Source organism: Cucumis melo, chromosome 1, assembly GCF_025177605.1.
Source record: "Cucumis melo cultivar AY chromosome 1, USDA_Cmelo_AY_1.0, whole genome shotgun sequence".
Lineage (NCBI taxonomy): Eukaryota > Viridiplantae > Streptophyta > Magnoliopsida > Cucurbitales > Cucurbitaceae > Cucumis > Cucumis melo.
In genome coordinates this window covers 189,075-310,970 of record NC_066857.1, presented here as the reverse complement: position 1 = coordinate 310,970, position 121,896 = coordinate 189,075, and the positions used below count along the sequence as shown (strand labels likewise).

Here is a 121,896-nt window from a genome sequence, read left to right as displayed (position 1 = left end):
TGATAAAGTGTAATAATTTTTTACACCAAACTTTAATTTTTGTTTCATCATGACATGTGTCATATTTTAATTCCATTTAGAAATTAAATATCAATTTAATTCTTGCACTCCAATAAATATCAATTTAATCTTTATACTTCACGGTTGGTTATGATTTAGAATGTATAAACAACTGAATTGGTGCAACGGAAAGTACCATCTCACAAAGAAAAAAAAGAGAGAAGAAAATACAAATCATTAGAAACCTACTTGTCATCCATTGAAATAGTAGTATGGTATGACAGTCTTCAAATGAAAGTGTTATACAACTCCCAAATAATCTACAAAGTTGGTTGTATGATATGACCTTTAAATGATATGACGGTTTATCTTTCTACCGCATATTCATACTATTAGAAAGCTAGAGTGATCTCCTTTTAACTTAATAGGTACATGTAACACCTATTAGATCATAACATAAATGTACACAATCTTGGTTCATTATTTCAGTTAATGTGGTACAGCAGCGATTAACTCTCCGTGTGTCTCATCGCTCTACAAAAGTAGCAATTAGTTGTCAATCTAATGGTATGAAAGCAATGTGGGATGAGCTAAGGACAAGAGACCAATGGTTCAAATTTCTCCATCTGCTTTGTACTAAAAAAACCTAGGCAAGATATAGTGTAGAATCATTAATAATTAATAAAATTATAAGTCAACAAATGTTTATATTTTAATTGATGGACAAAAATGTCAATAAATACACCTTCCTGGACACAAAAGCAAGAAAGTTTTCATCAATATCTTGAACTCCCGATTTTTGATTACTTGACGGACATTAAACGTCAACAAGAATATTTCCAACGACAGCCAAAACCTATCCCTCAAAATAACTCATCAACGAAGGATTTTGAAGTCCTGCACGTGCACCTTTTTTTGTTGTCGAGCAATCGTCAACAAATTTAGTGCGTTATGATGCCATTTCGATTTTATTTCGTTTCCCTTCTTCGATTTGCTATCCCTTTAGATTTCCTAAACTACTATCAAATGCGGCAAAAGAAAAACAGACATTTACTAAGAAAAAAGAATAGATACAATCTCAAGAAAAAAGGGCCAGCTAACAAGCAGAAGCTCGGATTCAAAAATAAGAGAGATCTTAATCTCTAGAGTTTTTAGCTTAAACCTAATTCACGTCCCAGCAAATTACCTCCAAAGACGAACTTCCACATCATTCTCTCTGATATGTTCGAGAAGATTTAAAACGACTAAAATCACCTTTGTCATTTTTAAAATCACACGTAAAATTCTTAACCATCAAAATCAATTTCATTGATATGCAAAATGCATTTAAAAACGTAAAATTAAACATTGAATTGATTTTAGAGTAATTTTAAATATTTCAAAATTATTCCTAAATATGTCTTTCACAAGACTCTAAAGAAAGCAACAAACTCATAAGGCTTGGTCCTGTGAAAAACCTGTACAGCTCACAACCCTCAAAAGGACTAGGGAATAAGTGCTCGATTAGAGCTCTTTAATAACAATTAAACAAGAGTATTTTTTTAGACTATTAGACATAAATATACAACAATTTAATTTGGTTGTCTCTTTTAAAATGCAACAAATATATAGAGTGGTTTAGTTTCTTGAAGAAACGCAACGCACTCAAAATTGCCAAATCAGAAGAGTCAGGTCTGCAGTTTTACAACAAAATCTTTAATTGATTCAAGAAAATATTTAATTGGTGGTTCAAATTTTAATCTGAATGAAACTTGAAATTTTTTGTTTAAGCATCACTCCTTAATCAAATCCTACTTGTATGCTCGATAAAGAAAAAGAATTTTGAAACAGAAAATGAGTGTACCTTCAGAGCAGGATACATGCAATGCCATTGGTGAATGAAATCGTCCCAGCCCACAATTCGTAAATGTCATCTTCATCCTCCAAGAACCTCATATTAAACAGCTCAATTTTGCAAGGGCGATGCAATAGTAGGATCTGTTTAAAATGTTTAAAATGACTTCTCAAATGCTTAGAAAATTATTTTATGTACAAAATAAAAGTTTTCAAACACTTCAAAGTCATACCATTATATATGATTCCAAACTCAGCACTTGAAATAACCAACCCTTGTTTTTGGTTGAATTACATTACACGACACAACAATTCCTTGAAGACAATGTGCAAATACCAACCAATTTGTTGCTGCTCATTTCAAGCCTTCAAGCATGTGACGAACACGAGAAAAGAGTAGCACAGCTGATTTTACAAGGGGCCTGCTTTATATCAAACAAGATTGAGAAAAGGCAATATAAATCAACGAGTAAGTAAAGGAAGGCCGTAAGTAATTCAAAAAACTGATAAAAAACTTCCCGACTATGGTAAATGTCCCAACTGATAGAAAACATTAAGATGGAACAATTTAGCTGAGCTGATTTATAAACGACAAATATTCTCAAAATTCTCTAATTCTGAAAAAATGGCTTTGACTGAGTTCTTTCGCATTCAAGGACATAGTTGTAAAACCTATAGAACCAGTAAGGTCGTAGCTTTGACCATAATTTTCATGGGAGAAAAGGAAAAGAGACTAAAATTAAAAAATACAAACTCCAATGAGAAAATGACATTATCCTCACCTATTTTCATTTCTCACACGTGATACAGTACAACTGAAAAAAAAACCCTACATGATGTAATAGGACTGCATAATTTGGTAAATTCAAATTAATCATCGTTAATCCTTGTTAATTACATTTTAGTTTCCTAAATAGTTTTTAGTTCCCATTTAGTTATTCTTTTAAGGTCCTATTTCACATTTAATTCTCTATAAAAAACGGATTCTTCTCTTGTAAACAACTTCTAATTGATAATAAACACTTTGATTTGCTTCTTGGAGAAAGCTCTTCTTCTATCCTTTAGGCTACATCACTACACTTTTGATATTTCTAAGTAGAGAGTTCTAAAAAATGAACAAAATGTACTACAACATACCTTAAAAGAAACTCAAGTTCATTCCATAAGTATCTTTATGTCATATAGAAAATTGTAGCTTTTAATAATTTATTTCATAATGTAAATTTCCTAGATATGCAACGTCAAGCTTCGAGGAGATCACAAAAATACTCTTCAAATAACACTATAACAGTGATCAAACAAGAAGAATATCTGTAGATTCCTTGTACAGCAAAAGCACAAAGTTAAAATAAAGACAGAAGATACACTCACCAAAAAGAAAACCAGTTAGATCGTGACTGCTGACACACAACATTAACTTCTTGTGAGCTAGAACAAACAAGCCTTTGAAACCTGGATGATAATTCTCGGTAAGGTTCAGTTTCAGATGGCTTCACGTGTCTAGCTGCAGTCTCTAAATGTTGCATACTTATTATTGACGCCTCAAGGTTCTCCTGAAAATAAAAGTAAGATCTATATCATATATAAACGAAACACTAAATTGAAGTTTTTATGACAGGAACTCAATAAACCTCAAGGGCAAGTAAAGCTGATTCTCTGCAAATTAATGATATGTCAGCCCCGGTACACCCTTGAGTAAGAGAAGCCAACTTCCTCGTGCTGACATCTGGGCTGCAAGGAACTTTGCACAAATGGATACGAAATATCTCTTCTCGCTCAGATTCATTTGGGGGCCCAACATAAAGTAGCCGATCAAAACGTCCTGTTTGAATGACAGTCAGCTAGTTTAATATAATCATTTGCTGCTTAAAAAAAATAAAAATAAATAAATGAAACTGGCCACAATGCATTTGTTCAGCCGCGGATAATGTTGCATTTGTAAATGGGTGGTGTATGAGGGTACAGAAGTTTCTGTTTGGGTAATACCTGGCCTTAGAAGGGCTGGATCAATCTTATCTGGCCGATTGGTAGCTGCAATGACAGTGACACCAACTCTCTGATGTAAGCCTAAATTTTAGAAACAAAAAACACATAATTAGTTGATATCAATATGTCCCTGCACGCAATAAATTCACAATCTCTATTGCAAATGTGATTAAAACCCATCAGTAATATCTTGTATAGCGAGTAAGAACCAGGAAACAATATTGAACTTTTTAAAAAAATGTTCAACTGACCATCCAATTCAACAAGAAGTTGACTCATAACTCTATCAGAGACAGAAACCCCATCACTTTCCTTCCCACGAATGACAGCAAGACCATCAATTTCATCAAAAAACACGATTGATGGGGCATTAGCTCTTGCCTTAGCAAACAGAGATCTAACTGCCTTCTCAGATTCACCAACCCATTTACTGAAAAGTTCTGGGCCCTTCACTGCAAGGAAATTTAGTCCTGCTTCAGAAGCTACAGCACGTGCCATGAGGGTTTTGCTACATCCAGGAGGACCAAACAATAACACTCCTGCTGGAGGTCGTGTCCCTATTCGTTTGAATGCATCCTGATGTTTTTGAGGCCATTCCACTGTTTCCATTAATTGAGCCTTAACCTCCATTTGTCCACCAATATCTTCCCATTTTACCTTTGGAACCTCAAGTATGACCTAATATAAGGTGGGCTTTAATCAGATATTTAACCATCATGTATGATTTTGGAAGAAAGTAAGCATAAAAAAGTTTAAAGAACAAAAAAATTACAGGACGCCCCATATCTAATGGAGTGCTAATGCAAAGTTAAAAAATAAGTCATGATTACAGAACGATCTAAATAAGTATACAAAAAAGATGCTAAAAGTTTAACAGTGTCCAAAGTTCAGGCTGTCGCTAGATCTACTTCCATGAGTCTACAGATCGATTTCCACCTGAAGTTTTCAAATGTATAGATTGCACAAAACCAAAGACTAAGCATTTCCCATTATACCACGCCCAAACTACAGAAGATATCATCAAATGCATAGAAGTAATGCAGTTTTCTAAGGACCCTATTTCCATGATATACAGTCAGTTTTCAATAATATGATTATCTCAAAATGAAAAAGTAGACATACCTCTCGCATGGCACTAGGCCTCACTTTCATTCTAGCTATCTCAAAGTCTTCAAAAACAACCTTCAATTTACACTTGATTTCAGAAGAGTTAAAACTATCCTCGCTATCAGCAATCACTTCATTCAAGGACACACATGTTACTGGGTCAGATGTAAAAGTATGTTCAGAGATAGATGAAGATGCAAGCTTTTGGCAAACCCCGGATATACTTCCTTCATCTTGTAAGATATCAGGTTCCAATATCATATGATCGTCATTGGCTTTGTGAGCCACCTCATTAAACTTGTGCTGTTCCTCTGCTATAACAGATCTACCAAAACTATGGCAATTAGAAGAAGAAACTTTAAACTTTTGATAACGCCTTATACAAACTAAGGCAGCCTCATTGCAAAGGGCAGCCAAATCAGCACCCACAAAACCATGTGTGACCATAGCTAGATGTTGAACTTGCACGACTGAAAGAGAGTGCTCCATTTCACTAAGTATTGTATGTAGAATATCCAACCGTTGGTTGGGAGATGGCACGCCTGTATAAACCCAACCAAAACTAAAGTTTTTACATGTTTCAGCCAGATTAGCTAGAAAAGGTATATCGGTCTTTCTAAAAACAAATCATCAAGTGTTGTTTGAACATTTAGAGCATCATCCTAAATGCATCTTCAAGGCACAGAAGCCAGACATTCCAAATTTCTCAAATACTTTATATGTTAGAAAAACCACACACACACATATGAGACCAAGTTTTTGTTTTGAAAATATAAAGAATATACAATAGCATACGGAAGTATCAGTCCTGATTACAAATTCACAAAAGCGGAGTGACCAAAACCCACGGGCCATTAAAGCTCATAAACAATTCGATGAATTCGGTATTTGAAAAGTAACAATATCTATCTAAAAAATGTACAGTGTACACATATTTGTGGTTTTTTCTCTCATCCCGCTACAGAATTGAAAGCTCACCTTTTCTAAAAAAAAAGATAAGAAAAAACAAAAAGTGAACCATCTCATATTGAAATCAACCTATACAAGCCAGCAGCTATACAATCACATTGTCAACCAGTAATACTTAAATTAAACATGTGATTCAAGACTAGAGACAATATGATCACAAATTCACAATCTGACACAACACGATTTTAAAACTAGTCATAATATTAGAAAGGGGAAAAAGAGCACTCTTGCCCGCACTAATACAGACATAGACTTCTCTCACAGAAAATTTTTGTATTATCAATTGGCACTTCCTGTGATAAGGAAGTAGTGATAAGGAAGTAGGAACCACAGATGCAATCATGGCAATTCAAATGTGGTGTAATATTAGAACTGGAAAGCATTTACAGAAACTACATAATCACCTATTTCAATTTCCCGGTCAAGTCTCCCAGGCCGCCTTAGTGCAGGCTCAATGCTTTCAGGTCTGTTGGTAGAAGCAATTACAAGTGGCCCACCACTTCGCTTGATCCCATCCATTAGATTAAGCAGTGTAGCTACAATTCTTTGAGACAGCTCTTCACCTCCATCTTTTCTTGCAGGTGCAATAGCATCCAACTCATCAATTAATATCTGATAATAAATTTATAGAGGAAAATTAACCAGCTTTCAATATCTCCATGAAAACTCTCAATCATGCAGGTTTGTTTAGTCTAACTTCTTGTCCACACTTTCCAAATCACTCAATTTAAGGGTGTGTTTAGGAGTAATAATTGAAGTAGTAATTTTAGAAAAAAAGATTTAGGTACAATTGATTTTGTAAAATTAATTTCTAAACAATCAAATTTAACTTCGGTAGCAAACTCTTAAAATTTATTTTCATATATTTAAAATTTATTTTCAATCATTACGTTTGATACGAAAAGTGATTTTAAAACCATCATATTACTATAAAACTTCGTTCAATTATCCTTATCTTAACAATCTTATAAGATTTGATAGTGAAACTATAAAATTAAACATAGAAACCATTTCTCATGAAATAACTGGGAGGAGAATCGAAACGTTTAAGGCAAAAAACCAAGAATTCCAGAAATCTAACCACAGCAGGTGCAGCTTGGCTTGCCTCCTCAAAAACATCATGCAGCGCCTGTTCACTTTCCCCATGATATTGACTTATAATTTCAGGTCCATTCAAATAGAACAGGTTGACACCAGCATCATGAGCAGATAATTGAGCCAAGGAAGTTTTTCCGGTACCAGGAGGACCATGAAGAAGTACTCCCTTTGTGGTTCGAAAACCAAGGCTTACATGGACAATTTTAATTTTAGATTATGTTTATGAAAGAGTAACAAGAGGTGCACACAGTTCAGCAATGAAGTAAGTATTTACAACGGATACTACTTGAGAAGAAAAAAAATGGTAAGCTTTAAGCATTTAGGAAACACAAAGCAAAAAACCTACATATAGATTTTATTTTATTTTATGGAAGACCATGCATGAGAAAAATAACAAATATAAAGGACCGACAAAAAGAAAAGACCACCAAGGAAGGATCCAACCAAAAACCTAAACTGAAAACATAAGTGGATCTAATCAACCACAAAAAGTCTATCGAGTCATTACAAAAAAGTATAATATATATATGTAAAATGAAAGTAACAAACACCCACTGAGAAATACTGAGGCTAGTTAGATCCCAAACCTTCCACCAATTCCAGAGGCTATATAGAGATATAATCTCACATTCTCAAACATATAAAACTATTAACTTTTAGTCTTACGAAGCCAATGACAAACCACCCAGATCTCACATCAAAAGGCAATTTCAGATAAATAAATGCATGGCAAATAAATTCAGATTTGCTCTAACTTCTAAGAACAATCGACATACATTCAGAAATGCATTCAATATAGCAGTTATTTAAAGTAATTTAATGGTTAAGTGGCAGTTAAATAATACGAACTGAAAATAAAAGTAACTAACAGAAGAATACTTTGGAAACAGTAAAACTGATGCATCTTAGCCATTCAATGCCAACTACATTGAAATTCCTGACACTGACATCCTATATAGAGCACATCAAATATGGAGTTTTTCACAAGCAAGGATACGATTTAACAACACATTTATAAATGTCAGTTGCACATCCAATCAGAATAGGGTGCCAACAAAACAAGGTTAGTCCAAATAATAGATTCAAGTTGTATATAATATACCTTGACACGGTGCTATTTAATGATGAAGCAATTATAATATCCTTCAAAACTGAATATTCTTTTGAAAGACCACCCAATTTCCAAACTTTAGGCTTTACTTTAGCTCTGATACTTAGACTTTGAGGTTCCACATTTGATGGAAAAGTTTCTTGAATTGTCTCTGAGACCATGGTTGATTGGACATTTATAAATACTTTTGTCAACTGGTTTATACTAAAAGCACAATTCGCATATTCATCTGATGAAAAATGTTGAAAATGATTGTTGCTTCCACTGTGCACAGAATCATAAGAGTCATCATATCCTGACAGTCCTTTCGCACCCTTTACATGAAATGTACAAAGATCTGAAAGCACTGGGATAGTTACAAGGTTACCACGTAGCACACAACGTTTATACAACTCATTGGAGGCAATTGTCTGTAGAGTTTTTCTGACGGTATCATCTCCTAAGGACTCCTTAATAAGTGAATGAGCAAATGGACTTGGTAAGTTTGATACCACCTCATCAAATTTAGGAGAAGCAGACAGCATGGTGCTTGGGGATGTTAAATTACCATTTTCACTACGACCTTGAACCTTTCTTGAATAAATAGTTGAGGATGAGAATAAGTTGTCTTTTGTTGATACATTGGTTGATGACGCTAGATCCAGAAACAGTTCCTTACAATTGTATATTCTCAAAAAGTCAACTTCTGTGCTCTTCAATTTACCATTATCATTTACTGGATCATTGCAAAGATGGGTTTTCAAAGGAGAGATAAACACAACACGGCCAATTGTAGGGCAACCCAAGGTAAATGAAAGGTTCGTTGATAATTGCACTCCATCATTTAACTCCTATGAAGCAAAAAGAAATTAAGCGTAGAACAGATTTCAAACTAAAGTTTCTAACATGTACGTGTTTTCAAAATGAGGATCAGAAAACAGATACAACAACAGTTCTATTCATTTTTTCCATTGTTCTTTTTATTAACTTTCCACCTTGAGGACAAGGTGAGCAACAGTTCTACATTCAAAATAAACATTAGAAAAAAATTGCAGCGTAAGAAATGTGAACAAAATATGTCCTGTAATGTCTATAATTTGGCATGTATAGTCACAAAGATCAAATTCGTGAACAGCCACTTCATCATTTAGTAAGATGTAGGAGACAGATACGTGTCTCATTTATTTCTTTAAATCTAAGACATAGACATGGCAAAGATATATTTATTATTAATATATATATATATATATATATATATATATATATATATATCATTTTTATACAAGAAGGAACTTGAAAATCAAGGAGTTCATGCATTTATATGCTAAAAAAATGCATTTGATACATTTCACTCTCAAAAATTATATTTTTGTCATATATGTGTTTATTTCATACACTCAATATATCTAACTGTTGGAGCGCAGAAGCACGTGATTGGGACCTTGGCCTTGAGAAGGGCCTTTCTTTCCTCTGGGAATGTAACATTATTACCCCGACTTGGCTGGCAACAAGGGCCTTGTACATGAGAAGATCATTATGTAATGAGAGCATTTTATGTTTAAGAGAAAGTTGATGTTATTATGAGAGATTCTGAGATCTCAAATTGGTCATAAGAACATAGGTTGCAATTTTCCTTTTGAAGAACTCTTAATAAAATAAAAATACCCATCAGTGTCAAAATATCCATTCATCAACCCCTAGATAAAGCTTTAGGAGCTTCACTGCAATAAGATGACAAGAATGAAATGTGATTCTTCTTTCAAACATTAAGTGCACTAATAAACACAAGGCCTAGAGTTGTTAATCTTCCTCCCTCAAGGAAGAGTGTTTGTTACTAGATGCTTATGCATAAGTTCAAATAATAAAATGTTTACCTCCGTACCTTACCACAGGAGAAAATTCTCGCAAGAGCAAAGTAATTTCCCGCTTCATGGATTATTGAATCTCCATAATCAACCCCAAAGTGCATACCACATTCATCTGCTAGTGAGGACAGAGGAAAGTTACCTCCCTCGGAACTAAGTGCTACCTACCAAAGGAAAAAAAAAAGATCAGAAGATAATATTGCTTTTCCAAGTGTTTATACAGCTAACTCATGTGCACTTCGACTAACCACATGATACAAACACACTAGAATGTTTGGGTGTAAAAAAAGATTAATTTTTAAGCTGGTGACCACGATCAACCATGATAGTGTTTATACAACCAATCATTTACAATGACTATCGTAGTAAGAATTTTAATTCTCTTGCCACGGAAAGAAGAAATATTATAAATTACCGAGACAATAGCCCCTTGGGTGAAGCTAGAAGCAAGCATAGAAGGTTCAGAAAGCCAAACTTTACAGCCAGTAGATTGAACTGGATCCTTAACAAGTCTTCCAACAAAAGCAGATTTGCTAATAAAAAAAGGATATTTACTTGAAGCTTCTTCAATGGAGGAAAGAAACTCATCTTCAGAAACTTGAGAGACAGGAGGTATTGTGAACCGTGACACAGGAGATTGAGAGTGGTTTGAGTTAGACAATCTAGAGAGTGTCTTTGCGTTCTTCTTTCCCTTCGACGGCATATTTGTGTAGGATGAAAGCTCCTAGAAGTCTAAGCTGCAAATATGATCTCTCCAATAAACCCTCCAAAAATCTAACCCAACGTATCAAGAATTGGCGGCGGCGGCACAACGGAGGATTTAACGGAAATTCTTTACTAGACGGTAAGGTGTAGGACTCAAATTAGTTTTTTTTTTTTTTTAATTTCTTTTCTTTTCTCTAATTTATAGTAGAAACTAAAATTAAATTGAGAGAGAGAGAGAGAGAGAGAGAGAGAGTTTTTTCTTTTAAATAATAGTTAAAAAAATTAAATTAATCAATAGATAATAACATTTTGTATATTTGTAAATATGTGAAGTTAATTTTGCTATATTAAGAATTAATTATTTAATTTGGATTTTTATATATAAAAAATTGATAAAATAAGTAGAAACTTGGTTTCCCGGTTCAACAGCCACTGGCTTCCTCCTTCGGCCAGTCGGCACTAAATTTCTCTCTCTCCCGCTACGAACCTCACCGTTCTTCACAGCAGAGTTACCTTAACGTCCTCCGATCCGACGGAACACCGTGGAGATGGGCCCACCCAAAACCCTCCGCACCATCTCTCAAGAAGCATTTGACGAGGTGGTAAGAGAGAATGTGGAGGACCTGGGGATGGATCCCACTGAAGCTCTCCAGGATGCAATCGAAACGTTAACTCTCCAAGGCGTTGATCTCTCAGGTGATTTGTGGAGCTTCATCTCTAATCATTATTTTCACTTTCTGATTGTTGGTTCTTTCTGTATGCAGGCATTGTGAGATGTGTTCCTGGAGAGGGTAGCGCGAGAGATAACCCTTTGATACAGAGCTTGGAGAGGCTGAAACAATTGGACGATGATTCGAAGGATAAAATCAGTGACCAGTTTGTTGACGAGATCGTGGTTTTATTTGATAGAATTTCGGAGCTGTGTGGCTCGAATCAAGAATCCGGAAATGCGTCGATTGCATTAAGAAATGGGGGATTAGAATTGCTCTGTTCTCTTTGTTATAAGATTCCAAGTGATTGCGAGCCTGCTGTTGCTTCTGGTCTTAAGACAATGGTGTTATTGCTTCAAGGTACTGTGTACGATTGATAAGAGAATTATGGAAATTGGAAAGTAAACATACGAAAAACAAGCAACTGTTTGCAAATCTAAAATGATTTTCTCGATAATTAACTTAGTGTAGTTTTACATTATCAGGTCTCTCATCATAAAATCCTATGAATTTGTTTGGAATGTTCACATTTAATGCCTGAAATCATGGTATGATTGCAGATTTACATAGTGTTGAAATATTTCGTAACAGCAATGGACCCAAAATCGTTATGGACATTCTAAATAGTGGAAAGCAAAATGTGAACATCTTATATGGTGGCTTTGCTGTTGTTGCTGCGGCTGCGACTGCTAATGAGGTTGTTAAAGAAGTATTCATGGAGATGAATATTGATGAGCTTATTTTGCAAACTCTGAGTACGTATAGAGGAGACTGCATCAATAGCTTATATGATGCTATTCGGGTTCTGCTGACACCCGATGATCATCGTGTAGTTGCCTCTCAAGTAAGTGGTCTTATTCTTTTCGATTACCACCCCACCTTATGGAAGATGATTTACCAAGGTTAATAGTCTGTATGTCGATAGAAATGTTGGGTTTTTTGAGTTTTTTTGTATTTAATAAATATGATGTAATTGAAATGTTGATTCACCCCTCATTTTCAATTTTGAACTAATGGAATTGTAAAATTATGGAATGTCAACATCAATGAAAATATAATACAACCTGACACAATTTTCCCCCACCTCCAAAAGTAAGAAGTCTTTAAAACAACTAATTGATCCTTCTTGGTCTTGGGTGTCATTTGAAACTTCAGGTTTATGGTTATGCCCGAAGATTTGCAAAAATTGGGATTGCTAATGCTCTTGTCGACTCACTACATGGAGGACTTAACTCAGCGGGTCTGGTTTCTGCGAGCATTGCTTTAAGGGCTGTTTCTGTTAATGTAAGTTTTCGATTTTGGGTGGAAAGTAAAAAGATATATCTTTTTATTGAAAGAAAAAATTCACATAAGAACAAGTAGTTGATATAATTATTATTAGACCTCTTCTGTTGATTTCTCATCAGTTTAACTTGATTAGAAAATATCTGTCTTCACAGAAAATATAAGAACGAGGATTAATTTCTTCTATAATTATTATTCTCATCGGTAAATTTAAGACAAAATTGTGCAGCTGGAATCGTTTGATAATACCTATTGTCTTTAAAGTCTTATTGATGATGTATATGATAAAATCTGTCATCATTTTAGCAGACATTTTGATAGTGAGCCTTCTTGAATTATCAGTTTATTACTATATTGTGATACTCAGATAGAATATGTTGCTTTTTCTTTCTTTGACTAAACTCATAACTATCAGAAGCTTATTATGTGAAACATCAAGCGGGGTTGGTCTGTGCTATATCATGGGGGCTTTGGGGGAGAGAGTTTTAGAACGCTTGATTGGAGTCTAGTCCCTTTTTAGATCCAATGTTTCTCAATGGACTTCCCTGGTGAAATCTTTTTATAATTTCATTGGGTTTTATTTTGCTTGCTTGGAGGTCCTTGTAGGTTGTTTTCTTTTTTAGTGGGCTTTTTTCCGTACACCATTGTATATTTTATTTTTTTTAATGAAAGTTTGATTTTTAAATAAAACAGACTAAGATATCAAATGTACATGACAAAATGTCTTGATCTGTGTTGCATAATGTTGTTGGTGGACTATCTTCTTCATTATTTCAACTTTTTTCCACTGTCTGTAGTTCTTTTATGTCAAATTGGGTGTTAGCACAAGACTCACTTGTTACGTTCTCACCCACTAACAGATAGTATAGATTCTGCCTCCTCTGCTCATCTCTAGTCTCCCAGATATATTATCACTGACCAGAAAAGTGATATATTAGTTTTTTCTGATAGCGTTCTGTTTTTTCCCCATTCAATTGCTATTCACAAAATGCAGGATGAAATTTGTAAATCCATAGCTGAAAATGGTGGTATTGATGCAGTTCTGAGATGCATTGACGACAGTGGTGATCAAGGCAATAAAACGGTAGCTAAAGTTTGCTGTTCTCTTTTATCAAAGGTAGGAAGTCAAAATCGTGTTTTATGGAGTTGTTAGTTTCCAATTCATTGAATTTAGCAGTAATGCTGAATTATTCAGGGGTGTTTGAGGTGTTAAATTGGTTGCTATAGCTGGTGGTCACTGAAGTTGGTGGATTATGATAATTTGTGTTTGGGGTGCAGTCTATTTAGTTTAGATATAATAATTTGTGTTTGGGATATAGAAAAAAAGTATAATTTGAAATAATAATACTGGAGTTAATTGTCGATTATAATAGTTGGAAAGCCCAACTACTAAAATTGGAGTTCGGAGCATATAGCCCACTCCACCAACTTCTTAGATTCACCATTGCATTTATATCTCTTCTGTTTATTATCATCAATAGAGTCAACACTTTTGTGCTCTGTTACTGAAGGACTACTTTCTAAAAAGAACTAAACTGGAGTAGATTTAAGAGCAGGCGTTGTCTTAAGTCATTTTCTCAAACAAAGAAAAGGACTAAATTTGTAAACTGAAGGACTACTTTCTAAAAAGAACTCTCTCTCTCTTCCCCTCTCTCATTTTCTTTCTGCTGAAGAGAAAAGTACTTGGTTTTAGAATCTAGTAGGAAAATTAATCTGTAGTCCTCAAGATACCAAACCTGATAAACCAATAAATAATTAGGTGTAATTGGAGCTAGGAAAGATAGTTTTGTTTATTTTAATAAGGGAACTGTAAATATGCTTGTTTCCTTAGCTGGTATTTGTCAAAAACATGCAGGCTTATCATTTGCATATTTTACCTCCTATTTTCCAAATTACTTTCTATGTTGGATTTTGTCTCATTGCTTTTATTGAATTAGTTGGCAGGAAGTGACGCTAACAAGAGTGCTATCATTGAAAAGAAAGGATTGAATAAACTAATAAAGCTTTCATCCAGATTTAGTGATGATCCATCTGTTCTGCAGGAGGTAAAGAAGGAAATGTTATTGGCATTAGTGAAACTTTCAGTTTTCTTAATTTTGCTGGTTTAGATTGAGTGATACTTGAGTACAGCCAGACCATATTGCACTCATCTCCATACATCTACTTCAAGCACAAAGGAAAACATCTTATAAAAATATATTTTCTTTTGCTTGGCATAACATCCGGCATCCCCTTTAGATTTTACTTTATTTTACTCTTCTTTTGGATCAGCATATTAGCTTTGATACTGGAAACAACCAAAGATATACATCGCAATCAGCACGTATTGTTGAGATTATGATTTAGGGACATTTTCTGTAGTAAATTTTGAAAAACTCAAAATAAATTTTTTACTCTAAACACTCCTCTGTTTCTTCTCAATGGAGCGTCTAATGTATTATTATAAAAGTATAGTTGAAAGCTAACCTGATTTTGGTATCGGTATACTTGAAATTTGAATCCCCACGGCCACCCCCAACACATTAGATACTCGTTTAATTTTGATAATACGGTATCCACAATAAGATACCGTTCCAGTCTCAAATACTTTAATTTTTGGTACAGGTAATGGCCGTTATATCAGTGCTTACATTGAGATCTCCAGAAAATGCAACACAGGCAATTGAAGCTGGAGCTGGAGATCTTGCTATTCAAGCTATGCAGAAGTTCCCTTCAGCTCAACAAATGCAAAGGAATTCCTGTAACATGATACGAAACCTTGTAGTCAGGAACCCAGAGAACAGGTGTGTTTTTGAAGCTATTTCTCTTTGAAGTTAGCTAGCACTGTATGTCCCGAATTACTCTCCATTGATGTCAATAGTTACTTATCAAATGCATCCGGTATTATTCAGATCTCTTTTGCTCAAAAGCGGAATCGAGAAATACATTCGAAAAGCAAAGCAAAACCATGAAAGCTGCAAAGATGCTGCAAGTGATGCATTAAGGGACTTGGGGCTTGACAATTATCTGTAGCCCTTGAGAGCTTGGTTGATTTGCTTTCACATGTTTTTAAGCGCACAATCTTTTTGTGCAACTTTGCATTCTTCTTTTTTGGGTTATCTTTGCTTCACTTTTGGTGTGAGTTTGGATGGGGAGTTGGAGAACTAAGCCCCACGTGACCGATATTCGGTCATCAAATTTAGGTAGGCTGAGTGTAGAAATCCCGTAGTTACAAGAACCCTAAACCCTATATTTCGTGACCATGAAGAAATACGTGTCAATTTTTCTTGCTCATTTCTATAGATTTTAACAATTATTATTTATTTGGCGAGACAACCCTATTACCCACCTTGTCTTTTTACCTTTGAATATTTTGAATTTATATATATGGTAATTATTAAGGATCATACAAATTTTTGAACCCACATCTGACATTCTATGAAATGAAACAATTTTGTTTTGAAAGAAATGGAGAAAAAGGCCCCTCCACCTATGCCTTGGTCTTGTTAGGATCCAAAGTTGAATTTAGAAATTTACAAACATGTTGCGCTCTTTTGCCATTTTGCACGTAAGTTTACAATAATTTATCATTCAGATACGTTTAGAAGATTAATTAATTATTGAAAAATATCACATTCCATCTATATAAACACAAATATACATAGATAGGACTATCAATATATATATATATATATATATATATATATGATAAACCATGATATTGTACAACATCTGTAAACATATTAGTCAAAGAAATTGTTATAAATAGTAAAAAAAGAAGGAAAAAAAACTTAAAGAGAGTTTAATATATTTTACTATATATTGTAAATAGTTTTAATATTTTACTATTATTAAAAATATCCCTTTCAATTAATCTATATTTAAAAATATCCTTATAGAATTCCATCCATATAGGGAACATTAGAAGAATCCAAGTTAGAAATTTAGTATCTAAGAGACAATATCCTGGATTAGAAAAATATATGTAAAACAGACCATAATATTTTGTTTGGAAAAAAGAGAATGTCAACCATGAAAAACCCAATAAAAACAAATAGACCTCAAAACTACTTTTAGAAACAAAAAAGCAAAACCTATAAAATCCTGAAACATCAAGACCATAAAACTGTCCAGAATTCCATAGAAATTTTAAGAGAGGAAAAAACGAGAAATAATGTATATTTTTCTAAAACCTCGTAGGTTTTTCTTCTTGGCAAAATTGTTTGAATGGAGAGTTTCATCCAGCCTTAGTACATTACTTTTAACATCTTCCAGTTTAAAGCACATAGTACCAACCCCGGTCGTCAGATGTCGATCGATTTCGTGCAGATGAAACTCATCATGTATGGAATCTAGCTCTCTACTCCATAAGCCTTGATTACAAAAGAGAAAAAAGAAAGAAAAAAGTAGACTATCAGCCATGGAACACGACAGAATGAACAAACATAGATTATTTCCCCACAATAAGGTGAAGAACCCCACAACTTACCAATCAAGGGCTACTGGAACATTTTGCTATATGCCTTTCTTTCTTGATTACGTCTGTCAGCAATCTGCATCCATACCACACAAACCAATCCGTTAACAACACGTGTCATCTCGACATAAAGAATTTACTTCAATTACCTTTTTCCTCGCGGCAGCAAGCTCTTTCTTTATGGCAGCTGAAACGCGAAAGAGTAGAAAGTGATTGGCAAGTTTCAGAAACAAAAGGATATACAGTAAACAAGTTGAGTATGGATAGCTATGGAGTGAGGTAAATACACGGCTAGCGCAAAGAAAAGTCTTGCACTATTCCCATGGTAAGTATATAGACATCAGTACGAGAAAAAGGAAAACTCGTGTCTAGAAACAAACTTTTTCGTTTTTCTCTAAGTAAGTTGATGAATTAATTTCAAGATACAATGCTTTGCTATAATAAAAGATCAAATTATATAGAATGACTCTGAACTTCCGTTTAGTTTTAAAAAAAATACATATACCCTTTCACAAATGCAATATTATTCATAACCTTTCATTTAAGGTTTCAAAAGTTACAATAAAATGGGATGGCGGCGACTTAGAACGAAATTTTAGATTGCCACACTGTCCTAGATCACTCTACCTCATTGTTCCAGGTCTCGATTTTCATTCCTCTCTCGAAATTCTAAATGAAGATCTTTCTTCTCAAGACCAAGAAAATGGATCTGTAGTGATCTAGACAACATTACATAGCAATACTCCAACAATAATGAGAGGAACTAGCCAACCCCCTCTTGATTTTAAGTTGGGATCTCTCCCAGAATTTGACAACATTGTCACTACGTTTTCTCCATCAAAATCCATCAATAAGAAAATGGCATCTCTAATTTCAGACATCGGAGAAGCAAATGAATACCAATGAACTCCAGTGAGATTTGAGGTGATTAGTTTTCAAATTCTAAACACCTAGCTTCTACATCCAATCATTTCATCCACAAGAATCTAGATATATAATACAAAGTATTTTGAAATATCTACTACAGTCTAATAAAAAGAAATTATTACCATCATTTGGCTCCAAATCCGATGCCTTCTTGAAGCTTTCAACAGCAGAATCAATGTCATTAAGAGCCATGTGTGCCTGGATGTGAAACGATTACCATAATCAGTTAGTTACAGAAACAAGGGGGTGCATCTGCAAGTAAGCATGTAAAGGAGGCTAATACACAGAATCATGAATACAAAAAATGGGAAACCAATGAAGCAAAAGAGAAGAACAAGAGTATGACTTGCAAATATATTGACCTGTAGTAGCTTATAAGCTCATTTCCTTAGCATTCATTTTTAAATCAATGAATGTGTGAGGATACTTATGAACACTAACTAATCTCACAGTGTCAAATCCATTTAATTGTTAGGAATCTTGTAAACTTTTAATATCCTAGTGCACCATGGGATAAAGATCCATTCTCCCAAATTCCCAGACCATGGTGGTTGTCCCCTGCCCCCTTCTTCTATGCAAAGTCGTAAAGTTATTTTATAGAAGAAACCATGGAGAAGTGTAAGAAAAACTAAAATAGAAGCCTCGTTAATCATCCAAATGACTTATGATAAAATTGAAAAGAAAAATTGGAAATTAACACACAACTTAAAGAAATTAAAAGAGAAAATGACAAAGAATCACATATTATCCAGGAAGGAAGAGGTCCTCCAACCCTTTGAGACATCACCATCCTTTCCACAAGAAATACCAACCTGACCTTGGCGAAACAAAGCCTTAACATTGTCGTCTCCATCACGCATAGCAAAATCAGTATCTAACAATGCTCCTTTTAGATCCCCTAACTTTAATTTGCAAGCCTACATCAACAAAATAACCAGGTGATAATTAGACTGCCAATAGTTAAGTATAATCTGCTGAAAAATTCAAAAGGAATAATAGAATCACTTATTACTTATTAGTTAAGTGGTAATTAATGACAGTGAAAATGAATCAACCACTGGAAGCAAGGACAATCTCCATACAATTAAGAAGGATGGTTGCCACTCCGACTAAATAGTTCTTAAAAAGATAATGTGCATTAGAACATATAATTTTCTTTAGAAAATAAAGATTTAGGGTTTAGAGTTTCCCATGAAATAAACGCCAAAAGGTGATTACATTTCCAATTGAAAACTAAGTAAGAAAGACTAAAGTGTTTAAAAAGGTGCACAGTTCACTGGAACATATAATCATAGAGCTGAAAGAGAGATGCATCATTGCAAGAAATCTGAAATATATGGCCATTGTAGCTAAGGAGCATCCAAAGATTCTTGATTGTTTGATGGCATTATTTAAGACCGTTCTTCACCAAAGCATCCCCCTTCTGTGAACTAGGCTTTCCTCAAGGGTTCCAACACAACCATTTAGCACTTGTCTAAATTAGTAACTTTCCTATTTCAGGGACGTTTATGTACATTTTGTAATTCCCTTATATGTGCTAAAATCTGTTAGATCCAGAATATTCTACAGTAAAACTATTGAAAGATTCCAACCACAGTTTATAGTTCACTATTCAAGGCAAATTTACATGGTTTTAGTATTGTTGTAGGAGACCACATAATGTATTTTATTTTAGCAAACTTTTATTCACGAAAAAAAGTTTGAAGTTGCTCGTTTATCTCACTGTTTCTCGATGAGAGCTCAATTTCTCACTAACAGAAAAATATGTGTTTTAATGTCCTGCAAACCAACAAGGCTTTAATATGGTGTCGTGTTTGCATATGCAAACTGTTGTCTTTTTTCGTTCAGTCACAGGCAACTTTTAGAAACAAGGGATACGTTTGGTGAAGAATTGAAATGACAATGAGTCCAACCAAAAATTGTAAAAATGGGAATAAGGTTTCGAAGTATTACATTCACTTCAATTAGTTTGGGTTGAGAAACATAATTAATATTGTTTACTACATGTTTGGAGAAGCAAATTTGAATTGATGCTAGGGCGTAGAAAAAGGTAAAACAATAAAAGAACAAAAGACAAATGGAAAACTTGGTGGAGATGGGGATAGATGCATGAATCACCACCTCCCAAACGACTATCAAATAAGTTTATCAACATGTTTTAGAAGTACTGAAATTCCACAAATAACTCAACAAAGAAAAAGAAATACATTAACTAGGACACTTACCGAACTGTTTGTGAATATCTGTGATTTAGTTTTTCTAAGATATGAACTCTTCTCTGCAGACTCAAAGGAAAAGACGAGGAGAAATTGAGGGGAGGAGGGAGTCAGTGCAGTCATTCATACTTAAGATATTCATAGTAAAATACCCTCTAGTTTCATGATACTACCAAGTACCATTTATGTCAAAGGAAGGATGTACCTTCATCAATTCCTTCTTTTTCCCAGCAGATATCAAGGTAGCGTAAAGCCTTTCGATACTTTCTGAGAGCCATCTTGTAGTCTTGCTTCTGTAAGGAGACGTTATGGGAGCAAGAGAAAAATCTATCACTAGGTTTTAATAATAAGCTAACAGAAAATCTGAACCTAAGGATATTCTTCTTTCCCATCAGTACAAAGGACAAAATTTTATACAGCAGTTCGTTTTTTTCAAAATCGAAAAGAAAAAGGGAACATTAACGTCAGATGGAATCTAGTGCAGATACCTTGTAATGCTCATTGCCAAAAACCTTCACAGAATCAACTGCCTTCACCCACCATTCAAGATCCTCAGAGCTCTGTTCTAGGTCAGCTGGCCAATCAGGAAACGTATCCCCATCATTGAAAAAGTTTGAAATTCCATCATCTGCTCCCTCAGGAATTTCTCCACAATCCGAAATAACGACATCAGCAATAGGACAGGCATTTTCACCAGTTGTAACATGCTCAATTGAACGAACAACACCCATTCCTTTCAGAACCTTCCCAAACACTACGTGTTTCCCATCTAAATGAGGAGTGCGAGTAGTTGTGATAAAAAATTGGGAGCCATTGGTGTTGGGACCAGAATTAGCCATAGACAACATTCCTTTCCTTTCATGTTTCACCTCAAAATTTTCGTCATCAAATTCCTTGCCATATATAGACTCTCCACCAGTACCATCTCCAGCAGAAATATCTCCACCTTGTACCATGAATCCTTTTATAACACGGTGGAAACATGACCCCTGAACAATTCAAAATTGAAAAGAAACACATAAGCATCCACATACCCATGTCATGGTAATAAATTCTAAACAAACAAGTGACACACTTTGCTTTAATGGTGAAAAGTTGCAGACATTACCTAAGACCCTTTTCATTACTTAACGGAAAAGTTCCAAAAAATAATCAAAGTGAAAGAACATAAAAGAATATTGCAAAGCACACAACCAAAACAAAGTCCTTTTCAAATGTTTATTATTAACATTTTTAATTAACAAAAACACAACTAATTGGAGACCTCAAGTAAAGTCCTCTGCTTTCAAAGAAGAGAAAAACAAAAGAAAGAAGAAACAAAACCCCCAAATTTTGGAGATCCTATTCATATAAAAAAAAAAAAAAAAAAAAAAAAAAAAAAAAAAAAAAAAAACTCAATCCAAATCCTTAAGGAACATATTGCTATCACAATCGAAACAACCAAGCAATAACAGCTAAAATATCATCAAGTAAGTAGAAGAACGCCACTGTTTATTTACTGATCAATAACAAAGACATCATCATTCCACTGACACTCAGAAAGGAAAAGAAATCTAACGTCTTACTAAAACAAACAAGTCGTACCAAAAAGGAAAGAGAAAAAAAAAAAGCTATACACATAAAAACAAAGAAACCCAGTTTGTATTATGCGTATACAAAGTTCAAAACACCATAGATATAGAGAAGTCAATGACCTTAAAATGAAGGGGAACGCCCGTATGTGGACCAATACCCTTCTCGCCAGTGCAAAGAGCCCTGAAATTCTCAGCTGTTTTAGGCACCACATCTTCAAAAAGCTCCACCACAATTCTTCCCTCAAGATCACCTCCAATACTAATATCCAAAAAGCAACGGATCCTACCCATTTCCTTCAAACGTTGAATCTCAAGGCTCAACTAGCTTGACCCAGTATGTAAAACGAGTTTCTAGAGTGTTCCAAGGGGTTCAAAACAGAGTGAAAACAGAGTGGGTGAATCTGGGAGAACGTGAAAATGAAGACAAAAATCGATGAACCCTAAAAAGGCCGGCCACTATTTATTTGGAAATCTGTCACTCTCTTTCTCTTTCTTTGTGGTGGGACTGTCAGTGTTGAATTTTTTTTTTTAAAAAAAAAAAGAGTGGATAGAGCTGGTTTAAGTAAGTGGGGTTTAAAGGCAATGAAATGGAAAAAAAAAATAGAAGGGAAGGTTGAAGGAACAGTTTATTGTTCAGTTTCAGAAGATATGGCGATGGGCCACTCCAATTTTCATTTTCGATCCTCATTGTTCTCTTTCGTCACCATCTCTTCCACCTAACTCATTCATTCTCTGTTCTTTTCCTATCTTCATTCACCCTATCTTTTAGGTTAAACTTTTCTGATGAAAAATGCTTACTTTAACTAATTTTAAACCCCTCAAATACCTTAACCTTCGTTACTATTCTTGTAACTGCCCCTACCATTAAACTTAGTTTGCTCTGGGCCCTTTTATCAAACTTGTGTTCTTTACCTCATTATATTAATTTAAACTCGATATTGATGATAAGTCTATCGATTCCACTTTCCTCTAAGTTTCCTTTTACAACTAAATTCTTTTGTAGTTTCACACGTGAATCGATTTAGACTATTCATCAAGTATATTTGAAAATCACATATGCATTAATTTTCATGTGTGTAAACTTCTTCCATAGTTGGTTTTGCAAAACGAATGATTGGAGTTGATGCATGAAAATTTTAATAGAAAGTCTTAATTAATCAACTCAATGGTTCAATTTTTATATCACAAGTTGTATTAAAAAATGAAGAAAAAAACAACTATAACGATAATGATAATAAATCAAATTATTCTTATAAATTTGAAATTTGTATCAACTTAAATTCTAAACTAATAAGTGTGTCGATTTAAATCCAAAAATTTTAATAGGCATATGAATTTAACTTTAAATTGATGTAATCAGAGTTGATGTTGCCGGTTGAAGTACTAAAGTATCACTTTGATTATAAATCATTTATAAAATTTTTATTCAATGTTTGAAGAAAGCCTTAGAAATTATATGATTCGACGTGATTTGAAGATGGCATGCGTTAGAATATTCATGCTGTAGACAGTTCCAATTTACATTGTATTTAATAACAACAAATACTAAAATGGAGTCGTATTTAAAATAAATCAACTACCAGATTATAGGTTTGAACTTGAATAAAAATAATAACAAAAAGAAATAAATAATAAAGTTTTAACTTGAAAAAATGTGTAATAAATATTTTGAATAAAGGTAAATTTACATTGTTCCAACCTTCTAACATGAGTGAAATTTTGCTACAATATTCCCAACTTTCTGGAAAGGATTCTATTTTCCTACCTTTTACTCGTACAAAAGTGTTTGTTGTTTCCTAGAGGAGTAAAATTAAGTTTAAAGAAGAGTAAGCTGGAGCTTTGGTCTATTTGGTTGGGGCTCCACAACTTCCATGTGAATTCTCACCGCTTGTAGAATGTTGTATGTTATGCTTCCATCTAACTTCTTGATTTTTTGTTCTTGTTCATCCACAAACCATTCTCCACTTTGCTTCTCACTTTTACCTGACAAGTAGACCGGTCCTTCGATACCGAATCTGACAAAGAGGAAAGAATAAAAACAATGTTCATCATCGAATGGTTCACAAAGAAAGCCACAAATGTACAAATATGTTGTTCTATCATTACTGTAACACCATTTTAATTTTATATCTGAGGAAGTCTAGATCAACTTATCAACCACATCACTGGCTCCCTATAATTCTACATCAACGGTCCAACTTTACAACATTTGATGTCAGAAAACTCGTACAATATTTAATATCATCTTATGTGCATAGTCACCCTTATTGAGTTTATTAGGTTCATCCCAAACATTTCAGATCCATTGAAGTAAAAGATAGAGTTAAAGATATGCTAAAATATAAAACCATAGGTTTGGGGAACATACTTGGGAACAAATACTATAAAACCATTTGATCTTATCTTCACTATTCTGGCCTCTGTGTCCGTAGGCCTACACATCAGAAAGAGATGAAATTTACGAACACATATCAGAAAGAGATGAAATGTCTTCTTTGGATTAGACGAGAAAGAAAAAAGTGAACGTCAAAGTATTTTAGTCATGCACAAGAGTGATGAACAAGCTAAAGAACAAATACCGTTTTTTGAAGTAAATTAGAGTATGAAGCTCCACTGAAGCCCGGCCAGCCATTTGGGCATTTCTGTGTCGATAATTTAAATCTAAAACAATACAAGAGTCAGCATATATATATGATATTTCTTTAATAGATTAGGAGTGCTTATCGAGATTGCATTATGCAATGTTCCAAGTCATAACAAATAACTAAGGTGCAGAGAGTATTTCATACTATCTGCAATTGTAGTGAGTTTCGGTCTGTCAAGGAATAGCGTTGGAAGTTTGAATATTCCTAAAGATGCAGCGAGCAATCTGTGCACGATGACATCTGCAATAAAATAATGGCTAAGGACCCAAAATAATAGGACAATGTCACTAAACTGACAACACAGGCAAGCCCAAACCTGCATATCGTCGAATAGGAGAGGTGAAATGAGTATACAGAGGAGCTGCAAGCCCATAATGTTGATATTCTGGAGGACTGAGGTCTCCACTATAGAAGTAAACTGCCTTCACTTGTACAAAACAGGATTTCAGAAATGTCCATCAGCAATTAAATTAGAAAAAAATTCATATTTAAGTGATATTACCTGTGTCATACATCTAGTAGCTAGTATTCTGATCAGCTTATTGAAGTACGGATCATCACCCTGATAATATATGAAGTTCAAGTTAAACAAACAACAGAAGAGAAAATGTTCATCACAATAAGGATTTTGCATTAAATTCAACATTGCCACGAGCCAAGCAACATTTGAAGACAAATCTAAAATTGTCCTACTCAGAAGCAATAATATACCAATGCACGATCAAGAGAATCAGCCAAAGCTTTGGATGATGAAACATCCAAATCAAGACCAACAGCTACAGCTGTGCGAATCAAAGGTTCGAGCATCTCTTTAGTAGGAGTAGGATGGCGCCTGCAAATAAAAAGAAAGGCCAGGAAGCAATAGTTTATTATAACAATCTTATCAATCAATGATCATTAGCCACAAAATTAGATAAAAGAAGAAAAATTGCATCTTTTGAGAGAGAAACAAGAAATAAGTCATATTAAGATATAGATCAGAAATTCCAGCTAAGAAAATGGCAGGAGAGCAGTTAAACTTAACAACCAAGAATATGAAATCCTCAATTCCCAAACTGGTGTTGAGCAAAAGAGCTAGTCAGATTAGGCTTGCTTTTAATTTGAAAACTACAAAAACGAATCTATATCCTAATATGACTAATTGTTGTTTTGCTCTCAAAAAAGATGCAATTTTTCTTCTTTTATCTAATTTTGTGGCCAACGATTGAATGAAAGGCACTCTGCACTCATGCAATAAAAAACAAGAAGAAAAAGCTTATGTGATAGCTTCTTTACCTTAATAACGAACACAGCGGGAAATGTTTAAGAATTTTTTCTGCTACTGAAACATTTGCTGCAAGCATAAACTCCTCAACCATTTGGTTAGCTTCTCGAATTTGATACATACCTGGAACAAAAGGTTTGAGAAGTTTTAAAGAAAGGAAAAGGGGAAATCTTGGCACATTAATACACAACTAATAAGGAAACAAAAGCCAATTTAGATATATAAAAAATGGATGACAAGAACATCTTTTCATATTATTAATTTGACTGTTCAAACCAAAATATCTGTGTCCGAGGATTCAACAAATGATCCTTATACGAAATCTGACATCCAAACATACCAATATCAAGAGGGTCATGCGTCTCAGTGTCAATTTGAAATTTCACTTCAGCAGAAGCAAGAGTCAAAGCTCCTCTCTCAATTCGTCTCAACCTCATTTTCTGCAGGTCCACAAAGTTGTGGGATGTTAAAAACTAAGTTAGACTGAGGCATATCCATGAGATTATTTATAGAACAAAAGTACACAAAGCATAGTTACCTTTGCTAAAGCATTCATATTTCTCAAGTCTCTAGTTATTGGATCCATCAATCGACTGCAAGCAAATACAGCTTGGTCAAAATAAAATGTGTTATGTTTTAATGAACCCCCAAAAAATTCTGAAAATGAGTAAAGCTCAGTGATAAAAGAACTTATTGGAAATTGCATATTTTAAGCTCGACTTGACGAATATGCATACAACAAAGAAAAGGTTGTAGATTATTTACAAAGGTTGCAACTCAGAGATTTATGATTCTCTATAAGCACGACAATGTATGATAGAGAGAGAGAGGGAAACGCCAAAGGAAGAGCTTCAGCAAGGAAAACAATAAAATATAGGCAAACCTGCACTCAATTAAGGACACATAAAATGGGGACAAGCCACTGCTGCTAACCTCTTCTACATTCCGAATACATAAAGTGAAACCCTTCCAAGTTCCAAGTATCAAGAAAGCAACACAAAAATTTCAAATAAGAAGTTAAGGCACTAATTCAAAGCTGTTTTGGCCGTACTGTCTATTTTTAAGGATAAGAAATAAATAACAGATTGATTTGGGATCATGGGATTCTTTTCTATATGGTAAACAACATTTGAACATATTTCAGAAACTACTTTTGAAACAGTTGAAAAATTTGTTCTTTAAAAAGGCATGAGCTCATGACAGTGTTTTAAGTGGGTCGAGGCTCAAAGTGCAGGTTTGGTGTCTTGCGTTGGAAAGATAAGGCGTGCCTCAAGCAGGCACCTTTGGTGAAGCCCCAAGGCTCAAAGTCTTGGGGCTTTCTTATTATGTTTAAAAATAGTAATAATTAGGGTTTTACCTACTTTATTAATTAAACAAATTAAATTTACTAACCCTAAATGCTAGATTACTAGTTCAGGGCTCTTTTTTTCATATTTCCACCTCAAGTATACTTTCTCTTCTTTATGTAGTACTTCTATGCCAACAGCACCTCACAAAAAGAATACACACTTTTTTTTTTTTTGCGCTTTGCACTTGAGCTTTATGTATTAGAAGACTAATATGCTTTATTGAGCCTTGTTCATGAATAATTATTTTCAATTGCAGAATAAACTTTACTTTAATATTCTACCCAAAAGAATTCCAAAATATAATCTAGATGAAAAAAGCAGGAACCAGACACTCCTTTCCAGAACAGCCCCCAAACAACCACTGATAGTCTCCATAGCCTCATGGTACACTCTCTGTGCAACTAAATAAATGAGCATCTCATGTTGGAGAATCCTGACTTCCAAGGACTGCAATATGCTTTACAAAACCGCTCCCAAGCAGCCCCAAAGAGTCCCTCACAACCCTCATGTATACTATTTTCTATCAAAATCAATGAGCATGTCCTGCTGACAAAGTCTCATTTCCAGGAAATGACTTATTTATCAAGTTCCTTGCAATAGCAACTCAACAACTCAGTCATGCAATGCAACTACAAGATACAGTGAAGGGGTACTACAAGATCAGACAAAGCAACCTTAAAGACACCCAGTCATCCTCTGCTCATGACATCGATGATGGCATCAATAATGCATAAAATAATGTTAGGTACCTGGATAGGAGTATTAGTATGTTAGTATTAAGGGATATAATGGTCAATTGATCATTAGATGGAAAGCTAGTTACTGGAATTTGTATAAATAGCAAGAAGATGAGTGAGTGAAGGGAGACTGTTTTGTGGAGTGATCTAAGGCTTGGGTGAGAGCACTCAAGGGGAAGGTTCCAAGTTACTTCATACTTGATTATACTGCAGTTTCTTCTTTGATTCTCAATATAATTTAGATTTTGATTCTTGTTAGGATGTATCCTAATAAACAATAAACAGACAATGAAGGTTTGATAAGAGACATGAACACCGCACTACACTACACCATGTCAAAATGCTGGCAATTACCGTAAATGTTAAAGATGGAATTATTACATACTCCAATAAACTTCAGATAGTTATAACTGACATGAAATTACCTGTCATCCATCCTTGCCTGAGCTTCAACATAAGACAATGCAGCACTTGACTTAATGATGCTTTTGGTGTAGCTAGTAGAAACAATATCGGCTTCAGATGTCATTTCCTAAACATCAGGGGCAAGTGATTGAAACTAAAATTCACGAACTAGGGGGGAGGGGGCATACTGAAGTCTAAACATGTTCACTAATTGATTATTAAACAGATAACTCAAACAAATAATCAAAGCAAAAGATGACAAAAGTCAATGATATCGTATAAAAGAGTGTACAATATGATAAAGGCCTAGGGTAGGATTGGCAGAAATTTAATATCAAGAAAAACAAAAGTACGAAGATGTTACTGCAGAATAAAACTTTTATCCATATTTTCAAAAAACAAAAAACGATAAACTACATACCCAAATTACTGAAAATGCCAGTCTTTCCACATCAGCTCGAAGAGAACATATATCTGCAGGTTTAAGATTTTTCATCACATTGAGCTAAAGTGGATAAGAATAAAACCTGTCAAACAATGCCTCTTGCACAAATGCAACATAAAAGCAAATGCTGACCTTCTGTTAATGGTTTCGGAAGCATATCTATCCTCCGCTCAACAAGGTAGACTGATGTGCCCCTTTGCGCAGCCTCGTCATCCAATGCAGTGCCCGGATGAACAAAATTTGTTACATCAGCAATATCTAATTGAATGTGGTTAAAGATGCAAATAAAAACCGAGCTTTCATTACACAAAATGAATGAATATACAAGAGTGAACAAAAAATTCTAGTCCAACAAATGGAATCCAACTCGATCCACCCTAGTAAAAATGAATCTACGTTTTTCAAACTTATTTAGAATGACTCACCAAATGATTTGAACAGTAATCCCGATATGAATTTTTAAAATGAGATCCCAATCCTGGTACTACTGACTTCTGAGAATATTCTATTTTAAAGAATTTCAATAAAAATATTTAATTATTCTCTATAAAAGGGATGAATAAATGACAAGATCCAAAAGATTAAGTTAATCATTTAAAATCTTTTAGAACAATAGAAGTGTTTTAGAAACCCATCGTTAAGACTCTTCAGTAGCAAAAACCTCTTCGGCATACAGAAAGTTAAAGACTGAGGATACGAACTCCAACTTCAAAATTTCCATTTGGAAGAGCTGTACAGTGAAGTGCATCATCAATATCTTTGCAACCTGAACAAATAAAAAGCCCATGAACTCCAATTAATGTTTGACAGAACTAATTGACAACACCACTAAGGAATAATAACAGGTCAAAAAAGATGCGACTGAGTTAAAGAAACATTCAACTACCTGGAGGGTCCACACTGAAAACATTTAAATGCCGCAAATCCTGTCGAATGGGGTTTGCAATATCAACAGGAGACACTGACCATGGTAATGGAGGCAAGCATGCCATAACTTGTGAAGAAAATGGCCTGGAGTTTATATCGTTTTCAATTAAGACCACCTGAAGTATTCAAAAGGGTCCAAATATTTTAGTGAATGAGAAAAGGCACTGAAATATTTTCCACCTCCTCTCACCCACGTATTTCGGACTAACTAGTACCTAAAAATGTGTACTGCTCATTTAATTCTCACTTGCTTACATATTGCTAGACATCAGTATTGTACGGAGATGACATTCAATCATATTTATCATCTCATCAGTAATTTAAACATTTTGTGAATCAAATTTTTAGGGAAAAATCAACTTTGACATAGACTTTGACAAGTTGTATTGATTGCACATCAAACTTAGATAAGTCATGAAATCTTAACCTTAAACTTCATATTATAAAATAAACATTTTAAAAGAGAAAAAAGTGTGTTTTCAATTTAACCCTTTAAAATTGCTCACTCCAAATATCGTCATACGAAATTCTCTTATGCATTCAATGAATTTTTAAACGCATGTACAATATGAAATCAAAAAAAAAAATTAGACAAAAAATACCCAATAGAGCTAAAGTTTTTTTTGTTCAAGTATATGAATTTTGGCAAAAGTTATTCTATGGTTTATTTGTGCATTGGTCAAACTTATAATTTGTACAGAACTTTTTTCATTGAAATTAAGGAGTTTTCAAGGATTTTTACACTATTATCTATTAAAATTAGTGGGCGACTTAGCAGAAATTGATCGATGGTAAAATTGTAACACTTGTTTTAGGATCCAATTTGATGAAATTCGAAGTTTAGGGCCAAAAAATTGATATGACTCATAAGTTCAATGTCAAAATCGGTCCCAAAAAAAAATTAATATTTTTACCATAACACCCTAATAAATATTATATGTTATTAGTATATGAATATATTTAACAATCTGAAACTTAAATCCCACCCCATAAGTTTTAGAAATCCAACAAGATCTATTAGACCCTGTAGGTATTATGGAAAATCATCTAAAGAACCATGTGTTTTGATAACATAGTAAGAGATGGAATAGAAAAGTGCTTCTTATTGATATAACGATTGTGCATACCTCACTTTCTGTATCTCGATCACCTATTTCTCCTATAGATCGCACATAATGTCCTGAAGGATATCTAGAAAGACGGTCCCAAGAATCAACTGCTACAATAATTCTCTTGTCCAAAAGATTCTCAAGCTGACGAGTCTGGATTCTAATTTTAGGAATCCGACGATCTTTGGAAACAAATAGAGCATAGGCGACGCCACCACTTCCAGCAGGCATAGGCATTGGATCCAAAGAACCACAATAACTGCATTAATTTCAACATCAGACAAACCTCCGTGATACAAAATCTGTGCAACCATCTTGAAAAAGTAAAGAAACAAAACTGTAATACTGAAGACAAAAATTTTATGAAATCCCCAAAACAACTACAAATCTAGGTGGAAAATCAGAGTATTTTTCAACATTAACTACAAATGTTAGTGTCATCTTGATCTTGTAGACTGTATACACATAAAAATATATATGGGTACATATACATCTAGAACATATTTAAGTATTTATTAGTAGAAGAAAAAGCATATAATGTGTGGAGCAAAAGACACCCCATGGAACAGAGGTATCTAACAAACTGCCATGATAACTTACGAATGCCAGTTACGCTTTATGATACCAATGACACGTCCAGCTGGGCGTGGTGAACTAGAAGAAGAATCTCCACTAGAGCCCTGTAGTGCAGATGCAGCTCTTGGAGCATCATCAGAGCTACCAGGAACAAGATGAACATCTTCTTCCTCATCATCTTCTGCAATAATACAACCATGTCTGCATCATAATGGGATTGTGTCTCTGTGTGTGCACAGCCGCCCGTGTGTGTGTGAGAAAGAGTGAGAGAGAATGAAGTTCAGAGCCCAATATAAGCTTGAATTGGAAATACAGCAAAAAATAATAAGCAACTTCCTGACAGGGACGCTGTTAACCTTTTTACCATTTTCATTGAGTGGGCATATAAATCCCCCCTCCTACAGGCCAGGCCACCAACCATACTGAATACAAACTTATATTGGAAACACATAGGAAAGTCTTTAGTCATTTCCACTAAGGGAATTTGCTAAACTTTCTATATTTTCATATTTAAGTTATCATATAATTGGAATTCTTATAATTCTTGAGAATATGACTCCAACCTAATCCTTATCCCCATTCACCCTACACAAACACCGACACACACACATATCTCCATGTTGAATTCCCACTAGCCTTCTCAGTTCACAATTAATAAAATATTCATGTGAATAAAAAAAATTACCTTCATCTGCTATAGTCAGAGACTTCTCTTCATGCCACTGATCTCGAGACAGAAGTTCAACTGCCACAACGTCACCATCAAAAGCCCGGTTCATGTTGGTACGCCCATAAATAATAATTTCATCACCAATACTTTCACTTCCAACATATGCTTCAAATGGGTTGTATCGATTAACACGGAGCTTTCCTTGATGATATATACCACGATGCAAACCAGAAGTAATTTCTGACATGGGTTTATGCTGAAAGAAAGAAGAGCAGGATATGCTAAAAACCAGAAACCTTATAGGACATTAGTATTTTTCTGAAATAAATGAAGTTTAGCATATTCATTGTAATACCTCAGAGTAAAGAACCTTTCTCTTCGATGGCCTTAAATCTTCAACATCCTCCATATTTGCATCTTCATTTGCACTTTGCACTAACAGATCAAGTAAATGAGTTTGCCCCAATGATCTAACATATGATTCAACTGTAAAGACCAAACAAATTAACCAAGTTAGCTAAGCCTATGGCATAAAAAACTTGAGAGAGAGAGAGAGAGAGCATAATCATTACAAGCACACCAAATGGTAGATACCAAGAGGCTTTAAGCGAAGCTAAAAGTAAATAAACATCTAACATACTTGTCTCTGCACAAATTCCCTCTTCAATAGCCTTTCTCCTATTCTCTCTGTCATTGGTTATGAGTAGAACACGAGTAGCACCACCAAGATGATTCTGATACCACAGAGCAGCCACTCGAATAGCTGAATCACAATGTTAGAGATAACCGTCAACACAGTTTAAGCAAGCATTTATGATTTATCCCAGTCATTAGCTTATGAAAGGGTTATGACAACAAACATACAGAATATTTTGGCAGTTACTGTAAATGATGAACTAGAATGTTAGCATGAAAATGTATCAGCTATAAATACTGTTCAAGTGGGAAAGAGAGGGTGGATGAAAGAAACTATATGCAGTCCAGTTTCAGTACATATTACAGCATCAACTTATGTAATATCAAGAGAATACCTCTATCATTTCGATCATTTTTACTTTCTCCACTCATGTCCTTAATATATGTATCCCTGCCAAAACAATATCATCAAAGGAAGCTCAAAATTCTAGCCACCATGAAAGTTCAAGTTTTTCCATACAGAATTTGATAGTTTATGCCATGGGAAGTTAAAAAAAGATCTATAGGGAAACACACCACATTAGAGTTGTAGGTTCATTTATATGAATATGAAAAATCTAGACATCACACTTCATTCAACAATTACAATGACTAGCTAAGCCCTAGTAAAGCTCTTATAAGTCGTATTTAGTTTTTTCTTTCAGTTTTTACCTAAGATGCATAAAACCACTAGCTTGATGTACGTAGAATTAAAACCAAAGGTACCAATCAACTCTTGATTGGCACAGTTTCTAACTAGAAGTTGGTATTAGCAAATGAGTTAGAAGAAAATAGCAATATCCCAAATTCCCATGCAGTTCAGAAATACAATGAAAGATGAAATATTTTGAATCCCCAAGCCAAGTGTGAATTTATCCTGTTGTTAATTAAATGGTACAATATTATTTAGCGATGACTCCGAAAGGCAGCAATAACAAAAGTATAAATAGAAAACATACTTGTGGTGCTCGTTAGAGAAAACAAAGAATCTCCGCAGGGGATTGCTGCAGAGAGCTCTAACTCTGTTGTAAACAGACAGGTTCTTATTTTTGACCTCGTCCAGCACAACTGATAGCATAACCACGTCATCAATAGCAGGATTCTCAAGCAAATCAATCTGTAAAAACGCATCATTTCATAAAACACTAAAAGTTGAAAGCTCAAAGCTGATAACAGAAACCACACGAGAATAACCTGAGTAAGAACAACATTAGTGTCGAGAACTAGAATTGGCGATGTAGAAGAACCCAAGCGAGCAACTGAAGAATCACACTTTTTGCAAATCGAAGCCCCACAATATATATCATCTCGAAGATAGTGTTCTCTCACTTGCTGTCACGAAGAACAGAAACCCAAAAGAACAAAGTCACAATAAAAGGATGGAAACTAATGAGATGTATAAAATAAGGCCCAAGATTAGCAATTTACTGACCTTCATCACCCTCCCAGACTTCGTCTTTTTAACAAACGACTTGTTGTGCAACATGTCTTCCGAAGGAAGCTTCAACTATTATTGTTCACGGTTACGTATCTGCTGAAGCTGGTGAGATTGCGGCTATTCAGCCAGCCGTAAACCAGGGAGAATAGGGATTGCGGCTCCCTAACGGAGATGATCAATAATGAATGTTGAACTGAAGTGCAGGCGAACGACGGTGTGACGAGTGGCTTGCAGGCGAACAGCGGCGGACCCCTATCGGAGATGGTGAGCGATGCGTCCCTGGTAATGGTATGGTGCAAAGCAGATGGAAAAATAATGGGTTTAAGGTTTTCCCTTTTCTGTTTTAGAGGGAGGGAGGGAGTAGGGAAAAGAGGAAAGGGAGAAAAAGGAGGGAACAAAAATAATATTGAAGATGAATACGAGGGATAAAAAGAAAAATAAACATAATGTTTTTACTTCATTTTAATTATATTTCATTACAAATCAAAACTTTCAATGGCATAATAATATTTTGCAAAACTCTATGAACTTGAGAAAAAAATAGATACCTCTTAGAGTTTTTAAATCACAAAGAAAAAGGGTGCCAACGTCAAAATTTTATTCTATTCTGCATTTTCATAAACGTTCGACGTATACAAGACGATAAGAAAAAAATAGATACTACTTCGCGTTTTTAAAACTTTAGAAAAAAGTACGTATCATTTGACTTTTTAGATGTAAAAAAATGTCTTAGTGTGAAAAAGTTTGTTCATCCCCACCTTTTTATAAAAAATCTTGAAGTTTGCAGAACATTAAAAGAAAAAAAAGATATTGCTTGACGTTTTTAAAAGCCAAGGAAAAGTACATATCACTTACGTTTTTTAAACGTCAAGAAAAGTCTCAATGTGGAAAAAAAATAGAAAATTTGCCATTTTCATAAAAAATTATTGACATTTTATCTTCGAAGTCACCCATTTATTGAAATTTTTTTCCAAAAACCATCAAATATATAAAATCACAAACATCAAGAAAGTTATTTTGCACCGAACTGAGTTACCGATCTTTGTTTTATGTTAAAACTTTAGTTTTAGGTGTTTGTCTTTAGTGTTCTTGAACTTGGTATAACATTGTCTATGGTATGATTTGTTGTATGTTAGTTTGATAACTTTTTTTCAATTTTTTATTTAGAGACCAAAAAATGTCACATATTTGTGATGAGAAAAAGGTTTAAGACAGTGTGTGAATATATAGTTTAAAAGTATTTGTATTGTTTAGGCTAAATAATACAAAATACCTTTGAACTACAATTTGTATGAGAAAACATCCTTAGAGTTAAAAAGTGTTCTCAATTGTTAGTGTTTTGCTAATTTAAAAAATACTTCCAACTTCCAATTGTTCTAGAATTATTTCTAAATTCTAAAAAAGTACACAAATAACCTTATTGTCAACCCATTAACAAGAATTATAGATACGTTATTGTCGAAAAAATGCTTATAGACTTTCAAAAAGTTGCTTACCTTATACTAGAAAACAAAAGTTGAATATGTTCTCATTGCTTATCTACACCCTCTTGCATTTCCTCTATTTTATTTAGCTCAATTTATCTACGACCTTACACTTTTCTCTATTTTCTCTATGTTATCTATTTTGTCTCTACTTGCTCTCGTTCTTGTTAATCGTTTGACCTTTATTTATTTATAAAAAGAAACTGCCATGTTTATATAAAGTATAATGAAGAGGAGCAATGATAGTAAAGCGCCAAGGAAATCTTAAAACTCATGGGTTTTGGCAAGGTTTTAGATTCGTAGTCGAATGTGTGTTAATTGTCAGATATACTATTTTCGTATTTTAGTTGTTTATTGTTGTGGTAAATTTGAAGGAAGGCTTTTTATTAGTAAATTTGTGAGGTTTTGTGATTTTTTTTTTTTTTTTTTTTGTTTCAATTTATATTTTACCGTAAGAAAACATGTACAAGAATTGTTTAAGTGGGAGGAAAACGAGAGTATGTATATATACACACATGTATGAATAAAATGACACGTTTATTTTTCAAACACAATAAATCTTGAACATAAATCGAATTGATCGCTAAACCAATGGTAGGAGCCTTTTATGATAATTTCTAAAGGCCAAGAGTATCAATGTAACATTTGAAAGTTTAAGAACATTTTTAAAACGAGTATGAAAGAATTTTGTTCATATGTTAACGAATATAAAAGGAGATGGAATATTTCATTAAAGATGAAAAATCAAACAAATTATTATTATTAAGTTAGGTTCAAAGACGAAAAGGGAGGGAATGAGTGTGGATTTGAATTAGATTGTGTTAGAGGATATGAGCAGGTATTTTAGGATATATAGCATAGCCGATGACGACGCAATAGGATAAGACCACTGTTTAAGGACACTCCGTGTGTTGAGTGGATGTTTCGTTTCATGTTAATGTCCCACTAGAGATAGCTTGTAGGACAGTCCTTTGCAATTCTATCTCTTCCACCATTTACTATATCTTCCAATAGAATTACAAAAATAACTATAAGAATGTATACAATAAGAAAGGGTTTTCTTTTCTTTCTTTTCTTTTAGTACAATTTAGTTTAGTATCATCAACATTTAAAAAGAAAAAAAAAAAAAAACAAATCAAATAATTACTCTGTTTTCCCCCTAGCAAGAATAGATTATTTCTCTGCTTTTAGATACCATTGGTTGGGACCAAATTCAACGGCTACTTCTTTTATTAGGCTTTTTATGGCTTTCTTTTCTAAAGAATATTTGCTACCCTTAATTCTTAATTAAGCCTTTGTTTGCATTGCTACGAGTTTGCAAAGTAGTGAATTTTGTAAATCGTTTTCGTATATTTTTAGAAGCTAGTCTCGAGATGTGTCATCTTACTCGGTTTTACGATTCAATATGATAAGGAAAAAAAAGTAACTTCATTAATACGGAATTAACTACCACTTTCTCATAATCAAACATTTTAATACGTGTAACATCAATCACAATTTGAGACAGCTAAAGTGTGTTTGAATTGATAAGGGTATAATTTTGAAAATAAGTTACGATTTACGTGTTTAAAAACACGAGCTTAAGGAAAGGTTGTTATGAGTGGTCCCAAGTCCCAAACTCCAATCACTGATCCTTAATCTCTAGTCCTAAGTTTCCAGTTGCTAATTGTCAATTAACGATTTTGGTCATCAACCATTGGTCGTAGGTCTTCAACTTTGGTTATTGGTTGTTGGTTTTTAATCCCAAGGCACCAATGTTCGGTAGTTAGAACTAAGACCAGGGATCGTGACTAGGGACCAATACCAACAACCAAAACCTAGGAATTGGGGCTAGCAATCACCCATCAACAATTACTATCAACCAATGACCATTTCAACATGGTTTGTTGTTGTCGATCCCAACCATCAATCATTGGTTTTAATCACTAGTCATTATTCTTGATTTAGTTCGTTGGTTACTAGTTGTTGATCATGGTTTTTGGCCAACGCCGAAACAAATGAAACTACAGACAAACCATGACTAGAGAGTAGGATAAGCGACAAAGACTAAAGAACAATGACCAACTCCAATAAACCCTTCAAGTACGTGCACTCATGTATGTTTCTAGACTGCCTTTGTGGTTGTTTATCTACTTAATGACAAGTCTGTTGACCTCCATAAGGTTGCATTTTTCATTAAGGAGATGAAACTTTTGTATCTGTCTCGAGGTTCATTCCGTACTCTCATGTTAAGCGAATATCTATTGCCACAACTTCCTAACTTACTCCCTTGTGAACTGTAGAAGAAAACACTTATTCTTTCTCAAAGAGAAGTTCCATTAATTACTATCCATAGGTGTAGTTACGTAGGTTGTCTATACTTTTACGTATGAAAATCGAAAAAAACTAAATGAAACATGACAAGTGGTATTAAAAATTATTAAAATAACACTTTTTTTTTTGTCTCTATGCTTTGGGATTTCAACCTCTTTACTTTAAATCCATCTTACTTATTAGCCTCTGCTACCAATTTATATTGTTGAATTTTGTATGAACCTTTTACTTATCTATGCGTTTTTCTACTATAATTTTTTAAAAGTTTACTCGAATGTCAATATTTTGTGAACCAAAATATGTTTTACATATTTAATTTCTATTTGATTCATAAATTTCAAAATTCTAGTTTAATAAACCTTGGTAAATTAGGGTTAATGTTGAATGAGTAATTTACAAGATTTTTAAGAAGTATTTTATAATATCATAAATGAGTTAATAGAGATGGGAGGAAAGCAAAGCATTACCAAGATGAAATATAATATTTAAATTTTCTTAAAAAAAAAAAAAAAAGGATAAAAATGAAAAGAAAAAAAAAAAAAGGAACTCACAATGGTCATAAAGTGAGGCCACGTCTTTAAGCTATCACTTGTCCTCCACTTCCTTCCGACATCTCTCAAACTATTTGTCTCTCTAAACCCAAATTCCAAAAACCCCTTTCCCTTCCTCCGCCCTTCACATGTCCACCCCCATCGACCAACTCCAGCCCCCCCCTCCCCTTCACTCCTCCCACGCCTCCGTCGGCCCACTCATCGCCGTCCTCGCCGTCATTTCCATCCTTGGCGTCATTGCCGGTATGATTGGCCGCCTCTGCTCCGGCCGCCCCGTCTTCGGCTACGGCGCACACTACGACGTCGAGGATTGGGTCGAGAAGAAATGTGCTTCCTGCCTCGATGGCTCCCTCGACCCTCCTCCTCCTCCTCCTCCTCCTCCGCCTCATCTCCGCCACCCACCGCCTCTGGATTCTGTTCCTGTGGCCGAACCTCTTGGTGGGCCACCGCCGGAGATCAAACAAGGCGCCGATGCCGATGCCAAAGGGGAGAATTTGCAGTCGGCGGCTCCTGGAACTGGCGGTGAGTCATGAGATTTAATAAGAAGAGTAAAGTTTTTTGTTTTTTTTGGTTCCTTTTTGTGGTTCAATTTTTATTCTTTTTATAAATCCTATCTGGTGGATGAATGGATGAATGAATGAATGAATCTTTGCCTCTTTCTTTTTCTCTCTCCCTCTTTATATGCATTTTACATTGTTCGATTTCTTTAATTTGTTGCTTTGTTTTATTTTTGATTTAAATACTAATTTCCTCCATTTTGGTTCATTTTTATCCTTTACTCTAAAATATCTTTCTTTTTGAAAAAAATAAATTTTATTTATTTTACTCCGCATATACCAAAATAGTGAATTTTAATAAAAGAACTAAAATGGGCAATGTTTTTAGAAAAATAATCTTGTTTTGTGAAAGTATAGGAAATAGAATGACTATTTCGAATAAAAAAGATTTGAATTGAATCAAAATAATAATAACACAAAAAAATTATACTTTCATGATAAGAGTGAAAGTAGCACTTAAACTTGGTAGTTTTTACTTTTTAAAATACAGGAAGAGGAAACAAATTATTTACAAATATTAGCAAATTTTAAAATATATTACTTCTTTCCAAGATTGTCTATATTCTAAAAAATTTGGTATGTATTTAAAGAAAGTTTGTATGTTATAGGTTATTTCCATAGCATAATATATTTTTGCTTTAAATCCTTTCTGCAAACTTGCTTCTAATCATCAAAGTATTGAACTCACAGCATCAGATCATAATGGCAGTGATCAAAATAAACATTTTTTAAAAAAAATTTGAGAACTAAAATATACGTTTTCAAAAGTTTAAGAAGAGAAAGGGTATAAAATACAAAATTTATAAACAAAAGTAGAATTTTAAACCTATATATTTTTTCTTTAATTATTTTTATTCCTCTGAAAAGGCTGGAAATGTACTTTTATAGTCTTTTAGAACTTTAAACCCTTTTTTGAAAAGAAATTTTTTTGATTTACAGAGCAATGAAATCAATTAATTATGTAAGTTTCATTTGAGCTTTCTCCACGACTATTCCATTTTTTAAATAAATAAGGGGGAAAAAAACCATTCTAAATTTTGTAATCTTATTAAGGACAATGGACATTTACAAATCTCAAACAAAAGTTGCAAAATCTAAGGAAAAAAAGAGAGAAAAAAAGAAAATCTAAAGTACAATTTCATGAAATTGGAAAACTTAGCATTAAAATCAGTTTTTCTCTGAACTCTTTTCTCTCACCTTTTTATTTATTTATTTTTTAACGGCTAAAAAAGTTAGTCTTTATTATTTTTTTTCCCCAATATTATGTATATAAGTTTATATTTATATTGGATAAGTTTGCTTTTTCGAAAAGGGTAAAAAAGTCGAACCATTTATTTGAATATTGGTGGGCTCAAAAGGAAAGAAATATTTTGCTTCACTCCAATTCTACACGTTGTCTCTTTACTTTACCATCCACTTTTAATTGTATCTAATTAATAATTAAATATATATCAACACAATTTCGAAAATTGAAAAAACGCATAGGTCCACCGTGTAAAATTTCAAAACTAATTTACGTAATATATTTGATAACGCCAGATTTGGTAATTTGGCTGATTGTTTGTTTATATTTGAATCGTTTAGATTTGTCTACGATCATTTTTAGATTTGACTATCCCAAATCTAAACGAATTTTTTTTTTTCAAAATTGGGTGTAAACGATTTTTTTTCAATATTCTTTATACACATTTTTAAATTTTGCTTACTTTAATTTAAATGTCTAATTAATTTTTTCAAGATTGATTCTTTATAGTTTAAAAAAGAAAGGAAGAAACGACCCTACAATGAAAAAAAAGAAAAAGAAGAAACAAAAATAAAAAGAGATAGATTTGATTAGAAATCGCATGATAAAAAATGGTTAAATTTATGAGTTTTGTTACAAATATTTGAGTAGTTTGTTATATTTAAAAAAGTTTCCTAATTAACAACCATAATTGAAACCTATTTTACTAATCAAACAATAATTTTATATAAGGATTTCATACTTATTTTATTTTCTAAAGCTTAAGAAAAAGATTAGTTTGTTTTCTAGACTCCAACTATTGTATCGATTAAAATATTGAACTAATAATTTTGTATCAATTTAGACCATGAATTATCGTAGAGTTTTTTTGATATTTAAATATTATAGAATCACGAATTCTTCTGTAAGACTGGTCTAAATACATGTAATTAATTGACCTGCACAATCATAAATAAAAAAATTGGTGGTTAAATGAAAATATATCTTTCACAAAATATTCTAAATTTCTAAATTTTGTACATTCAAGAATATTAAATGGTAGTTAACTAAAATATACCACGAACCTATTAAACCAGAAACTTGAACTTAAGGTACATTGGACTTTTTATCTAAATATCTCTAAAAAGAAAAGAAAGGGGAAGAAAAAAACAAAACAAAACAAAACTTCAGACAAAAATACATGAACTCGATCTCAAATTAAAAAATAAATAATTAATATTAAGGTTTATGCTGATTATTTGTTTTGGGTAAATCAACAATAGTAACACAAGGTCAAGTTTGTAAGAAGACTACTTTATCACCATATCATTTCTTGGAAGCTTAAGCTCCACAATCCATGTGCGATTGTTTGAGCCAATACTTTAGAATGTACTTCCCAACTCTAAAATAAAATTTTACTTCTCCAACTTTAAATTAATCTCTGTCCATCAGTCCATCTCGCAGAACTAGTCGAGGTTATGATTTTAGAACCATTAAAATCACTCACCATGTTTCAAGTCGTTATGAAACACACTTTTAATCACCCTATTTTGTTTTGAACAATTAAAAGCATATTTCAAAGAGATTTTAACTATTTCGAAATAACTTCCAGACAAGCTCTTACCTTTGCTTTTAGCACAATGTCCAAGTAATCCCCTGAGAGGACAAGTAAATATCCATCATTAACACCAATGCCCACCATTTTCAACACTTGACTCTAAGAAAATCCGTTGGATTTCACTTTTTGATGCCTATTTTCTTCAACCTCCTCAACTTGTATGGTGTCTATTTCAGGGGCACATCCAGACCTTCTCATATCGCAAATCAACAAATCAAGCAGGCTATAGATCATTTCACATTTGGGATGTGCTTTCTCACAAACAAGAAATGTATGTACTTCATCTTTTACCTCAATCCAGCTGCAACCTGGCTCCTTTTTCAAATTGTGAGATCTCATTGTTTGTCTAATCTTTGAGACTTGTTGCCACATGCCTGCATCAGCATATATATTTGATAGAAGGGTGTAAGCAGCCGAGTCTTCTGGATCCAATTTCAAAAGTGAACTAGCTGCCTTTTCAGCTACTTCTACATTTCCCTGAATTTTGCAAATACTAAGCAAAGTTCTCCATATAATTGCATCTGCTTCAAATGGCATGTCCTGAATTAGTCTCAATGCTTCTCCTACTTGGCCTGATCTCCCTAAAATATCCACCATACATGAGTAGTGCTCAAGTTGAGGTTCTAAAGCATAGATACTTGCCATTTTCTGAAAATAAAATAGGCCCTTCTTAGCATTTCCCACATGCGAACAGGCTCGGAGGACCGAAACAAAAGTTGCATGGTTTGGTTTTATATTCTCATGGAGCATATGTTCAAAAAGCTCAAGAGCCTCTTCCCCAAGACCGTGGTAGGCACATCCACAGATCATGGCATTCCATGTGACAGAATCCCGTTTGGGAGCTTTCCGAAACATAAGTAGAGAATCGTGCATATTTCCACATTTCGAGTACATGTCAACAAGAGTGCTGGTTATGTACACATCTGATAGCAGTTCCAGCTTGATAATTTGTGCATGGATTTGCTTTCCTAGTCCAACCGTAGCTAAGTTAGCACAAGTGTCTAGAACAGTTGCATAAGTGAAGTTGTCAGGCTCTACACCCATTTCCAACATATGAGAGAAAAATCTTTGTGAATCTTCACTTTTCTTTTGCAATGAAAATCCTGAAATGATTGCATTCCATGAGACCATTGTTTGTTCTTCCAGCCGGTAATGGATCTTTTCTGCCTCTTCCATCATTCCACATTTGCAATACATATCAACGAGCGCACTTCCTACAAACATTTTGAGACCCATTCCCGATTTGATAATTCTTCCATGAACCTCCATGCCATTACTGAAAGCTTGCTGACCTGCACAAGCTTTTAAAACACTACCATACGTGAACTCATCAGGTTCCATCTTTGAACGTAGCATTGCACCAAAATGTGAGAGCGTTTTCCTGTCATTTTCATTCTGCTCACAAGCTGTGATGATAGCATTCCAAGACACCGCATCCCTTATTTCCATTTCATCAAACAGGCAAGAAGCCTCAACTAAAGCTCCACATTTGCCATACATATCCAAGATGGCGTTTGCGACACAGATATTTGACGATAAATTAGATTTGATGGCTAATCCATGTAATTGGATCCCCTCGGAGTGCCCTTTGATTACTGCAGCTGCACTTAATGCACCAGAAAGAGATATTTCATCAAAACTAAAACTGTTCTTCTGCAACTGAAGAAATAGCTTAAAAGCTTGAATCCCTTGCTCATTTCGAGCATATGCAATTATCATGGCATTGTAAGATTGTAAGTTATGGTCTGGCAACAAGCTAAATAGCTTGTAGGCATCAGACATGTTGTGACACTTAGCATACATATCCAAAGTGGCAGTTCCTACAATAACATCGGATCCGAAGTCAGTCTTTAATGCATGGCAATGCAACTGAGTACCTAATCTACAGGCTGATAATCCTGCACAAGACCTAAAGACACTAGCATAAGTAGATTGACTCACCCCAATTCCCTCTCTCTGCATCTCTTTGAATAGTTTAAGGCCCCTAAGCAACTGATCATTCTGAACACAGCCTGCAATTGCAGCACTCCATGAAATCCAATTCTTATCTGGCAATTCAGAAAAAACATCAAGTGAATCCTCTAATCTGTTACACTTGGCATACATATCCACTAAAGCACTCCCTGTCACAACATCATAATCAAAACCCAATTGAACGGCAATACCGTGAATCTGAATTCCCAAAACCTGATCTTCCAACAAAGAGCAAACTTTTAAAGAAACAGCCAGCGTAGCATGGTCAAACATAACTCCCAGACCTCTCATTTTCAAAAAGATAGCAATCGACTTTTGTATGTCACCATTCTGCAAGTACCCAGAAATCAAAGAATTCCAGGAAACCACATCTCCATGATGAGGCATGGAATCAAACACCGCCTGTGCAAGCTCCATTCTTCCAGCCCCTGCACAGCCAAAAACCATGGTGTTCCAAGACACAATGTCCCTGTGTGGCATTTCCTCAAACACCTTGAATGCATATTCCAAAGCGCAACATTTGACATACATTTGGATTAAACAATTGGTTACAAACACAGTGGGAGTGAACCCAGATAGAATCATATGGGCATGAGCTTCCTTACCTGGTTTTAGAGCTCTCCGGTTGGAGCATTCCTGAAACATATGAGAGAAAGTCTTCCTGGTTGATGAGATTGTTTGGGTCGAAGTGGAAGTTGAAGCTGCACATAATTGTAGAAATTTGGCTGATGTTTCCAAGGGCAGATATAAAGTTTTTAAAGAGCAAAAGCGAGAGAAGAAAGCCATCAACAATGGCACTCATGCTTTGGCGAGTTTTGGACTTTGAACTTGAGCTTCGGTGTCTTCTGCCATGGAGTTGTGGGCAGAACGTTATATTTAGCGGTAAAATAAAAGTGAATTCTTTTAAATAAAGAAACTTCAAATATTTACAAAGTTAAAAATTGTTAGATATATATATATATATAAATTTCAAATATCACTTAAATTAATCATCTTGCCTCATAAATTGGAATTTGGCCCATGCAGGTCTCGAACCTGCGACCTTCGCGTTATTAGCACGACGCTCTAACCAACTGAGCTAATAGGCCACTTGGTGTGTTAAATTTAATTTTCTTTATTAATCAAAATAGCATGGTAAGGATTTTATTTTAATATTTAAGAAAAAGATTATATCGTATATCCCTAAACTTTGAAGATTGTATCAACTAAAACTCTAAACGCTAACGATTTATATCAATTTAAACTTTGAACTTTTTTAGATATGTCAATTTAATACTCCCTATTACACTCCTTTTTCATAAATATCATGTGATACCTACAATTCTATGATTCAAAACCCTAAACTTCTATAAACAAATCTATTCTTGGACCATCAATTACGATTTCCTTTAAAAATCATCACCTACACATATGAAACCTATGGACAAAATAAAAACAAACTCAAAACTATGTATATATATTTTAAATTTGAAAGACCAATGAAAATTAAATTTAAAATTCAATGATAAAATAATAATATTTTAAAACCTAAAAAACTAATAAAAATTAGACTCAAAACTTATGACACAAAATGAAGGTAATCAATATCCTTTTTAAGCTATGCTTAAATAGTCAATTCAAATAAAAGTTTAGAACTAATTTGGTGTTATTGCAATTAATCATATTATCATTAGTTGTTCATTCGATTAATTACAATTGAAGATTGACGAACGTAGACACATTTTAGATGGCAAGTAAGAATCAAATATGTGTTCCTAAGCACAATTGTCATGCATACCAACACCTTTTGAGGATTGTTGAGTGAGTAAAAATGGAAATATTATTGCTAAAAGTAACAAATAAAAATAATGGTGTAAAAATGAAAATGATTATTATTAGTTGGTAAAACTTGTTAGATTCATACTATTATATCAACCAATACTTGGTTAAAGTATTACTTTGAATTCGCATATTAATTTATTTTTCCTTTTCAATACTTGTAATATATCATAAATTTAGTCTCTTAAATATAATTTTCATCATTAATAAAATAATTAAATATTTAGTTAATTAAAATATCATTTTAGATATATACTTTAAAGTTTGTTCAATTTTAGTACATATATTTTTAATGATCTCTGGTCTTTTAAAGTTAATTTTTATTGAAAAATTATTTAAATAATAATAATATTATTTATTATTATTATTATTTTTGAAATACAAACATGTAGATTGCTTAAAAAATTAAAAAATAATATTTTGCTTTTTAAAAAAACCAATAGTAAACAAACTGTCAAGGTTAAATTTAAGATATTGGAAAAATATACTATCTAAAATCGAACAATATTTTTATAAGTTAAATATTTTAGCCATTAAATTAAACACAAATTCTATTTCATTCTCAAATCTTCATTTCAATACCAAGAAGGTTTCTTGCCTAAGGAGGGTGGTTTTGTTGGGACCTTTGACATAGTCTTCAAAAAAAAGAAACATAAGAATCTCAAAAGGGGTAAAACTATAGTGAAATTCAATCATACAAATCACTTTTCAAAATTTATTATTATTATTTTCTTAGTTGCTTCCTTTCTATTCTTTCGTGCAAGACTAACTAACAACCTTACATTTGATTAAAAAAAATATATTCATTCTCTCTAAATTTATAAAATTCTATCTTTTGACATTTCACAAAAGTAAGCTACACGAATTGAGACTAGATAACGTTTGTAATAGAGGTGATTTGGAATTGTATGATCTTACTTTTTGTTTTAGGTCACCGACATATCTTTATTTAAGTATATTTTTTTTATTTTAACAACATATAATGTAACATTGCATTTTTATTTTAGAAAAAAAAAAAGAAAGAAAAATCCCCACAAACAAAGGAATCTCTAATAAAAAAATGGAATGGGGGAGTAAATGTGTTTTGTGTTTGAAAGTGGGGCTGTGTCCCTCATGATACCATGTCTCCCATAAGATTCTCCCAATTCCTCTACTTTCTTAAAACCACCATTCCCTTTAATTTCATTGTTTTTAATAATTAGTTCACCAATCAACACACCTTTTCCCCATCATTTTAGGTTCAAATCCCATCCAAACACATACTTTTGTTTACATTCTCATTCATTCATCATCCTTTAATCTCTTTTTAAATTTTGACCATTAATTCTTCATCATTTTGCCTTCTGCCATGTCAATGGTTAAAAGCCTTCCAATTTGTCGAAAGTTTACTGTGGGTTAAATTATAAATTCGGTGGTTCTAACCAAATTAGAATTTTGTTTTTTATTATTTTAAAACTTAGAATTCATAGAACTTCACATTTTCATCAAATAGTCGGAGACTAAAACAAATTTAGTCATGTAAAAGGGTTAGAATTTTTGAATTTGGTGAAAGTTTATTGGTGAATTTGCAAATTTTAGTATCGATAAAAGTTGGGAGAATATTAGAATTAAAAATTTGGTTGTTTTTATAGTTTAGTCTCATTCTCTTATAAAACTTCATAATAGTCTACATCGAAGTAGATAACTATTTTTTAAAGTCATGTTGTCAAACTATTAAATCCGTATCCTAACTTTCTTCAAGTTATAGATGTATTTTTAAAATAAAATTTTAATGTAAAAGTTAATTTATTTAGCAATTTTTTTTATATAGAAACAGATATATAATTCTATTTAATTTGGTAGTTCGTTTGCTAAAATTGATATTATTTTTATACTTGACTATTAATAACTCTTAAAAGTTGATAAATTAATTTTTTCACTTATTTTAATGTTTTATTTTAATTTAGTTATATTTGTTTAATTTTAAAATAAATATGTATTTTAATTATTTAATATTTTTAATCAGAATTTGGTAGTTAAAAAATCTTAAATCTAAAACTCCAAATTAAAACAGTGTTAAATTCTTAAGTAAACTCATTTATTTTAATTTAATGCAACAAAGTTTTTGTACAAAATTCACAAATTTATCTATTCAATATTAGTGGGTTTATTAACTGTAAATTATGTGTATCTTGGAAACATCCTTAGTGATTTTAAAACTCTAAAATCTCAAAATTTTACCTAATTCTATAATTAAGACAATACTTATAATTTGATAAATAAATAACACTTGTTCTCCCATATATCAGTAATTCAACAGAGACATTTAACATCTCCGTCGTCAACATCAAATGACATGAAAATCGTGTTATCAGTTCTTGTAATCAACATAACCTTAAGTTTATGAGTCGAACCTACAATTTAACTTTTAAATATATTATCAAAACAAGAATACATTAGTGTAATTCAAATATATAAATATAAAAAAGTATTGATGAAAGAATTTTCTTTCTATTAGAACTAAAGACGAGAAGTGAGTATGAAGATAAAAGATTGTGAAGAAAGCTTTGGCACAATCATTTATGTTTGTTCTAAAACCAAAACAAACAGTTCCCTTGAGATAAAAGTACAAAGTTGGATACTTTTTCAAGTTAAAGTAATCTAAATTGGAAAGAATAATAATAATAATAATAATAATGTCCCCATCACTTATCTTCTTAACATCAAACAATAAAATCCCAAAAAAATAATAATACAAAAATAGAACATATTTTGATAAAATACTCTTATTTTAATTTTCATATGATAAGTTCGGATCTTGTTCTGTCAACACCAAATCTTTTTTCTTTTTCTTCCCAAATGTTTTTCCAAATAGATTCCTTATTCCTTATCCCCTCCTCCCTCTTCACATTAGCAAAATTAGGTACCAATAAAAATACAAAGTTAGGTCAAAGTTCAATGAATCACATATGGTTCCATGTTAGTTGCCCATTTACAGAAATCGGAAGTTCAATGCAAAACCAAACTTTACGATAAAATAAGCATAGTTTAACTCACATATAACATAACATGTAAGTATATAAATTTTATAACTTTTTTCATATGAATGATGTATATTCATGAATTGATTCCTTTTAGTCATTTGCTTAAAAGATAAAATAAATTGATTTGGGGTTAAAAGGATGTGTTCTTTTGGTTTTGAATTCTGTTTTTTTCTTTAAAAAAAATTAAGAAAAGAAAATCTGTCTCATTACAATCACATGGAGCATTGAATACTTGTTTCCTAATCAGAGAATTCGAATCACATGGAACATTAATAATGTTGTTTTTTTTAAATGATGAAAAAGTGGTGACTTTTTGCAAAACTTCTTTTCCTAAATGGGAAAATAACACAACCAAAACATCATTTGAGCATACAAATTATCATCTCTCAATCAAACTTTAAAACCAAAAGTATTTTTCGAACCATTTCAATTTCATTTCATGTCTTAGTCCGTTTTAGTTTTGATTTTGAGTTATTTCTCTTAAATTGGTAGATCAGCTGGACGAGTTAAAAAGGATATTGTTGTTGGTTCCAATCAAATTTTGCAGCATAATGGAAACTCAAACTTGCTATAGCACGAGAGAAGCACAGAAATATATGAACTTTAGAGTGTGGGAAGATGTAAATTTGATAAAAATGAAGAGATGAAATATATAACTTTTTTTTTTCAATACAAACAACATCTTGAGAAACTATAATCTCAAATTCCCCAAGAGAAGGAAGAAAAAAGAAATCAAAAGGATATAAAGAAAAAACTCAGATTCTTTCCAAAAAAAAAAAAAAAAAATCAAACTAATCCTGCAAAAATAATTCACAGCTTCTCAGATTCTCTCTGCTTTTGATATTTGATATTTGATATCGATCTTCATTTTTCTTCTTTTCTCTTCTCTTTTATGTACTGTGTGGGACAATCCTTCAGTAATTGACAAATTCCAATGTATTGTATTTTATGCTTCAAATATTTATACATCTTTTGCCAGTGTGAGCCTGAGATTTCCAGTAGTCATAGCTTTCGGATTTAGTATCTTCATCATCCTCCATACTGTAGCCACCGGTCGTGGAATACCCTCCGTTTCCAGCGAACTGGAGCGGCCCTTGAGGTGATGCTGACTGAGAACTGCTCACCTTTGATGATTCACCACACCCATCTTGGGACATCCATAAATCTCCTAGAACAACAGGAGATTGGTCTGCAGCTCGGGCAGCTGGAGTTGTTGGAAGTCGCCGGGTATGAAGACGGTATTTCTGCATCGACAAGCAACCGATTGTTCTCGTTATCATCATTGATTTAGAAGTTTTGTAATGTCATCAAGCTTTCAGGGAAATGAATCGCAAATTAGAATGTTAATGTTTTTGGGTCCTTACTTGTAAATGACTTTTTACTTCATCATTGGTTAGGCCATCTACCTGCATCAACTCTCTTATTTGCTTCGGTGTTGCAACTGCATTTGATCGAAAAACGCTCGAGTTAGAAACAGTTTGAATGCAAAAAAATTTCAAGAAAAATGATCAGTGATCACAAATGTTAATAGCTCTTGTTCAAGCAAAATGCTTATGATGATCTACTCTAAGCTTAGTTGAACTGATTTGATTCATCCATTAACCCCCAATCTCTCATACGAGAAGTCAACAGAAAAGTGATCATCGAAACTGAAAATCAACTAGCAATTGATTCAAACATGTAAAAAGCATGAAAAATCCTTTTCATGATCCCACGTATAATTCTCACCTTGTGAACCTCCAAGTTGCTGCAAGGCATTCTCAAACCGCCGATGCAACTCTGGCGACCAGCATCTCCTCTGCTTTCGGGCAGGCTGCTGTTGAGGTGGCAACGCCGTCCGTAGATTCGATTGAATATCAGCAGCAGAAGTAGAAGTTGCTCGGTTGCCACTTGACCGCAAAACACAGGAAACCGACTCTTCTCTAGTAGTCTTCAAGTTGGGAGTGACTAAAGAAAGTGCACAAATGGGAGATTCAATCTTCTCTTCCTTCTTCACAGCAGCCAAGGCTGGAAAAGCAGAAGAAGATGGCTTGAACCCAACAAATAATCCCTCTTCATTCTTCTTTCGATGAATCCGATCCTCTGCAGCAGCTACATAACCCCACCCCTCATTCCTCTATCACAAAGGGAAAAAAAAAAACTCTTCAATAACATTCACCCTAATTGAATTGGCCATAATTTTACAACAAACAAGACTTTTACTATTTCATTTTCAGACATAAAAATGCAAGAACAACACATCACATCAATCACAGAGTTAGTTTTATCGTTATCTACCTTGGTTTTGATTTGAGTATTTTGCAAGTCATCCGTCTTCCATAACTGAACAGAGCTCATCCATTCCTTCTTATCTCTACAATCCTCTTCCTTCTCATTCTCATCGGAAGAATCTTTGTTCAATGACATGAATTCCTCCAAAACTGGCTTACGTTTTGGAGAAGAACAAGAAGAAGCACATTGCAGTGAAGTGTCTTTCAAAGCAAGGATAGCTAGAAAACACAAAACACATAGGAGAAGGAAAAAAAAACGTTTAAATCCAGAGAATCCCAAAACCCATCAAGAACAAATCAAACAAAATCGAAAAACCCATGTAGGAAAATCAAAGAAAAAGCGGAAAGAAACTAACCATCGTTCAATAGAAGCATACATAAGGGAAGCTCGCGCTTGAAGGCATCGATCTTCTTCATTTCATCCTCCAAGTTGGTGATAAGAGAATGGAGTGTAGAGGCCCTGTCTGAGGGATTGGAAAGAGAGGAAATCTGATGGAGAAAGTGAGAGATGGTGTTGGGAGGAGAAAGAGAAGGCATTTGGGGATGAAATTGAGAGAACCCAGATGGGGAATAATCAGAAATTAGGTAGAAGGTGAAGAAATAGATGAAAGAACATGGGAATATAGAAAGGGAATTTTAAGGGTTTGAAGAGAAAGAGTGTGAAAGGAAGAAACAAAGAAAATGAAGGGAATAAGACGCGGAGATTCTGCCTTGCAGATGCAGAGAACGCATCGCCGGTTTTAAGCGCAGATTCGAACGACCCTTCTCTACAAACAAAAAATACAACACACCCCACCCACTCTCGTGTCGTCGCGTTTTTCTTTCTTTCCTTCTCTTTTTCATTTCATTTAATTTAATTTAATTACACAGTTATTAATATTTTTAGGTTAAAATTTTATTTCTTTTAATAATTACCGATGGAGAGAATCTCTAATTTCCTGATTATTGAATATTATACTCCAATATAAGTTTAGCTAATGTTCATCTCTAAAAAAACATATACCTTAGTATTTTTAAGTTTTTTCAAAATAATAAAGATACAAAATATAAATAATTTAATTTATGCACATTGATTTCTCTATCCTTTAGTTTTGGTTCTACTTTTAACTCTGTAATTATTAAACCATTGCAAATTTTTGAGAAATTCATTTTTGTGAAAATTATTTAAAATAACTTATTTTTTGAATTAAATATTTAAAAATGTATTCCAAACACACCTTAAATTCCATGTGTTAATTTGTTACTTCCCTAAGAGTGGATGAACTAAAAGTGATTTTTACTTTAACAATTTAATATAAATTAAATTATGTAATATATATATGAAAGTTTTTTATATTATGGTCTAATATTCTCTTACATCTCTACGACTTTATCATCATGATTTTCCAAGTTACGCACGCTTAACTTGGAAGCTAAATGTCATTTTCAAAGTGTTTCTTAACTATTATTTTATATATCGTTAAAGATTCTTTTATATGATATTAGTTTATTCACGTATCATACCTAAACTCAAACACTATACTTTAATCCCTTCATACCAAAAATGAATACTAATCACTTTTCATTATATACCCGCGTGGAAAATTGATATAATTTGGAGTAAAAATTAATTAATTAATTTTTTTTCACAAAAATATTCACGGTTCTTGTAACAAAATAAAAAAACACATTATAAATTACAAACAATTATTCGATGAGATTTTTCATCACAAATAGACCTTGTAACAAAATAAAAAAAAAATCTAATGCTAAGAAAGTTTAAATTGATGCAATCCTAACATTTAAGTATAATTTGATAAATTTTTTTAATTATTTTCTAGAAGGAAATGTTGTAGATAAAAATCAACCAAACTCTCTATATTTCTAAAATGTGATATCACTTGAATTTTAGACATATAAATATACAAGCCAAACAAATACATTAACCCACACAAATAACCCTTGAAATCCATACATCATTCAAATTCAAACACCACAATAAAATTTGAATCCCATAGGTTAACTATAAATTCAAATTCAAATTAGAGTAAGGCACTTCTTTTTTTTAAAGTCACTTGTTCATTCCATAACTTTTTACTAACAAAATAATAAATATTACTAAATTTATAAAATATTAATGCTTAAAGTTATATTAACTCTTAGGAGTCAAATCATTGTTTTTTAGTACACCAAACAGTGGCATGAAAGATTTGAATCTCTAAACTATTAACCATAGTTTTAACTCTTTTAACCATTTTTCAACACTTCTTAACCATTCTTCAACTTTTCCTTAACTCTTCTTCAACTCTTCCTTAATCCTACCCATATAACCCTTCTCCCAAATACATCTTATCATAACACTTCCTCCGTAACCCTTCCCCCAAACACATTTTATTATAATCTTAGATTTATCATAACCCTAACCCCCATAACTTAGCCCTTTCCCCAAACGGTCCCTTAATATTTGTTGAACTAAGACTTAACAATGTCCATGTCCATAGAGTAAGGTAAGGATGGGATAGGTTAGAAAAAAGAAAAAAAAAATGAAACTTTTTAACCACGAGTGATATTTTTTAATTAAAAGTAGGCTTAGAGTTTTTTTTTTTTTTTTTAAGAAAAGAACAAATAACTCTAATACCACAATTACAATTTATAATAAATAAGGAAAATGAATTAAAAATAACTTATTTAATTTGTTGGAATTTGGATACAAAAGGAATCCCAAGCAATAATGAGCCTTTTAACCCAAAAATATGCACTAAAATGTGGTCAATGTTGTGAAGTAAGACATGACTTGACAGATATATATAAAACTTTCTACCTAATATGTTTGAATTCTCACATTTCTCTTTAAATCTTTTAGATATATATAAACAATTTTTTTTAATACAAGCCCACCAATGTGGAATTTACCATTTTGAGAGTAAAGTTTATTGAGATTCCCACACCAAATTAATTATGATTTATGAGCATGACAATTTTCTTTCTTCTCCTCTATTGTTTATTTTATTTTATTTTTAAAATTTTGACTCTAATATTTTATACCTACCTTGAAATTTACAACCTGAGTTTTTTATTTTTTTCTAGTGTGAAGATTCTTATTTGTTGGTTGTGCAATTTTTTCATTCCAAATTTCCAAGGGAATCTTCTGCTTCTAAAGGGATTCCTAAACCCAAGCTCAAGTTGTGGTGGTTTTGGCTTTACCTATGTATATTCACTTTGTATTTCTTTTTAATATAATTACAATTTTAAATTTAAACCAAAATTATTTCAATCCATTTTAATAGTTGAAAATGATGCTCTGTTCATAATTATTAGTTCATTTGAAAAAGATACGTTGTAGTTTATAACTTAGGTTTGATTCATTTATTTATTTATTTTTGCATGTATTTGATTTTCACTATTTTGTCGGTGGATTTTTTTGTGTGCCCATGTAATCGTATTATTTAGTTCTTCTTAAAGTAATTACAATTAGGATGAGTTGTCTGTATTAAAACAAAGATAATTTTTAAATAATGAATTTGCTGTTGTTTTCTATTAGAACCTTTTTAAGACGACAAATATACGTTATGACATAGTTAATCAAAGTATAATTCAACTAGTCTAATTATATATATTATAATATTGATTAATAGGTTTAAAAGTTCAAAATCTCCGACTCTCCACGTTGACTAAACAAAGTCATTACATAAATAAGAAACCTATAAAATAAGATTTTTTTCTTTGTTTCGATTTAAATTTGAGTTTAAAGTTATTTATTTATTTTATATATTTGCAATTACTTGTATGATTAGATTCAAGATCATCAAATAAGTTGGAAGATTTAAATTTTTTTAAACTTAACTTGTAGAAAATTTGATTTTATTTTGGTTAATGCATTTTAGATTTGAAAATTAGGAAATTGTTATTTATTATTTATTAGTTCATGTTTTTTCTTAGAAAAAGCAATGAATTTGGAGGTAAATGAAAATGTATATGTAGGGCAAGTGGGGATGAAAGAAGAGAGGAGAAAATAATAGGATTGGATAGGAAAGATAGTTTGTTTGAGAAATTGTTTTTGTAGGGAAGAGATAATGTCAGCTACAAACCTGAGTCGGTGTCCAAGATGCTGTCTTTGACTGTTCCAAAACCACATCCTCTCTCTCTCTATCTCTCCCTTTTTCTTTCTTTCTTTCTTTCTTTTCTATTCACACTCACATTCCCCAATTATATTCCTTCTTTCCCCACCCACTCCTCTTACTCTCTTAGTTTTCATTTTATAATATTTTATTATCAAATAAAAATAAAATTGTATATTTTTACTTTTTATTCAATTTTACCCTATGTTTTCTTTATTGTCTAACTATAGTCAATACATAAAATACAAATGCATTATGTCATTCAATTTTTTCGTCCAATATGTTGCAACTTGTGTCATACATTTAAATATTTTGTAATCTAAAGTATTTTTTAAACCCAATAAATAATTTTTAAAAAAATTTAACGTGTAATAAATAATGAGACTATAACTATTTACTGTAAATTTTAACAAATTGAAATATAAATATACGATTCCATACAAATTTGGAGAAAAAAAAATACAAAACTAAAGCTTTAGAGGCCTATAAAATGTTTTTATTTGTTTTTGAACTTTTTGACAATGTAATTACATTTTTTTTAATAAAAGAAAAAACATTTAGAAGACCACATTTGTATGAATTTGTTTGACGTTACAAACAAACTTGTCCTATGCTTCTACCTTGAAGATTCTCTCGTCAATTTCACTTTAAAAATAAACATTTTATTCCTCATTTTTATTTTCCATTCATTTGAACTCTTTTTGCTCTTTAGTTTTTTCTCGTAACAAAACTCTTCTTGCTCTTGAATTCTTTTGTAATAAATACTTTCTTTTTCATATAAAAAGTAGATAGCGATAAATTTACAGCATGTTTATCTATTCCAATCAAAATTTACATTGTTGTAAATGTCTAGCTATTTAACATGTGAGACGCAGGAACTTGGATTATACCAAGGATAAAGAATGTGAATTTGGAGACCTTTCTCTAGACTAAATGAGGACGAAGAGGTCTCTGGCCTAGCAATGTGTGTTAAAAGTGTCTACAATCATTTGAAAAAAATCAAGATCTCAACGAATGTATATATTAGAGATTATATACAATCTTATTTGTTTAGAAACCGTATATGTTTTAAGTATATTTTAAAGAAATTTTAGAGTGTTTTTCTTGAATAAAAATGTCTTAGCCCGATAATAATCCATTTAAAAAGTTGAAAATAAAGTTGTTAAATAAATGAAAAAACAAGGGTATCTTTTCTTCCTCGATCAAGCCTCGATCTCAAAGAACTTCACTAAGATAGAAAATAAGTCGGGCCTTCTCGTTGTATTTTTTTTAACATCTCTTTGTGTGATGGTAACGAGATTATGTTAATTGATCAATCATAATAAGTTTCAATTGCAAAACTATTTAATTTTTCTTTATGATGTCTACTTAGATAAGTTGCAAACGTAATTTGATTATGATTGATGTTGTTTATTGTTTGTATTGTTGTCTCCTTATCATTAACTTGAAACATTAACAACGATTATAATTGATAAACTTAACTACATGACTAAATTTAAAATTTATTACAAAAATATTAGGACTAATATTGAACAACTCCCAAACCAAAACCATACTTAATCGAAAGTTATTAACCTATAAACATTTTAGTTAAATTTGTAAATAGGACTTTTTTTTTTTTTTTTTGCTATCTATAATATTTTTCCTTAATTAAAGGGACTTTCTGATTAAATATAATAGAGAAGTTGAAACTATTTGCAAATCAGTTTTTATTTACAACTAGTTTTAAAGGCATCATGCATTTTATAACCGGTAAAAAACCAATAAAATTGTTTACCATAAAAAACCTTAAAGGGATGTTCATGTTTATGTTTTAGGTATGTAACCGTTTTTGTTTGAGTTTGCATGACACTAACTAAAGTATAGAGCCTAATTTAGTACGTTTCTACGTCATTTATGCTAATTTTTTAAACCTTTTTCATTAATCTTTATCCTTAACATTCTCAACTTGAATTTGGGAACTTCACATACTTTTTGAATAGACATTATTCTTATAATAAAGCCTAAAACTTTTGTTTTGATATTGAAATATTATAACATGGAGAGTAAACTATTAAAAAAAACTAATTAATATATAAATATGAATTGGGACATCATAGTCATTTTTGCTTTTGGTACTTAATGGTGAGGATTGGAAGGAAAAGCTATTGAAGAATCTTAATTATGTACACTCTTTGACCCATGATGAGAGCAATATTTTAAGAAAATACTCTTTGAGCCATTCAAAAGGGAATGCAATGACCTTTGAGTTGTTCAATCCTTGCACTTTTTGGTCAATTCTAAAGAATTAAGGAAAAAAAAGGACAAAAGTGTGGAATCATGTGTATACAAATATATTTAACAATATTGTGATCGGTCTCTTTCACGAGTATATTAGTTGAGATGGTCCATCAACAATTTTTCGAGCTTAGTTAATTAGACAAGACATTCATCTAATCTATTGTTTTCTTTTACATTCAAAAAATTTAAAAAATGGCAATTCGATTCTTCTATTTAAAGAAATAGAGCTATATTTAAGTTGGCTACATAATTTAAATCGAATAAAAACTTAATCACGATAACATTTTTTATATAAAGATCTAACATTTGTAATAGAATAGAAATTAGAATTAATATATTAGTCACATTCGTTTTTTTAGAACGAAAAAAAAAAGAAAAAGAAAAAGAAAAAGAGATTGAATTGGGTTCACTAATTTAAAATTGGGCTTAAAAAGATCTCTCCTTTTTCACTTTTCAATGATGAAGGACATGTTACCCACATTCATATAGCATTATTAAAAGGAGCTTTAAGGTACCAAAATGTCCGATCCTTAAAAAATGTTTGTTATTTCCTAGTAAAAAAGTGCTACATATGCATCAATCTACACTATTTCACATGTGATTTTTCCTTGTAATATGATCCATCCTAATAATAATATATTCCCATTAAAAATATTTTAAAAACGATCTCTTACTTTTGGATATATATACTAGTTGAACTAAGCTTTTGAATTGACAAACATTTTATTTTTCTAATTGAGAGTACGTACGATCTTAGATAAAATGAGCTATATATATACTCACATTATTAGTTAAAAAATTGCCCAGTACAACTACGACATTGTGACAATCATATATATATATATATATATATATCTAATATCTAATTAAGAATGAGTTTCACCCTCAATTGGTTTTGTTATTCAAATCACAAAAAGATATATATAAACGATTTTCAATATGAATAAAAAGAAAACACATGCATGTTAGAAATATTAGAAGAAAACTTTATTGTGAGATGTGAACAAAGGTTAGAAGAAGATTGAACATTTTTAGGTTTGATGTTATTTAGCTGTTGGCTGTATATTTGCTTGAAATAATCCAATGCTTACCTTAATTACCTATATTATATTATTCTTTGAAAATAAGAGGATTTTAGTTTCAAAATCCAACTTTTATGTTATGATAATAATGCTTTTAAAATCCTAAATAAAGAGCCTATTAACATATGGAAACAAAAACTTTTATAGTTGAATGTAACGTCAATGACTTAATTATTAAAACGAGTGTGCTAGTCTTGTTCTTATGTTGTTTTAAAAAATTTCGTGATTTTCACTATCCATTTCATTAAATTTTAACAAAAGTTTTCTATAAATTGAGTAATTTGTAGTTACAAATAATACTATTTTAAAAGGTATTGAGGTCAAAAAAAAGAAAAAAAGAAACCACAACTAATTAAATTAAAAGACAGGAAAAAGAACACAATAAAACACACAAAAGAATTAAACTAGTTCAACAACACAAGTAAAGAAAGTAGTTAAATGTTGAAAGGAGATATAAAAAACTAATCCGTAAATTTGTGTATGGTAGTTCAAAATTAGTATCGTATAAAATTAGTAGTTTGAATCATGGATTGCAAATCCATATTTATGAGAGGCTAGAATATAAATATTGTATCACACTAATAATTTACACCTTTCCAAAACAAGAATCACTTAATTTTGGTTAAAAAAAGAGAAGAAAAAACTTGTTTTGATGCTAAATTTTCATAGAGATCAGAACCTGAAAAGAGATTAAGGGGATAAAAGAGTGATTATTAATTAGAGTTGAGGGACTGAATTCTTACTTTGCATAAACAAAAATATATATTTACTTTGATGGACCCAAGCCCATAAAAGCCCGAACTACTTACTTAGACAAAGCCATTTATTTGGATGGGCCCATAAATAATAAAAAAGATATTTGAAAAAAGGAGGGTAGTTAAGTCATTTTAGGTGGAGGGTTTCACTGACTTTGAGAGGATAAAAATAAGAACATCATCATCATCATCATCATCATCATTTCATCATCTTCTTCTTCCCCACTAAAATTTGTAGTTAAAAAGAAAAATCTGTCCAATTCCCAATGCTGAGAAGAAGTTTTTTGGAGCTAAAAGAAAAACCACAGAAATAGAAAGAGAGACAGAGAGAGAGAGAGAGAGAGAAAATTTCAATTCGATTCACGAGCTCTGATCATCATCATCATCAATCAATCGATCAATCTATCCACCGCCTCTTTTCAGAAACCCTAGAAACCCCGATTTGATTTTTACTTCAAGTAGACAGATGATAAAGGAATTTCTCAGTGTGTGATTTTATAAATAAACTTCTCTCCGTTGCTTTGCTGATAAATTAAAGGCAGTGAAGTTTGGTAAACTTTCACGTGCTCTGTTCTTTCCCCTTTCCCCATTCCTCATTTCACTGGCTCTCCTCGCGCCACAACATCAATCATTTTCTTCTTCCTTCTCGATTTTCCTTTTTCTTTGCGTACTGCTTCGGGAACTTCTTTCCCACGAAGCGGATTCATATAATTCTCAGAACAAATGGATCGCTCCGCACTTACTGTTGGACCAGGAATGGACATTCCCATCATGCACGATAGCGATCGTTATGAGCTTGTGCGCGACATTGGCTCTGGAAACTTCGGTATTGCTAGATTGATGAGGGATAAGCAAACTGGAGAGCTCGTGGCCGTCAAGTACATCGAGAGAGGTGAGAAGGTTAGTCAGCTGGTAACTGTCATTGCTATATTATTATGTTTATTTCTTCCTATTGTTTGAATTTTGAATGAGGATTGTTTCAATCTTCTTTGATTCAGGTGAGTTAGTTTGAACTATTCTGAATCTGCTTCCGATAGTATACATTTTATGTGTTTCTTGTGTTTTGGATTTCTATAATCGGTTGAAGATGGTTTTCTTTTGTTCTTGTTGTTGATATGAGAGAAAATTTAGAGCTACTTACGCCTTAAAAATTTTGTTTCTTATGAATTACAAATAAAATGTTTGTGATGTTCTTCAATTTCATTTCTACTTTCCTAAGTCTTTGCTATTGCCGTCAGTCACTATGAATTTATACGGGTTATGATATTAGTGTAACAAAAATATTGTTGTGATAGAGAACATGGAAATGCCATATATTTGATGTAAAAGTTCGATGATTTAACAAACATTAGTATATTATGAATTCCAAGACATTTTATGGAGTATAAGTTATTATTATTATTTAGTTTATTACACCACATGTGGAGGCCAGGAAATGGGTTAATCTTTGAGTTATGGTCATGTTATCTGAGGGTTGCCTTGTACATAATATCTATAAATCTAGTTTTAATTATTTGAATTTAATGTGAAGAGATCAAGACATTATATTTAGGGGTGAAAAGAAGTGCTTGCATTAGTTTAGTAACAACATGTAATCAAATTAATACAATATTTAATTACTTCAGTCAGAATTCTTCATCAAATGGCGGTTTAGTAGTATTTACCAACTCCATTTCATTCGACAGATAGATGCAAATGTGAAGCGAGAGATAATAAACCACAGATCTTTAAGGCATCCTAACATTGTCAGATTCAAGGAGGTTTGCTTTATTCTTTCATTTTGCTTCATCCTCACCCAGGCGGAATGTTTTCACCTAATTTATGGCGTGGAAACAGGTGATCTTGACCCCAACTCATCTTGCAATTGTGATGGAATATGCATCTGGAGGAGAGCTCTTTGAACGGATCTGCAATGCTGGAAGGTTCAGCGAGGATGAGGTTTGTTTTAGGTGCATTAAAATTCTTGATTTAGATCCTCCAACACCATCATTATCTGATTTTTTAAGTTATATTGATCTGCAGGCACGTTTCTTCTTCCAACAACTTATATCTGGTGTTAGCTATTGTCATGCAATGGTATGTAAATAATTTATATCGGTGGCTTTTATCATTTCCTTTGTGCCCCCAGAAGCAGAAGTCATTGTTAGAAACACAAGAATTCAAGTAATTGTTATTTTTTACACATGTTCTGCAGCAAGTATGTCATCGCGATTTGAAATTGGAGAATACATTGCTGGATGGAAGTCCTGCTCCTCGTTTGAAGATTTGTGATTTTGGATACTCAAAGGTAGACCTGGCTTCTTGTGTTTCTGCTCTACAAATGCTTCCGTAACCTTGAATTATGTTAGATAATTACGATGACTCATGTTGTAGGGACTAAAATTTTGGGAGTAACAAACTGTTCCACTACATATCAATCTGTTTTACTTGATGTGATCTGTTAATTGTCGAATGGAAAGTTAACTTTCCATGATTCAACTGTATTTGCATCTAGTTCTATCTTTGTTTGCTTGCACATTCTGATTCGGTGTTTTCCTTTCAGTCTTCTGTGCTGCATTCACAGCCAAAATCAACGGTTGGGACCCCTGCATATATTGCTCCTGAGGTCTTGCTTAAAAAAGAGTACGACGGCAAGGTAAACGTTATAAGATAATTATATATGTGCACATGTATCAATATGCCCATTCTATCTTGTGATGTGTTTTAAGATTGAGATTATTTTTCTTTTTTGGGTCTACCGACGGTATATTTCAGATTGCAGATGTATGGTCGTGTGGTGTGACCTTATATGTCATGTTGGTTGGTGCATACCCCTTCGAGGACCCTGAGGACCCAAAAAACTTTCGAAAAACAATTCAGGTAAGTAGGGGTTAAATTTGCTGCATTTATAATTCTGGGTCCAATACTTTTAGGTTAAAAGATTTGATTGTTTATTGCAGAGAATCCTAAATGTACAATACTCAATTCCCGATTATGTACTTATCTCTCCTGAGTGCCGCCATCTGATCTCTAGGATTTTTGTTGCCGACCCAACTAAGGTTAGACTCTAGATTCTTGTTAACAATCCTTTGTCGATATGATTTGATGTTTTTAACTAAAATCATCTGGGATAGAGGATTACAATTCCGGAGATAAGGAATCATGAGTGGTTTCTGAAGAATCTTCCAGCCGACCTTGTAGACGAAAACACAATGAACAGCCAATACGAAGAGCCTGATCAACCAATGCAAACCAGTGAAGAGATTATGCAGATAATAGCTGAAGCTGGCCTTCCAGCTGCAGGAACACAGAGTCTCAACCAATACCTTACCGGCAGCCTTGATATCGATGACGAAATGGAAGACGATGAAGAGAGCGATGCTGATCTTGATCTCGATATCGACAGCAGTGGAGAAGTTGTCTATGCAATGTAATTGTTAATAGGATTGAAAAGGACAAACTAAAACACACATTTGTAGCATACACTTGGACGATGAAGGCTGGAGAGATCTTGAGACCATAGGATAGAGGTTTATCAATAGAATTGTGATCCATGAACCGAGTCAGTGAATCCATCTGTTCCTATATATATATTAGCTTTTCCTTGGTTTGGGGTTTTATTGATCACCTTTTAAAAGTGCTTTCTCTGTATAATTTGTCTATCACCCCCATAGACGAACACTTCATCCTTTACCGTTGTAAATTTTTCTGTAGAAAATATTTGAACTGCTTTGTCAATCCTCTGTTCTCATAATCTGCATCCAATAATGTGATTAGGAAACATAGTAAATTCACATTTTAATGAGGGAAATTCATTAGAGGTTCTAAAATCGCTATCAAAGTATGTTATATCTATATATATCAGTTATAAAAAATGCACGAAAGAACAAAAATAGCTCTTGATAAACTACACGCGATCCACTCCATGGTCAGCTTTCTGAATTGGCAGTTTCCTGCACAGTAGGAGCTAGGTTTTGCCCACTGTTCAAATTTCCATCTTCGGATGTTTCAACTGATGGTGGTGGTTGTGATTGGATTGGAGCCACTGTCTCTGGAGGAGGAGCCGGAGCCGAATACACACCTGGTGGAGGAGGGTACACACTCTGCCCATACACAGGAGGTTGCGCATGACCCCCACTAACGGTTTGGTAAGACCCAGACTGGTCATTTCCTGTCTGAGGAAGCGACTGGGTCGGGTCTGTCTGGTAAGTCCAGTACCCAGTGGAAGCTTGGTATGCTGCAGTAGGATATGTACCTTCAGAGGTTCCATTTGTTGATGGCAAAGCAGGTGGTGCACTTCCTGAGTTAAGGTACATGTTTTGTTGATCATAACTTGGTGGAATCTGCCCATAACTTGGTGCCTGTTGGGAGTAGCTTTGATCATAACCATGAGTGCCACTTGAGGCTGGCTGACCATAGCTATAGTCTTGATATGGAGGAGGAGCTGACCCGACCTGAGACTGTTGGCCATAGTAATTATATCCCGTACTTTGGTCTGATGGCTGCATGGTCGATTGGTTCGATTGATCCCAGCTTGCTACTTGAGTTGGGGGGTAGGTGCTGTAATATTGTGGCCCCGGAGGCGGGGGATAGGTTCCTGGTGCATAACCATATTGGGGTTGCTGCTGTTGCAATGGAGGTTGTTGTCCAGCTTGAGACCAATTGTTGGTAGAAGGGTATGTTGGCTGCGCATAGCTATTAGTTTCAGATACCAGACGTTTCTGCAGAAAGGGGTATATGACTTAAAAGATTATCAATATTCAAAATCTTGCACTCTACCAAAATGTATGCCAATCTCTTAAATATCCTACCAACTTCGAAGTCAAAGGTTTAATTTACACATTATTGAAAAGATAGACCAGCCAAGAAAATGAAATTCCACGGAGCAAATAAGTAGATTCATTAATTAGAAGTACTAAATAAATTATGCAAAAATATTGCTTTAAAATTAATTGTACTAAAAAGTGGAGAGGTATACTACGGATTGCCATGCACATTTCCGATTTTCAATCGGGCATCGGAGACGATAATATAAGTAAACGAACCAAAGAAACCTCAGCAGGAAATTTGTAAAGCCAGAGAAAAAAAACGACATAGTTTAGAAGAAATTTGATGGTTCATATGTTATTTCCTAATGATACATTTAGAAAGTTAGGAGTTTGGAAAGGAAACCATGCTCCCCGATATAAAAAAAAAATGTGAGGGCAACAGAGGTATGTGATGAGTGTTGACTTACCCCGCTTATGACTTCGTTGATCAACTCTTTGGCTGACTCAATCTGCTCCTTAAGCCCATTAATATAAACACTTCTCTCTGTCGATGTATCTCCAGGAGGGAGGTGCAAAGGGATAATCTGTAAAATGATTATTAGCATTCCGGACCCAGAGTACAATGTGAATGGTGCAAATAGCCATATAATATTGTAATAAGGGCTAAGAGGCCAAAGTGATTTTCTTATCTTTTCTTCAAGTACAATCCCGTCTGGCACTCTTCTGGGTGGGGGGGATAAACAGATAAGAAAACTAAGATGTTGTAATGATGAAACGGAGGAGATCATTTTTTTTTTCCTTTGAGTGAACTAATTTTTTTCAAATACACAAAGCTGAAGTGAGAAAAGAAGGCAAAGAATATGCTACTTCAAACAATTCAGACAGTTATAAATCTAACAATACTAAACAGATTCAAACAGTAGTATTCCTTCTCTTTGCTAATTTTTAAAGGCTCTCGGCTGTTTTTGTTCGGCAATAATTGCATGGGAAACAGTTCAATTGTATCTAGTCCACACAAGTTCAATTGTTCAACTGTATCTAGATAATACAATACCTGAACACGAGCAGCTGACTTGCTCTGTATGCTCTTTATAGTTTCACCTCCCTTTCCAATGACAAGTGCAACCTATAAACAAAATTATTACATAACATTAGCTTTATCTTCAAGGGTAGTAAAACACAACGAAAGCAATTACCTTATTATTAGGAATCTTCATTACAAACTGCTCAACTCCAGGTTGACTCGAGTTCATTGCCTGATTAGTGGTGGAGGCAGAACCCCCTGAATCTGCCTGTTACATAAAGGTGCCTAAATTAGCTTCACATCTCGAACACAAAAGTTGACAAAGATAGCATTCTAATCAGTGCTTTACCTCCGCAATCACTTCATTGATAAGCTGTTCTGCCCTGCTAACTTGCTCTGAGGTGCCCATTAATTCAACGTCTCTAGTTAAAGACTGTGGATCAGCTTCAAAATCTCTGGTGATCTGAATTTTAGCACCAGATTGGAGTTGGAGGTATTTGATTGTTTCTCCTCCTTTCCCGATAATCAATCCAACCTACAAACAGATTTATGGGCGGGGGGCGGAAATCACCATTGTCAGCAGTAGGCAAATGGTAATCTATCTGAAAACAATATGGCAAAACCAAGTACCTTAATATTTGGAATATTTATTTTCTTGCTTGTGGTTTGAAAACCATGATATGGACCTGCTTGAGTACCAGAAGAAACTAAACACTTGAAAGTTAGCAAAATCTAGCACGACAAATTTGTGTTTCTTTTCAATAGAAAGTGCAACACACGTTCAGTATTAAAGAATACAAAAAACAGTGTGAATCTCAAGGATTCCAAAGCATGTTGACAGATCTTAATGGAAGAAGTGAACACGACACGACATGAAGCAGAGTTATTTGAGTATGAAAATAAATGAACATCAACATCTACTTCATGATTAGTAGAATAAGAATTATTTTTGAAAAAGAAAACAAGCTAGTAGAATAAGAAATATTAAGCAAATTAAACATGCCAAAAAGAATCTCAAGTAACAGGCAATAAATATTAGATTGAGACTACACCATTGATCATTGCCATAGTCTGATAGTCATACATCTAAAACCTAATACAATTCGTTCTTCGTGAAGAAGAGTTACACAATCCATTATTGTAGACAAACAAACATAGAAGAAAAGGAAAGAAATAAAGAAATTTCAATGACAAACCCAGAGTTATCGTACACTACACAGCCTCAAATTGAAAAGTAATTTACATTATTTTTTAAACTACTATGCTTTTGTTGTCGAATAAAGAAACAGATATTCATTGTCTAAACTACATGAAGGCGTCGAGAACAAAGTTTCTTTCCTAGTTCTGTAACATCTTGATCTACCCACCCCCTAATCTTGTCGTTCAGTGGTACTGTTTCACTCTGTTCATAAAACTCCATAAGCCTAGTGTTAAGGATCATTTTGACTGTGGCCACAAACCAATTATGAAATGTTTTAACTGTAGTTGAGTGGAAGGACAATTGTAAATTGAAGCACTCACAGATGAAGTTCCAGCACCTACTCATAAATTGACACTGCAAGATGTGATTTCAACTCTCTTTTGTATTTGTACATAAATTGCACTAGTTTGAATATAAGGACAGCAAGCAAAGGTCATTTTTGGGCTCCTTCCAGGATGTTAACTACCCCAAAACAAAGGGTGCCACACAAAGAGTTCCACATATTTGAGTCAGTGCCACTCCTATTTATTGCAAGAGCGAGTGCTTTATGAAGAAGTAAACAACTTACAATCAGGTTTTGGAACAAATACCCCAACAAGAAGTAATTTGGATTCTAAATGTTCCATATTCTTCAATCTTCATCCTGCCAAATGCTCAAAATCTTCTACTTCTGCCTCCAACAAGTTCCTTCTAGCAGTGATTTTCCACAAAAACATCTCACCGTCCAACATATTGCAACTAACCCATTTCTTGTTGTTACAAGTTACATAGATAATCGCCACTAGACGAAAATTCAGTTCCCTTGTTGATAGCTCCTATACTATCCAACATCAATCCAAAAGGAGGTCTTGTACCATTCCTGATTTTAACGAAGGAAAACCTTCACAAGTGAAAACTTAGTTTATTTAGGAGCGTAAGCAGTTCGATTTGGGTCGGTTTGAGTGTCAAACTGAAACCAAACCATCATATTTGTTTAAGAAGTCAGGAAAGCAAACCGAAATCGTAAACATACACAACCAAACTGCTTGAAAGCAAACCAGCAGTTTAGTCAGCTCGGTTTGGTGGTTCGCCATTTGGATAACTATAGTGGTGGACAGGCTAGGCCTGACCATGGACTGTATTAAATTGAACGGAAGGAAAATCAGAAATATATGCCAAACATATAGTTGTAGGAATCAACAACAAGAGTTGGAGGTTAAAGGTGGTGTTTGTAACCAACTATACAACCATCGTGTTTTGAAATCCAATACGATTATATATATAATTGGTTGGTTTGAGGCACATTCAATTCCGACTTGCTAAACCCGCAACCAACCCAATAGTTTCAGTTTTCCTTATGTCAATGGTTGAGCAGATTTTAACCTGAACCAATACTCATTTCAGTCAATTTAATCCCTTTTTAGTTTGCGCTTCAAGTTTCATTATAGAACAAGGGGAGCTTCCACTGTGAATTGAGCTCCAGTGGAGAGTGAAAGAAAGTCTCGATATATAAACTCTTCTGCTTAAAAGGAATGGAAATCCAAAATTTGAAAAAGAATTCCTAACAAATAAAAATGATTGATGATTTGATAAACTACAAAGTTGGGGGCAATGGAATTGGAACAACTCATTCTACAGTGATCAAAGCAACGATCCTCTGTTTTTTTAAAAGGAAAAAAGAAAAAAACTTAAAGCAGCAATAGTATTGATCAAGATGGAGCACCACACAGCTGTAGAGAGCTTGAGAAGACCTAGAATGAATGATGCAGATTTAATAGGCCACCGTCCTTGTCCATCTGAATGCCTGTTTTTGGCCTGAGCAGTTTGACCAACACCCCTACAAAATAGTCAGAATGGAATAACCTGCTTGTGGGCAAGAACATCCTCCAAGTATCTTTTTTGCCTTGGCCAAGGGCAACTTTCTGAGGGCATGAGCTGTAACTCATGTATTCTTGAAATGGACTCTGAGGTCGAATCTACTTTGCAGGACTTGGCGGGAATTAACCATGGCAGCAGATGACAGTTCTCTAAAAAACTTGAGTCGCTCCTGTGAATTAAGCTCCAATGAGCTCTCTTATTTTTCTCATCTGAACTAGTGTTCCATGTGTTATGGAAAGGAAACGTACATTTGGAGGATAAGAGGTTAGGATAGACTCCTCTGCTTAATGTTTCCCCATTTATATTATTTGACTTCTATGGAAAATCGTTTTATGGTTAAGGAGTTTGAGTTTAGAACGGAAAAACGGATATTTGCCTTCGGAGTCCTGACCCTATTGGGGGCTTTTCTGTAGTTGTTTTTTTCACTGCTTGTTAAACCATTCAACCATTCTCCTTTTCTCGTCTATGTGTTAGGTGAAAATATAAAGGTAAATTCTTTGTTTGGCAGAAAAGAGAAAGCCACTCTCTTTGATCAGGTTGTAAGGATACATTATTTGTCGGAAAACAGAGGAAGTAGAAGACCTAGATAATATCTTTCGGAACAACATCTTTGCAGAATTCGTGGGAAATTTTCATTTGCATCAACACACAAGTTCCAGTAAAGAAAGAATTTCATTTTCATCAAGGTCCCAACTGTCTAGCAGATAGTAAAGCAGTGGAAATCTACAGATTACAATAAGAAGTATGCCAACACCATGGGGTAACAATCGGTATAAACTCCACAGCTCTCTACAAAATTGATTTGTGAACCCTTGGACTGGATTGATGTCACCCCAAAAATTAGACAAATTGTTAAAACAATATTAGATTTGATAGACCGTGAGAAACCTTCTTCAAATTCCATCACAAAGATTACCCTTTGGTTTCACAAAATGACTCGGACTCCATAAAGGCCGACTCCAATTCCCTTTTCTCCAACAAATCAAACAAGTAAATCTTTCACCGTACACCCAACTTAACCAAAATTCTATACTATCAAAGTAGTCTAAATCCAACCACAAGTGAATCAAAGGAAGAACTAATATTAAACTTACGAGCATAAAAATAGACAAGCAGAAAATTACCTTAACCTAATTTCTCTTAAAAGAAAGAAATAAAGAAAAAAACCCTAGATGCAAAGGAATTGAAGATATTTCCCTGGCTTACCAGGAAATGTGGAAGAGGATAATGGTGGGTTTAGAGGCGCAGGGGCGGCAGCGGGGGGTTCATACTCAAAACGAGGGCGTTTGGACTCGGCATTGCTGACTAGCTTAGCAACAATTTCCTGAGCTTTTTGTTTGGCCAATTGAATATTCTCTTCGAGCTTGCGCTTGTTAGTGTCGGAGTGAAGCTCTTCGCCGTCCTCGTGGTCTTTCATGGCGGTGGGAATAAAGGAAAATCAGTGTGGTGTTGGAAAAGGGGAATAGCGGGGAGGGGAGTGGAGGGAGGGGTTTGTTAAGAACGGTGGTGGTAGCGGTAGGGCTTTTTAAGTTTGCTCTTTAAAACCAAATTGGATTCCAAAGTCTCTCTCTCAAGTCAACCTTCTATCATGTTTTGACATTTTTTTTTTCTTTTTAGTATTCATGTTATACATATTTCTAACCCAACCATTCCAACATAGATTAGTAGATAATATCAATTATTAAGATCCTTCGTTGTTGTAATTGTACCACTAGAAACCAAAAATTATCGTTTAGTAATTCATTATTTTTTTATACAAATGATTATTAGGTAAATTTGTGATGATAGTCTAATGGTACCAATTTTGATTTTAGTACAAAGGACAGGAGCAACAACTTTTTAAATTTGACATAAAGGTATCGCATATCTCTTCCCATATTATCAACTTAAAAAGTATTATTACCTCTTTAAGAATTCAACGTTTCAAATAGTCCATGTATTTTAATATTCAATTTTAATTGTTTATTCTTTTTAAAAACAAAATTCTTTAAATCGTCTTTTAATCATTAGACCATGTTTACCAAATGTGTAATGTGGATTGGTGTAGTATTTTATTTATCGCAAATGTAATTTTATTATTTTTTATTACGTTCATTTTGATTGTTAGAGTTTAATGGTAATGATGACAATAATAATAGCATCCAAATTTTACAAATATGAAAGGTAGAAATGAATGCAACCTTATTTTGAAGTTAAAATTGAGACATAATTACTACTTTGATTATGTAGTGTAGTTTCATAGATAGGTTCATTATCTCGTATGCCACATAGACATCTTTCATTAAAAAAAAAATTCAAAGTATACAAACTAAAATTAAACAAACTTCAAAATAGGAACTAATTTATTTAACTTTGTTTTGTTTGTTTGTTTTTTCATATATTACCGTCCCCTTGATTCCTAGGATGTGCAAAAGCTTTTGGGATGGATTACTTGGTTTGCAAAAATATTTGGTAGGTAAATTAGGACTTGAGAGTTATCTCAAGATATGCTTGAGAGTGATGAAGGGCTCAAGTACCTTGGATCACTTGGTTTATTGTGTATTTCCATTATTCTATATACCCAATATATCCGGGTTCTATCACATTAACACCTAAGATCATAATCCATTAGAGCATAGCCTTGGAGATGATGACACCTATCATTATATCAATGGTTGAGCGTTCAATCTCTCGCCCTACAATAAGCGGTTATACAATTATTCTCACACACCATCCTTACTAATTTTCTTAAAGTTTAGGAAGGAATTGAAGTGTAAAACCAACCTCCAATACTTTCTGTGCTACATACATGAAAGAAAGAAAATTTTGAGAAAATTGGCATTACATTGGGTTTCATTTAAAGCTTATAAGGAACTGTTTATCAGGAAAATGATGCCTTTGATGAAGCACAATCAGTCTCACGCTAAATGACGCTATCGACCAGTTTGCTCGATCAATCACTTCATTCTGATGAAGCCAGCAATGTCATCTGCACAAGAAAAAGGATAATTGATTGAAAGAGAAGGGGATTACAAGCAGGTCAAGAAATCCTACATAGACAAGAGTGTAAAGTTTCATGCATTGAACAAAATGCATCTGCTAGTGCCAGATAATTGGATCTCATTACACATGTAAACACTACAAATATGATCATGATTATCGCGTTTCTGTTTAACCATTTTTTCCGTTTTCAAAAACAATTGTTCGTCCCTTAGTTTGCATTTGTTACAATCCAAGAACCTTATTTGACAACAAATTCATGTGTTATCCAGTTATCAAGAGACAATGATAGAACACAAACAAAACTTAAGACGATATAGAAATATATAAACAGAAAAAAAATTACAACTAACCCAAGCTGCTTAAAGCATAAATTCTCAGTTAGAGGTTCAGATCCTCTACCTCCATGTGTTGAACTCTAAATTATTTTTATTAATAAAAAAATAACAACAATAAAATAAAATTGCTGTACTTGGACCCTCCCTCTATTGAAATACCTGGTCCACTGTTTATGCGATTTCGATTAATTCTTCTTTGTATCCAAGTGATTCTCATTATGCTTCAGCAACATCGATGTCTTCTGGGGTCTTCTAAACCAGAGAAAAAAAGACCATAAAGTTCTGACCAAACCTCCATTTGCCAAATGAGGAATGAATATGCGACCCCAATATGGAAAGTATGGTCCGGGCAGTTTAATGAGGGTGAAGAATATTGCAATTGTGATCAAATGCCAAGGTACTTCTAGATCCTGGAAAAAAGGAAAAAGGAGGAGAATAGAAAAGAAAGAACTTTTAACTTGCCAATTCTATTTTAGAAGGAAACAATTATAACATGAATAGTTACGAAATGTTCAGAAAAAGAGTTCATCCACGATTAATCAGACAACCTCAGCAACCTACTGAATCCCCCAAGAGATCATTATTCCTACTTGCCGCTACAGTTAAGGCATCCAAGATGAAAAGTATCCTCATAGCCAATGTAGATTATAGGAATTTAGAGGCCAATGAAGAATTTCAAACAGCTCTTCAAATTGTATTCCTACTCGAGGGCAAGCTTTAGAGTGTGTTCCAAAGAAAAATAATCAACGGGAAGACTAATAAAACATGTTTGAACATTCCTAGCTAATAGCATTTAAAAAATGACTATCGTTCAAAATGAAAAATGCAACAAAGACAACAAAGAACAAGGAGCAGTTGACTAAAAGAAACAATAAAGAAATGAAATAACAAGTGCAACATCAGATGGTTGAAATTGTTTTCAATCTCACTTGGTTAATAATTAGAAAATGGTTTTCAACTGCCTCACACGCACATAAGAATTATTTACGTAATCCATAAAAAGTAGAAAATGTTATTGTCAAAGCTTCAACAAGGATGACATAGAAACAGAACTAAAATGGATGATATCAGACCAATGCTTAGTCAATAAACCATCACAACGATCCATTCAACTAACGTCTCACACATAATGGAGAGGTGATAATAAAATCTTACCTTAAGAATTGGAGATAGACTTAAAGCTGTCTGTCTCATGACCTCAGCAACGGAGAAGCCAATTATAAATGGAAATGGGACAATAAGAAGCTTCTTTTCATGAGCACAGTAAGACATCTCGCTAAGGGAGGTTACGAGGAGTAATGGTACAGACAAGTACTTGATAACCGTCAAGATGAGGTCAGCAATAAGCTGGATGAAGTTATCCAATGCCTCGTTCCAAGGGAAAGACTTCACTGGCTCTGGTGAAGTATCCCAAAGCTGTTCTACCTTGTTCTTCAAACTATCCCAATTTACCCTTCCTGAATCATCTGACTGTCCTGCAGTCATATTCATAGCACAAGAGACCACTGATCTAGCATTCTGAAATCTTTTATGTGGTTTTAAACTCACTATGTGGCTGCATTCTGGAGACCGACACTACAATAGGAATAAATTTTGTGAACAAATTGCTCGAGACAACATGACTCAACCAACAATGTCTTGACATATAAATTTGGATACGTCAGTTATGTTGAAAAAGCAGGAATTAAGAAAGAGAAAAGGCAACAGGCTAAGCAAAAGGTGACTCAAGAAAAAGTTGAAAAAATTCATTAAACAGAATGCAAATCCATCACAGAAATGTTAAAACACAGCACAATCTAAATTTTAAAAGCAGAAGATGCATTATCCGTTCATCATTGACTAAAATACCACTTCACCAACAAAAATTAGATGACAAACTAAAGCAAATTCAATCATTTCTAGTTTAGACTTGGATATTAATTCAATTCAGAAAGTTCAATCCATAGGCCATTAATGTTGAATAAAGAGGAAATACCATGGTAGGAATTTGAACGAGAGCCCCTACATTATCATCACATTCAATTAACACTAATGAGTAAACTCAAAAGTTTAAGCTAATAAGCTAGGATAGACTTGATCATTCTATTTCACACATAGATACACCCCTACGGTAACTACAGTCTTCAGCATTCTTCCCACTTGAATGGTCTCTCCTTTCCTTCATGGCAATGAGAAGCTAAAATAGATATGTCTATACCTCTTTTCCTTCACAGCAACACCATCTTCCTTCAAATTGAGTTTTCAAATCACCAATTACCATCACCCACAAATTTATATAAAGGTTATTCCATCAATTCAATCAACATAGTTTCACGACTAACAATTAACTTCATCAACACAAATGCTTTCTCGAAAACTATAAACCAAGCTCTTAAAATCCCACCCACTAAATCAAGCTTCACAGAAAATACTTCAGAAAAAGAAGAAAGAGGAAGGGTCGTCGAGCTTACACTGGGAGCTAGAAGAAACGGGGCGTGAAGGGCCATTTTAATGGAAGTTTGAAAGTGAGTGGGCGGAGAAAGCAGGTGGGTCGCCATAGTTGGACCTCAATTGAAGCTTTCGATGAAGGATACACAAATTTGGAAGGAGGGTTTCTTCTCAGACACTATAACACATGAGAAAATCTGAAAATTTGATGGGAGGGTCGTCAGCTCCAGCGAAAGAAAAACCTTAACTTGGATAGAAGGGTTTAAGATGACGGGACCCGAATACGCTGCCGGCTCCCCACGGTGATAAGGAAGGAAGATTGCTATAACTAAATCGAATTACTTTTTTTTAAAAAAAAAAACCATCAAAATTAAAATTAGAACTCAATTTCTATTACCCTATTTTATAGATTTTGTATTTTAGGAAAATATTCGGTCTCCAAATAATTATGTGATTGAGATAACAATTATAATTATTATTTTGTAGTAAAGTTTATATCTCACTAAATTGTTGTAAGTTATAAAATTGTAAGTATGTGACTTAAACTAGTTACTTGCAAAAAAAAGAATAATAATAATAATATAAGTGTCATATAACTAGCAGCAGTTTCTACATTTTAAGTACATTTTTTTTTATCGATTTTTGTTTTATCTTTAAGTCAAATTTACATAAATAATTATCGAAATTTTCTATTAAATAACGTCTTTCATCCATCTACTTAAAAGGTAATATTCTAGAGTTAACTAGAAGATTAACTATGAGATAATATTAATCATTTAGCATTTTTGTTACTAGAACCTTATGCTATAATCTAAGTGAACGAAGTTTAAATTATAAAAGCCCTTACAACAACAATGTGTTTTTTCGCTAGAAAAGAAAAAAGAGAAGAAAATTGTCCAAAACAACTCTTCCAAATTTTCACATTACAAAAATAGCAAACTTCTTGGTTTGTTAGATATATGAGTATCAGTTTATTTTCATCAGAAGGCTTAGGATAAACTCTGTTTAAGGAGTTTTCATAAAACGTGTTATGTTTGTGGTATGAAACAGATTGTTTTAGACCATTTTTCAAAAGAGAGAAAGGAAAGATGTGAATGAATGAGGTGGTGGAATACACGATAGCAAAGCCCAAGAGCCCAGTCTTGCAGGGAGGCCCTCATCCTATTCCCTTTTATTCTACTCTTTTTTTATTTTAAACCACATTTGAGTTTTACAAGTAATAGTTTTAGTTTCTCCAACTTAGTTTGTCACCGTCCAGTAGTTTTTAGACTTATAAACATATTATTGACGTAATGATCCATACAAACATTTTGCACGACTGAATGAAGTATAATCAAGTAATTAGATACTTTAGAACATCTTTCATCTTGAATTTTAAATTTATTTTTATTTGCTTAATTTGTTTTATCAACGTATGTACTTGTTGAATATGGTTAACTTTAATTCAAGCATTTGGGAACGATACTCGAACTTTTGATGGTTTTACATTTGCTATAACTTAAGCCATGCACTTGTTGTACAACCACAATTTTAATTATTAAGGATAAAACAATCTAGACATTCATTGACAATTACCAATTAAATATGAATTAAAACAACTAATACATCACTTAATTGAGAGACAACGTGTATGAATAACTCACACATGAGTCTTCCTTCTAAAAAGAAAAAAAAAAAGTCAAATTACAAACGGGAATATAGCTTCCAAATGAATGTCAAACCACAAACGTGTCTTCCCCATACATAGGAATTTCCATTCAAATAAAAATGTCAAACCACATGTCATCCCACATATATATGTACCCATATTATATTCCTTTCTTAAATAAATATCAAAACCTACATCTAAATTACAATATTTTCATCAATTCTAGTTTTGACTACTACCTACCACCCATAAAAATATAATCAAAAACATTTCTCAAGATAAAAATTGGAATATTCTACCCTCCAATTGAATCCATCTAAATTATTTATATAAACAGTAAAACAATTTTCATTCTCACGTAACAAATTCAATGGATTCATCAAATCCAGTAGTATAACAATTTACATAATTGACAAGAACAAAAAAAAAAAAAAAAAGAGTTAATTTCAAATTCAAAGTCGAACAAATTCAAAACCAAATAATACTTACAAAAAACCTCAATTGTCTTATTATTAAACAATTTTAATTTTTGTATAAGAAAAAGCTCAACTAACCAAGGTGTACATTGCCAAGAGAGATCAAAAGACCGAACTTCATCCCCGAGTAATAAATAAAATGAAAGAATCTTATATCTTAAAAAATAAATAGAAATAAGAAGGATTATGGATCATATATTTTTACTATTAACAAAATTAGTGTTCATCTCTATCATTCAATGATTTGTACATTAAGTATCTATCAATAGTAAAAATATAAAATTTTGTTATATTTTATAAATATTTTACGGTTCATTTTGCTATATATTTAAAAATATTTCGTTATAATATAGATATCTATATATATATATAATTAATAATTTTCAGATACATTTTTTTTAGTTAAATCGTATAATGAAATGGCAAAGGACTAAGTTACTTTATAATGCATGTTTACTTTATTATTTTTAAAATTTAAAACTAAACAAAGAATGGAAGAGATATCGTAGAGCTATGCTTGTTTTTAGCGATACAACAAATATTTAATACATCGATAGGTTAGATAATTAGTTAGAAAAAATATATTTAATATTTAATTTTATTATCATTTTCTTTTCTAATAGTGTACTTCAAGAACGACTCTCATTTCGAAATGTTGAAGTTGAAATCCTAATAAATAATATTGAAAACGAACTAATATAATAAAATAGATTAATAATAATATATAAGGACACATTTCTTTCTTTTCTTTTTCTTTTTTGATAAGTATCAACACAAGTCTTTACAAGCAAATAATGATATGGACACATTTTATATAATATGGACCCACTTAATTATAAGCTTTTGTTGGATAATTGAGAGAACGAATATTCATAATTATTAACCAACAAAAAATAATTATAATTCTTTAAAAAGAAAAATGCTGCATTTTATTCAACAAATTAGATTCAAAATGTGATTGAATACTATTATATTAAATTGTACAATTCAATACACAGCTGACTAATTAATCGATAAATATTTTTCTGAATAATATTATGTCGTCGTCTTTGTTATTATTATTATTATTATTATTATTATTAGTATTAGTATTAGTTTATATGGAAGAATTGAAACCTTTCTTTCTCAAAACTTTGGAAACTATAACTTTTTTAATTTGAAAACTATTATACTAAATGAGAGCGTTATTTTGCATAGTCATTTTTTCTTTTTAATATAAAGAGTAAAAAGAGTGTAAGAAAAGCATATATATAATTGCTCTTAGTCTGATCATTTTCAAGAATCTTTTTTATTTTATTTTTAATTCTCTTATTTGAGTATGATATCTTACATAAATACTTACCTTTAGAAAGCAATTCATCTTTTTTTTCTTGAACTTAGACGTGTAAGAAAATTTTATGAATTATAAAATATAAATATAAATTAACGAACACTAGAGTTGAATTTTTAGTGAGATTGAGAAGCTTGACAAAATCATGTGTATTAAAATTAGACAATTTTCTTTGCAAAACTTGTGTATTAAAATCAAATATAAACTTTTTCTCCTAAAAAAACCTTTCCTAGTACAGCATATATTAGTTCTATTTTTAAGAGAAAGTAACATATCAATTAGCTTTTGAATTCAATGAAAATTTTTCATACCGTTATGTGTCATCTCAATCTATTTTTACAATTTTATGTGTTGTCTCTAAATATTAATAAAGTTAAATTTTTAGTATATATTGGTTGGATTTAGTATGGATTTAAGAGATAAACATATCTTTTAACTCATTTGAGATCCAAATTCAAGTCTTGCTCGATCTACAAATCAATGTGTTTAAGTGGATATATATATATATATTATATTTGGTTAAAAGGAATCTAGTCCTATTGAAGAGTACATCACTCTTTTATCATTTAGTAAAAAGATGAATGAATTTAATTGAGTGCCAGCTGGTGGTTGCAAAATTTATAACATAAGGTCACGATCAGTCCCATTACTTATTTCAAACATGTCTTCGGCTGCCTCCTTGTGGATAAAATTTGAACTATTCCCTTCTTTTTTGTTTGAAAAAACAAAACTATTCTCCATCCCTTTGTGTCTATATCATGACTTCATCTTCCCCACTTGATCTTTATGTACTTTTTTCTTTTTGGTTTCAAAGTGATGTAAAACACCATTATTTTTTAGTGTTTTTTGAACTTCTATTTCTTAAATTTGTTCATTCCATAAGTCATCCCTCCTCTTTCTCACATGTGTTGTACTTATGCCATTTTACTTTTCTTCTACCTCATAATTACAAAGAACGAATCTTTTTAGGACGTCAATTTTGGATAATAGTCACCTATATATGTAAGAAAAATAAAGAGATAAAAAAACAAAAGAGATAGTGTGCTTTACTCTCTTTTGCTTTTAAATATTTTGAAATCATGCTAAAAAAATGATATATAATGCTTAATTTATGATTAATAAATATTATACTGATCGGAAAACATTTTAATGAAAGCATTGACATAAACTACATCAAACAATGAATAACATTCCATCAATTATTGTTGAAAGATAAAATATACTTATTATATATAAATATATATAGTAGTTTTCTTTTAAATTGCTGTGATGATCAAATGATTCTCTTCTAAATAATGAAACCATTTATTATTTAATATAAAGTGATGCAACTCAAATAATTGGGGAAGACTTAAACCTATAAACATTTTACGAAGACTTTTAAGTTCCTTGACTTGTTGAACTAAACTAAACCCTTTTTCAAAAATAATTAACAAAGCCTCATATATATATATATATATATATATAAAAAAAGCTTCAAAGTCTAATCCATTAAATGAATAATTAATTTTATAACGTTGTGGAAATATTAAATTAAGTTAAATTACAAATTAATGTATTCATTGAAAAAAAAAACACAAGTTTGCAATTATTAAACATTTTTTCGGCCACTTTTAAATATTTTGTTTCACTATTTAAATTTTTCATAAAGAACAAATAAAGTCGCGATGGTTAATTTTCTATTAAGTATATACAAAAAATTAAAATATATATAAAAGCCTAAAACCTAATCATGAGCACTAATAATAAGATAGATGAACAAAAATCATGTCTATATTTTAGATTTTTTGTTAAATAATTTATGAAAAATAAATAATCGAGAATTAAAACGAGTCTTTGTATACTACTAACACAAAATGTTCCAAAATTTAGACGTCAAAGGTGGAAATACAAGACCAAGTCCGACTAAATATTTTAGGAAAAAATATATAAAAATGGCTTTTAAGAGCGGTGATAGTTGTAATTATTATACCCTCAAACTTATACAATTATTAAGTTTAAACCCTTAAACTTATTACCATCATCGTAAGTTTGGAGGTCTAATTTTAATACCAATATATACATTTGATGGTTCAATTTTTATAATCAAAAGTTTAATAATGTAATTGCAACTATTTCATATTTTAATCGGATTTTGTATTTCCCTCAAAATTTTGTTTATAATAGTTAAATATAAATGTTACATCTCCCATGTCATCTGTGATGGAATCATGCAATATGATAAAAGGAAAAAAAAAAAAAGTGAGATTTGTTTATAGGGCAGTCATGATCATCTTATGTGTTAAAAGTAGATTATTTTGGAAAGAAATTTAATGGATAAGATGAGAACTACTTGGCTATCAAGTTGAATTATAATTATAATAAATCAAATCAATAAGTGCTTTTTGGAAAAAGGGAAAAAGTACTCTAATTATTCCCATTGTTTTTTAGTTAAGTAAAAGGATGAGTTGTTTACACAATATTAAATTTTAATTATTTAATTTTACAATACGATATATATTGTCAAGTTGACAATTTTTCTTTTGGTTTCTTCTGTTATTCCTTTTTTTTTTAAGTGTTTAATAGTGTTGTTTGTTTGGAAAAACTTTGGTTGATGTTTAAATAATGTTGTGTTTCAAAAGTTTTTAAATCATAAAACTTCAACCATTATTCTAGTCGACGGTTATATTTATGTTAATATTGTAATATAATTTTGGTGTGTTAGTGAATTGATGGAAAGTCCTTTTTGTCCTTCAAAATTCAATTCGTTCTAAGAAAATTATCTAAAAAAGTTGTCACGAAATAGATGAGAATTCTAGACCGTGAAATGAAAATCTATATTCAAAACTTAATTACTTGAGTTTGATAATGTGTCAAGTGGACACGTTAACCTCAAACTTTATATGATGAATAATCTTCTTCTTCTTCTTTTTTTTTGTTCCTTATGTTTATTTAATTTTTTAACTTTTGTTGTTATATTGGAATGAACTTTTGAGGGGTTAAAAAGTTTGCAAGCCTTACTAATAAACGTATTTTCTGAGTATACTATATTATAATATTTACGAGATTCATTTTAATTAAAAATCCAACAATAAGATAAAGGAGACAATAATGTTCTTATTGTGTGTGTGTGTGTAATTTGAATGATTTGATAGCAAAGTGGAGAATGTCTTATTATTTACAATGTTGAAGCAATCAGACGTTCAATGTACCAAAGAGATAAAGAGGGGAAATATGATAGAGAGCATGGGAGTAAACAAAAAAGCTGTCCCATTTTTTGCAAATATATTATTCAATTTCTCATAATTTTTTTTTAAAAAATAAACCATTTTTAACAACCAAATATATTACAAAAAAAAAAAAATGAGAAAATTATCAAAAGTGATAGATCGGAATAATTATAGAAGGGGACTCCAATGATTACACCACCACTATTCTTCTAACACAAAACATATTATAAGTTTCTAACTAATTACTTAAAGGTATTTTTAAAGCTATGGTTGGATAATTATTCGATTTTTAAATTTTAATTTTATAAGCATTATTCTGTACTTGCATTTTTTTTTCTGTCTTTTATTAACACTGTTTTTAAAAGAATTATTTTATAATGAATATTTTAAGAACAAGAAAACAAACACTATTATAAAAAAAAAAAAAAAAAAAAAAAAAAAAAAAAAAAAAAAAAGCATTTAAATGGTAATTATCAAAATTGACTTTAATAATACCTCAACATGTATAATTGTTAATTTACATGTAAGAAACAATTTATTTGAAAATTCTTAAGATTATAATAAAATTACATTAAATGGTTGAATTATTCACACATTTGTACCTACACACAAAACGTGCACACAAATGAACAAACGAACAAAGTGTGACACACAATGTTTGTTCTCCTAGTAAGGTGAAGCAACCCATTAATTAAGATATTCTTATTGCTAATTGTCACAAAATTTGTCAAGCATTATCTTAATTACAAGCCAAATCGTTGTCAACTACATTTTGTCGTTGTTGTTTTGCGTACAAATTGTCTCTAAGAAATATACTATGCTGTTTTCCATTATAAAATATATACATAAACCTAAGTTTTCCCCCCAACCTTAGGTACCAATTAACACAAATTGCTTTAAATATAAAATAAGAACCCGTTGTCTCCATTTGAAGAAAAGTGTCCAAATAAAAAAATGATATGGATAACAATTGTTTAGGTTTGATTCAATCAAAAGGATGAAATTAACAAATCATAAAATTATGAAAACAAATGGAAAACTATGTCCAACCTATAGGATTAAACTATTCAAAACCATAGAATCCAAATTCAAACTAACTACCCCATATAAAACTTGATTGGAATCAAACTTGTAAATTCATAAAAATAAAAATAAAAAGTTAATATATCGTTTAAACAATAAAAAAAATATGCCAAATTTATTAAATCTTTAATCTTGTATTGATAATCACTCAAATACAATTTAATTTTTATTTTTTAATTTTTGGAAAATTTATATTTGTTTAATTATTTTTCAAAAGTTTTTAATTATGGAATGACTATTAAATTTATTAAATAAATAATTGAATTTATCATTAAAAATTTGATAAAACCATGTTAACTATTTAAAATACTAGTTAATTGGATAATAAAACATAAAAACTTGAACAAGTAGAACCTTATAAAAAAAATCAAATCAAATCAAATGATAATTAAATTAGTAGTTTTTCAAAATTTTTAGAAGAATTTAAATGCTAAATAATATGTTCAAAATGAAAATCATGTGCGATATAAATCAATTTGATAGAAGAATAATAATAGTAAATTATAAAGCTAAGTATACAAATCAAATTCAGCCTAGCTTTACATAGTTTACAAATTTGCATATTTAAAATGTTTGGAAATTAGGTAAAAAATAATATTTGCTCACATCATTGGAAGATTGCACTTCCCAAGATATCAATAAATATTTGTTGGGAAGCATGTAATTAATTAATTATTTATTTAATTATTTTAAGAACATGAAGGGCAGATATTAAAATAAAATATAAAATGCCAAGTGTCCCTTTTTTCCAAATATAAAAATAAAAAATAAAGCAACCCTTTCTGATCACCACATGCATTGGAGCCTCTTTTTTCCTTTTTATTTATTTTCCTTTGCATTTGGATAAGAACAAAGACTTCCATGTTAGACCTCTTTTTTATTATTTTTATTTATTTATCATTATTACTTTCTATTCCCTTTTTGCCTTTTTGACATTCAATGATGCTTAGAAACTTGGAAGTGTATTCCTTTTATCTTGTTTCTTTATTACACACACACATATATATATATATATAAATTTTACACTTCAAACTTTTAATCACATTGGATTGGTATTGCATCATAAACATAATCAAATCTTAAAATTTTCAAAATCTATTCCATACAGTCCTTTATTTTTACAAATGTTTAAAGATAGGTAATTGTACGCTATTTTATTTCAATGCATAAATTCAAGTTTGATTCAAATATTTCATTTCTTTTATTTTTAAGAATTAAATCATTGTATTATCTATTTTGTTTGTTGTTTTCAAAAATCAAACTTACTTACTTTTAGTTTCATACAATTGTTTCTATTTAGCCACGTTTTAAAAATTAATATATATTTATGAAATTTAGAGGTGGATATTCGAAAATATAAAATCGAAACTAAATTATTACCCACAGAGTTTAAACGAAAGTAATATCTTTTTTTTTTAAGTATTTTGGGTATGTTTTGTTTTGTAGTTTACTTAAAAGTCGAAAATATATATGAGAATACCTTTTCTATATAGTTTTAAATAAGAAATTCTAAAAAGGAAACAATTATAAGACTGTCAATTAAAATATAATTGAGAAATGAAATGGACAGTTCATAGTAAAAATTTGAAATTGAAAATAGAGAAATTTGATTTGATATCCCAAGAATTCTTTTTGTTTTTATTTCATGAAGAAATAAGTGTCCGACATTTTCTGAATGTCTCTCCCCAATTTATGGATGCATTAATTACTTTGCTCCAAACAATTCCTAAATGAAAATTATCGATGTTTATATATATAAATTTTTCAAATTTTGGTTTTGAATATTTTAATTAAAATATATTATTTTTCAATCCCAATTTTTCTAAAATGCATTTTAAAATCTAATCCAAACACAACATAAATTTAATCGTCCAAAAATCAAGATAGACTAAAAGTGAATTTTTAGTTAAAAATGGATATAAAAATGTAAAAATATACAAAATTTTGAAGTAAATAAAAAACTAAAATTAAAGTTAAAAGAGTTGGGAGTGAAATGATTTAAAATTTAAGCAAAAAGGGGTTTTTGGTAAAACAAAAAACAAACTCACATTAAACATCAATCCAATATATATTGAGATAAGGGAAGAAAGGGAAAGAGAGAAGGAATGAGGAGGGGGAGATGGCGTCCTTTCCGCACACCCAAAAGCCAAATTATACTTTTTTAAATGACTGTCTCTTCGTCTAAGCCCAAAAATAAAAAAAGGACCCCTAAAACAAATTTCTTAGTTCCTTTTATAACCTTCACATTTTCATTTTGAAAAAACAAATTAACGAAAATTCCATTTTATGAATATTTTCTTCACATGTTGTTCTATTTTTTATTTTTAAAAAATAAACATAAATATGTTTTCTTATTTGGTACTTTTAAAACAACAATAAAAACTAAAAGTGCTGAATACATAGAATGCTTAAAATCGATGAAATTAATCCTTAAGAACTAGAATACATAAAGAGGTACATAGAGTAAGACTGAAAATGTAGAAGATGGTCTGAGAAGTAATAATAAAATGATTTGGTAAGTAATTGAAAATTTATGTTTGAGATGAATTGGTTTGTACGACATTTAATTAAATTAATAATTTGATTGTTTTAATGTTTCACCGTCCAATTGCATGTCCACAGGCTCATTAATTGTAGTTACATTCAACCTCTACATAAACTATAATAGATCAAATCTCAAATACATAATTACGTTTAGTATTTCAAAATTATTTTAATTAGAAATAATATTTTAAAGAAAATAATATAAAAAGGGGGGAAATAGAATAAATAAAATAATAAAGAGTAGTATTACGAAAACAGCCCTCCATTTCGTCGAAATCTCCTTCCCCTCTTTCCACCTACTATAAATACAAACAAACATATTATTAGGGCAGAGAAGAAGAAGAAGACGACGACTAACAACATTTCTCGAAAAAGAAAAAGAAAAAAAAGAACGACGCGGAAACTTGAGAGAAGCAGAGAAAATCGTTTCGAAATTTCTCGATCTCAAAGAAACTCGAATTCGAAAGCACCGATTTTTCCCGTTCTTCAATCCGGCGGAGATGGGGATTCAGAGATTAGAACTTTGTTTGGAGCTTCTGCGAATGGCTATCAATTTCGTCGTGGTCGTTGCCGAATCCGTCGGCGACGTTATCCACCGGGAATGTCAACCGCAAGCTCTGCCGACGGCGGGCGGTAGGGTTCCGGTTCCTTTTGTCGGCTTTTACCCCTAAATTCATCCTCCGCTGCCGTCCGCGGCGGCGATGTGGCGATGTTCGTTCGAAGTTAGTGTGAATTTTGTTTTTTTTTTTTTTTTAGTAATATTGTAATTGATCTCTTGGAAATAATCCAATTATCTTCTTTCTTTTAGTACGAAATTATTCTCTCTCTCTCTCTCTCTTTTGGATTAGTACGAAATTATGAAATTGTTATTTGGTTGTAATTTGTTGGTTTTATCGTCATTTTGACGCCGGACCTTCTGACCAACAATAATTCAGGAACTTGGAGTTGCACTTTAACTTAATTTATGTTCTTTCTTTTTCTTTTTATTTATTTATTCCTTTTTAAAAAGAAAAAGAAAAAAAAAAGAAAATGTATGGACTGAATGTGTAAATATTGTAGAATTTTAGGGACGAGTTGTGAAATATAATCATTATTCAATGGCTCATGTGAAACTACAGAAGTTTATTTTGTCTACTTCCCCAATTTGAATTGAGTTGATGAAAAGAAAAATATATATGAAGGAAACAAGAAGAGAAAAACGTAAAATTATATATACAATACCATTAAATTTAGTCATGTGGAAAAATACTTCAACTTTTTCTTTGTAATTATTATAAAAATTTGATTTTTTTTCCAAAATTTGGGAACATTTTATTAAAATTTTATAGAAAACAAAATTGGGTATATAGCAATTAGTGAAATAAAAAAGATTTAAAAATAAATGATGAAGTTAGTTAAAGAAGTAATTTTTTATATATATATATATAAATAATTTAGAAAAAAAGTGACAAGAAACTCTAGGGCACACTTTTACATATCTAAATTTTACTTTCTTTTTTTAATTCTAATCATTCATGAACTTTTGTATTAATTTAATTTAATTGATATTATTTGAATTGGACATGTGGATGGAGTTTGAAGAGAGCTAAAAGTAATTTAGCCAATTGAGTTAGGTTATATTTGCTTTTTTACTTTAAATATGACTTAATTATTATTCAATCTTTGCGTAAAGATACCCAAATGGTTATCTTCCACCAATTACTACTTGTTTTTTTTTTTAAGACAATTTTGATCTTAGTTAAACTTTTAATTAATTTTACGATTATGTCATTTTGCTATATTTAAAAATATTTATTAATATTTTATCATTAAAAATAACTTCTTATTAAAAATATTTACACTTGATTAAAATTAAATGGACTTTTATGAAGTAGAATAAAAAATTTAGGAACCAAAATATAAATAAGAAAAATGAAGAATACATGAGGCCAAGATTCATATCAAACTCAAGATCTTGTGTATCATACAAAATAAATGTTCTTACTTGATATTTTGGATTCAATATTGTCTTCACAAATAATTTTGGTCTACTTAGTTCAATAATTGTTAGGTGGAGTCTTAGAGTCAAACTTTGCAAATCAACGTTTTCAATCAATTCAACAATTACACATGGTAAAAATTGACAATTAACTTCAAAAATGAAAATTGATGTTTTTTCTTAGTTAATAATTTAATAATTTATGATATATATAACATAATAGACAAAATATAATTTTATATATATATATATATATATATATATATATATATATATAGGTTAACACAAGTTTAGAGGTTAAAATGAAAACTAGAAAAAGCACAAATAATAATGGTAATGAGCACATGAGTTCCAATATAAAAATAAAGCATGAAATTAGTTTTTAAATTCAATGACAAGAAAAAGAAAACATCTATTATATAATTTCATGATTCTCAAATCCTACAAAACAAATTTTATAAGGTAATTTAACACATGCTTGTAGGTGAAATTAAAGACATCTTATCAAAACTTTTATTTTCATTTTCTTGAAATATCAAAACTTCTATTTCTTAAAAAGATATAGCGTAGATTAAGATATATATATATGTATATATTTATATGATATGATTTAACGAATGCTTCCATCTATACTAATACTAACTAACATAGGGAGTGTATAATTATTAAATAAAGAAAATCATGGATACGATTGATGTGTTGGTTTTCAAGATGCATAAAATTAATTAAATAATTTTCTTTAGTTACTGTTCAATATCGAGACACCCAATTACTTATAATTGTATTGTTCGAGAAGCTTGTCCTGTTTCTTTTTTTTATCTTTTACGAGACAGAGTAATTTGGTCAAATGGATTTCTACACTCATTTATGAGAACTGTGCAGTACTTAATTAATTGAAGTTTTTTTTTTTTTAAAAAAATGAATTTGGATCTTAAAAAAAAGTGTTTATATAAAATGAAAGGGAAACAACAGGAGTTTAAATAATTATTAGTAGTAATAATGTATGGAAATGAATTTTGTAAATGGTATAAAAAATACAATTAGTTTACTGCATGCATATGGAAAGAGAGTCACCCTTTGTATAGTAATAAATAAACAATCCATGCAATTCAAAATTCACCTATTTAAAAAAGATATAAATTCTAAGTTACAACACGTGAATTAGATGAATAAATGAGCATAACACAAACTAACAAGGTCCAAATAAAAAAATATGAATAAACAAGAGTAAAAATTTTAATAATTTGGAGCTAATAAGTTGTACATATAAAATATAAGAATAAACAATAACGAGTGTTATGGTAGCATTTCCAAAATTATCAATGTATTTTTGTAAATATTTAAAACGATCAAGCAAGATCTTGTGGCTCAGTTGAAAGATTGTGATTAGTTACAAATGAATATTTACACCAAGTTAAAAAATTATTAGAGATTTAGAAGGAAGAAAACAAAAACAATAATGATAAGCACATGAGTCACACCAGGTATCATAAAATACTGCATATTAAATTTTTAATTCAACAAAAAGCTTCTAATTTCATGATTCTCAAATCCCACAAAACCCACTTTCTAAACTCTATTTTAACACATGCTTCTATACCTACTAGCAAATTGCCTATTTTATTATCAATTATCATATAATGGATCTGCTCGAAGATTGATCTCGACTGAAATTAATGTTAATTGAAATTTGCTTATATGGCTGTTCTTTATCGGTGGTGTTAGTTAGATGTAAACATCGTTCCATGTTGATTAATAAAAAAAAAAAAAAAAAACTTTTCTATTAACATATATAAATAAATTTTCAAGTATGTTGGTCTAAGAAAGGAAAGATTTATGGTAAAAAAAATAGAGAATACCATATAGAGATAAATGTGTTGTTGTCATTATCGCTATTATATCAACCACAGCTTGGATACCTTGTTTTGGAGTTTTATTTACACATAGGTGTGTGTGCAATATATTCTAATCTTTTGAAAACTTCCATTATTATTGTTGTCCCTCAATTATTGTATAGGTATAACATATGATAGACACCTGCTTCTTATATTTTCCTTTTTCTTTTTTTTTTTTTCATTAAAATACAGATTTTGTAATTCGTATCAATTTATAAGTTTCAATTTAGTTAGTTCATATAGCTTTTCAAGTTTGAAATTAATTTTAATTTAAATGAGATTGTCTTTCCATGGCGGTAGACATCTACAAAGTTAAACAATTGAGCTTTTTAAATGAAAGAATTTAAACCTAAAACTCCTTAATTCTTGGTATAAATATAAGTTGAGCATTATATAATGTATATCAATATATAAGTCATCGTTAATTTTAATTTACATAAGAGAAAAGCGCAACAACAAATTAAACCCACCCAATAAGCAAAGGAGATGTGGGATTGATGGGTTAATTAAAAAGGCTAATTTAATTAAGGATAGTATTGAGCAAGGAGTTGAAGATGAGCACACAATTGGAAAGGCTTAGACATCATCACCATATGATCTGATCCTTCCATCTCCACCACACGATCAGGTGAGTTGTTCTCAATCATCCATCGTTGAAATTCTTTATTACTAACCAAATCCATTCCCGACATGACGAATACTCGTTTAACGGAACCGTAATTTCTCTCCGACAGCTTCAATACGTCGGACATGTCTTTTTCAGTGAATAATGGGACTGGCCTCATTAGCAATGTCGCCAATGTTAAATCCTATGCACATATTATTGCTAAAATATATTAAATTAATTTAATCAACCCCAACAAATAAATTAGTATACAAGTAGCCTAATACAACAACTTAAAACTCCAAACTCAATCAAAATCTGAGTAAGCTTAACATCAAAATAGTAATATTATTAATAATAACAATAGTAATACTTACCTCAGGTGGGCTGCGCTGATAAACTTTGGAAGCCAAAAAGCGCGGCCCAAAGAGGAAAGCAGTGGGAGGCCGATTCGTGCCATCTCCGTAGGAGTAAACGCTGTCCATCATTGATTCATTCCTCTCGAATACCTTCCCATAAATGGTCGATATGTTCAGAGCTGGCCCAGGCATCGTAGCGGTGACGAAAACGGCGGCGGAAATCCTCGTCGGGAACTCCTCCATGGCTTTCGCCACGGCCAATCCTCCCAGGCTATGCCCCACGAGGATCACCTTTTGGTGCTGAGGGAGAGCTGACATGAAGTCAGTCAGAGGCTGGAAGTACTGGGAAATGGATCGGATAGAGTCCGGATTCCGATGGTCGATTCCGGAGGCGGCCAAGTCGAGGGCGGTGACGCGGTGGCCGGAGGATTGGAGGAGAGGAAGGAGTTTGAACCAGGACCATGCACCATGGCAGGATCCGTGGATGAAGACGAAGTGTTTGTGAAAATGATGAGGGTGAGAAGTATTATCGGAGAGTGGGAATTGGAAGAAGAGGGACAGGAGAAGTAGTGGTAACAGGTAGTTGTTGTTCTTGATCTTCTTCTCCATTTTGATTATTGACCTGGGATATTTGGAAACTTTGGGTACGCATACCCACAAGGAAACGAAAGCTACTAATCAAACAAATAAAATTAACAAATTAAAGTCTTTGACCTGACCAAATTTAAGACTCTATGATTAATTATTTTTTTTAGATTTAAGTTTGATATTAGTTATATATATATATATATATATATATTGAGCTAACTTAAGAATCTATATAAGAATCTTTGAGGACTTTAGGAAGTGAAGTTTGTGGAATAAAAAACTTTTACTAATATATGAAATCTAAGTAATTAGAATTGAGTAATTATTTAATTAACTGATTAAATTAAATATTTAGGTTTGTGTTTAATAGAAACTATAAGGAAACTTTACATAAGTGGCGCGACGTTCCATCCAAAAGACGAGAGGTATGTTGTACTTAAAAAACATTATATACAAATAATAATAATGATAATAATATAATCTCAATCTAAGCCTCAAATAACTTGGCATATAAATTATACAAATGCCGACCTTGACGTTTTTATTACTTCTGGTGTCATTATTCAAGAAATTATACATATTTTAAATGACCAAGCTTATACCAAACAACGACTGTAACATAGTAGCATGAAGGAAAAGGACATATTAATTGAGCTACTTTTGGGTTATGTGGTGATCTTGAAATCAGAGATTTGAATGTTGTCGACATTAAGTTTCTTGAAATTGCTGCGTTTTCTACTGGCGAGGAACTTCCCAAAAGAGTATGGTTTGTATTTGGGAGGGTTTTGGGGACCAATAAGCTCTTCCAAAGGCTCAACGATGGTGGAATGAGATGGGTAAAAGAAGAAAGCAATGGAATATCTATCCCTCTTGCTGTTTACCGTAGCCCTATGCTCCACACTCTCATACTTCTCATTGCTCCAAACCTATCAAGAGTGGTTTTAAAAATTTTAATTAAAAGAAAAATAAAACAAATAATTCTTTTATATGTGTTGGATAAAAGTGCTTGGATCGCATGATTATTTAGTTAATGGGTACGTACCTGAGTAATATCTCCAACATTGACCACAAAAGAATCAGGTACGGGTTTGACTTGAATCCACGCTCCATCTCTCTTCCTTCTCACTTCCAGTCCTCCAATGTCGTCTTGGGCGAGCACCGTCAAGACACCGGGGTCCTTGTGGCGACCAACTCCGAGAGCTAGCTCCGGTGATGGGCACAATGGATAGTGATTGAGTCTCACAGAACTTGTTTGCCCTTTAAAATAATCTCTAAACCTTTTACCCGGTAATCCCAAGCTATTGGCGATTAGTTCCATCAATTTGTGCCCAAGTTTCTCCAATTCTTCAACATATCCTTCGCAAATCTCTCTGCTCAATCTCCAAATTCATAATTAACTTTGGTCGATTTTAGTATATATATTATGCAACAATTTTCGAATTAAATATTTGTGATTTAACTCTCAGTTTTTTTTTTCTTATAAGAAAATTACAACAGGCCAATCCCTATGGTAAATAACACTCTGTATGCTAGCTGGGGTCATACCATAATGTAATTTAACTCAAATTTTAGACTTTGGTAAATTAAAGTAGGAAACTAATTAGGTGGATGGAACTTATAATCTCTGTGTTTCTTTTTTTTATTATTAGCCAAACAATAATAGTTAAAATATAAACATATTGAAATTATTTACGATATATACCAAAATCAAAATTACTGTGTAAATAGTTTTAATGTTTAAATAACAATTATAACGATATAAATGAACAGTGAGACGTACCCGAATTCCGGTGGGTATTCCGGCCACTGATTGACCAACTGAGTCAACTCAGTGTCATCAGGATCCGACGATGCGGGAATGACGGTCGGATCCTCCACCACGAAATCAAAGACCTCCTTCCAATCTCTGACATTCTTGGTCAGCTCCGTATCAAAATAGCCGGTCACCACCCATTCATTTCTCCTCACTTTCCTCTTCTCCTCCAAACTCTGTCCAAAAAACTCCCGGGCAGCGGCTTCTATTCGACGCCGCTTCTCGGGAGGGACACCGTGGTTGACGACCAGAAAGAATCCCCACTCCGTGCAAGCAGAGGCGATTTGCTGGACCAAATGGTGGGGGAAATCAGTGCCGGGTACTGAGTTAAAGATTGGAGAGAGGTCGATGGTGGGGATTCCATCAGCATCGGAGAGTGCGAGTTTGGGGCGGTGCTCGGGGGCTTGGATGAAAGCGTGATCAAAGTCCTCAAGATCTCCCATGCTGGCAGGTGGAAGATAATCTGAAGAAGATGGTGAAATGAATGTGGATGGGAATATGGAGAGTGTGAAGTTTTGAATATTGTGCCGAGGATTCTCTTATAAATAATAGATAAAGCTAAACCCTAAAATATTTTATAAAATTTGTTACATTTGTTTTTCTATTTTCTAAATTTTAAAATATTTTATTGTTTCCTGGGAGTAAAATGCAAAAATATGAATTTGTCACCTTGTTGTTACTATCACCACTTGCTTAATTTAATATTTTTTGAATCTTTGAGATTATATATCCTTTTTCAAGGATTAGCAATGTGGGACAATTTCTTTTTACTTTGTTATTTGAGCCGAAGTCCATAAGTCATTTCCAACGTTAATTTTGTTCATAAATTTTACAATTTTATTTCAGTTTTTATTCGATTGACCTTTTTTTCTTTTGTTGAAAAATGAAGTTTATTTCTCATTTAGTTTATAATTAACCTAATTAATATAAAATATTAAATTAGTTTAAGTATTTTTTTTATAGTTATTTTAAATCCTAATTTTGAATTTAGTTAATAATTCGATAAGAAAATTTTAAATATTTTTTTTAATTCATAACTAAGATTTTTCAAAAAAAAATAATCAAAATATCATAATTTAGTAATTAAGAGATGCTATTTTTAGGAGGATGTGATTTATTAATGGTGCTTATATATAAAGAAAATAAGAAAAAGAATAAAAAAAAAAGTTCTACCTATTTTTCCATTCTATCCAATTTTTGACAATATTTTTTAAAATAACATTATTAAAAAAAAGTTCTAAAAATGATATTTTATCGGATAACTCGAAAATTCACTTCGCCTCCAAGATTTTGATATTTGTCATATTAATTACTAAAGTTTGGGATATTTGGAGGGCTGTGTAATTCATGGTAGAAATAATTTATATAGGAGTTGTACTTGTTTTATTTTATATATAATTTATTTTATTTTGTCATGTATATAAACCCTAGATTGTTGAATTTCTTTTTCTTTTTTATGCTTTCAAGATTTCAATTATATTTCAACATTTTAGGAAGATAATGTTCAATATAAATGTCTAATATTTTAGGTAAAGGACGAGGTTCTTCTATAGTTTTTCTAAAAACTAAACATCTACTATTGTATGTATATTCTTGGGCAAAATCTTGTCTTTTTAATTAAAATTTATTTTTCGTATGTTATACTTGAGTTTTGATATTGAGTGATTCATAAAATTTTTGTTTTTGCTTTTCAATATGAGATTTAGAATTAAATTTAAATACCATGTTTAACCTAAAATTTAACAATTTGATCAACCGGTCCGTATTGACTTTGAGGAGAATAATAAATATATTATTTAGTATCCAACAAATTTTGTGTTATATATGTCACCAACTTCATCTATTTTGTTGTTAACTACGTGTTTGGTGGTCTGTAATATATGAAATGGCTGGTTTATAATGAATATAAATGTAATCAAAACTCATTCCATTCAACGTAACTCACGTTTTTAATATTTCCAACCCTTTTGTCTCACTATTTTTATGCTTTTCATGATCTCAATGATCAATTATTCACGTTTTTCTAACACGAAATATATTCTGATTTCATTATAACTCCATCTCCGGACAACTCTTAAATAAACCTTCCAATTCTACTAGGAAAGTTAAAATACAAGAAAACACACACAAAATATACAAATGACGATATGATGGATCCCATTAGTTAAACTTGATCATCATTCTTTTTAAGTTTCACAAATATTATTAATTACCTTTTCCTTGTGATACATAAATTATGTAATATCCCTTAACACTAATTTATTACTAGTGACATTATTCAACCCAACCACACATAATACATATCATCAACGAGTTTCTGAGCAAGCCCGCCCCTTAAAGCAAACAGCCTCTAAGTAGAGTAGGATGAACCGTGGCTCTCTCTCATTATATATTTGAGCTAGAGGTCTAGTTGGTGATCTTGAAATCAGAGATTTGAATGTTGTCAGTATTAAGTTTCTTGAAGTTGCTGCGTTGTCTATTGGTAAGAAACTTTCCATAAGAGTAAGATTTGTATTTGGGAGGGTTTTGGGAATCAACCAGCTCTTTCAAAGGCTCAACAATGGTGGAATGAGATGGGTTGAAGAAGAAAGGAATGGAATATCTATCCTTTTCGCTGTTAACCATAACTCTATGCTCCACACTCTCATACCTCTCATTGCTCCAAACCTGGCATTAGTACAGAAAGTTAAGCTTTTAGAATATTGTTTGTTTGACGAAGTGCTTTAATTTAACTTAATTTAATATGTAATTTTGAAAAACTAAATCTGAAAGGTACCATTTCAAATATATAATTAAATGGTTCACGTACACGTACAATAATGGTATAATTAATTACTATATATATATATATATGTGTACCTGAGTAATCTCTCCGAGATTCACAACGTAAGAATCGGGTTCGGGTTTGACCCGTATCCACTCTCCATCTCTCTTCCTTTTCACCTCCAGTCCTCCGACATCGTCTTGGGCGAGCACAGTTAGGACGCCGGGGTCCTTGTGGCGCCCAACCCCGAGAATCAACTCCGGTGATGGGCAGGAGGGATAGTGATTGAGTCTCAAAAAACTGGTTTGCTCTTTGAAATAGTCACGAAACCTTTTTGGCGACAATCCAAGCTAAGGGCGATTAGTTGCATCAATTTGTGTCCAAGTTTCTCTAATTCTTCAGCAAATTCCATGCAAGTCTTCCTGCTCTCAATAAGAATGTCAATCTCGAAATATATACGTTAAATTGTAAAAAATTTTCTCCATCAAATCCACTTTAATATATATATATATATGTGCTTCAATAAATATGACATCTAATTAATTAATAATTTTACTTTCTATGATAAGTACATTAGATAGTTTATTTATTTTTGATATTGTTGTTGTTGAACTAATTAAGTGTTTATTAGAAGCTAAGCCCCCACCCCTCACTTTAGTTTTGATAACTTGGAAAACATTATTATAGCCTAAATTATACCCTATACTTCCAAACTCTTTATTAATTTATATATAAATTAAAAATATATATCTGTGAATTTCTACACTTACATTTTTCAAAAAATATTTTTTCTATCGTTTTTTATATAAATGTTTTGTTTTGAAAATATCTTCAAATATACTCCTTAAACTTAAAAATTAAAAAAAAAAAAATACAAACAATTCTTACTCATTCCAAAAATATATTTGAAGAGTTAAAAATTGCGGTACTACTTTTAACCATACAAACAATGTTTTTATAGCTAGTTAATATGATGATCTGATACTTGTTTAAACTAAAAAAAATAACCTATTTTAAAATAAATTATACATACATTGCATATTCATATCTTCCTTTTTTTTGCATTTATCAAATTCTTGTACTAATTCTCTTGAAGCAAAATATAAACAAAATATTTAAAGTTAAATCATAGAATCCCACGATCTTGTTAAATTCAAAAATTTAAAATTCAAAATCTCTCTTCAAATAGTTACAAAAACAATAAACAGTAAAATACAAAATGAATATATTTGTCTATTAAAGCATTTAAACCACTAACATATAAAGTTACAAAATATGTAAGTTCTAAGGTGTTTTTGGTATTTTTATTATTCTATTTATTTTTGTTATAATTCACATATCTTAATTGAATATATGGAACAAATTTTTTATGAGATAAACAAACGTCAGAAAAGGAGTAAAAGGATTTGAAAATTGAAAAAGAAAATAGATAAGTGTTGGGGAGAAAGAGGAGGTTGAAGAGGTAGGTGATGGGTTTAGATATTTATTTATAAAAATTGAAGGCATATACTTTAAAAAATGGGAACCAAATCGATATCCAATAATATAGAACAAATTTTTTAATTGTTTGATTTTTCTTTTATTGGTTTGTTGGCCATTTTTTGTTTTTTCAAATGATAGCCATTTTGGATTTTGGATTTTTTCTTAGGACTTCACCTCTTTTTTTTCATTTTGAAATTTAATATAATTTATTTATAGGGTTGATTATTTAATAATCTGATTTTTTTTTATTTAGTTTTTTAAGATGACAATTTTGAAGTATCATTTTAGCTAACATTAAACAATTTGGACACTAAGTAACACTTACCTGAATTCCGGTGGGTATTCTGGCCATTGATTTGTCCACTGAGTCAACTCCTCATCATCAGGCTCCGGCGACGCCGGAACAATGGTCGGATCCGCCACCACGAGATCAAACACCTCCTTCCAATCTCTGACGTTCTTGGTCAGCTCCGTATCAAAGTAGCCGGTCACCATCCCTTCGCTTCTCCTCACTTTCCTCTTCTCCTCCAAACTTTGGCCGAAAAATTCCCGGGCAGCGGCCTCTATACGGTGCCGCTTCTCGGGAGGGACGCCGTGGTTAACCACCAGAAAGAATCCCCACTCCGTGCAAGCAGCGGCGATTTGCTGGACCAAATCATCGGGGAAATCGCTGCCGGGTACTGAGTTGAAGATTGGAGAGAGGTCGATGGTGGGGATTTCATCAGCATCGGAGAGTGCGAGTTTGGGGCGGTGCTCGGGGGATTGGACGAAAGCCTGATCAAATTCCTCCAGATCTCCCATATTGGGAGATGGGATTTAATTTGAAGTAGAAGAAGAAGATTTTGGGGGAATATATTAAAGTGAATAATAATGTGAAGTTTTGTAAAACAAAGACAAACTGTGTTTGCCAAATAAATAAATAAAATAATAAAGGTAAGATATATATATATATATATAAAATAGAGTGTAGGGTTTGGATTGAAGGATTAAAATATACCATTTTTGTATTCTATATTATTACCATTTTCTACTTCTGGTTTGGTTTCATTATTTTAGTGAATTACTCCTTTCCTTCCTTCAATTTCAATGCATCATCACAATATTATTTTGAAGGATGACCCATAAATGTCTTTTTGGTAATACAATCTAAAAACTAAAACTAAAAATCAAGGCTTCTATATTTTGTTTTATTTCATGTTTTCAAATATATACTAATTTGTTACCATTAATTTTCATTTTAAGTACTACAGTAAATATACTTGTTTCAAATTCTAACTTATTAATTAATTTTAAAATCTAAACTTGTCATTTGGTTAATTTTACAATCTTTTCAAATTGGCCATTTATACTACTTCAACTAAACATTAATATATATTAGCTAGGTCAAAGAGTCTTCGTGGTTTTTGGGTTGAATTGTGTTGAAGAACACTTCTTTTTAGATCCAACGCCTAATTATTTGGCCACTTAGTTTTCATTCTCAAATTTAATAATATAAATTACTCATAATTATGTGAGTTGAGAGAATTACTATGTGATGTAAAATGATGCCATTTTACTTTATTTGATAACATCAGTTGAGATAAAAGGAGAAATCTCATAGACCTACAGTTACAAATGTTTTACAGATCATCATGGACATAAGTGGAAGATGAAGTCGAAGAAGAAGAAGAAGAAGAAGAAGAAGAAGAAGCAGCAGCAGCAAAGTCTTGAGCAATGGTGGAGAGTTGTCGAGCAAGTTCAAGAGGCTTTGAAGTCATGACCATATGATCTGATCCATGAACCTCCCCCACATGATGAGGCCTATTTGAAATGATCATAGCCCAAACCATGATCTTCGTTGCCATTTTGTCCTTTTCTGATATAATGAAAGCCCTCTTCACAGACCCATAGTTCTCTTTACTTAGTTTTAGCTCCTTCACCGACTCGAACAGACCAAACATTGCTTGAGGCCTCACCAATGTTTTTGCCAATGTCAAATCCTATATTAATATATATTTGATTACCAAACATACATACATATGTATACATATCTGTCATTGCGTATACTTGAATATGTTGAGATGAAAAAATAACTTAATACACTCATTCTAGCCTTTTGTGTTTTTTGTTTCTAGAAAATCGAAATGTCCTGTGTTACTCAATATACATATAGATGTTATCAAATCATATAGCAAAGTTTTACTCTAATTCATATTTGTGATAAATAGCGATAGACTAAATTATACGTCTATCACTTTGGCATTACTCATAAAAGTATAAATGTATCCTATCAAAGTCTTTTACTCATAGAAAGTAAAACTTTACTATATTTGTAAATAATTTCAACAGTTTAATTATCAAATTTACAAATTCATTGAAAATTGAAAACCTTATTAGATTAAAGATGAAATTGAATGTCACTTTCCTTTATATGATAAGAAATTAAACTCTTTGATATTTATATATATAACTTCTTGTAAAATAATATAATTATGATATATATTAGTTCCTCACTCCATCATATGTATCCTTCTTCACTTCTAACCTAATCAATTAAATAATTAATTATGTTTGAGTAAATTAAAAGAGAGGATATATATTGACAAACCTCAGGTGGAGATAGTGGGAAAAGCTTGGTTTCTAATTCTTCTTCTGAAAACATGAAAAGATTTGAATTATCTGAACCCTTGGATTTGAAATCCTCCTCTGTGTAAAAACCACCGTACATTCCAAGAACTTTCCTCTAATTAATTTTGTTTATGTATATCAAAAGAAGAAGAAAAGCTTTAATTAGTACTTGCATATTATATATATATAGAGAGAGAGAGAGAGCGAGAGAGTTTAATAATTTGAAGGAATTAATTGGATGTAGATTTTAAATTAAACCTGTTCCTCCATGGAAAAAAGCCACGGGATTGGGCCAGGCATGGCTGCAGTCACAAAAATGGCAACAGAGATTTTCTCAGGGAATCTCTCCATGGCCATCGAGATTCCGAGGCCGCCTAGGCTGTGTCCGACAAGAACGATCTTCTCGTCGGCTTGTAGGGCTTCCATGAAGTTGAGCAATGGCTGGAAGTAGTCAGTAATTGTTTTCAATGACTGGGGCTGGGTTGGGTCGATCCCGGCAGCAGCCATGTCGAGAGCGGTGACATTGTGACCAGCGGTTTGCAAGAAGGTTGTGACCTTGTACCAAGACCAGGCGCCGAGGCAGGCACCATGGACGAGCACAAAGTGTGATTTGGTTGATTGGGAGTAGTGGTGGTGGAGGAGATCAAATGAGGTTTGTGTTTGGGTAGAGAAAGAGAGGAAGATTAGAAGGAAAAATAATGGTAGGAGAAGTTTTTGCATTTTTTTGGTTTTGGGTATGTGGTTTACTACAAATTAAAGTTGCTACCGGAAACAAAGCTAAGAGTTGTTGTAGGATATAAATGCATGTAATAATCCCTCACTATTGTGCCCATCATTATACAATATTTATAATACAAAATATAGGAACCAAATACATATATACATACATAAAACATGTTTAAATACTATTTGCTTGCTTTTATTTTTATTTACACTTCACTTTAGAGGGCCATGGGAGTTTTTTTTTTTTTGAAAGAGATACTATATAGTTAAACGTTCTTGAAAGGTTAGAAATTTTCATACTTGTTTAAGGGTGTGATTGATAGTGATTGTGGCACATCAAAATCACTTTCACACAAAATATATGGTGTTTGGCAATTTAAAAAATTTGATTTTAGAAAAATATAAATCACTTAAATTTGTTTGAAGCACCACTTTAGTGATTATGGCTACCTTATTTTATATAGTTTCTTAAATACCGAGAATACTTTTTTTTTTAATAATTTAATAGTTTTAGAATCTTTTTTTTTTGTTAATTGAAAATCAATTTTAGATATATGAAAATTAATTTTAAGAATTTGTTATCGAATATAAATTTGATTGTTTAGAAATTAATTTTACAAAATCAATTGTACATAATTTTTTTTAAATCACTACTCCAACTATCACTCTCAAATAATTTTAGATTCAAATTATTTTAAAAGAACTTTTGTTGTTCCCATCTCTCAACCCCTAAATCGTTTTCTTTTTTCAATTATAATAATTATAATTTTTAAATAATTAATATTTGTTTTCTTAATAATAATTGTTTTGAATGAAGAAACGTTTCAAAATATGTTTCAAAATATTTACGAAATCTCACTGCTTATCACCATAAAAGTAAAAACAAATATAAAATACGAATATGAACAGAAGTTTTAAATTTATAAAAATATTGGTCAATGTTGAAGAATATTTATAGAAAACTATAAAAAAAAGAATAAAAGATAGTTAAATTAATAAATAAATATTTGTTTCTAAACAAGTCGAAATCATTAATAATAATTAAACATATTTAGTTTTCTAGACAATAAGTCATTATTTTTTAAAAAGAACCAAAATGAAAAACGTGTTATTTTTTGTATTGATGAGGAATAGGATGATCTTTTTTAGTAAAATTAGCGGTGAGTGAATTCATTGTGATATATTATTGCTGGACGATGAAAATTAGATTACACGTTACAAACTTACGACCACTAAATTATAAAAGACAAAATGGTCCCTGAATGCATTAATTAATAGCAATTCAACCATTAATGTGATCGCATCATTGATGAAAGAAAAATAAATTTTGTAGGTCATACGGGCAGCCTAAAATGGTCAATTTGGATGTTTTCCACTTCTTGTTTCTGGTTACCTCGGCTTCTGGAAGCAAAATACTTCCCGAAGTTGTATTCTCTGTATTTTGGTGGGTTTTGCTCATCCACAAGCTCCTCCAATGGCTTCACCATCATATGGTGAGCTGGAAAGAAGAAGAATGCAAATGAAAACCTTTCTTTCTCAGTATTCACCACCACCCTGTGCTCCACACTTTCATATTTGTCATTGCTCCAAACCTGCACGCTCAAAACCATGAACTTAATTAGACGATGCTTCATCTTCACTCAAAAAAAGAATAAACAGATAAATAAATAGAGATAATGCTTCGTGATCTCCTCAACCACAAAAATCCATCTACCACACGATTCTAAGCTTATTTGAAGCGACATTTTAAGCACTTAGATTCACACAGGCCTTCTATGGTTCAAAAAAGACAGTGCAAAATTATTTTTGAACAATTTGGTGGGATAGCGTGTAGCATGCAACAAAATATCTTTCGAAACGAAATCTCTAGCCTTATTAGTTGTCCTTCCTAAATAACCAACGATACTAACACACAAGTTTCAGAGGTCATTTCCACTTCTTCAAGTCTCATCCTTTTCAGATAACCGTGATCGGAGAAGATTCAATACGTATCAATATTATATAATAAGTAAAATGCAACATACTTGAACAACGTCGCCAATGTTAATAATATAAGCATTTGGGATTGGTTTGACAGGAATCCACTCTCCATCTGATTTTCTCCTCACTTGCAGCCCTCCAACAGCATCTTGAGCAAGGATTGTCAAGGCACCAGAATCTTTGTGACGGCCTACGCCGAGCACAAGATCAGGAGACGGACATGGAGGGTACCGATTCAACCTCACCAAGCTCGTTTGCTCGTCATTGAAATAGCCCTTCAATGCATCAGCATCAGATAAGCCTAGACTCAAAAGAATCAACCTCAGTAGCTTATGTGCTAGCAATTCCAACTCTCTGGCATACTCCTCGCACGTTTCCCTATTCAAGAAAACCAACAATAACAAGTTCTTCCAGCAGTAGATGAAGGAAATACAAGATCAGAGTTTCAGAGGGGAATTTATACAAAAAGTTGGTGTGTCAAATTCTTTTATTCTCTTCAAGTAATCCAAATATAGATAACAAAACATGCATGAACTAAATTTCTACAATATGCATGGGATCTGTCCTCTGCATGCATTTAATTGAAGACAAGGAACAATTTGAACAGAAATGCCAATTACCTAAATCCAGGGGGATATTCCGGCCACTGATTAAACAATACCCTCAATTTCGTATCATTTGGATCATGCGAAGCTGGAAAGAACGTCCCATCCTTAACCAAGAAATCAAAGACCTCCTTCCAATCCCTAACGTTTTTCGTGTTCTCACCGTCATAAAATCCCACAGCATTACCTGAATCTCTCTTCACCTTCCTTTTCTCCTCCACCGTCTGGTCGAAAAATAACTTGGCAGCTTTCTGGATTCGCGCGAGCTTCTCGAGGGAAACTCCATGATTGATTACCTGGAAGAAACCCCAGTTCTGGCAGGCAGAGGCTATTTCGGAGACAAGGTGTTGGGTGGTGCGAGAGAGGGAGATAGAGAGATCTATGGTTGGGACTTGATCAGTGAGTTGGAATGGTGGGAGCTTGGGGCGGTGGTGGATGGGTTGGATGAAGGTAGAATCCACGACCAAGGTGTCTTCCATGGTTGAAGCGTGTAGGATGAAAGTGTAAGTGGAAAGCAATGGTTGGTGAGATTATTATCGCCATTGTTGTCGTTAAGGAGTTAGGAGGAGTGAATGTGGACGTAATTGCAGTAATCTTCATGGTTGATGGAGAAAATTGATTTGTCAAACCAATTTTGTGAATTTGTAATTTGCGGGGAATTTTAGTTTTAATTGTTGTTAAACAAGATTAGTAATGCAATTGTAACCCAAATAATGGAATATTCTACTATTCCTCAATTGCAGTCTACACATTTTATATGAAAATAGAAATAGTAAAAAACATAATATAATATTTTGATAAAACATTTACAATTTATAATAAGATCGAGTTTGATCTTTTATAGTTTTAATGGAGCGTAAATAATTGGTTAATTTTTTCTATTATTTCAAGATCTCCTTTTAAATAAATCTTAAAATTAAATTTCAATGGAAGTTTATTGTTTTCTTTTTTATTTACGGTATCTTTACTGTGAATTTTGAAGATAGATTTATGCATTGTTGCATGCATGAAAGTTATTGTTATTTTTTAACCAGTTCTTTTTCTTTTTCTTTTTCTTTTTTCTTTTTTTTTTTTTTTGAAAATTTTAAATTTTGAAACAAAATATGGATTGTTAACCAAACAAAACCTTGATAAACTAAAGTTTGAAAATTTCTTTCCATTTTGATATTTCTGTTCATTTCCACAGCATAAACAAGGCAGACCACAATTCTTGTTATCTTTTCCCATGCCAATCTTCCACAAAAGTCTTGTGGGAATTGTCGAACTAAAAAAATCAAAACATACCAGCAGAAACTTGGATCAAATAGAAAAAACCTTTGCTCCAAATTCATGAGTTTCAATGCCGAAACCGCTGCACAAAGTTTACATTAAGCGAGTAGGGATCGAACTCAATCTCAAGTGCAGCTATTTACAGTAACTAGGGGAGGAAATGCTCACGAAAATGTTTGGGGCCTACGATTAATTAAGCAGCTGGCATTGAGGTTGAGAGAACAAGATAAGACAAGTATTGAAGGCCATCCTGGATTTTGCAGAAAGCTGTGGTTTGATCGGCCTGAAGATGCTCGGAGAAGGCATTGGCCTTGTCTTGTACTGATTTTTGCAGAGGACTTTTGTGAGAATCAGATGGGGCAGCGCTCAAGGCAGCTTGATATGCCTTCGACACATCAGAAAGACCTGAAAAGAGGATTTAGATTCAGGTTGTATAATAACTAAACACAAGCCGGACCATAATCGATTTCTTTTATATAAGTGAGTATCTAGACTAGCTTACTCACACCTCGACCAACCCGCCTGACCCTACTACAACATTTGAGTGTCCAAAAAACTCATTAAAAATTAATTTCTAGCAAGATGGTCACCATGGATTGAATCCATGACCTATTAGCGAGTTATTGAGACTGATTTTCTTTTCTTTCCCTTTTTACCGGTAGGCCAATCCATAATTGTTGACCATAATCTATATAAAAGCCATGTTTAAAAGTAAAAGAAAAGGAATCATAATGATTGTTGACCATAATCTATATAAATTCCATGTTTATATCTGATGAAAGGATGGAAATGTTAATGGATAGATCAAAATCAAGAGAATGGTTTCCACCTTTTCTATCTTCAGTCCTTTCAAAACATTTTTTTTGAGGCAATTCTTTTTTAGTTAAGAAAGTATGTGAAGTATAATAAAGCAATACAAATTATAATGATAATAAGTACACTCGCATAACATCTCATCAAGAAAGTCATGTCCATTTCAACCTAGACTAATTTCACAGAACAAGCACCTAATCTTACAACATTTTAGTGTAAAAAAAACTAAAGAATTAAATCTTAATTAGGTGGCCACTGTGAACTGAATCTATTCCCTCAAAGTCTTTTATTGTCCCAGGGGCCTTTCCCACTAGATCCACGTCATGTCATATTTGGCTAATATCGGAATTAGGACAGGTTATAAAAAGAAGGCCAACCTGTAATGAAGCTTTTGGATAGTGCATCTACATATTCTATCATGGATAAAGCCTTTAATCTAATGATTTCAGCTTTTTCAACAGAATCTTCGGGCCATTGGATTTTTACAGCATCCTCATCATCGTCATCATCCTCGACTTTGTTAGCATTTGTTATAATGGATTTTCCAAGCATCAGCAATTGAGACACCGCAAAATAACACATTTCTGAGAGCCTCTGCAAATGAAAATATAATGAACTTATAGTCAGATACCACGGCACCACATCCAATGTTATATGTGACCAGGAATGTTTATAAACAGCGCCATTCGATTAATACTAAATGTTTCAGCTGGAATGTTTACAAACAGTGCCATATGATAAAGAAAAGAAAGTCTTTATATCTCACATGAATTCCTTCTGAATGAAGTGATTCTAATTTGTCAACGGTCCTCTGCATTATTTCAGGAACAGCAAGTTCGGCTATGGAACTTCCATACCTGCAAGTGATTAAAGAGCATTAAGGCATCCATACGCTACAAGAGTGCCAATGAACTTCATTCAGTACAATAAATGTTAAACCAAAATTCAGCACAAGCATTTCAAGGAGAATTTTACCCCGCAGCCATTTCAGCAGCCTTGCTGACACTAGAATCATATAAACTCTTCATCTCATCATTTCCCTCTTCCCCAACTTCCAACTTTTTACCTTTTTCTGATTTTGAACTGTTTCCTTCAATTGCATTACCCAAACTAAAAATTTGTTGGACCTGTTTAAGCTTTCCATCAAGTACAGATTTCTGGTCCTGAGATAGTTTTCCTTTCCTTCGGTTATATAATAAAGTATAGTGGTTGGATAGGGCCTCCAACTCCTGCAAAAAAGAAACCACACTGGTTTAATAGAGCAGCACCATAATATAATTATTCAACTTCCCAAATTAGATAGTGACCTCTAACTGTTCTGGACCTCCATATATATAAAAGCATCGATCAAATGTTACTTCATCATCTTCTAAATGATCCTCCTTGGCCTGTGGTTCGCTCTCATTAGAGGTCTTCTCAACTTCAATGCCAGTCTCTGTAATCAGTAAATCCATGGTTTCCCTTCCAACAAGCTCAAGAACTTCCATTCCCTTTGTTGTGAGAGCTTTCCCTCTCTGTAACACAAATAAATTCTCAGATCATACGGGAAAAGTCAAAACAGAACAAGATTTCACAGAATCCAGTATTCGCTATTTCTCAAAGGATTTCATCAGAGAAAATAATAGAAGTTTTTAAGAAATATATTACTATACTGATTGTAAAGAGAGTAAATGATTTTTCAAGCTTTCTTCTGATTATTTTATAACACCCTTTATTTAACTTACTTTTATACTACTTTTACTTTGCCTTACAGGAGAAAAAAAATTAAAAGAATTAATTTTTTCATACGTATAATATAAAGAAACCAATTTTTGTTCCCAAAAATGTATCATACTCTTACATAGTTCAATGATTTTTTTTAGTGGTGGTGAGGATTTGAACCTTTAACATTGAAGATGATGATGTAACATCTTAACCAACTGAGCTAATCTCATGTTGGCATCTATAGTCTATAGTTTAATTATTCAAGTAATGTCAAAGTAGAGAAATTATTTCTTCAATAGTAATTTAAGTAGTACTCTGGACCTATTAATCATGATGCATAAGTTTAGTGTGCCGGTGAACTACTAGTTAAACTCATGATACTATTCTAGAAAGTAATCTATCAATTGATAAATTAAGAAAGAGCATCGTTTGAGTAGGGAAACTTTAAGTCGTTAGATTAACCCCAACAGAATTCTGTGCTTAACATGTCCTTGTCCTTGTAGCAAGACCACCTTGCTCCACCCGCTAATTCATATTTTTTTAAAAATACCCTACAATCAATGAAATTATCACTGTTTCGTACTAAAAAATCAAAAAGAAAAATGATAAAGGATACACACCTCCAACAACGATGGTGCAACAGAACCAGCTGCTGCTGGTATTCCTTGATGTTGAATGGTTTCAGCAATATTTGCAGCTGAGTTCTCAAGCCTAGGGAACAACTATAGAATATTACTCCTTAGAGATCAAAGCAACAACATGATAGAGTGTCAGTGCAATAGAGGCATATTGATAATTCAAGCTTTCAACTTCTATCATCAGAATTTTATCCACAGAAACTTTTATCATCCGAGTTCAGAGCAAATCCAACCTAAGGAGACATTAATCCATCACAGCTTTTGACAAATTTGCAAAATTATATGCCTTTTCAATTCAGGACATAGCCAGAAAAAAGCTGTATATTGCAGCATATGGTCAAAGAAAACATTTGCTAAGTTGTGTAATTTGTTTAAACTTCAAACTACCATTCAAGAACATAGACATACTTGTGAACAAAATCGCTGCCCCCTCTTAATGCACTTCCCAGGGCTTTCCATGCTCCTGAAGCTATATTCTCCACAGAAGTATCTAGAACCTTTAAGCCCTGTAATTATTGTAATGAGAGATTTGAGTTGCCAACCCAGATGCTTAATCACAAAACCAGAATAGATAATGAGAGCTATCACATTGGGATCAAGTACCACATTAACATCCAATCAGTAGAATAATCACAGATCACTGAGTTAATTCATAGTTACTCTCTGTGTCGTGTCTACACCCAGTATAAAGAGAAGGTGTGCTAAGAAAATAGAAAAGGTATATTGAAAGTAATCGAAAACTAAATATCAAAGATCTGTCACAAAATACTAGATGAGATGCAAGGACTAAGGAAACAGCAATACGTTCTTAGTAGGACAAAATAAAGCTAGAAAACATAGAGCTGTATTGGGCAATTCTGACATGGATATCCAACGTGTGTGATATGATCATGGAACCCCTTGAGGATGTGAAACAAGACATCAAATCCGTTGGTCTCTACCTTTTATTTGAGTTGAATCCGTCTTTTGGTTTGAGTTGAGCACTAGAGATCTATGAGGACTTCCTCACAGTTTACTAACATCAATTCCACTTGGTTCTTGTCAATGTGGGTGCAAGAGAATAATCATATATAGAATCTTTTAGACAAATTCATGGAAAATATAAAGATTTTCATCCATCAAAAGACAAAATTATTTCATTGTGTAACCCTGATCTTATATAACTTGCCTGGCCAAAAACTGAATCCTCGCTAGCCTTCTCTAATTTATCCAAAGCAGATTTTCGTAACTTATCATTGTCGTCTTCGCTTTCACTTTCTTCTGCAGAATCTCCTACTTCTTTCTCCTTGGAAGGCTCCCCATGCTCATCTTCATTTTTCAAGTCTACAATGCTTTTAGCTGCTGTCTGAGCAGCAGCAGCAGCCTGCAATTGTCCACACACACACGAACCAGGAAAAAAGGGTCACTAACCATTATTTTGCTCCCTCAGTTGTTAACATCATAATAAGATAAATATTTCCCTAACTTAAATTCAACAAATTGCTCCCTCAGTTTTATATTCGTGTGCGCAACAAATTGCTTTGTTAACAAAAATAAATAGGATCACATGAAAGCATTCTATTAAAGATAGTCATTTAAAGTTGATTTACAGGAAATAAACTCATTAAGAAGCTGGTAATCAAAGGCTCCTAAACCAAGAACACCAAAACAGAACCGACTTTATCTCTAATTTCAGCAGCGCTACCAAAATGCCTGAAAACCGAACAGCATTTCCCCAATATAGAACCCGTTATAGACTAATAATGAGATTCAGTACTTAAACCTATCAGCCTCGTGATCCTAACAACAGAAATTCGAATAACGAAGCAAGTTCCACGACCTAATTCACGCAATTACAACAATGTTGAAATGGTAATAAAAACAGATAAAATACACATACATTTCGGGAGATCTCTTCGGCTGCTTTCTGGAGATCTGAGAGAACAGAAAACGCTGAGAATCCCCAACCACCCCAGCCTCCTCCTCCTCCTCCGCTACTTTTTGACGGTGCTTCTTCAATTATTCTGCTTTCTTCTTCAATTTCTTGAACTTGTTTGTTAGGAGGTTCCGTCGCGGCCGTCAATGGCTTTTTCTCGTCCTCCATTGTAATACCTAACCTAAGGATCTAAATTCTACAAAGAAATGAAATGGAATGATGAGGGCTTTGAGAAAATATCTCAAGGACCTTTTTGCTGTTATTGTTATTAGTGTTAGTTGTTCTTATTATTATTATTTGTTCTTCTTACTATTTCTTTTGAATCTGGCAATCGAATTGTGGAGTAAACGTGAAGGCACTTAATTTTTTCTCTCTTTCTGTCGTTTACGCTACTCGCCGTTTTAATCCAAGCCCATGTGCTTGGGAGATGGGCTTTTGGAAGCCCTACTTAAAGTTCGTGAACAGAGGTCTAGGGTGAGTTTTGGTTTGTCATCCCAATTCTTTTTTTAATCATAGTTTCCATCCGGAAAAATGTCTGAGATAAAATTTTAAATTAGCATACACAGTAATGTTTGAAAATATGAACCTACGACATTTAACAAAATTTCATTATATGTCAAACAAATATTAGCTCAATAGCCTATTAAATTTTATTATTTGCCAAATTTTATGAAATAAAAAAAATAACTTATTATCTTTAATTTTTTTAATTTGATTTTAAGATGTGTTTGCAAAATATTTTCAAAAGTTTAATTTAAAAAATAATCAATTTTAGAAAATTGGAATGTTATTCACACATAATATCCTTTAAAATAACATTTGAGATGTATTTTATAAAAACTTCATAAGATAACTTAAATCATAATGAATTTAGAAAAAACATTCAATCCAAAGAAGGAAGACATGGAAGACAGTGATGTCATTGAAAATTATATTAATCATATGTATGGGACCAAATGGATTTATGCCGAGGGGTAGCCAACATGGCCAGGTTAGCCATGTTCTCATCCACAGAAGACACCCTAATATATGAATTATCCAAAATGTGTTATGTTTTAGAAAATAGAAGATGAAAAAGGAGGGAGGTTTATTGTGAGAAGATGAAACAAATAAATCAATTTTTTCAAAAATAATAAAAATCAAACTAAAGACAAACTACATTTAGATTTTGTTAATATTTTTATTTTTTTTACCATTCCACCCTTTTAAATAAAAACAATTAACAATTAAAAAATAATTTAAAAACAAAAATATTTATTTATTAATATAAATAAATGGGAAGTACATTCAATAATTAAAAGTCACTCTCCCACATAAAAAGTATTTAAAAAGAAAAGATAGTTGAAAGCGCATTGTGGAAAACGAAAACAGACACGTGTCAGTAATTGCAATCGGAATGTCATTAGCGTCTCCGTCCATATTATATTCCTTTAAAATAATAATAATTAAAAAATAAAATATAAACCCATTTCTAAATCCGAAATAACAGGGAAAACAAAACAAAAGTAAATAAATTCCGGAAAATCGGATTCCAATTTTTTTCCTCTTCCTCTTCCAGCTGAGAATTTTGTTGTTTCATTCATATATAAAACAATAAAATTTTCCCTCCAGCTGATGTACCGCCGGGAAGGGTTTTTCTGGCAGTTCCGGCAGGTGTTGATCGGCTATTCGAATCGCATCTGCAAAATTCAGATACCGTTTTTTTGCAATTGGGTTACTCTTTTCTTCAGGTGATTTAGGGAGGATTTTGTTGCGTTTCAGTAGCAATGAAGGCCATGGCGACCTTGCAGGATCTAATCGAGGAGGCTAAACTTCGAACGGTTTGGTGGGCTTTGTGTATTTTCGCGATTTCATACTTTTTGACTCGTAAGAGTTCTTTCTTATTCCCATCCCTTTGTATTGCTTCAGTTGTGCATTTTTTTTGTTACCTTCCGCAAATTCAAGCAACTGTTCTCTTTTGTGATTTTGAACTCAAGGACTGTTCTTTAAATGTTGAAGTTAGAATCCTTTCGGGATTTCTTTTTCTTCTTCTCTTGGTGACTTCAAGTTTGGGGTTAGTCGATGGTGTTGTCTGTTGTTCATTCTTCAATAATTGGTTGTAGAATGGAAGTTGAGAGTATTGTAATTTGAGAACGAGGAAGAAGCACAATTGAGCAGTGATGACTCTCGCTTCTTTAATTTCTTGAAGTTTCTGAATAGGGGAAACAAATAAAAATGTGAAGTATTGGGTTTTCCTCTTCTGTCTTATCAATCAACCGCTGTGTTTTTTATTTTTACTTTTTATTGTAGTTTTGTTTTTATGGGTCTTTTCTTTTACCAATGCAGATACTAGTAAGTCAATGTGGATGAATGTGCCCCTAGCAATTCTATTAGTTTCTGCATTACGCATCCTGTTCAATGAGGTAGAGTTTCATAGAAAGGTCCGACCTATTCATCAACAGACATACTTATCTCACCTGGAGAAGAAGCAGTTATCTGTTAATGACTCGCGCCTTTCTTCAGCACTTCCTCCACCAAGATGGAAAAGGAAAATTGATTCTCCTGCTGTGGAAGCTGCAATGAAGGATTTCATAGATAAAATACTGAAGGATTTTGTCGTTGATTTATGGTATTCAGAAATAACCCCAGATAAAGAGTTTCCTGAGCAGATACATGCGTTAATCATGGACGCCCTTGGTGAGATAGCAGTTAGGGTGAAAGAGATAAACCTTGTTGACTTGCTCACTAGGTAGGTTATTTTCTTTATATGGTGGGAACAAGCTAGATTTTTTTCTACCATTAGGTAGTTTGTTGTGTAGTTCAGGAGTTTGAGGAGTTTTGACCTTGTTTTCATAAAAATGTTGCAGGGATGTTGTTGATTTAGTAGGTGATCACTTGGACCTTTTTAGAAGAAACCAAGCTGCCATCGGTGTCGATGTTATGGGAACGCTGTCTTCTGAGGAGAGAGATGAAAGGTTGAAACACCATCTTATGGCTTCGAAGGAGCTTCATCCAGCATTGGTGTCTCCTGAGAGTGAGTACAAGGTGTGAGTGGAGTGTTCTGTGAAAATAGGTCTTGTTCTTTGAGTAGAGTCTTGCTCTTTGCTAATTGCTATTCCACTGCAGGTCCTTCAACGGCTCATGAGTGGACTGTTGACTTCAGTACTGAGACCAAGAGAAACCCAATGTCCTGTTGTTCGATCCATTGCTCGAGAACTTTTGACATGTTTGGTGGTGCAACCTCTTATGAATTTTGCAAGTCCTGGGTATGCTTTTTAGTGGCTTCCCTACAGTCTGACCGTTTACTTTCTAATTTTTGCATGAAAAATAACGAAGGAAAATGTTGCTTTCTTTTGGGAAAAAAGTATACCTTTGGTCTTTCATTTCAAGGATATATATGATTTGTTTACATTGCCCCTTCTTAATAATTAGATAACGGGTAGTTGGTATTGTAAATAAAAGCTGAAAAACATCCTCTCTTGTGGGACTATGCATAGGTCTATCTGGTTCTACTATAAAACACCGAACACTCTAAAGAAAATATAAAAAGTATAACTGCATCACTAAAATATGGCATTGAATACTTTTACCTGGATGCGATTTCTTTTTAGGATATCTACTAGTAAAATATTACGAGAAAATGGTTTGCACTAAGACGTTAGGAGTCTTTGGGGTTATCTTTTGCAAATAATTTATTTTAATACCAGTTCTTTAAAACTCTTAACAAAAAGAAAAAAAAAAAACAATTCTTTAAATCTATCTATATGTATTTAATTATTTTTAATAAGAAAAAAAAAAACACTTTTCAGTTCGAAGTTATCGTTCATGTTTTCCATATGTTTAGTTTAACATAAAAATATAATTCAATTTAATCAGTAGAAAGAAGAAAAGCAGTTCTCTGTTGTTTCAAAATTTTCTATTTTTTTATTTCTTTTGAAATGGTTTGTTTTGTCAAATTTGTTTTTTGTGAGAAGCTGTTAGACCTCTTATTAAATAAGTGTATAGTAGAAGGAAGAAATAGACTTTGTTAGTTAAGAAGCACGTGAGGAAATAAATAGAAAGTAATAGATAAAAACACGTGTGTTTTTAAATAGGGTTGGTGCGCGGGAAATTTTGGTGGGGGAGGACAGTTGTCTTTGGGCGGGAAAAGTTGTTAAATAGACAGTAGCGTGTGAGGGAAGGGGGACAGGTTTTTGGAAAGGAAATTGAGAGTTAGATTCTGGAACTTCTGGTTGAGAGAAGAACAGAATTATAGATTGTAACCTAGGATTGGTTCTTCATCAATCCTAATCGTGTAATGATAGTGAATCAATAAAGAAAGCTGATCCGTACTGTGTTGGAGTTCCAACAGAAGCTTATAACGTTTTCAGACCAGAAAGTAGTTTTAAAAATGCATTTTCCAAACAGTACATCAGTTACTTTCTTTGCGAAGAAATTGGGTAGAGGTCATTTTCTTAGGTATACATATCTAGTCTTACATGATCTTGCAGTCCAAAGAATTGTGGAAGTGTATTTTTTCTTCCTTTTTTACCATTTTTCTCCTTTTCCTTCTTTATTTGTCATCAGGTGCATAAATGAACTGATTGAATGTATAGTCCTTGCCACTAGAGCTGAGAACGACTCTGTGATAGGCGGTCAACAACAAACTTACTCTTCAGATCTTGACAAAGACCGTTCTTCTACTGCTGGATTTGTACATGATGAAGATATGAACAAAAGGAACTCATCTTTAAATCCTGGGAGTGGTTCAGAGCTCACGAAATTTAACAATAAAAAAGAAATAAGCTCAGATTACATGTTCCAGGATGAGCCTTTGCAAATGAGACATGGTGATTGGGGCCGTGCATTAAATGCAGCTACCCAAAGGAGAACTGAAGTTCTTATGCCCGAAAATCTTGAAAACATGTGGACTAAAGGACGAAACTATAAGAAGAAAGAAAATAAGATCATTAAAGTAGGAGCTTCTGAGCCTATGGCTTCAACAAAGAATTATGGATCAAGTATCATGCAGCCTGCAACAAAAACAACAGCGAGGGATGAAATGTTGACTGGCAAGCATCATTCATCTACTGGGCCAGAAGAAAAGGCAATAGTTAGGAGAACACCTGCAAGACATTCTGATCTCCTTTTGACCTCCAAACCAGGTGACAAGAGCAAAATTGCTTTTCAGTCTTCTCTGGAACTTCAGAAGGATTCATCTATCGATGGCAAGTTTATTGCTAATGAACTAAAGGATGTTGACAATCTTACTCCTACTCCTGCTAGTGCAAACAAAATTCAACTCAAGAGATCCAATAGTACTTCTGCTTTGAAAACTGAAGTTAGTGTAGAAAAGCATTCCACAGAAGGTGGAAGATCTATTATATCAGATTTCTATGGTCCCAATTTTGGCAAGCACGTTGAAGAGCCCCTTTCTAAGAGTACCTCAGATATGGTGAGCCAAAAAGAAGGTCTACTTGTTCCCAAACTTAGGAGTCGGGTGAGGGGGTTCATTCTTTTGTTTTTGTGGATAATCTGTTAATTAATAAAATGTTATACGAATTTAGTTCTTCTTGTCCTGTTGCAGGTAATGGGCGCGTACTTTGAGAAGCTTGGTTCAAAATCTTTTGCTGTGTATTCAATAGCTGTTACAGATGCAAATAACAGAACTTGGTTTGTCAAGAGGAGGTCTCTTTCTGATATTCCTTAACAAACAAAGACAATGTATTTTGAAAAATTCAATGATGTCAATAACTTTTGCATAGTGGTTTTGTTATATTCCTTGACGAGCAAGTGCTTCATACATTTGGTGTTTGTTCATTTCCTTATGAAATTGAATGATCTCTAGTGCCTCAAGACTTGAGAGAACTCCTCAAGCATTTTAATTAGATACGTTCATAGTCACCTTCATGCTTCTCTATTTTTACTTTTATTTTTCCAGGTACCGGAATTTTGAGCGACTCCATCGGCATCTTAAAGATATTCCCAACTATACACTGCATCTGCCTCCCAAACGAATATTTTCATCAAGCACAGAAGATGCTTTTGTTCACCAACGTTGCATTCAGCTTGACAAATATTTGCAGGTATATGTGGGTTTTCCAACTTCTGTGCATACAGTTACTGTTGTTCATCAATGTAGCTTTTCGAAATTTTTATTATCCTGAATGACTTACTGTGCTATCTTTACCCAGGAGCTATTGTCAATTGCAAATGTTGCCGAGCAGCATGAAGTATGGGACTTTCTAAGTGTTTCCTCAAAGGTAACCAACCCTCTGAGATGGCACTTCAATGATTTCAAATAGATTTGTACTCCATTATTCTGTTAATATTATCATTGGTTCCAAAATTTTATCTATTTTGTAAGTGATAATTTCAATAATTTAAAATATTCCAAAAATGTATTTTAACTTTATGGACTTGCTATCTTTTGATGGACCTTCAGATTTTGAGGATATCATCGACTTTTATTATATTCCTTACATTTTTTAAGACAATGATCTTGTGAACCTAATTTTCATCAAATACTTTATTTGTTTTTTTTTTTTTTTTTGCAGAACTATTCATTTGGAAAATCTTCCTCAGTGATGAGAACATTAGCAGGTGCGTGGTTGTTTTTATTGTTCTTTGTAGTAAAACCCATTGCATATTGGTCGCAACAGTTTTAATGTTTATTTTTTTTGTACTTTTTCTCTTCTGTGGAAGTTATTTGGCTTAATTACTTGCCTGCTTAGCCTCTGTTGCAAGATTGTTGGAATATGTGACCCTTTATGGTAGAATATAACATTTGTGTGTGTTATCTCAATGAATAATTCCCATTTGTCTTGTCAAATGATGAAAGTTGAACTCTTTGAGAACCCTTCTTTTGAGGTTTTATTGGTCGTTCAGGGATTCTTATTCAGTTCAAGTTGTAGAACTACCATGAATAAATAGCTAAGTTCTTGTTCTTATAAAAAAATGCTGTCTCACAGGATTTTGATTGACATCATTTCATGAGACAAGCAAATGCTATCTTTGTAGTACCCATGTGTGTGTCGATGGATTGTAACAATTTAGAATAATGGATGATAAAAAGGGACAGAAAGAAAATGTTCCAGTGATGCCTTCTGAAACATATCATTTGTTGGGCCTTAAACCTAGATTTAATTCCTATTCCTTCACAAATATTTAGAGTATCTTGGAATCTGTAAGACTAAGAGACCTTGAAGAATGACTTGCCAATCTATTGAAGACATCTAAAAATCTGAAACGAAGATTATTCCAGAGTGTCCCTATGACAGCATAAAGATGTGCCCTTCAATCTAGTCTGCTTTGAGCTTTCTCCTCTTCCCATCCATCTGGCTGTATGCCCTATTTTCGTTTCTTTTAATTTCAATATTTTGTGTAAATCTGCCTTAAATAGCTCCCTTCTTTTGGGAGTTTTAAATGGACAAATAACATAGCAGTTACGTATCCATGTACTGCAATCTTTTGGTTTATTTAAATGTTAGAACCATCCGCAATTGTTAAAAGTTTCTTCAGTTCCTTTGTTATTTGCTAATGTTGAGCTCAAACTTTATTTAATAACAGTCAACGTGGATGATGCTATGGATGACATTGTACGCCAGTTTAAAGGGGTTTCAGATGGTTTGATGCGTAAAGTTGTTGGTTCAACCTCACCTGATGAAGCTTGTGCCTCATCAAATTATGACCGGAAGTTTTCGTTTAATTCAGCAGACTTAAGCAGACATGTTTCTGCACGATATAATTTAGAAATAGCTAATAACATGTCTGACGAGGAAGGTGAGCAAATTGAAAGTAAAAAATGTGAAAAGGTTAGTGGATGGCATTCAGACAATGAATTACACTCTAAGAGCTTTCCTCCACGTGTGATCAAACGAGGTGGAGAGTCAGATAGATTAGTTGTTGACAAGAAGAATAATCTAGAATTGAGGTCTGGGACCAGCCATGGAGGACTTTCACAAATTTCAAATCATATGGAAGATCCAGAAGGGATGCCACCAGAGGTAATCCAACTTCATACAACATACTGTTTCCTGCTTTATGCATTTTAACTGTCAGATATCTTGCATTCCATTTTATTTATTTATGTTTAATCTTGCATTTTGTCTACTTGGTTAGTTTATGGCCCATTCAATAAGAAAGGGACATCATCTTACAGAGTTATCTTTTCTGGTTTTTAATGGTTCTTTCTATTAGCTTATATCATCTTGTGTCTCTGATAAAAAATTAACAAAACCGCTAGTGTGTGCTACTCATTGAGGGCAGGCAAAGGTACTCATGGATAAAACTAAGACATTTTTTATTATTTATGTGTCCATAGCCATTGGTGATTTGATTGTTGTATGAGGACCGATCATTAAAGACAGTCGATATAACGTATGTTTCAAATTACATATCTCCTAATATTCATGTTTTACAAAAAAAAAAAAAAAAAACCCAAAGCCTGATGGATATTTTTTTGATGATCCAATCATTGTATCAAATGCTTTATAGTAACTGCAAACCGTACAGGAGTTGAAATGGAATTTGAGCTTGGATTTAGGTGCTTTGAACCGTCTATGGAAGTTGAATTGGTGGGATCGATAAAAAAAGAAAAAAGCTCTGGAAAACTGTCCCTTGGCTACAAGAACAATAAAAAAAATAGTGGATTTCTCTTTAGGCTGGTTACTAGACTTCAGATGTCCTAGACTAGGTAGACGTGCTTATAGTCCTAATGTTAAACTAAAGAATAATTACAATATGAAATTCAAATTGGGGATTTAATTTTATGATCAAGGATTTCCTGAAATGACTGGTGGATCTTCTAACGTACTGCTATTTCACAAAAAAGGTCAGTAGCAAACTTTCCATCATAGTGCTTGACAATTGGCACAGATTTCAAGAGAGAACTCTTTCTAACAACAGAGCTTTCATGGAGGATATTTGCAATACCTGTAGGAGAACATAGAGCGGAACCCAAATCCTCAGAAAATGGATTCAACCACTCTAGGCAAAACCCCTTTTTTTTTTTTTTTTTAAGAAACGTGTATATTCATATAACAAAAGAGAACAACCTAAGGGCAAGGGACAAGAGGGCCCTCCCTTGAAGAAACTAAAAAATGGCCTTTCAATTGTTGAATATCATAGAAAGGCTATAATTATAAAGGTGTTTGGTGTAATTTGTACTTCACCAAGAAGCTATGTGTTGCAACACAGTCCAAAAAGAATCAAAAGTCTCTGGCTGTTAAAACTTGACTTCTTGAAAATCTTGCCTTTCCAAATATATTTGCCTACCTCATTCAAGTTGTGGAAAAAGCACAATATTTCCTAGACTTAGCTGAAAATAAACTTGAATCCTCAAATGTCTACCTTTTTGCACCTGCTCTTCACTGGAAGTTATACGGTAATGGTCTGGACGATATCATATTAGTCCATTTCCAAATTGTTATGGATCTGGTAAACAGCAATAACTTATGTATACATTCATTTCAAGGAACTGTACTATTATTGTCATTGAACAACTGCTGTGCAAAATGTAAAAATGACCTACAAGTTATTCTGATTGGAAAAAAAGAAAATTATTTTATCATTCTAACATGCAACTGATATTTTATTCAAGCATATAGCTCTGGTTGTTTATAATTTATTGGTTGTTCCAACATTTATTTTTTTGCAGTGGACTCCACCTAATGTCAGCGTACCTCTTCTAAATCTGGTTGACAAGATATTTCAGCTTAATAGGAGAGGCTGGATAAGGTTCCACACATTTCCCTTCTATAAAATTTCAATGCCATCGACTATGATATGTTGTTTGCGTGAGTAACTTTAATTATCCATGGCCACGGATAAGGTTTCGTATTTTCTGCTTGGCTTGAGAATTCTTTATATGTATATCTGGTTATCCGGCGCCAAATTGCTTTTCCCCCTCCACCATTTTCTTCATAATTGTTGGTGGCTACTTTATATTTATATCCACTTCCTCCATTGTTCTATTTTGTCTTTTAACTCTAAAAACTATTTGTTGTTTTTATATTTTATTTTATTATTATTATTATCTTTTTGATGTAGGAGGCAGGTCCTTTGGATATCAAAACAAATATTACAGTTAATTATGGAAGATGCCATTGATGACTGGATTGTCAGGCAAATACACTGGCTACGGAGAGAGGATATTATTGCTCAGGGTATTCGATGGGTCCAAGATGTAAGTATCAAAACGATTGAGGTTTATAAACTGTGTAGTGTTCAAACACTAAAAGGTTGTAAATCTCAGAATTACAATGTATTGCAATATAAAAAGTAAATATCATTCAAGATAAGCTAGTAAGTCGAGGTACTTACACACTCGCCAATCTTAATTCATGAAACAAAATAATGCCTATCTTCTCGGTCCTCCCCCTCTCTGTTAATATTCATGTACCCGTCAACATCCTTAGCTAATTGCTAATTACTAATATTCCTATTGGTCTATTTGGTTGAAGAACTGCTTTAGTCTTTTTTCGAGAATTTGTCAAGAAATGGTACAGCTTTATATTGCTACTAAGGATTTAAACTTTTTAGGCTAGAGAATTACTAAGCCCCCCATCTGGTAACTATTTCTCCTTTTGGTTTTGTTTTTGAAAATTATACATGTTTCTTTTACAATTTCTTGCTCGTTTTATATTTACTAGATAAACATTTGAATTCTCCAGAAACAAAACCAAGTTCACAATTACACATGCCTTTGATGTTGTCTAACGGTGCGATTGGATTGGAGTGCTTTGCATTGGCTTGATTATGATCATTGTCATGCACTGAAAATTTTGCATCTCTTATTTCTTTCTAATTACTGATCCTATAATTGGATATACATCTCCATTTTTCTTTTAACAAATGATTGAACGTACATCTTCTGATCTTTTTTATCAGAAGTGATACTGTAAGGAATTATAGTCGCAACAATCAACCTAATCTTTTATTTTGTCAATGAAAGTGTTGTTTTTACTTTATTAAAAAAACAAATGATATAATAAGGAAAAGAAAATTCATTCTACAATCGCTTCTTCAGGTTCTGTGGCCCAATGGAATATTCTTCATACAGTTACGGAATGCTCAAATTGAAGATGATTCTCAATCAACTACCAGCCGAACTGATGGAGGCAAAAGCCCAAAGCCTGGATCTTTTGAGCTGCAGCTTGAGGCTGCTCGCAGAGCTAGCGACGTCAAGAAAATGCTTTTTGGTGAGTATTGCTTTATTTCTATTTAAAGGCATCTCGTATCTTGTTCTTGTTATTTTACTTTGAGTACAATTGGATGGATGAGAGATTGAACCTTCCAATCTCCGTAGGAGCACATGCCAATATTATTCAATTTCAACTATTTAACATCATGCTATGTTGGGTGTTTCTGATGTTGGTTCCTTGCTTTTTATGGACATACAGATTAAATATTATTCTGTAATATTATTCTTTGAGTAATATTATTCTCGTTCCAGTTTATTTTTAAGAAACATACAGATTAAATAATTTTATTTACACAATGCTCTTAAAATCATAATCTTGCTCATGTTTTGTTCATCACACCATACTTGTGAATTGAGAATTTTCTAATCGTGTTTGTCTCACTTTTTCTTTATCAAGAAGCCAATTTATTACAGACAACTAACTACCATTACATTCTTTCTAGGTGGGGCTCCAACACCATTGGTAAGCTTGATAGGGCATAACCAATACAAAAGATGTGCAAAAGATATCTACTACTTCACTCAGGTTGGTTAGCATTAGTCGTATTGCATTTATCTTTTCATCATTTAATTTCGAAATCTGTAAAGTTGACGATCTGAGTAAATTTTTGTGAATCTGCAGTCTACCATCTGTGTGAAGCAACTTGGGTATGGATTACTCGAACTATTGCTCATATCACTTTTCCCCGAGCTACGCAATTTAATTCTGGAGATTCATGATAAGTCGCACATCTCACAACCAGTTTAGTGGGCAAAAATAGTACTAACCTCTGTTCAAGGTTGTGCCTTCTTCTTCTTCCTCCCGTTCCCAACCCAGAATCTCAAGTTTTCTTTTCTTTTCTCCTTAATATAGCATTCAGGGTTCCCTCAGTTTTGATGTTGGTAGAAGTATTTAAGTGATAACACAGTCGGGAGTTGTGTGGATTGCTGGAAATTCTTTTGTGAATAGAAATGGTTCTGCTGGCCCCTTCTTTTTGTTTTTTTTTTGTTCTTTTAATTGTATAGAATTTAGTTTTAGGGTGTGTATAGAATTAGTGATACAGGGGATGGACATTTTTCAAATCTTGCTCTTATTGTAATTTATAATCCTTTCTCCTCTAGCTCCTGGTGATTCAACTTTTATAAGCATTTGATATTGAAAATTATCCATTCATTATTCTATTCTATTTATTTATATCAATATCTCTGAGATTTTGATTTTTGAGGGATTTTTCTTCTTCCCTCACTAAATTATAAATTATAAGAAAAAGAAAATAAAACCCGAAATTACAGTTTTAGTTATACTTCTCAAATCTTCAAAATCGTTCAATATAACATGTCGAGTAAGAAAATTGTGTGGATATATTTTATAAAATTTAGAGTAAAAAGGTTAATGGATTATAGAATGTTTGGTTTTGCATATCCCAAAAATATTAACGAAATAATGCGTTTGTGACCTACTTAATTTGAAACAACATTTACTACTTGGGTAGATAGATAGTAGCATTAGTTTAGAAGAAAGAACACTAATTATGTTTAAGAGATATATTTTTGTAAAGTATTTTTGCGTGATGGAAAGAGGACAATTAATATAAAAATGGGAAAAAAGGATAAGGGTTGAGCGCCGTTGCCGGGGATCGAACCCGGGTCACCCGCGTGACAGGCGGGAATACTTACCACTATACTACAACGACTTTGTTGCTTCCTTTTACGATGAGCCAATTAGTATTCCTGTTTATAAAAATATGTAGATACAGGATGATGCTAATATAATATAAGATGATGCAAGATCGTAAGAATGAAAGATTGCAAGTACAACAAATACTATATATCATCATTTTTATTTTTATTTTCATGGCTAGTATCCAATGATTTGAGAAATCTTTAGCAATTCTAATCTGTTTATGAACCACCCAAATTCCTCTTACCTTATCCATTCCCCCCTTCTTCTTTCTCCATACAAACACTCTTTTTTCCTCATCCAATTCTCATCTCATCACCTTCCACTTTCTCTTCCACTCAGGTTCAATCCCTTCCCTTTTTTCCCTCAAAATCCCTTTCCCCATCTGGCTTTTCACTCAATATTGACTCTTCCTTCTCTTCCTCTTCTTTCAGGCATCATTCCAATGGCTACTGCCTCCGCTACCCTCTCGACGGCCATGTCCACCGCCGCCCCCATCGCCGCCGGCTCAAGGCGGCAGAGGCAAACCAATGTCCATTATATTACTGGGCTTAACTCCTTTGGTGGCTTGAAAGCTCACAACAATGTCGTCTCCTTAGGCCTTCCCGTTTGTGCTGATCAATCATTTGCAAAAATTGTGAGCTCTTTGAAATACCCATCAAAGGGAAAGGGGAAAAACGGCGGTGGAGCTCTTTCTTCCACTTGTAATGCCGCCGGTGAGATTTTCAGGATTGCTGCCATTATCAATGGGCTGGTTCTTATTGGAGTGGCTGTGGGGTTTGTTCTTCTTCGGATCGAAGCATCTGTGGAGGAGGCAGAGTGAAAAGCTACCAAAAATGGTTGATGATGATGAGGATATTGGTCAGTTATCTGAAATTTGTAAGTTAATCTGTTACTTTTACCAGTTATTGTAGAACTCAATTGTTTCCATCAGTCAAAACAATTGACAAAATTCATTTTGCCTATTTCTATCCCTGCTTTCTCATTACAAAATAATGGCATTGTAGTATATTGTTCATCTGCTTGAAAAAAAATGCATATTCTTGTAAATTCTTTTTGTGCTGTTTGGATCATGAGAAGAATAAGAAATGAACTTTGCAGGCAATTATTGTAAGATCAACTACTTCTTTGCGGAGACTGTCAAAAAAAAAAAAAAAACAATAAAAGTATGGTTATCAAACGGAGTTTAAGTTATTGTGTTTTTGAATTCACTGTTAATATGTTTTGAAACGACAATTTTGTCTTAAGTAAACTGAAATAAAAAGGGAACAAGTTCAAAGAAAATGTGTCCACATACAATCCATTTCACGCTGTTACCGTTTTGGTAGTAGAAAGTTGGATTGTAAACAATCTCCTAAACCAAGCAACCA

At 32.6% G+C, this 121,896-nt stretch overlaps 17 protein-coding genes, 2 non-coding genes and 1 pseudogene across 32 annotated transcripts; 5 read left to right on the top strand and 15 right to left on the bottom strand.

Moving 5' to 3' along the window:
- Positions 1 to 219: 219 nt before the first annotated feature.
- LOC103495220 (calmodulin-interacting protein 111) lies at positions 220 to 10,787 on the bottom strand. 10 transcript variants are annotated; one of them, XR_007819822.1, is made up of 13 exons: positions 10,364 to 10,787; positions 9,966 to 10,112; positions 8,096 to 8,934; positions 6,977 to 7,181; positions 6,300 to 6,507; positions 4,942 to 5,468; positions 4,071 to 4,497; positions 3,820 to 3,900; positions 3,465 to 3,655; positions 3,205 to 3,386; positions 2,067 to 2,258; positions 1,844 to 1,977; positions 220 to 646 (listed from the first exon to the last, which is right to left on the bottom strand). XR_007819822.1 is itself a non-coding variant. In XM_008456703.3 (11 exons), exons 1-11 carry the CDS (start codon positions 10,649 to 10,651, stop codon positions 2,189 to 2,191), a joined length of 3,162 nt encoding a protein of 1,053 aa, XP_008454925.1. In that variant the 5' UTR covers positions 10,652 to 10,787; the 3' UTR covers positions 1,979 to 2,188. The 10 variants fall into 10 exon arrangements, 1 of the variants encoding a protein (XP_008454925.1); XR_007819811.1 differs by having other exon boundaries at positions 220 to 534; XR_007819839.1 differs by having other exon boundaries at positions 220 to 534; positions 2,067 to 2,255.
- A 43-nt stretch (positions 10,788 to 10,830) lies between these two features.
- On the top strand, positions 10,831 to 15,920 carry LOC103495219 (uncharacterized). Its single transcript, XM_017046177.2, has 8 exons — positions 10,831 to 11,349; positions 11,418 to 11,723; positions 11,924 to 12,207; positions 12,519 to 12,647; positions 13,642 to 13,764; positions 14,585 to 14,692; positions 15,252 to 15,430; positions 15,539 to 15,920. Exons 1-8 carry the CDS (start codon positions 11,202 to 11,204, stop codon positions 15,657 to 15,659), a joined length of 1,398 nt encoding a protein of 465 aa, XP_016901666.2. The 5' UTR covers positions 10,831 to 11,201; the 3' UTR covers positions 15,660 to 15,920.
- An 868-nt stretch (positions 15,921 to 16,788) lies between these two features.
- LOC103495218 (peptidyl-prolyl cis-trans isomerase CYP40-like) lies at positions 16,789 to 22,557 on the bottom strand. Of its 2 annotated transcripts, XM_008456693.3 has the most exons (9): positions 21,941 to 22,550; positions 20,735 to 21,235; positions 20,452 to 20,539; positions 20,256 to 20,308; positions 18,843 to 18,947; positions 18,153 to 18,228; positions 17,253 to 17,290; positions 17,116 to 17,179; positions 16,789 to 16,999 (listed from the first exon to the last, which is right to left on the bottom strand). In XM_008456693.3, the coding sequence occupies exons 1-8, from the start codon at positions 22,109 to 22,111 to the stop codon at positions 17,126 to 17,128; spliced, it is 1,086 nt and encodes a 361-aa protein (XP_008454915.1). In that variant the 5' UTR covers positions 22,112 to 22,550; the 3' UTR covers positions 16,789 to 16,999; positions 17,116 to 17,125. The 2 variants fall into 2 exon arrangements, 1 of the variants encoding a protein (XP_008454915.1); XR_007819918.1 differs by lacking the exons at positions 16,789 to 16,999; positions 17,116 to 17,179; positions 20,256 to 20,308 and having other exon boundaries at positions 21,941 to 22,557.
- An 888-nt stretch (positions 22,558 to 23,445) lies between these two features.
- Positions 23,446 to 34,455, bottom strand: LOC103495216 (exosome complex exonuclease RRP44 homolog A). 2 transcript variants are annotated; one of them, XM_051083035.1, is made up of 24 exons: positions 34,055 to 34,455; positions 33,817 to 33,954; positions 33,582 to 33,739; positions 32,979 to 33,034; positions 32,528 to 32,710; positions 32,303 to 32,433; positions 31,963 to 32,203; positions 31,302 to 31,458; positions 30,720 to 30,960; positions 29,552 to 29,708; positions 29,363 to 29,431; positions 28,798 to 28,923; positions 28,642 to 28,694; positions 28,241 to 28,347; positions 26,268 to 26,322; positions 26,070 to 26,169; positions 25,741 to 25,852; positions 25,177 to 25,297; positions 24,968 to 25,027; positions 24,782 to 24,887; positions 24,610 to 24,705; positions 24,400 to 24,481; positions 24,189 to 24,254; positions 23,446 to 23,835 (listed from the first exon to the last, which is right to left on the bottom strand). In XM_051083035.1, exons 1-24 carry the CDS (start codon positions 34,106 to 34,108, stop codon positions 23,637 to 23,639), a joined length of 2,868 nt encoding a protein of 955 aa, XP_050938992.1. In that variant the 5' UTR covers positions 34,109 to 34,455; the 3' UTR covers positions 23,446 to 23,636. The 2 variants fall into 2 exon arrangements, with proteins under 2 accessions (XP_050938992.1, XP_008454914.1); XM_008456692.3 differs by having other exon boundaries at positions 32,588 to 32,710; positions 34,055 to 34,454.
- Positions 34,456 to 38,536: 4,081 nt separating this feature from the next.
- Positions 38,537 to 38,941, top strand: LOC103495668 (uncharacterized). The gene has a single exon (XM_008457294.1). It carries the CDS (start codon positions 38,537 to 38,539, stop codon positions 38,939 to 38,941), a length of 405 nt encoding a protein of 134 aa, XP_008455516.1.
- A 2,963-nt stretch (positions 38,942 to 41,904) lies between these two features.
- LOC103495214 (pentatricopeptide repeat-containing protein At3g02330, mitochondrial) lies at positions 41,905 to 44,690 on the bottom strand. Its single transcript, XM_008456688.2, has one exon. It carries the CDS (start codon positions 44,563 to 44,565, stop codon positions 41,905 to 41,907), a length of 2,661 nt encoding a protein of 886 aa, XP_008454910.1. The 5' UTR covers positions 44,566 to 44,690.
- Positions 44,691 to 44,793: 103 nt separating this feature from the next.
- Positions 44,794 to 44,867, bottom strand: TRNAI-AAU (transfer RNA isoleucine (anticodon AAU)). Its single transcript has one exon. It is a non-coding gene; the product is annotated as a tRNA-Ile (tRNA).
- A 4,378-nt stretch (positions 44,868 to 49,245) lies between these two features.
- LOC103495215 (transcription factor HHO6) lies at positions 49,246 to 51,688 on the bottom strand. The gene is made up of 5 exons (XM_008456691.3): positions 51,247 to 51,688; positions 50,898 to 51,109; positions 50,349 to 50,736; positions 49,985 to 50,061; positions 49,246 to 49,864 (listed from the first exon to the last, which is right to left on the bottom strand). Exons 1-5 carry the CDS (start codon positions 51,425 to 51,427, stop codon positions 49,574 to 49,576), a joined length of 1,149 nt encoding a protein of 382 aa, XP_008454913.1. The 5' UTR covers positions 51,428 to 51,688; the 3' UTR covers positions 49,246 to 49,573.
- A 7,537-nt stretch (positions 51,689 to 59,225) lies between these two features.
- LOC103495213 (serine/threonine-protein kinase SRK2E) lies at positions 59,226 to 62,821 on the top strand. The gene is made up of 9 exons (XM_008456687.3): positions 59,226 to 60,004; positions 60,790 to 60,864; positions 60,941 to 61,042; positions 61,127 to 61,180; positions 61,299 to 61,391; positions 61,647 to 61,739; positions 61,859 to 61,963; positions 62,044 to 62,142; positions 62,218 to 62,821. The coding sequence occupies exons 1-9, from the start codon at positions 59,828 to 59,830 to the stop codon at positions 62,515 to 62,517; spliced, it is 1,098 nt and encodes a 365-aa protein (XP_008454909.1). The 5' UTR covers positions 59,226 to 59,827; the 3' UTR covers positions 62,518 to 62,821.
- Positions 62,822 to 62,873: 52 nt separating this feature from the next.
- LOC103495212 (uncharacterized) lies at positions 62,874 to 69,469 on the bottom strand. Of its 2 annotated transcripts, none has more exons than XM_008456686.3 (7): positions 69,141 to 69,469; positions 65,507 to 65,583; positions 65,226 to 65,411; positions 65,049 to 65,144; positions 64,907 to 64,978; positions 64,320 to 64,436; positions 62,874 to 63,804 (listed from the first exon to the last, which is right to left on the bottom strand). In XM_008456686.3, the coding sequence occupies exons 1-7, from the start codon at positions 69,349 to 69,351 to the stop codon at positions 63,013 to 63,015; spliced, it is 1,551 nt and encodes a 516-aa protein (XP_008454908.2). In that variant the 5' UTR covers positions 69,352 to 69,469; the 3' UTR covers positions 62,874 to 63,012. The 2 variants fall into 2 exon arrangements, with proteins under 2 accessions (XP_008454908.2, XP_050939030.1); XM_051083073.1 differs by having other exon boundaries at positions 62,874 to 63,768; positions 69,141 to 69,457.
- A 1,085-nt stretch (positions 69,470 to 70,554) lies between these two features.
- On the bottom strand, positions 70,555 to 74,070 carry LOC103495211 (uncharacterized). Its single transcript, XM_008456684.3, has 4 exons — positions 73,702 to 74,070; positions 72,407 to 72,826; positions 71,411 to 71,661; positions 70,555 to 70,902 (listed from the first exon to the last, which is right to left on the bottom strand). The coding sequence occupies exons 1-3, from the start codon at positions 73,786 to 73,788 to the stop codon at positions 71,437 to 71,439; spliced, it is 732 nt and encodes a 243-aa protein (XP_008454906.2). The 5' UTR covers positions 73,789 to 74,070; the 3' UTR covers positions 70,555 to 70,902; positions 71,411 to 71,436.
- Positions 74,071 to 88,267: 14,197 nt separating this feature from the next.
- On the bottom strand, positions 88,268 to 89,523 carry LOC103495209 (methyl jasmonate esterase 1-like). Its single transcript, XM_008456682.3, has 2 exons — positions 88,823 to 89,523; positions 88,268 to 88,650 (listed from the first exon to the last, which is right to left on the bottom strand). The coding sequence occupies exons 1-2, from the start codon at positions 89,411 to 89,413 to the stop codon at positions 88,366 to 88,368; spliced, it is 876 nt and encodes a 291-aa protein (XP_008454904.1). The 5' UTR covers positions 89,414 to 89,523; the 3' UTR covers positions 88,268 to 88,365.
- A 299-nt stretch (positions 89,524 to 89,822) lies between these two features.
- On the bottom strand, positions 89,823 to 91,737 carry LOC103495206 (jasmonate-induced oxygenase 2-like). Of its 2 annotated transcripts, none has more exons than XM_051083115.1 (3): positions 91,173 to 91,737; positions 90,435 to 90,771; positions 89,823 to 90,318 (listed from the first exon to the last, which is right to left on the bottom strand). In XM_051083115.1, exons 1-3 carry the CDS (start codon positions 91,646 to 91,648, stop codon positions 90,058 to 90,060), a joined length of 1,074 nt encoding a protein of 357 aa, XP_050939072.1. In that variant the 5' UTR covers positions 91,649 to 91,737; the 3' UTR covers positions 89,823 to 90,057. The 2 variants fall into 2 exon arrangements, with proteins under 2 accessions (XP_050939072.1, XP_008454901.1); XM_008456679.3 differs by having other exon boundaries at positions 90,435 to 90,762; positions 91,173 to 91,734.
- Positions 91,738 to 93,339: 1,602 nt separating this feature from the next.
- LOC103495207 (jasmonate-induced oxygenase 2-like) lies at positions 93,340 to 96,371 on the bottom strand (annotated as a pseudogene).
- Positions 96,372 to 96,983: 612 nt separating this feature from the next.
- LOC103495205 (methyl jasmonate esterase 1-like) lies at positions 96,984 to 98,961 on the bottom strand. The gene is made up of 3 exons (XM_008456677.3): positions 98,317 to 98,961; positions 98,039 to 98,173; positions 96,984 to 97,430 (listed from the first exon to the last, which is right to left on the bottom strand). Exons 1-3 carry the CDS (start codon positions 98,776 to 98,778, stop codon positions 97,071 to 97,073), a joined length of 957 nt encoding a protein of 318 aa, XP_008454899.1. The 5' UTR covers positions 98,779 to 98,961; the 3' UTR covers positions 96,984 to 97,070.
- Positions 98,962 to 99,942: 981 nt separating this feature from the next.
- LOC103495204 (flavonol synthase/flavanone 3-hydroxylase-like) lies at positions 99,943 to 102,166 on the bottom strand. Its single transcript, XM_008456676.3, has 3 exons — positions 101,382 to 102,166; positions 100,806 to 101,139; positions 99,943 to 100,373 (listed from the first exon to the last, which is right to left on the bottom strand). Exons 1-3 carry the CDS (start codon positions 101,843 to 101,845, stop codon positions 100,116 to 100,118), a joined length of 1,056 nt encoding a protein of 351 aa, XP_008454898.1. The 5' UTR covers positions 101,846 to 102,166; the 3' UTR covers positions 99,943 to 100,115.
- Positions 102,167 to 102,647: 481 nt separating this feature from the next.
- On the bottom strand, positions 102,648 to 108,060 carry LOC103495203 (uncharacterized). The gene is made up of 9 exons (XM_008456675.3): positions 107,670 to 108,060; positions 106,959 to 107,153; positions 106,199 to 106,296; positions 105,773 to 105,863; positions 104,756 to 104,962; positions 104,424 to 104,677; positions 104,215 to 104,305; positions 103,826 to 104,042; positions 102,648 to 103,040 (listed from the first exon to the last, which is right to left on the bottom strand). The coding sequence occupies exons 1-9, from the start codon at positions 107,871 to 107,873 to the stop codon at positions 102,829 to 102,831; spliced, it is 1,569 nt and encodes a 522-aa protein (XP_008454897.1). The 5' UTR covers positions 107,874 to 108,060; the 3' UTR covers positions 102,648 to 102,828.
- Positions 108,061 to 109,186: 1,126 nt separating this feature from the next.
- On the top strand, positions 109,187 to 120,032 carry LOC103495202 (uncharacterized). Its single transcript, XM_008456674.3, has 15 exons — positions 109,187 to 109,571; positions 110,031 to 110,433; positions 110,552 to 110,729; positions 110,811 to 110,950; positions 112,251 to 113,163; positions 113,251 to 113,351; positions 113,605 to 113,749; positions 113,858 to 113,926; positions 114,221 to 114,266; positions 115,233 to 115,669; positions 117,322 to 117,401; positions 117,714 to 117,849; positions 118,693 to 118,864; positions 119,310 to 119,392; positions 119,489 to 120,032. Exons 1-15 carry the CDS (start codon positions 109,472 to 109,474, stop codon positions 119,612 to 119,614), a joined length of 3,129 nt encoding a protein of 1,042 aa, XP_008454896.1. The 5' UTR covers positions 109,187 to 109,471; the 3' UTR covers positions 119,615 to 120,032.
- Positions 120,033 to 120,467: 435 nt separating this feature from the next.
- Positions 120,468 to 120,539, bottom strand: TRNAD-GUC (transfer RNA aspartic acid (anticodon GUC)). The gene has a single exon. It is a non-coding gene; the product is annotated as a tRNA-Asp (tRNA).
- A 106-nt stretch (positions 120,540 to 120,645) lies between these two features.
- Positions 120,646 to 121,576, top strand: LOC127148808 (uncharacterized). Its single transcript, XM_051083149.1, has one exon. The coding sequence runs from the start codon at positions 120,750 to 120,752 to the stop codon at positions 121,347 to 121,349; it is 600 nt and encodes a 199-aa protein (XP_050939106.1). The 5' UTR covers positions 120,646 to 120,749; the 3' UTR covers positions 121,350 to 121,576.
- Positions 121,577 to 121,896: the final 320 nt, after the last annotated feature.

Excerpts from the sequence above, each read along its gene's own strand:
- LOC103495220 (XM_008456703.3), bottom strand. The coding sequence starts at position 10,651 with ATGCCGTCGAAGGGAAAGAAGAACGCAAAGACACTCTCTAGATTGTCT. Across the intron at positions 3,656-3,819 it reads TCCAGCCCTTCTAAGGCCAG|GACGTTTTGATCGGCTACTT; the intron begins GTATTACCCAAA and ends TCATTCAAACAG. Across the intron at positions 3,387-3,464 it reads CAGCTTTACTTGCCCTTGAG|GAGAACCTTGAGGCGTCAAT; the intron begins GTTTATTGAGTT and ends TTTTATTTTCAG.
- LOC103495219 (XM_017046177.2), top strand. The coding sequence starts at position 11,202 with ATGGGCCCACCCAAAACCCTCCGCACCATCTCTCAAGAAGCATTTGAC. Across the intron at positions 11,724-11,923 it reads AATGGTGTTATTGCTTCAAG|ATTTACATAGTGTTGAAATA; the intron begins GTACTGTGTACG and ends GTATGATTGCAG. Across the intron at positions 14,693-15,251 it reads ATCCATCTGTTCTGCAGGAG|GTAATGGCCGTTATATCAGT; the intron begins GTAAAGAAGGAA and ends TTTTTGGTACAG.
- LOC103495218 (XM_008456693.3), bottom strand. The coding sequence starts at position 22,111 with ATGGGTAGGATCCGTTGCTTTTTGGATATTAGTATTGGAGGTGATCTT. Across the intron at positions 20,540-20,734 it reads TTGGCAATGAGCATTACAAG|AAGCAAGACTACAAGATGGC; the intron begins GTATCTGCACTA and ends GTCTCCTTACAG. Across the intron at positions 18,948-20,255 it reads AGATATTCACAAACAGTTCG|GCTTGCAAATTAAAGTTAGG; the intron begins GTAAGTGTCCTA and ends TTGTTGATGTAG.
- LOC103495216 (XM_051083035.1), bottom strand. The coding sequence starts at position 34,108 with ATGTTGCACAACAAGTCGTTTGTTAAAAAGACGAAGTCTGGGAGGGTG. Across the intron at positions 32,434-32,527 it reads CTCTTGGTATCTACCATTTG|TTGAATCATATGTTAGATCA; the intron begins GTGTGCTTGTAA and ends TGGTCTTTACAG. Across the intron at positions 28,348-28,641 it reads TGGCATTTTCAGTAATTTGG|GAAATGACATCTGAAGCCGA; the intron begins GTATGTAGTTTA and ends CCTGATGTTTAG.
- LOC103495668 (XM_008457294.1), top strand. The coding sequence starts at position 38,537 with ATGTCCACCCCCATCGACCAACTCCAGCCCCCCCCTCCCCTTCACTCC.
- LOC103495214 (XM_008456688.2), bottom strand. The coding sequence starts at position 44,565 with ATGGCTTTCTTCTCTCGCTTTTGCTCTTTAAAAACTTTATATCTGCCC.
- LOC103495215 (XM_008456691.3), bottom strand. The coding sequence starts at position 51,427 with ATGCCTTCTCTTTCTCCTCCCAACACCATCTCTCACTTTCTCCATCAG. Across the intron at positions 51,110-51,246 it reads TATGCTTCTATTGAACGATG|CTATCCTTGCTTTGAAAGAC; the intron begins GTTAGTTTCTTT and ends TGTGTTTTCTAG. Across the intron at positions 50,062-50,348 it reads GCAACTTGGAGGTTCACAAG|TTGCAACACCGAAGCAAATA; the intron begins GTGAGAATTATA and ends GATCAAATGCAG.
- LOC103495213 (XM_008456687.3), top strand. The coding sequence starts at position 59,828 with ATGGATCGCTCCGCACTTACTGTTGGACCAGGAATGGACATTCCCATC. Across the intron at positions 60,865-60,940 it reads ACATTGTCAGATTCAAGGAG|GTGATCTTGACCCCAACTCA; the intron begins GTTTGCTTTATT and ends GCGTGGAAACAG. Across the intron at positions 61,964-62,043 it reads ACTTTCGAAAAACAATTCAG|AGAATCCTAAATGTACAATA; the intron begins GTAAGTAGGGGT and ends TGTTTATTGCAG.
- LOC103495212 (XM_008456686.3), bottom strand. The coding sequence starts at position 69,351 with ATGAAAGACCACGAGGACGGCGAAGAGCTTCACTCCGACACTAACAAG. Across the intron at positions 65,584-69,140 it reads ATCCTCTTCCACATTTCCTG|TTTCTTCTGGTACTCAAGCA; the intron begins GTAAGCCAGGGA and ends TCAAGTGTTTAG. Across the intron at positions 65,145-65,225 it reads TCAATGAAGTGATTGCGGAG|GCAGATTCAGGGGGTTCTGC; the intron begins GTAAAGCACTGA and ends TTTATGTAACAG.
- LOC103495211 (XM_008456684.3), bottom strand. The coding sequence starts at position 73,788 with ATGGCGACCCACCTGCTTTCTCCGCCCACTCACTTTCAAACTTCCATT. Across the intron at positions 72,827-73,701 it reads CGTTTCTTCTAGCTCCCAGT|TGTCGGTCTCCAGAATGCAG; the intron begins GTAAGCTCGACG and ends TTCCTATTGTAG. Across the intron at positions 71,662-72,406 it reads GTCTATCTCCAATTCTTAAG|GATCTAGAAGTACCTTGGCA; the intron begins GTAAGATTTTAT and ends CCTTTTTTCCAG.
- LOC103495209 (XM_008456682.3), bottom strand. The coding sequence starts at position 89,413 with ATGGAGAAGAAGATCAAGAACAACAACTACCTGTTACCACTACTTCTC. Across the intron at positions 88,651-88,822 it reads ATCAGCGCAGCCCACCTGAG|GATTTAACATTGGCGACATT; the intron begins GTAAGTATTACT and ends ATATGTGCATAG.
- LOC103495206 (XM_051083115.1), bottom strand. The coding sequence starts at position 91,648 with ATGGGAGATCTTGAGGACTTTGATCACGCTTTCATCCAAGCCCCCGAG. Across the intron at positions 90,772-91,172 it reads GAATACCCACCGGAATTCGG|ATTGAGCAGAGAGATTTGCG; the intron begins GTACGTCTCACT and ends ATGAATTTGGAG. Across the intron at positions 90,319-90,434 it reads ATGTTGGAGATATTACTCAG|GTTTGGAGCAATGAGAAGTA; the intron begins GTACGTACCCAT and ends CACTCTTGATAG.
- LOC103495205 (XM_008456677.3), bottom strand. The coding sequence starts at position 98,778 with ATGCAAAAACTTCTCCTACCATTATTTTTCCTTCTAATCTTCCTCTCT. Across the intron at positions 98,174-98,316 it reads TTTTTTCCATGGAGGAACAG|AGGAAAGTTCTTGGAATGTA; the intron begins GTTTAATTTAAA and ends AAAATTAATTAG. Across the intron at positions 97,431-98,038 it reads TCCCACTATCTCCACCTGAG|GATTTGACATTGGCAAAAAC; the intron begins GTTTGTCAATAT and ends ATATTAATATAG.
- LOC103495204 (XM_008456676.3), bottom strand. The coding sequence starts at position 101,845 with ATGGAAGACACCTTGGTCGTGGATTCTACCTTCATCCAACCCATCCAC. Across the intron at positions 101,140-101,381 it reads GAATATCCCCCTGGATTTAG|GGAAACGTGCGAGGAGTATG; the intron begins GTAATTGGCATT and ends TTTCTTGAATAG. Across the intron at positions 100,374-100,805 it reads ACATTGGCGACGTTGTTCAA|GTTTGGAGCAATGACAAATA; the intron begins GTATGTTGCATT and ends TTGAGCGTGCAG.
- LOC103495203 (XM_008456675.3), bottom strand. The coding sequence starts at position 107,873 with ATGGAGGACGAGAAAAAGCCATTGACGGCCGCGACGGAACCTCCTAAC. Across the intron at positions 107,154-107,669 it reads CCGAAGAGATCTCCCGAAAT|GCTGCTGCTGCTGCTCAGAC; the intron begins GTATGTGTATTT and ends GGACAATTGCAG. Across the intron at positions 104,043-104,214 it reads TTCATTCAGAAGGAATTCAT|AGGCTCTCAGAAATGTGTTA; the intron begins GTGAGATATAAA and ends TTTCATTTGCAG.
- LOC103495202 (XM_008456674.3), top strand. The coding sequence starts at position 109,472 with ATGAAGGCCATGGCGACCTTGCAGGATCTAATCGAGGAGGCTAAACTT. Across the intron at positions 113,750-113,857 it reads AGCTTGACAAATATTTGCAG|GAGCTATTGTCAATTGCAAA; the intron begins GTATATGTGGGT and ends ATCTTTACCCAG. Across the intron at positions 113,927-114,220 it reads TTCTAAGTGTTTCCTCAAAG|AACTATTCATTTGGAAAATC; the intron begins GTAACCAACCCT and ends TTTTTTTTGCAG.
- LOC127148808 (XM_051083149.1), top strand. The coding sequence starts at position 120,750 with ATGAACCACCCAAATTCCTCTTACCTTATCCATTCCCCCCTTCTTCTT.